Source organism: Malaclemys terrapin, chromosome 3, assembly GCF_027887155.1.
Source record: "Malaclemys terrapin pileata isolate rMalTer1 chromosome 3, rMalTer1.hap1, whole genome shotgun sequence".
Taxonomy (NCBI): Eukaryota; Metazoa; Chordata; order Testudines; family Emydidae; genus Malaclemys; species Malaclemys terrapin.
Genome location: NC_071507.1, coordinates 3,564,652 through 3,669,343, shown reverse-complemented (window position 1 = coordinate 3,669,343; position 104,692 = coordinate 3,564,652). Strand labels below are relative to the sequence as shown.

Sequence of the window (104,692 nt, the reverse complement as noted above, 5' to 3'; positions counted from 1 at the left end):
ACCCCCCCACCCCCCACATACACACACATTTCAGTTGAAAAGCAGCTGGCAATCATAGACGATTAGGGTGGGAAGAGACCTCAGGAGGTCATCTAGTCCAATCCCCTGCTCAAAGCAGGACCAATCCCCAACTAAATCATCCCAGCCAGGGCTGGTCGATTGGGGGGCAGGCAGGGCACAGAGGGGAGCCAGCCCCGGGGCCCTGGGGGATTGGGGACAGGCAGGGTACAGAGGGGAGCTGGCCCCAGGGCCCTGGGAGATTGGGGACAGGCGGGGCCGACTGCACGGGCCCCCACCCCAAGCACGGGTTTGACTGGAATTCGAGCCAGCCGCATGGGAGGCCGAACTAGTGGCTGACCAAGAAATTGGCTAATACTGTGTCAATGCCCTGGAAGGTGCCGGAAACGCCCTTTAGAGACGTGTCCCGGCTGCTTGCCTCCCAGCTGGTGTCATGCTGCGTGGTGGTGGGCTGGGGGGGGGTACAAGCTGCACGGGGCGGGGCGCTGAGCGTGGTCCCTGGGTTGCCGGGGGGGTTGCGTTGCCAGGACACACCGCACGTTGGGTCTCCAGCCACTCACCAAGCTTCCGATGGGCAGTGGTGGCTGGTGCGACTTTCCCCATGCCTGGGATGGCATGTGGGGGGGGAGGGCTGGGACAGAAAGGGAGCACAGGGCCCCACCTGGTGAGACGAGGGCCATGCGGTGAGTGCAGGGGTGGGTTCGGGCCAGAAGTATCGTGGAAGAGAGGTGGGGAATGAGCAGGGAAAATGGCACCTGAGCGGGGCAGCAAGGCCACTGGCCGGATACTTCCACCCTCGCCTTTCCCCACATCAGCCAAACTAAACCCTCCCCGGCCGTGTCCCCGCCCTCAGCCCGCCTGGCACAAGGGGCAGAGGGCAGCCGCCACGCATGCGAGGCTTGACGGGGTAGAGCCGTGCCAGCGAGACAGGCCTGGGAGAGCCGAGCCCCCGCAGAACAGGGAATGCATGCAAGCCCCTGGCAGTGGGGAACACACAGGCAGGCTGGGTGCAGGAGCCCTCAGTGACGCAGAGGTGTCCAGCCCTCCATCTGCAGGAGGCCTGGGGTCTCTCCCCCATTCAGAGCTAATGGGGCTGTTGGGTTTGGGGATGAGCCTGCGCTGCACGGTGGCTAATCGTTCCCAAAGCCAACACAGCTTCTGTTTCCTAGTGGAGGTCCAGCACCCCCATCCCTGGGAAGGGGAGCAGCCCAGGTGAGTGACTCCCACTCGCCCAGGGGTGCAGGGCCAGGCTCCCTGGAGAGAACGGCCCCATGTGCCTGCAGTGTGAGCTCTATGCCAGCACCAGGCTGGAGGCCCCCAGTCCCTCTCCCAACGTGGCTACACCGCCGCCTAGCTTTTCCAGGGGGCCCAGCCTGCTCCCCATCAGACTGCGTGGCCGGGCCTTCCCTCTCAACCCATCCCAGGGCCCTTTAGAACGAATGTTTTTGGGTGTTTGCCAAGAAACCAAGTAAGCCGGAGGCTCTGCAGAAAACCCTCCTCCACCCCCTACCTTTGGTATCACTCTTAACGTTGTCTGCGGTGTCGACGTAGCTGTGGTGGGCCCAGGATCTTAGCGCGAAAGGTGTGGGCCTGGCCATTGTCAGAATCACGCAGGCACGTGCATTGCTGGGATACAAGGCTGTATCCACACTAGCCTTGTTCCCAGGCAGCCACCTGGCTCAGGTACGCGCCAGCAGCCACATCGCCCCAGCTGGAGCAGCAAGAGCCGTCCGGCTCTGGGAGTACACTTCCGGCAGGGAGCACTGGCCCTCCCTCCAGGGTCTCTGCACAATCCACGCTCCCTAGCTCTGCCCCTCCGCAGCGGGATGCCCGGGCCCCCTGGCGGCCCAGCCAAGCCCGCATTAGCAAAGCTGCCCAATGCGGGAGTGTGAAGGGGCAGCAGGATCGCACACACTCTACCTGGAGCTCAGACAGAAACACCGCCCGAGACAGGATAGTCGGAGCCAGTGGTCACAGCTCAATGCTTGAGATGCACACGGAGGGAGGGGAGAATGAGGCTGCAGGGCTCCAGGGTCCCCCTGGGGTCTCTGTTCCCAGAATGACCATGAATGCAGAGCAGAGGGTGGGCCCACCACCCCCTAGCACTGCCAGCTCTAACCAGCACAGGCCCCTGTCCCTACGGGGAAGAGGTGGCCCCAAATCAGTGGCCCAGGGAGACAGAGGAGGGCAGCGGGATCGCTGGAGCACAAGCCAGAGGGACAGGAACATCTAGAGCAGGGGTTGGCACCTTTCAGAAGTGGTGTGCCGAGTCTTCATTTATTCACTCTGATTTAAGGTTTCGCGTGCCAGTCATACATTTTAATGTTTTTAGAAGGTCTCTTTCTATAACTCTATAATATAGAACTAAACTATTGTTGTATGTAAAGTAAATAAGGTTTTTAAAATGTTTAAGAAACTTCATTTAAAATTAAATTAAAATGCAGAAGCCCCAGACCGGTGGCCAAGACCCGGGCAGTGTGAGTGCCACTGAAAATCAGCTCGCATGCCGCCTTTGGTTGCTTACCCCTGATCTAGAGTGAGCGGGTGCATGACATAGGCCAAGGGGCAGATTCCTGCTGAGAAGTCGTTTCTTTCCCACACGAGCCAGGGGCGGGGTGGGGATTCTTTGCCGTAGCCTGACAAGTTCCCAGCTACTGTCCGACTGGACAGAGGCCAGCTCGGCCTATGGCTCAGAGCCCGCAGCATGGTCCAGGGCCTGGAGACGGGTTTTCTCCTCATTCCACCACTAACCCCCTGGAGGACCGTGGCCAAGCCACTGCCTCTCCGTAAAACGAAGCACCTTCGTGGAGCAACAGGGCCACGCCCGGTTGCTCTGATGGACGGGCTGGGCTCTTCTGGGGGGACCCCCCCAGCCCCACAGGAGGACACGGAGGCCGGTGCTAGAAGAAAAGCCGTTTATTTCATAAACGGAAGTTGTATCTGTAGGGTTTTTCTTTTCCAGAAAGATAAAGCATAATCTGTGAACAATGACAGCTTCTGCACATATATATATATATATATTTATACTATCTATACAGCCTTCCCGCACGACCCCCCTTCACACCAGAGAAGGCCACAGCTCCAATGGTAAATGAGCAAAAATGCAGTTACAGACAACGCGCCCCTCCAGGCCCAAAACACACACAGCGGGGCCGGGCCGGGGTGGCCGCGCCCAACCCCCAGGCAGCTCCGGGGGGCACTTTGGCTCCAGTTTGGACACTCAGTTTGAGAACCATCCCCATCTCCCCCTGCTGCCGTGTGCACTGCCCTGCCGGGCCTGCCCCCATTCTGGAAGATGCAGTGCAGCGGATGGGAGCGGCCCCGCACTGTGAAATTCTCACTCACCGAGCGTGACCGGCGAGTTCACCCAGGGCCAGAGGCAGCACGTTACTTCCAGAGGCACTGCTGGCACCAGGAGTCCGCGTGTGGGATCCGCCCCCGGGCTGGGAGATGCTATTTCCTGGCGTGCCGGGCTGAGACGGCAGGAGCCAGGCAGGTGGGAACGCTATTACTGGGGAAGGGATGGGGCACTGCACACAGCACATCCCTTCACACCCCCAACTGGGCCTGTCCACCCTCCCCAGGGGCCAGGCCTTCAAGGAAACAGCTGCCCCCATTGCAGGCTGCCAGCTGCTGCTCTGCTGAGATCCACTGGGGCCAGCCGTATGCTGGAGGGTACGTGCTGGAAAAGGAGCAGAGGTAACAGGTAGTCCCCTCTTGCCAGGGCTGGTAAGGGCATTGGGACCTGGGTCCAGGGACAGTGGCCAAGCAAGTTCAACAGAGTCACGGAGCAACCAGCCCTAAAAGGAAACTTCCCTTTATTGGAAACTAGCGAACAGCCCCTGCTGGTGTTTGGGGGCCCCCGAGCATGGCTGGGGCAGAGCAGGGAGTGGTGGTGTGTGCAGAGCTGGCTGGCAGAGGAGAGGTAGCGTCACGTTAGGCTCTAAGATGGGCCCCCGTGCTGCTGATCCCCCTCTAGTCATAAGCTTCATCCTCGTCGTCAAAGAAGAAGGAATCACGCTCTAGATTCTCCGATTCATCGTCATAGGAAAAGTTGTCATCATCAAGGTCTTCATCATCATACTCCTCCTGCCACTCCGGGACGTACTCCTCATCTTCCTCCTCCTCCTCCTCTTTGGCCCCCTCGTCTGTGTCAGGGGAGTCGGACGCCCCATCGAACTTCAGCCTGCGCAGAAGCAATGAAGAGAGTGGGCGCACGCCAAGCGTTTCCTGCCCGAGCCAAGCCTCAGGCAGGCGGGCAGGTCCGGGATGCAGACCTGAGCTCAGAGACGGGCCTGGCGTCCTTCCCCTCCACCCACACTCATGGGCCATCGGGGCATTGTCTGGCTCCCCAGCCTGAGAAGCGCTACAGTCAGAGGCTGCAGTGTCCCCTAGGAGTCGGGTGATCGGGGCCCTCTGCATTGGGACAGCCTGTCTCCTGCCAGGTCTGATGGAGCCACCAATCACAAAGTCTGACACACCGGCTCTGCCAATGACTAGAGCCCAGGCCTCTGGAAAGAATTCAAAACCCCGCCCCCAGAAAGCGGGGAGATCCACTCTGGTTGCCTTTCCCTTAGCCCACGGATCCACCAGCGTGGCTCCCTAGGCCCACAGCAATGAGCAGACTGGAGCAGACCTGGCTGCCAGTTTCTGGGCTCTGACATCAGGGCCGGCAGTAGGCAGGGGTGAAAACTGGCCCCCTGCCTCTGGTGATCTCCTGATCCCTACTAGCTAGAGACTCTCCAGCCCTGAGCAGGAGGTTTCCCATCCCCTCCATCAGCTACGATCGCTCTCCTCTTGTTAGCCACAGAAAGTGGCCATTCCCCTGCTACGTTTCTGGCCTCAGCCAGCCGACGGCAGTAAGTCTGCAGTGCGATCACCGCTGACAGAGGCTTTCCTTTCACCCGCTGTGAAGGATTTGAATTTCCCTTGCTCTCCCGCTAGGAGACAGGGAGAACCGAAGCGCCTCATCTGCTTTCCCTGCCCCAGTCTTCACGTCACAGACTTTTACCATCTCCCCTTCGGTCTCATCTCTAAAGTAAACAGTCCCGATCTTTTCGGTCTGTCTTCACAGGAGAGCTTTGCAGGCCCCTGGCCGTCCGCGTCGCCCTTCTCTGCCCCCATCTAGCTCGGCACTATCCTGGGTGAGATGGGGTGACCAGCACTGCGCGCAGTCTCCAGGGGAGGCCACCCCAGGGATTTCTCTAGTGGCATTGCCATCTATTGTTATTCGCCTTCCCATTCTTTAGGGGTTGCTTTGCTCACAGCTGCACACTGGCTGCCTGGTCCCTCTCCCACGGCGACAGTGGACACCCAGGAAGGTGTGGGAGCCCTGAGCTGGTGTCACAAACACTTCGGCATCCAGTCGGAAACGGCGGCATCCTGCTCCTCCCCTCCCTCCCCGCCCCAGTGTCCCCCGAGAAGGAAACTCACTCTTTGTAAGGTGGGGCGGCATTAGGCACATTTGACAACTTCATCTCCCTCTGGTCGGAGCCTGGCCGGGCCTGGAAGCCGACGCGGAAATCCTACCAGGATGGAACAGTCAGAACAAGAGACTTCACCCCCTGCACGCCCCCATTCATACTCCAGGGCACAGCTTAGGGGACAAAGCCTGCCCTTCCCTCCCACCCCACCCGCCGCATCCCCCCGCTGAAATGGCGAGGCTCCTGCAGCTGGTACCTGAGTGGAGTGCTGCAGGATGGCGAGGAGCCGCTCCTGGATCCTGCGCACCAGCTCCAGGCCAGTGTTAAAATGCTCAGCTTTGAACAGCCGAATGGAGGAGGCCAGGTCTTGACACTGCAGCAGAGTCTCCTCTGGAACACAAGAGAGGCAGCGTTACACAGCATCCCTGCTCAGGGACCTGGCACCAGAAGCGAGAGCGGATGCCCCAAGTGAACGCCGCCCCCCCCCCCCCCACCCCACACACACACACGCCGTCATAGCACACTCGCTAGGTGGCCTGCTGGCAGCCGCCTTCCTTCTGGCAGGGCTGGGGCGGAGGGAGTGATGGAGACTCCCTCTTGCTCGCCAGCAGCCAGATCAGATTCCCAAGTTCCAAGGCCAGAAGGAACCACTGTGATGGAGTCTGACCTCCTGTATAGCACAGGGCACAGAACTTCACTGCACGAACTCCTGTTTGAGATAGAGCAGATCCCTTAGAAACCCAGCCAACCACGGGTTAAAGGTGAACACTGATGGAGACTCCAGGACAACCCTCGGTAAATTGTCCCAGTGGTTAAAAATCTGTATCTGATTCCTTTGGACTGGATCCAGGCGGATAAGCTAAGCAGAACCAGGCCAGAGCAGCTCTTGGATGGGACACCTCCAACCCAATACCAGGACAGAGCTAAGGAGTCAGTGAGCACGCCTCCCTCACTGCGCAGCCGCTCGTCCGCCCCCAGGCCGCAGCACCATCCCCTCACCCAGAAGGATCTGCAGAGCATTGGTGTGTAGCTCCAGGTTCTCCGTCTGTTGCTCCATGACATCCATCTTCTCGGTGTCCTGGTTGTAGTAGCTGTAGACAGCGGAGTAAGCCAGCACCTGGAACAGCACAGAGCCGGCTGTCAGCGCCAGCACGGACGGAACAGCCAGGGGCTTTAAGCTGGAAGTTCATTTCTGACTTCACCTGGCACTAATGGGAGCACCCTGACCCTATCAACCGCTGCAGCACGCTGGGTGGGCTTTGGCGGTCCCCGCTCTGACCCGGGGGTAGCCATCCAAGGGCAAAGTGTGGGCAGCACGTGAACTGGCACCACAGAGTGAACAAACAGCGGTCAGGGATGGCACAAACGACGCCGAGCAAGGCACGTGTACAGGCTTGCAGAGAAGCCCAAACTAGACATGAGCACGGTCATGAGATTCATGGACACGCCGAGTTAAATCAAGGCAGGAACTAGCCAAGGTGAGAGTGTAAGAAAACAGCCTAGCAGCAGACAGGCGAGGGCAAGGGGGCTCATAAGGTTACACAGCATCTCAGCACAAACACGTTCCCACAGGCATTCCCCATCGCAAACGCCTCTTGACGGTTCCACAGACGTCCCCAGGAGAACCCCATCAGTGGTCCTCCTTAAGCCCCGAGGCCAGGAGAGCTACACGTGTGACATGCAGAAGTTGGTTTCTATGGTGGCTGCACACGCTACAGCGATGTCAGAGGGACGGGAACTGGGAATAAAACAGACTGATAGAAGGGCTTGAACGGCACCTGAAGCCTCAGACCCACTGGTAGCCAAGCCAGATGGAGAGCAACGGCAGCATGAGCCCTCGTATTCACACACAGCTCACATCATCCAAAGCCAGTTCCCTAGCGGCGGCCATGCTCTCCTCTCTGACAGGAGGTGGCTGCAGGAGCCATCGAGACAGCAAGCTGCAGAGCCTGAAAGCTCTGGACCTATCTAGCTAAGAAGAGCAGGAGCTCTGTAGAGCTCCTCCACCCACAGAGGATGCTGGATCAAAGCCCTGGCTCTTCCAGGGCGTTTATGGTTTACTAGGAGTGATGGAAAGTGTCCATGTCAGGCAGCCAGGTTTCCAATCCCCTCTCTCCAGCATTACACTGCCCTTTATGACTTTTAGTTTTGAAAGTTCTGGGCATTTCCTAGGCCCAGGGAGCACTGCCCAGATGCTGACTCTGTTCAGCCAGTCTCAGGGGTACATTCCTTTCCCCGTGGTTCACCGACCAATTAAATGACTATCAAAGGAGGCTGCTGTTCAACCACTGGCCAGGAGACGGGGCCAGAAGGAACCACCCTTGGATTGTTATGCATAGATAACAAATGACAGCGTGAAGCAGGGTTCATTATACTCAAGGGTGCTGTTAAGGTCCTGAGAGAAGAACTGAAGACAGGCACAGTAGCAGGGAGAGGAAGAACAGGGCCATTAATGGCAGATACAGTCAGCTGTCATTTACACATGACAGACAAAACAAAACAAGTTTGGACAATGTGATGCTACCCAAGGGCTCAGGTGCCAAGCAAAACCCCCGGGTAAACGGCCTTCGCTATCAGGAAAGCACGAACACAGACACGTTAGCCAGCTTAGACCTGCGGGAAATAGCTAACGCAGCTAACCAACCATTGAAATATTTCTGAAAAACCATGCAGAACGTGCGTGGCGTCAGGCGAGTGCAGAAAACAAAGGAGGTACCGACTTTCAGAGCAGGATCGGAAGTAAACAGAAGAGCTGCCACAGGGCCCGTTACCTTTCCTGAGAGCTCAGAGCGGAGATGCACAAAGGTGTTCTTTACTTCCGGGGGAATGCTGCGCTACTGTGCGTGTGCATAATTAATAAGCCCTGCATATTTTAAAATTTTTGCACAGAAAAAAGCATCTGCCAAAATGTTGCCGCAGTACTGCCTTTTGCCCACCAGAGGGTGCTGTGGCAATTGAACAAAGCAGCAGCTCCCCGCCAGCAAGGGAAGAGAAAGAGCCCGCCTTCTTCGCAGTGGGCCAGGTTAGGAGACGGGCCATGGGGAGACAATGTGGGGTATTGGGGGGGGGGGGGGGGTCAGACAGGGGCTCATAAGGGCTAGTGGGGGAGGACAGACTGGGGCAGGGACTGAATGGGAGTGGAGGTGCAGGGCCACATGGTGATGGGGGAGGGGTGCAGAGCTACATAGGGATGGGGGTGGCTGGGTGGGGGCACAGACACATGGGGACAGGGTGCAGAGCTACATAGAGCCAGGGGTGGCTGGGTGGGAGCACAGAGACACATGGGGAGTGGGATGGTGGCACAGAGACACACGGGGACGGGGGAGGGGGTGCATGGCCACATGAGGAGGGGGGAGTGGGTGTCTGAGTGGGGGTGGAGGGAGACATGGGGGTGCAGGAACACATGGGGACAGGAACAGATGTGCCTGACTGAACAGGAAAGGCTAGGGTTCAGCCAGGGTCTGCGTGGGGGAAGCTCCCGAACAATTCCTCCTCGCCCTCCAAAAAAACTTGTTCCATACTTTTCCCACCCATACCCAACAACCCTCCAAGTTCATACCCAGGGAAGTTCCATCATTTGTGAAATTTCAATGTGGATAGGGCAAAGCCCTGGTGAAGCCATTAGGTACACCCCTGCACTGACACTGGGCATGGACGAGGTAATTTAATAGGATTTTCCCCTCTCCAGTGTCTATGGCAGGTCAGCCTGGTCTAGCAGTTAAGACACCGACCAGGACTCGGGAGACCTGAGTTCTAGTCCCAGCCCTGCTGCATGACCCTGGACCAATGACTCCCCTTTCTGTGCCTCCACTCCCCCTCCAAGCCTGTGTCCATCTTAGCTATTTGGCCTGCAAGCTCTTTGGGGCATGGACCCTCTCTTAGTGCCCGCTTGTACAGTGCCCAGCACCACGGGCTCCCTGAGCACTGCTGCGATACCTCAAAATAAAGTCGATCAGTCTCCTGCTCATCACGCATTTACCTTCCGGGCCTGTTCCAGGACTTTGCAGGCATCCACAACAAAGGTCAAGGTTCGAATCTGCGGCACCTCGCTGATGGCAGAAACTCGGTTTCTTAGGTTCATAGCGAATTCCTACAACCACCAAGAGCAAAGTCATCTCCCAGCTTCACCCTCCACCGGCTTCCAGATCACTCCCCCAGCCAGAAGGGATCAGTCGCCCCTCCTCCCCACCTCTTCTTTACGAAGGACTGAGCTCCCGGGTTCAGGGAGGTTTCTGCCTCGTCCCTCTTACGATCACACCGCCAGCCCAGCTATTCTGTTCGGTGAGCTGGGCTGAGTGATGCAGAGTCTGCTCAATGCAAAGAGCTTGTGACCGATTGTGCCTTGCTGAGACCGAGGTGCCTCCAGCGACACCACCCGTCTCCATCTCGCCTACCACGATGGAATCTGCACCTAGAATTGCTGGGGAATGCCTGGCTGACCACCTGTGAAAACTGATCCCACCCCTCATAGCTGGTGAAGTCTAACGAAGAGCTAATGCCCCATGAGCTTACACAGTGCTCCGTGGCAGGCAGCTACCAGGCCAATCCTGTCCTTTTTCTTGGCAAGGTCTTCGAGGAGCAGTGGCAGCAAAGTTTCAGCAGCTTCTGTCCCCTACCAGTGGCCTCCACAGAAGTCTATAAGTCCGTACTGGACCTGACTTGTTCTCTGCCACCCCATCAGCCTCATCCCCACGTTCCCAATCAGAGTCGGCAGAGAGGAACATACTGCGAGAGAATTTTAATCACATGCCACGGGGGAGGGGGACACGCTCCCAGTCCTCAACTCCAGCCACACTGGATTCTGAATCACCTGCCGTGGGCACCTGGGGTTAGGAGGCAGGGCCTGTGCCCGGAGTGTGGGAGGAGGAGCCCTTACCCTCGCTTGATGATGGAAAGTGCACCTCTCATTGTAGTCCTGGAAACGCTTCTCCTGCCGAGCTGCTTTGCTCACCTGCAGGGAAAGGCAGCAGTTACCCGGAGTGGCAGATCTCTCCATGGGGGGTCAACACAAGAGGGCCACAACATGCATGGCCCACAACCACCAAATGCCACAGGCTTAGCACGAGAGGAGATCCCGAGAGTCCCGAAGTCTGTCCTCACCCCAAGGAGTATTCAAACCGCTTGCACGCAGCAAACACTCACCATGGCAGAACAATTGTAATAATCCTTGTGCGTTGGCTTCCAGGGCTTGAGACAACGCCAGCAAAATCCATGGTTGCATTTGGCACAGGTCATACTGCACAGGAAGAAGAGAGAAGGGGAGCTGGAGTTGGCCTGATGCAAGGTGCAGTAGCAAACAGTCCCAATCCCTGCAGACACCCGCCCGGTCCCTGGGCATTGGAATGTGGCTGCAGTGCTGGCGTATGGGGGCGGCTGAGTCTCACGTGTTCAGCTCTGCACGCTTCCCTCACACACAAACCACTATTTTTATTCTATCACAGTTGCTCAGAGGACCCAGGGTGCTGTAGAAAAAGAGAGACAGACCCTGTCCCAAAGAGTTTACAGTTTAGACTGAAGCGAAAGAGTGTAACGAATAAGTACGAGCAGTGGAGGGGAAGGAGGACAAGGAATTGGAAGATTTCTTAATGATAATCTCCTTTCTGCTACCAGTGTCTCTCACAACTCCACGACACTTCAGCTGCTCCTCTCTGCACTGTTGTTCACAGAGGCTGTCCAAAGTTGCAGCATCACAAGCACTGGCCACCCCCCTGCTCTTGCTTGCTGCCAGATGAGTCATTCCAAAGCTGTACAGAACTTGTAGAAAGAGATCTACAACTTCCATGGGAGCCCAGCAGCTCTAGAGAACCGGCATACGGCCCGCATCGTAACAATCCAGCACAAAGAAAATACCAGACCCTTTGGCATAACGTCCTGCAGGGTGGGTAGAACTGTGAGAGATGCTGCCAGCAGAAAGGATGTTATCTGTTAAAAAAAAATAATAATAATCTTCCATTCTGCAGCCCAGCGTCTCCCACAATTCTGAGACGTCAGGGAAGTGGCAAGCAGTAAACGGAGGTTGGGAGGGGAAGGTAAGAAATCCAGCAATGAGACAGAAGAGGGGAAAAAAACGGGGACAACCCTTTTTTGTAAGAATTGCTCAAAGGTCAACATCATTTTTGGGCCACCGCCTGCAGCTCCTGCCTGCCGAAGGAAGCCTCTGCTGAGGACAGAAAGTCCACCTTCTTGTGACTGATGAAGGTGCTGGCTGGCAATCAGGTGGCTGCTCTGCAGATGTTCAATGTGGAATATCTCGTTCGTTCCATCCACGAGGCAGCTAGAGCTCTCATGGAATGCACGGACACCCTCCAGAGCCGGGTTTCTGATGCCTTGTAGGCCTCAACGATACAGAGCCGAAGCCACCTAGCCATGGACGACTTGGAAACTTGACATTTAGGCTGGAAGGACACAAACAGGGCACCTGACCTCGTGGATTCTATGCGCTTGATGTAGATTTCCACCACTTTCCTGAGCTCTGGGATGTGCCATTCCTTTACCAGATCTTGCAGCTTCAGACAGAACGAAGGATGGACGGCTTCTTGGGAACGCCGTAAGGGAGAATTTACTTCATGAAGAAAGGACTCTAGTTCTCAGCACCACCGTTTCCTGCACAGACAATAACGCCAGCTCTGATACCCATCTAGCAGATGTGATAGCGACAAGAAAACAGATTTTTATGGACACTGAAGTCAGGGGCTTGAAGGGATGATCTGTTCGAGCCTTCAAAACCTGCGACAGATCCCATTTTGGGAAGACTGGCCTGACCGCTCTGAGGAACCTGGAGGTCTGGGGGTTCTCTGCCAAGGATCCCGCAGACCCCATAAAAAAAGATGCTCCTGAAAGCAGAAACTTGGTGAGCTGTGGTGCTGGATTGAAGGCCCTTGTCTAGGCCTTCCTGGAGAATGTCCAAAATGGCTGAAATCTCCCGTTTCTTGGGGTCCACCCCATGCTCTTGGCACCAGCCACTGAACCTGGACCAGATGGAGGAGTATGAGGCTCTCTTGGGTGCTAGCAGAATCTGGATGACTCTGGCAGATTGATGGAGCATTGTTAAGGCTTTCTTTTCAATAACCGAGATGTCAGCTGAACCCAGGCTGAAGCCAGAGGAAGGAATGGGCCTTGGGAGACAATATCTGAATGTGGAGGCAACAGCTTTGCCCACTTAGTCATAGTGGGACTAGGAGTTGATGAGGGTTGTTCTGGGTATTGTTCGGAGTCCAGACCTTTCAGCTCCCTGTTGGTACAATAAGGCTGAAGCCCCAGAGACTCTCTCACGGCGCTCCAGAAGCAAACGCTCGGCATATGCCAGGGAGTGCACTTCCCTCAGACAGACCAGGCTCCCGACACATGAATCAGGCTTCAAGGGCTGGACAAGTAGCATGTCCTCTGAACCCCTCATGGGGCTCAGTTCCGGCCCTCAGTGTGGAACCACGGCAAAGCCACTAAAAGCTACCCTCAGGTCAGGGGACTGGCAGGTTTATTTATCCGGGACGGGTTTTCTGCGCTCTCTGCAGTGGCTGCGAAGGAACCGAGGCAGCTGAGGGCTGCATGCCAAGTAGTGTTGGGTGTTGAACGTTCAATGCCACTAAAGAGTGTGCAGCCCAATGGACACTGTAGACTCAAGGGACCAGGGCACCATTCCTGAAAGTGGGAACACACAGCCTCTCAAAGAATAGCTTTGCCCCCTGACCTGTGGGGGAGCTAGAGCATGACTTCTAGAAGACACCCAATCTTGATGGCACGATGCCCAGTGATGGAGAATCCAGCCCTTAGTCCCAAGGGTTAACTACCCGCAAAAAAGAATGCTTTATCTCCCATTTGAATGTTTTGCTTTGAGCTTCAACGTCCAGCCACCGGATCTTGTGCTGCCTTCTGCTGAATTCAAGAGCCCTCTAGCATCAGAAATCACCTCTGCAGGCAGGTACGTAGTCTCTCTCTCTCGTCCACTAAACCCCGACACACAGACTAAGCTGCTTTCGTCTCTCACTGGGAGACGAGTTTTCCAGGCCTCCAATAGCTCTGGCATCTCTTCGGTCAACCTCCTTTTAAAGTGTGGACACCAGAAATGAACAGACAGCTTCCAGGAATGGTCTCAGAAGCACCCTAGTCACATGTGATGCCACCTCCCTACTCCTCCTCCGTGTTCCCATTTATACACGCAAGGACCCACAGACTTTTTGCCACAACATCACGCTAGGGGCAGGTGTACGGTTCATCTTCTCCATGACCCTCAAGTCCTTCCCAGACTTGCTGCTTTCCAGAAGACAGTCCCCCAGTGCTATATGGGGATCTACATTCTTTGTTCCTAGACGTAGGGCCCTGAATTAAGCAGTTGGGGGTCTATTATGGACTTCTTGACAATCAATCCTGAAACCCAGAGTTTTCCTTATTTGTCCCTACAGCAAAAACACCAAAACTACCTCAAAGAGGCTAGAGAGGGAGGGTGAGTCAGAATTAAGAAACTCATAAAAACATACCCACGCCACACACTAGTTCTATTGCTGTGCTAACAGTTTACACTGAAGCTAGCTCCTAATTAAGGCGCAAACATAAGAAGTGTCCAACGAGTAGGAAGTTGAGAAACCAGAGGAAGTTTCAACTTGCTGGTCTGGTGTGGGAAGGAACCAAGGGAGGCAGGAACATAGCTTACCATGGAGCGCGCCACAGCTCCAGGCAAAGGCCACATGGCCCCAAAGGTCAGAGGGCTCCATGCTTTGGGCAGCGCACAGAGCAGGGATCTGCACTGATAGTACTGGAAGGAGAACACCTGTCGCCCCTGTGCCTAGCAGCGCTGACAATGTCCGTGCTCTGCGGGTCGGTTTCTCATTTGGAGCAGAAATCGGTGAGGTGAAGTCGGACGTTTTCTTCGTGTAATTTGTGATGAACACAGAGCTTTGGACAGGGTGGTAAAAAATGGCATGAGCAACTCTATCCTGCAGAACCTCAAAGCACTGCCCTATCCACAGAGGCAGCTCTCTGGGGCCTGGGTCGCTCACGAGTCTCACTGCTTCTCTGTCTCCTCGTCCTCCCTCAGCACTCTGCTTTGCAAACCCCTCTCCCAAGGCCGCTCGCTCAAGATTGCATGGCCGGGACAGGTGATCCTCAGCACTTCAGCTGTCAGACAGGGCGCTTAACCCCTCAACATCCTTCACGGGTGCCATTACTGCATGGCACCTTGCGCTCTTCCCACGGGAAGTTTCATCCTCTCTGCTCAGACATCAATGACCCCTATTGTATCAGCCACTTGCACCTAGTGCCAGAACACTGCTCTCCTGATCGTTCAGGACAAGCAAGCACAGAATGTGGGTGATCTGGCGCAAGTCACCCGAACAGAACAGTGGCAGAGCTGAGCATCTCCTGTGCTCCAGCATGCAGACCAAGCCATGTCCCAGTTGTAGTGGTGAGGTGGGCAACTGTCCACTGAAAACCAGACCAAGCCCCACCCACTTATATCACGTACAGCACTGTAGAGCCATCGGGGGATTTCATTCTGGCCATCGAGGACCTGGGATCAGCAAAGGGCTCTGCAGATCCCATGAACCAGAGCAGCTCAGCAGTCCAATGGGGTAACAGGACAACAGCACAGACGCTCATCTCCTTGAAGCCAAGCCAGGACCAGCAAAAACAGAAACTCAAGAAATTCATGGAGGATAGGTCCATCAATGGCGATCAGCCAGGATGGGCAGGGATGGTGTCCCTAGCTGCTGTTTGCTGGAAGCTGGGAATGGGCGACAGGGGACTGATTGCTTGAGGATTCCCTGGTCTGTTCATCCCCTCTGGGGCACCTGGCATGGGTCACTGTCAGTAGACAGGATACTGGGCTAAATGGGCCTTTGGTCTGACCCAGTCTGGCCACTCTTATGTTCTGAAGTGCCCCAGAAACCTGCCTGGATCCCTCCCATCTCCTCCTGGCCCAGCCCCCAAATGAGGAAAGATACTCACTGTAGACAGCCCTCGTTTTTCTCTATCTGAGCCTGGCAGCTGGGGCAGCGCTTAGAGATGAGTTTGGCCAGGTGTTTGCTCTGGGCTTCCACCGTCATCCCTTCATAGTACCCACCGTCATCCATCCACTGGGACATGTGGCTGCAGCTGGCCGGGTAATGAGCCTGCAAGGGACAGAGCATAAGTCACGGGGGAGCAGGAAGGCAGTAGCGAGCCGGCATGACGACAGGCCCGCGGCCGAGCAAACCTCAGCCGTACCTCTGGGAAATTGCAGTTGAAGCAGGATATCCAGCAGCACTTGGAGCAGGCCTCTCCGGAGCCGAGTCCCTCCTTACAAAGGACCTGATCACAGCCCTGGGGGTTGGTGCACCAGGTCAGGTTGGAGCAGCACTCCACGTAGCCTCGCAGGAGAGCTTTCTCGTACTGCAGAGAGAGAAACGAGGGCAGAGGTGCATGAGGAGGAAAATGATCATGTGGCTAAGGCACCAGACTGGGACTCACGAGCTGTGGGTTCAATTCCCACCCTGCCACCAACTCACTGCATGACCACGGGCACATCACTTCCCTCCTCTGTGGCTCAGCCCCCAGCCATAAAATAGGGACAATGATGCTTCCTTTCTCCCACCCTGCATCTGTCGTGTTGGTTTAGATTGTCGTAAGCTCGCCGGGACATCCCTGCCTCGCACTAGGCCCAGCACAAAGGGCCCCGATTTTGGCTGACACTACCGTCCTACAAATAGAAACCAACACGCTCCCTGGCAAAGGCCCTAGGACTGCTGTCGGGACAGCCATGGAGCACACGGCAGTTCTGCTCTCAATCTGCCTCGCTGGATAGGTTTCTCTGGAGTAAGGGCCATGCAGAATACTCACCAGGGTGCGGACTAGGTTCACAAGGGTGGGAAACGATATAGCCCCGAGGGATCTTGCAACATGCATACACTTACTGCAGATACAGGAGGAGGATTAAGCAGCTGTAGAGACACTGCCTGAGAGGAAAGGGCACCGAGGCCGACTGGAGGATGGAGCGTAACAAAGGCTTTGGTGTAATTCAACAGGGAGGTCAAACCAGCAGAAGATCCCCAAAGAGCTGGCTGGCTCAGGGGAAAGGGCCATGGGTTTCCCCTCTAGGGCAGCCCTGCACAGAAGGAACAGGCTATGGCCATCGGTTAGTGCCCTATGCGACACGTCACCAAAACCATCGCCCAGCTGATGCAGCCTGGCCATCTGAGCAGAGGAGCCGGGGTTGAATGAGCCACTCTCACGGCTAGGAAGAGGCACACTGGTGAAGAGCAGAGTGTGCGGAAAATCTGCCATGTCACCGGCCACGCTGGACAGCTTCCGAGACCAGAAGACTTGATTCCCTAGAGCTTTCAAGCCAGCACCAAACACGCCGGAGTTTGTAACGATGCCATCCTGGAGAGAAGCCCTCTGTCTTGAGAACAGGGATGGTCCTGTCAAATTCTCTCAGGGAAAGAAAAAACGGCATTGGCTGAGGGGCTTAGTGAGCTTCTGGCTTTGCCCAGGAGGCAGAACACGATCCAGCACCGAGAGGACAGTTCCAGGGATGCAGAGAGAACCCAACCCAAAGCACCAAGAAACAGGACAGATGAAAGAAACATTCAGCAGCAGCCACTCTGTACCCATCAGTGCCATAGGCTACGGACGGGACAGACCCATCTGACTGGGGTGGTTGGCTCAGTGCCCAGGCAGAGGGAGGCAGACAGGAATCTGGATACAAAGGCAGAAAAGCAAGTGGCACTTATTGCTGGATACTGTTCTACTTCTGCAAACAAGGAGAGACCCCCCCTTGTGCGTCAGGGCTGAATGGCTTCTGTTTGACACGCCTAGAGCGAACCAAGTTCCTGCAGGAATGTTATTTCCCTTACAGGAACAGTGGCTCTTTCAGATGAACCGAGTACTTCGGCCAGCAGTGTTCGCTGGGGCCATGCCTGCACCCAAGGACCTCACCTCCCTCCACCCCAGGGCATAAAGAGGTAAGCTGGCCTTTGGTTCCTTCACCAATACAGAATCCTACAGGGTGCAACTCAGTTCAGGAAAGCATTTATTTCCTGCTTTAGACAGTCTCTTGAAAGAGCACTGGCAGAAAAAGGTGGGGACTCTGGTGGTACTGGTTGAATGTCCAGGGATCTAGAGGCCCTTGGAACAGATCGGCACCAAGCAAAGGGGAGTCAGGCATCTCTGTTGCCACAAGGCCTCATGAAAATCTAAACTCCTGCAATACCCAAGTGCTTGGTACCAAGACAGCAGTCTGGGCAGATGTTACTGTGGGACAGGGAGCGGACAGTGTCATAAACTTTCTGAGCTCCAAGGAGCGTCTGCTAGATGACAGTCTGGTCTACGATGGTACCGACGGCTTGGCTGATTCTACCGGTACCAACATAAGAGTAGTCTTCTCCTTGTCACCTCAAACCCCGATGACCCAGATGATTTCCCAGAGCTGGGACCCTTCCATTCTTTGGGTTTAATGGTGCTCACAGTACCTGAGAAAACTGCAGCCTCGTGGGTGCAGAGTCGGGAACCAGTAGGTGCTGAAGCAGTTGTCTTGATTTGTGATCAGGGTTTCTTTGAGATGGGTTCCCTAGTAGGGAATCTAAGTTCTGTTTCCTAGTGTCTTTTTGAGAGGATTCTTGAGTTCCTCTTAGAAGCTCTAGAGGAGCGCTGTGCTGATATGGTTGACTTGCTCAGAGACTGCGCACGGGTCAGAAGCCATTCGCAGGTGCAATTTAATCTCCTGGTTCTTTCTGTCTCTCAATTTTACAACCAGGCAAAAATTAAATGGGGGGGGGGGCGTGGGACTCCCCGCGGCAACAGACACACCAGGAGTGCCCGCCGCTCGGCGGGAGAGCATTCTGGCATGAAAGGCAATGTTTAAAACCCGGAGAGCTGGGCATACCTCCCAGCACTCTAAAGTTCCCCTCAGGGAAAAAACTGAAAGGACAACGGGCTTTACAACAAATCTTGTGGTTTGTGTAATGATTTAACTACTGAAGCTAACTAAGCAAAGTATCAGAGGGGGAGCCGTGTTAGTCTGAATCTGTAAGAAGCAACAGAGGGTCCTGTGGCACCTTTAAGACTAACAGAAGTATTGGAGCATAAGCTTTCCTGGGTAAATGCCCACTTCATCAGACGCTGGCACAGAGGATACTTGCGTCTGACGAAGTGGGCATTTACCCATGAAAGCTTATGCTCCAATACTTCTGTTAGTCTTAAAGATGCCACAGGACCCTCTGTTGCTTTTAACTAAGCAAAGTAAAACTAGGAGAAAAACAAAACAAAACAAAAAAGGACAGTTGAGCTCAGCTCAGCCGGGTCACTGCTGAGGCTCAGTCTCGGCCCGAGAAGGAACTGAGGGCGGTTCGCCCGTGGAGCTCTATGTGGCCATGGTGCAGAGCACGAGGCAGAGTAGAGGACATGGGCAGACCCAACAGGCACAGCTACCTAACGTGGGGATCTCCAATCTAAGGCGCACAGGACGCGCGCACACCTGAAGTGGCGCACCCCTTGGGACACTACGCAAGAAGAAGGTATAGCTGCTTGTGGTGCCCAAGGACGTCAGCTGAGGAGTCTTGGACCAAGGTGAAACGTCTCGTGAATGTGTAGCTGGAACTCCATGTAGCTCACCTGCAAACAGCAAGGGGCACCTCTTGAGGTGACGCTGCTGAGGCTGTTTGCGACCGTGCAGAGGGAGCCCTTACTCCCAGCTGTGCCAGCTGATAACAGGATACAGCCGGAGATCCACTTCGATATTCTCAGAGGACACAGCTCGTACTCATTCTGCTACGGCAGCAGGAAGTCTAGGTGGCTTTCTGTTCCAGTCTGTTCTCGGAAGGTACAATGCCAGGGCTCATCTCACGTCAACCAAAGTCTCCTTTTTTTGCTAGATGCATGCGGCTTTGGGAAAGACACAGGTAAGTGAACTGACAGGTTTATATGAAATCCTGAAACTACCTTAGGAATGAATTTTGGTGTAGTTGTAGCGAGATTTTGTCCTTACAGACTACTGTGTAAGGTGGGTGTGATGCTCTGTACCTCGGGGAAACACCCAGCACCCCCATGTTCATCCTTATAATACGATTGTGTGGCATCCAATGCAAAGTTTGTCATGTCAGGTGTCTTCGGAAGGCTCAGGATGCACTGAGCATTGTTATATGTAATGTTATAGGTTGTAATTTCATGTATATAGTTATGAGGCTGAAAATGTTTTCCTCATGGCTTAGAACAAGCCCAGGCAAAAACGCTCCAGGAACAGAGGCCCAGGCAAAACTCTCCAAGAGCAAAGAGGTAGTTCACACCTCATCAAGGCAGGTATGGGACAAACCCAGCCCAGCCTCACAGGAACAAAGAACGCTGGCCTAGGCAGCAACAAAGGATCTGTTGGACTCTCTAGTGAGTCACCCCCCTTCCTTTGGTCAGTTTGGGACTGCGGTGAGGTAATGCTCACCTGACCCGGAAGGGTGGGGGGCAAAGCCAAGAGGGCAGAAAGGACATGATAAAAGGGAGAGCCGTTTGCCATGCTCTCTCTCTTCCACCTACATCTACAGACACCACACCAAGCGACTGAAGTGCTGATCAAAGGAGAGAGCCTGGCTGAAGGGCAACCAGCCAGCCTGTGGTGAGAAGCATCTAAGTTTGTAAGGATACTGAAAGTGTTAAGATCAGCTTAGAATGCGTTTTGCTTTTATTTCATTTGACCAAATCTGACTTCTTGTGCTTTGACTTATCACTTAAAATCTATATTTTGTAGTTAATAAATTTGTTTGTCTAGTCTACCTGAAGCAGTGGATTTGGTCTGAAGCATGTCAGAGACTCCCCTTGGGATAACAAGCTTGGTACATATCAATTTCTTTGTTAAACTGATGAACTCATATAAGCTTGCAGCAGCCAGTGGGTATAACTGGACACTGCAAGATGGAGGTTCCTAGGGTTGTGTCTGGGACTGGACGTATTGGCTAGTGTCATTCGGTTGCACAATCCAAGCAGTGGCTGTCCAAAAGTGCTCACTCACATAACTGGGAGCAGCTCACATGTCAGAGGTTGTGCATGAACAGCCCAGGAGTGGGGGTTCTCACAGCAGAGCAGGGTGAGGCTGGCTCCCAGAGTCGAGGACTGGAGTGACCTAGCAGCTCACTGGTCCAGATAACGCCAGGAGAACGTCACAGTGGGTTCTGATGGCAGGAATGGAACTCCTCTGCATACGTTCTACCGCTCTATCCACCAATTTAGAGACGGAAGCACTCGTGCGGTATGCAAACCCACATGCCCAGGGAATGTCGGTTTGGGGGATATACTGAATGAAACCAGGTTTGCAGACATCTCAAGTAAAGCATGGCATGTACGTGCATGAGGCCATGTGTCCCAAGAGCTGCAGACTCTCACACACTGTTGTTTGCAGAGTGGACGTGAGACTCTCAGCTGTAGAGACTATATCCTGGAACCTGTCCATTGGAAGGTAAGCCATGGCAGACGTGTTGTCAAGGCCCACCCCATGAAATGTATTCTCTGTCAAGACTGTAAAATTGATTTTTCTATGTCCAGTTTTGGACCTAGACCAGAGAACAGACAGCTGATAACAAGAAGGCTGTTATGGATACGTGACCTCGATCTTCTGGAACTAGCCAATCATCCAGGTAAGGAAATATCTGAATTCCAAGATGGCACGGATGGGCCACAACCACCTTCGTGCGCTTTGTGAATCCCCATGCAGCTGAGGCTAGACCAAGGGCAGGACCATATACTGGCAGTGCATACTGTGTACTATGAATTGAGAAAAAGCTTCCTGTGGTCCGGCTGTATTGCCACGTGGAAGTTGGTATGCTGCCCTCAACCTGCCGCATGCCTCTCTCCAGGCAAGGGATAACAGAAGCAAGGGTGGTCATCCTGAACTTCATTTTCTTGACAAATCCGTTGAACACTCAGAAATCCAGAATGGGTCAAAGACCCGCCTCTCTTTCTGGGAATCCAGAAGCAGCAGGAATAGAAACCTCTCCTTCCGTGCAATTAAGGAACTTCCTCTTGCTCCCAATCATAACAAGGACAGTACTCACACTCCCGGAGAGAAAGTCAGCACGGAGAGAAACATCTGGACACCAGTCGAGCCACCAACAGCAGCTGCCTGGATGTCAAAGGAAATCCGAGCAAGAAATGCCTCCCAAAGGGCTAGGTGAGCAGATCCCAAGTCTCCCCCAGCTAAGACTCAAAGAGCCATACCTTAGACACCCCTCTCTGCTCCTGGCCCAGCGACCCTTGCCTCCAGGATCTCTCCGCCAGGAACTCCCACAGAAATAGTGCAGAAACTAAAATAGCTCTCTGCAAATCTAGCCATGCCATACTTCCTTGGACAACAGGGACGCAGGCAGGCGTTTGATAATTCTGTAGATGGGGAGGAGGGGAAGGGGTCCCCACCAGGCCACCAGTCATTTCTGGAAGAGGAAGGAAAGCCCAGTTCTGAAAAGATGTTCATGTTGAGACAAGCCTTCCATTGGGAGCCTGACCCTGACTCCTCCCTCTTTGCCAATCAGAAGCCAACCCACCTTGGTTTCGCCTGCTGAGGGCTTTGTCCAAGGGTGGAATGGAGGAAACTGGGCAGAGGGGGTGTCTGAGAATTGGGGGCTCATGTTCGTAACATAGGGACACTCTAGCCACGTACTGTTTGGATTGATGTGCCCTGCGGGAGAGGAGCGGTTTTCATTTCTGCACAGGGAGTGCCATTGTTCTCTCACGGTTGGTTTCTGGTTTGGGTTGGAAAGGGATTAGATGCACAGAGTGACAGGAACGGAGGCAGGGGGGCGCAAAGGGAGGAGGGCACAGAGGGCAGCGCGAAGAGCGTGAGGGAGGGCAAGGGAGTGAACAGCCAGTCGGCACAGGGGAGGATTCATTCATTCAAAGGCAACAGGTTTCTCCTGGGTAGCTCTCGGCCCCACCATTCTCCAAGACAGGGAGGGGGGAAAGGCGGTGGCCTAGAAACAAAGCGCGTTCCCTGACACACCTGCTCAGGGCGGACTAGACATGGCCCCATGCCCAGTGGTGACCTCACCCACCTTGGCAATGACCTCCGGGGAGGAGATGATGGAGCGGATGAAGTCCGTGGTGGGCTGCGCAGGGCAGTCAGGGATGGGACAGGTGCAGTTCTGAACCAGGTTCTGCTCGATGCAAGTCGTCAGATATTTATTCCAGCAGAACTGGGGAGGGGGAACAAGATCAGATCTAGAGAGTACATCTCGTGCCCACCCCAGGGCACAGACCCGCCTGGTGAGCCCCCTCCCTTCGTCAGGGGCCGGCTCCCAGCTTGACAAACTCAGGAATTTGCCTTGCAGGCGGAGTGGCACCAGAATCATCCCAGTTTTCAGGTGTGGCAACGAGCCCAGGAACACAAGGAAGCCAGGGAAAAAGGAGCGACTGTGTGCCCCTGGGACCCTCCCCTGACAGCTGCGTCCTTCCTCCTGGGAGCAGGGCCCTTCCCTCTGTCATAGACGCTGCCAGCCCCCAGGCCCCTCACCTTGCAGCAGTAGTGCATGCAGCAGAGGGTGGGAGGGCTGTCGTCCGTGCACAGCTGGCTCACACACACCGGACAGTGGGTGATGGGACTCGGGGGTGGCTGGGGGTTCTGCACTTGCAGCCCTGAGGAAATCAGCAGCAGCTCGGGGTCCTCGGTGTAGCGCTCGATCAGCAGGTCCACGTTCCACTTGCAGTGAATGAGCAGATGCTGGGCTCTATCAGCTGAGACACTCAGGGTGTCCAGGACCTGCTTCACCGTCTGGTTCATGAGCACCTGCACCTCCTCCTGACTCATGGTGCGCCCCATAGGCAGCAGCAGGGTCTCCATCAGGACCGCCTCTGGACCGACTCCATGGGCATCCAGCCTGGCAGAGAGCAAACGCCCGTCACCCGTCTGGAGAGCTCCCGGTGACGCCCCCCTCCAGCCCCGCCTGAGACGCTCCCCTACCTGAACGGGGAGAACTTGCTGCCCTTGTCCTGCCCCCTCAGGCACTCTGTGCTACGGAAAATGACCTGGGCCTGGCCCCGGTGAGGTGTCGTGGGCTCCGTGGAGACGTACTCCAGCAGCTGGGGGTTGTCCTCCTGGCGCCGCACGTAGCCCTGGCTCAGCAGGTGCAGGGTGCAGGACAGCACGTCCGTGCTGCTGCAGCAGAAGCTGAGGAACTTCAGGGCAGGGCCAGACTCCCATTTCTGACAGGCGTCGATCACCTGGGGGGAGAGGGCGGTTACTCTGACTGCCGGGGCGCGGAGCCGCGCGGCCGCTCGCCTGCCAGGCCCCCGTACCTTGAACACCAGGTTATCGATGTGCAGCTCCTTCTCCCCTTTCAGGATCTGGATGATGAGGCAGCAGATGATGTTCCTCTTCCTCTCCAGGGTGCTTCCCTCGTCATCCTCCACGTTCAGGTACGTCTGCTTGGGGAGCAGCCACAGGCGCTGGCCGGCCGCCCGCGCCAGGGCCGCCTCGTTCAGACGCAGGACGCCTGGGACCGACACAGCCGCGCTCAGCCGTGCCCGGGGAACGGTTCCTCCAGCACCCCCGGCCCCAGCCCTCCATGGGCCCTCCCTCCCTGTACCACCCCCAGGCCCCGCTTGGGGACCAGCCCCAGCCCTCCATGGGCCCTCCCCCCACATATCCCAGCCCCTCCATGCCCCCCCCCCACATATCCCACCGCCCAGCCCTGCTTGGGGACCAGCCCCAGCCCTCCATGGGCCCTCCCCACACATATCCCAGCCCCTCCATGTACCCCCCCCACACACACACACACATCCCACCACCCAGCCCCGCTTGGGGACCAGCCCCAGCCCTCCATGGGCCCTCCCTCCCCTGTACTACCCCCTGGCCCCGCTTGGGGACCAGCCCCAGCCCTCCATGAGCCCTCCCCACATATCCCACCGCCCAGCCCTGCTTGGGGACCAGCCCCAGCCCCTCCATGTGCCCCCTGTGACGGAGCAGGGAGCAGGGCAGATTTGACCTGGGAATGTTGCAGGGGGATTGCAGTGAGGAGGGGGGACTTCCCTTGAAGGAAGCTACCTGAGCTGTAACCTGAGCCAGGAACGGGGGTGGGGAGAATTAACACCTTCTGGCCGGGAGACTGAACAAAGGAGAGGAGCAGCGGGAGGAGTTGGGAGTTTAGTTTCGTTTTGGGCTGGGTGGTGCAACGCAGGGAACCCCCAAGCTGGGGTCTAAGCTCCCTGAACCTCCCAGAGGGACCTAATTGAGGGGGTCTGGTCGTACCTACACGCTCTGCTTGAGACTGTGTTCCTGTCCTTAAATAAACCTTCTGCTTTACTGGCTGGTTGAGAGTCGCAGTGAATCTCGGGAAGAGGGGTGCAGGGCCCTGACTCCCCCACACTCCGCAACACCCCCCCCACATATCCCACCGCCCAGCCCTCCATGGGCCCTCCCCACACATATCCCACCGCCCAGCCCTGCTTGGGGACCAGCCCCAGCCCCTCCACGCGCCCTCCCTCCCCACATATCCCACCACCCAGCCCCGCTTGGGGACCAGCCCCTCCACACCCACCAGCCCAGTTCTCCCTCCCTCCCCCCCCGGCCCTGCTTGGAGACTGGCCCCTCCAGACGCAAACCCCCTTCCAGCTCACAGACATGCCCCATGCTCCCTGGCACCTGCTCTGGGTCCAGCCCAGCCCGGCCAACCCTCCACACCCCCACCAGGCCCAGCGCAGGGGCTCCAGGGCTCCATCCCCAGCTGTGGTCCCCCTGTTCAGGGACCACCCAGGGACAGGGCTCAACCCCCCCTGCCCGGTCCCCCGATACGCACCCCCCTGAGGCAGGCTCTGGGTCAGGATTCCGGCCTCTCCTGTCAGAGGTTTCAGTGCGTGGCTCAGCAGGACAGGAGACAGCCCCGTGGCCTGGGCCAGGGTCTCCACAGCAACTTCCTGCGGCGCAAAGGAGACAGGAAGTGAATACGCAGGGGCAGGGCCATGGCGGTGGGGCGATAGCTCTGGGGGCCAGGACAGGCCAACCAGGCCAGGTGTCTTGGGGCCACGGCCCAGGGGCTGGGGCAATGGGGTGAGGTCTCTGGGGGCCGTGACATGGGGGCGAGGTCGCTGGGGGCTGTGGGGGAGGGGCCAGAGAGGGGGGGCTGAGGGGCAAAGGGGAGAGAGAATAACACAGATTCCTCTGGCACAAGCCACCTGGGGGAAACAGCGGCTGCTTGGCCACAGGGGGACAGGGACCAGGGCTGTGGAGATGAGAGTCCAAGGGCTCAGGAGGTGGGTGGGTGGGGGGGGAACACGAGGGAAGGGGGGGGGTGTCTGCCCAGGAGGGAGGACAGACCGTCTCTGCCCCATACGGATAAGCTGGGGGGAAGGCGCTCTCTGTGCTGCAAGGACAGGAGCAGTTGGTGCCCCATTTGCACCAGCTGTGGGATCCCACCCCCCAGGGGAGCGGGGGTCCCACCTGGGCGCTGTTGAAGCCCAGCAGGATGTACATCTGCAGGGTGGAGACGTGCAGGGTGGTGCTGCCCGCGAACCGGAGCTCCGCGTGGCCCAGCCACGTCCACTGCAAGCGCCGCGGCTTTGTGTGCTCCAGGCCAAACCGGCTCTGACCTGCAAGAGACGCGGCCAGTCCCAGCAGAGCCACCAGAGCGCCAGGCCCACGGGGTCCCCGAGCCAGCCGGGGCTGCCCCCCACCCCCAGGCGGGGCTGGAGCTCACCCCACTGCTCAACCTAGCCCCCGTTCCGAACCCTCCCCCTGGTGCCCCCTCTCCAGTCACACGTCCCCCCACCCCCCGGTGCTCCTTCCCCTGTCACACCCCCTCCGGTCCCCCCTCCCCTGTCACACGCCGCTCCCCGCCACCACCATGGGGCACAGTGTCCACCCCCCCAGCCCCTGCCCGGCCCAGTCACCCCCCCAGAGCCCAGACTCACTGTTGGTGTAGAAGTCAGCGAACCGTGCCAAGTAGCCCCCGAGGGGCCGCGGGAAACACCTGCTGGGATCCTCCAGGTAGCAGAGCGGGGAGATGGTCCAGCAGCGCGGGGACAGGGCCAGCACCTTCACCTCCGGCTCCTCCTCCGGCTCGGCCGGCTCCTCCTCCATCGCCTGGGGACGGGCGCAGGGGTGCCTGGGGTCAGGCTCCCGCCAGGGGCTCGTCTGCGGCACCTCCTGGGAAGGGAGGGGGCACGGCCCAGACCCCGCCCCCCAGGGGAAGGGAGGGGGCACCGCACAGACCCCGCCCTCCTCCCCAGCCCCCCATGTGCCAGGGGAAGGGAGGGGGCACCGCCCAGACCCCGGCCCCCGGGGGAAGGGAGGGAGCACTGCACAGACCCCGCCCTCCTCCCCAGCCCTCCATGTGCCCCCCCATGTGCCCGGGGGAAGGGAGGGGGCACCGCACATTCCCCGCCCCCCGGGGAAGGGAGGGGGCACGGCTCAGACCCAGACCCCGCCCCCCAGGGAAGGGACGGGCACCGCCCAGACCCCGCCCAGACCCCACCCCCCGGGGGAAGGGAGGGGCACGGCCCAGACCCCGCCCCCGGGTTCTCACCGCGTCCTCCTGGCCCGCGTCCAGCTCCAGCAGGTGCTTGTCGAGCTGCTGCAGCTGGAAGAGGTGGAATTGCTGTTGCAGCTCCTCCGACTCGCTCAGGCTCTTCAGCATCTGCTGGGGGAAGCGATTGGGGAAGCAGAGCCCGATCTGCTCCACGACGGCCCGTTCCAGCCACACGTTCCCCTGGGCCAGGAGCCGGTCGCCCAGGTAATACCTGCAACGGCAGCCGGCCTCAGGGCGGGGCCAGAGCCCCGCCTCCCCCCCTGGAGCCACCCCCAATTCCCGGCCCCTGGGCCCCTCCCTGCCTTCGCTATGCCCTGGAGCAGGGCGTCCCGGCCGGCCGGCAGCTGGTGCTCGCTGTGGGGCCCGGGGCCGGACCTGACCCAGCCTGTGGGCCCCGTAGTGCCCTGCTGCCCCCCTGCAAGCCACGGCTGGGGACGCCGGCTCTGGGCTGGTGGCCGGGGTCCGGCTGGACTTTGGGGAGCCCACGGCCCGAGCCGACCCAGAGCCCCCATGACAAGCCAGGCACCAGCACCCGCTGACGTGCCAGGCGGGGGCACAGCTCCCCACGCCCCCGGCCGGGGCCCCTCACCGGTAGAAGTGCTCGAAGGTGTTGGCGAGCTCCAGGCCGGAGAGGAAGAGGATGGGCTCCAGGCTCCGCTGCAGCCGGTGCAGCGACTCCACGTTGCCTGCGTCCGTCTGGCTCTCCTGGATCCGCTGGTCCACGTAGCGAGCGAACTGCTCGCTCACCTGCGGGGCAGAGCGCCAGCTGCCAGGGCCTGCTCGGGGCGGCTCCCCACGGCAGCTCAGGGCACACCCACATGATGGGGGGGTTCGGGGGGAGGGAACAGTCCTGCAGAGGGGGAGGGGCCACTCCCTAGGAGCTGGGGTCATTCCCAGGGGTCACCCCACCTATGGAGACAGGGAGGGGGAATGGGGGAGGGGCTCCGGGGGAGGCGGGGCCGTGGGAGCTGCGTGTCTGGGCGGTGAGCAAGGGGGCGCGAGGGGCCCGCTCCCTCTCAGGGCCCAGGGCTGTTGGAGCAGGAGCAGCGGGGGTTAACTGGCAGAGACCCCCACGCACCTGGGACCCCTCAGACCCCGGACGGCAGCCAGGGGCGTGGCTGGGCAGAGCCGATGCCGGGGGACTCAGCCCCACTGGGGCACAGGCAGCCTCTAGCCCCACGGGCTGGCACCGGCCGACCAGCCTGGAAGCGCTGCTGGGCCCCGGGCTCCCCCCCCCCCCCCACTCACGTGCATGGCCGTCAGGAAGGAGAGCTGCAGCAGGCCCCCAGAGAAGCCCTGCCGCAGGGCCAGCGCGAAGGCCGTCTGCTGCCCGAACAGCTCCTCCATGGCGCTGCGCAGGCCCAGGTAGAGACGGCAGTACCGCTCCACGAAGTCCGGCCCCTGCCACCACGACTCCAGGAACCGCTTCACCTGGGCAGGGGCAGGTGGCACACGGTTACAGGCAGGCGGGGAGAGCCCCGGGGGGAGGGGGAGGTACAGGCTGGGTGCGGGGGGTACAGGCCCGGACGGACGCGGGGAGGGGACAGGCCGGGACAGGTGTCTGTGGGGGGCAGGATGGATGGAGGAGCGGGGGAGAACGGGACATGACAGGCAGGGGGAGGGCCCTGGGGGGATGGGCTGGCCAGCCCCAGGGGGTACAGGGTGGGCCGGGCGTGGGGGTGGCCCCCAAGGTGGGGAGGGTCTCAGGGGGCCAGGACGGGCCAGGCGTGGGTAGGTCTCTCCATATCTAGTGTCCCATGGGCCTGGGGCAGGAGCTGCAGAGACAGAGGTGGATGGGGCCTGCTACCCCCATGCAGGGTGGGGAGGGGGTGGGCAGCAGATACACACACAGATCAATAGCCCCCCCCACACACACACCTGCTGCTGCACCACGCCCCTCCCCCGTCGCCCCCCCCACCCCCCCCGCACACACCTGCTGCTGCACCACACCCCTCCCCCATCACCCCACCCCCCCGCACACACCTGCTGTTGCACCATGCCCCTCCCCCATCCCCCCCCCCCCCCCCCGCACACACCTGCTGCTGCACCACGCCCCTCCAGCACTGTGTAATCCCCGTCATGCTGCTGGGCTTCTTCCCCGACACCTTGGTGGCCCCAGAGCTGGTCTCCTTGTTCTTCCCGTTCTTCCCATCTGCCAAGGGGGGGCCAGTGTGAGAGCAGCGCCCGGGGGGCGGGGGGGGGCAGCGCCAGCACTACCCCCTCCCTGACCCCAAAGCCGCCTGTGGGGCGAGGGCTGGGCCCAACCCTCCCAGCCTCCCCCGGGGCGGCCCAGTTCAGCCCCACACAGTCACTGAATGGGGTGGGGGGTGCAGGGGCAAGCCTGGCGCTCGGGGCGGGTGGGAGCCAGCCAGCCCCAGGCACCCCGGGGCAGCGGAGTAGCCACGCCCGGCTGGGATCCTGCCCCCTACAAAAGGGCTGGCCTTTGCAGAGGGGCGTCTGGCACCTGCCGGCTCTGCCTATGGGCACCAGACCCACGGATCTGAGTGCTGCGCTAGGCCCCCACGTCTCTGTCTCCTACACCCCGGCCCCAGGGCCTTGAGGAGCAGCCCAGCTCGGCGCCAGTGCCCGGCTCTGGCAGGACGTGCGAAAGGCAGCCCGGAGAGTCCTTACCCGTAGGGACCCCTCTCCCCACTCAGCCCCGGGCAGCACGCCAGGGCCTCCTCCCCCAGCCCCATCCCGGGACCCGCCCCACTCCCTGCCTGGCCCCAAAGCCCCACAGGGGAGGGGCCCTTACTGGCTTTGACCGGGGCTCTCAGCTCCTCGGGCTCCGGGCTGCCGGGGTCCACGTGCACCAGCAGGTGGCTCAGGCGCCGCACGCGGGAGTTGAAGATGGTGGCGCGGCTCTTGGCGCGTCGGGCCGTCTCCAGGTTCTCCAGGTACTCACTCAGGAGCCAGGCCAGGGGGCTGACGCCGCTGGGATCTGCAAGGCCAGAGGGGGAGGCTGAGCCAGGCGGGCCGGGCAGGCTGGGGGCAGCGGGGAGCCGGGCAGGGGGAACCGATACCTGGGCAGGTGATGCTCTGCACCAAGGGATTGATTAGGGCCTCCCAGCAGGTCCTGCCCAGAGCCTGGGCCGCCTCGTCATCGGGAAGGAAGCGATCGGCAAACACCTGCTCGTGCCGCAGGGCACAGTTCAGCCTGCAACAACAGAGACACCCGCACCAATCACTCGTGGGGCACTGGGGCCTTGCCAGCGCTGGGGGGCAGCTCCTGGGTACAGACACACACAGGGCAGGGCACTGCCGGGGGCTCTGTCAACGCTGGGGGGACACCCCGGGTACAGTCACACACAGGGCAGGGCACTGCCAGGGGCTCTGTCAGCGCTGGGGGACCCACCCCGGATACAGCCACACACAGGGCAGGGCACTGCCAGGGGCTCTGTCAGCGCTGGGGGCCCCCCCCCCGGGTACAGCCACACACAGGGCAGGGCACTGCCAGGGGCTCTGGGCAGCGCTGGGGGGGGGACCCCGGGTACAGCCACACACAGGGCAGGGCACACTCTGTCAGCGCTGGGGGACCCCGGGTACAGCCACACACAGGGCAGGGCACTGCCGGGGGCTCTGTCAGCGCTGGGGGGACCCCGGGTACAGCCACACACAGGGCAGGGCACTGCCGGGGGCTCTGTCAGCGCTGGGGGGACCCCGGGTACAGCCACACACAGGGCAGGGCACTCCCGGGGGCTCTGGGCAGCGCTGGGGGGACCCCGGGTACAGACACACACACAGGGCAGGGCACTGCCGGGGGCTCTGTCAGCGCTGGGGGGACCCCGGGTACAGCCACACACAGGGCAGGGCACTGCCGGGGGCTCTGTCAGCGCTGGGGGGACCCCGGGTACAGACACACACACAGGGCAGGGCACTGCCGGGGGCTCTGTCAGCGCTGGGGGGACACCCCGGGTACAGACACACACACAGGGCAGGGCACTGCCGGGGGCTCTGTCAGCGCTGGGGGGACCCCGGGTACAGGCCTCACCTGTTGAAGAGCTGCAGCAGCTGCATGCGCTCGTCCGCGATCTCCTGGCACCACGTGTGCGCCTGGGTGGTGTAGAACAGGTATGTGCGCCGGCACAGCTGCTCCTTGAAGATCGGCCAGAAGGTGGGCTTGGGCCCCAGGATCTCGATGCCACGCACACGCGTGTCAATGCCACCCTGCACAGGGCACAAACCTCCCCAGTTAGACACAGGCCCACCAGGCTGAGCGACTCCCCACAGGGCGCCCCTGGCCAGGACTCTCGCTGCCCGTGGAGGCCCTGCGGGGGGCGAGGGAGGCCAGGGACCGGCTCGGCCGCACACAGGGAAGGGGGTGTGACGTTGCACTCCATATGTTTTATGGAAACGTGCTTGTGAGTGTGACTATGATGTAACTGGAATATGCTGTATGCAAAAGGTCTCTTGTAAGGTATCATAACAAAGGTTATAACCTACTGAATATGTTCCTCCTACTTCTATGCATGTATCATTCTTGTATCTGAAGCTAGAAATATGAAGTGTAACTCTGAGGGCCTGTTGTAATTATGCAAAGTGTGGGCCATTAATGGTGGCTTAGAATCGTGATGGCTCCCAGTGACTGGGACAATTGGTTGTAAATGGTTTATTTACCTGTGTAGGTGTGGGCCAGCCCGGGAAGAATGGAGACTAGATCTTACAGCAACAATGACCATGTCACATGATACTGGAATCCATCTTAGATCTGGTACTTTTCCATTTAGAAGGAGGAGTGGGGACCCAGAGAGACAAAGGATTCCCACCTTGTGCCAAAGCTATAAAAGGGGGTGGAGCAGGACAAAGCGGGCTGCCAGTCATGAGAAATCCCCTGCTTACCACCTGAGATGTCTGCTGGAACGAACAAGGACTGAACCAGGGGAAAGGATCGGACCCAGACTGGGAAGGAGTCTAGTCTGTGAAAGAAGCTTATTGGAACATCTCTGAGGGTGAGATATAACCTGTAATCAGTGTCTTAATGTATTTAGACTTGCGTGTTTTTGCTTGGTGACTTACTTTGTTCTGTCTCTTATTACTTGAAACTACTTAAATCCTACTTTTTATACTTAATACAATCACTTTTGTTTATTAATGAACCCAGAGAAAGTGATTAATACCTGGGGGAGCAAACAGCTGTGCATCTCTCTCTATCAGTGTTATAGAGGGTGGACAATTTATGAATTTACCCTGTATAAGCTTTATACAGAGTAAAACGGATTTATTTGGGGTTTGGATCCCATTGGGAGCTGAGTGTCTGGGTGCTGGAGATAGGAAACCTGCTGAGCTGTTTTCAGTTAAGTCTGCAGCTTTGGGGATGTGGATCAGACCCTGGGTCTGTGTTGCAGCAGGCTGGCATGTCTGGCTCAACAAGGCAGGGTTCTGGAGTCCCAAGCTGGCAGGGAAAACAGGCTCAGAGGCAAATTCGGCGCATCAGGGGACAGTCCCAAGGGGGTCCCTGTGACCGAACCCGTCGGGGGGCCGCCAGCACACCCACCTGCTGGCAGCGCTTGATCTTGATCTGGATGATGGGCCAGAAGCGGGTCAGGTTCTCCAGAAGGATCACTCTGCTGGCCGAGGGCATGACATTCACCTGGGGGGGGCAAGAGAGACGCAAGCCATCAGGACACAGAGATGACGAGGCCGCAAGAGATTTTGCCCCGCAGGAGGGTTGTCCAGGCCCAGCCCCCAGAGCTACGTGAAGTGAAGCCGTGGGGTTAGCGGCGTGCAGGAACACGGGCCCCAAAGGGACGGGGCAAGGAGACGACCAGCAGCTGGGACGGGACTAGCCAGCAAAGCCTCTGCCGCTCCGTCAGGCAGCCCCAGGGCCCCTCCCAGCCACATCTGGGGAGATCACAGAAACCACGGCTCTGCTGGAGCAGTCAGACGCGCCAGACCTCTCCACCGCTCCCTGCTGCCCCCTCCCAGCAGGGCCAATGGAAGACCAGCCCCTGGGAGCTCCACCGCGCTCAGGAGCTGCCGTCAACCCACTAGGAGAGGCCGCAGAGACCAGAACCGATGGGGACGGAGAGGTGCCGCCAGGCACGGGAACTGGTCGACAGCCATAGACCAGTGGCCCGTCCGAGTGAGACGCAGATCTCCCATCATACCCCTGGGGCTCTCAGCCCGAGTGGTGCTACTAACCCAGCGTCACACCCCACTCCCAGTGCCCGGGGGCTGTAACTGACCCTGCTCCATTTGCACGCAGCCAGCCGAGCAGGTTCCCAGCACCGCCAACCCCAGCGCCCAGATCAGGCCCATCCACTGGGTTTGGAGCTGGGGGGGTCCCAATTTCCAGCTTTTCTCTGCAGCGGGGGGGGCTAGAGCCTCACTCGGGAAGTGACAGGTGGGATTCTCATGGAATCACCTGCCCCCAGAAGCTGCGGCTTTAAGGAGCAGCCCGGCCGTGCCGAGATCTGGTGCCAGCGCCGTCACTAAGCACAGACCCAGCGCCCTGCACACCCGGCCGGCCACCAGCACGGATGTACATGCTGCTCCCAGTAGGAACGCGCAGGCCTGCCTGTCTGCCCCGCCCACCCCCATGTCCCTCCCCAATGACCTCCTGGGACTCAGCGCTGCATCGGGGGCTGGAAGGCGGCTCCTCTCGGTCCCTCCTCTGCTCTATGGCCACTGTGCAGCGGAGACTAGCACAATCCAAGCTAGGCACACGGCCCGGCCCAGACAGCGCCTCTGGGTTCTGGCTAGAGGTTTCCCAGGGCAGCTCACTCGGGCGTGGGCCAGGTGGGTAACAGGTCTGGGGAAGCAGAGGGCGGGAGGGTGGCAGGGTCTAGCAGCAGAAAGGGCAGCAGCTAGGACAAGGCAGACTGTGCCAGGCCTGCACGGGGTGGACGAGAAGCAGGACAGGAGGGGAAGCCGGGACTTAGCCACTGGGGTATCTTGCACCACCCCCTGGAGCAGCTGGTCCTGGCCAGCGTTGGAGATGGACCCTGAGCTTGGGGCCCTGCCCTGCTCCTGCCCGCCTAGGAGAGCCCTGGTGATGTGCCCGCCAGGACAGGGCCTACAGGCCTGGGGCTGGCGACTCCCTGCACCTCAGGTGCTGCCTGCCCCAATTCCAAGACAGTCGTGGCCCCGCCGGCCTGGGCCGGGCTGCCCCAGCTCCACACTGACCAGAAGAGGTGGGCACTGGCAGGTGCGAAGCTCTCAGCCTGCGCCCGCCCTGCTAGGGAGCCCCCAAGCCACAGGACCCCCTCTCCTGTCCAGGGCGGCCTGGGCCACACTCACCGTATTGAGCTCAGTGCTGATGCTGGCCGGGTTCTCTCCTCCCATGACCACGATCCGGGCTGGCATGTAGCTGGAATCCTCGCTGGCCACCAGCAGGCTCATCTGTCTGCAGCCGGGGAGAGTCACAGCGTTGGCACCAGCCCATTTCTGGGCTGTGCTCCAGGCCGGAGCCTACGGTGCCCGTCCCGAGGGGTACGTCCGCCAGCGGGCTCAGAGCCTCGCATGGCCGCCAGTCCTAACGGGAGCCCCTGACCCCAGCTCCTGGGGGGCTGCACCTGGCGCTGCATTGCTCTGGGCCAACAGTGCCAACAGCCATCCCAGCAGGGCGTATGGCGCCCGTGGACACAGACGAGGGCCCTGCATGGCTGGGTACTGGAAAGAGAACCCACCCCAGCCAGGAACCAGCATGTGCAGCCCCCCTGTGCCACCTCGGGCTCCCTGCCATCCCTCGCCACATTGTTACCTGGGCCCAAACCCCCCACCCCCATCCCCGGGACACCCTGGGCAGCCAGCCACCCCCTGCCCACCTGATCCCACCCCCATCCCTGGGACACCCTGGGCAGCCAGCCACCCCCTGCCCACCTGATCCCACCCCCATCCCCGGGACACCCTGGGCAGCCAGCCACCCCCTGCCCACCTGATCCCACCCCCATCCCCGGGACACCCTGGGCAGCCAGGCATCCCTGCCCACCTGATCCCACCCCCATCCCCGGGACACCCTGGGCAACAGCCACCCCCCTGCCCACCTGATCCCACCCCCATCCCCGGGACACCCTGGGCAGCCAGGCATCCCTGCCCACCTGATCCCACCCCCATCCCCGGGACACCCTGGGCAACAGCCACCCCCCTGCCCACCTGATCCCACCCGCATCCCCAGGAACACCCCTGTGCCACCACGGGCACCCTGCCACCCCTTGCCCAATGCTTACCCCACCCCAAAGCCCCCCCACTCCCACCTGATCCCTCACACAGCCCCGGGACATGCTCTTTGCCGCCCGGCACACACAGCCATACCCCCCCGGGGCCAGTACCCACAGCCCCCGCCCCACCTGACCACCACGCCGCGGTGCATGTAGATGTTGATGTAGTGCGAGCCGGTGCTGCCGTTGGACTCCCAGTAGGTCTTGGGGTTCCTGTCCGTCAGCTTGTTGGCTCGGTGGGAGTTCGAGGAAACCTCCAGCTTCTCCCAGCACTTGTCCTCCTTCACTTCCACGCTGGAGCCTGCAGGGAGAGGGGACAGCGCTGAAGGGAGCTGGGCGGGGGCACAGCTGGGGCAGGGGGGCCCCGGGCGACACCCCCAGCACTGACCCTGGCAGAGGTTGCGCAGGAAGACGTCGAAGAAGGGGATGTTGATGGGCTGGTGACTCCGTCTATGCTCCTCAATCTGACCCAGCACCATCTGGAAGAGAAGAGGGCGCAAACCATCAATGGGGGGGGCCTGGCAGCCCCCTCCCCCACTGCCCGATCGCTGGACCCTGGGCAGCAAACAGCCCCCGAGGAACGCAGCCCCACAGGTGGGGAGGGGGGAACTGAGTGAACTGGGTCCAGAGAGAGCCTCTGCCCCATGGCCACTCCCCCCACTTCACACACCACCATCCCCTCCCTGCCCACACCCTTCCAGAGACTACCAACCCCTCTCCCCACCTGCAGACCACTCCCTGGTCACCCCTTCCAGAGACCACCAACCTCTGTGACACCCTGTACCCCATGTTCACCACTTGTATATGGTTATATTTTGTACAAAGTACGCCTTGTGAAGTATCATTTGAAAAGTCATAAACTGCTGAATATCATTGTCCTGTTAAGATGTGTTTAACAACACTGTGTGTAAAGCTAGGAGATTTTACTGCATGATTGTTACTGAAATAAGGTGCCGTTTTGGGTAACGCCCACAAACTAATTGTTCAGAGACAAAGACGCCCTAGCACGCCAGCAAAGTACCAAAGAGCCGTTAAGTACTAAATCAGACATTCACCAGCTGGGGGTGAGGGGAAGGAAACAAGGAAGTTACAATTCATCAGGGAGGGCAGTTTGGAGCTCAGGTACGCAACAGCACTGCCCAACCCCATGACCCAGCACGGATTTTTCCAGCACAAAGGGCAGGAGTATAAGAAAGGGGGAAATGTCCCGTGCCCCCCTCTCCTCTGTCCATCTCTCTGCTCATGACAACGACGACGCACAAGGAGCTGAACAAAGGGGGGAGTGGTCCCAGGCTGGGAAAAGACACAGCCTGTGAAATGTGTTGCAGTTGCTGGGGAGAAAAACTCCTCCTTTTGCTTTTAAACCTACTAGTCCTGGTAAAGTTTAGGAATTCGCTTGTGTGTTTCTCCTTTTATTCCTTTTGTGACCAGCCTTCCCACCTGTGTCACTTAAAATCCACCCTTCTCTGGTTAATACACTTGTCTCATGGCTCTATCTAAACCCGTGTGTTGACTGGCGTGTTTGGGAAACCTCTGCTTGAGACACCAAAGGCTGGCACATGATCTCCAGAGCTGGAATGACGAGTGAGGAGCTTACGTTGCCCAGGAGGGTTCGGCGCAGTGCAAGAGGCAAGGCTGGGGCGGGGGCTCTGCGGGTGTCGCCCTGTATGTAATTCATGGACGGCTGGGCACAGCAGCACGTACTCAGCTGGGAGCGACTGCGCGCTGGGGGCTGGGAGTGAGCAGAGCCTGCACCGGTGGCTGTTCCCAGCAAAGCAGTGTAAAAGGCGTCCTAGGCGGGAGAGCTAAGGGGACCCAACAGTCCAGGCTGCACCATGGGGAAAGTCATGCCCTCCCTCACGCCAGGCCACCCCCTGCAGAGACCACCAGCCCCTCCCCACAAACAAACAACCTGCCCTCCTCCCTCCCCCCCCACCCTTCAGAGACAGCCTGGTGCCCCCGGCTGCTCTCGACCCGGATCAGCGCCCCGGCAGGCAGAGGTTCCACCCACCCATCGAGCAGGCCGCCCCAGGCGGGGGGAGGGGGGGGTGTCTCCCTCATGGCAGAGCCCGCTCACCTGGGTGGGGTCAGGACGCACACCCCACACCAAGCACGTGCCCCGGCTCACCTGGATGCAGCCGGCCAGGATGCTGGTGGTCAGCTTCTGATAGAGGCTGGCGTATTTCTCACAGTCGGTCACCAGGTCCCGCAGCTCCGACCCCAGCAGCAGGTTGGAGTTGTGCTTGTCCAGGGCTTTGGACAGGGCCTCCTTGGTGCCCAGGCGGCACATCACCACGGCGCAGTCCTTGTTGGTGGTGGCCAGGCGGTGGAGGAAGCGAACGAACTCCTGCACCACCTGCAGAGGGAGCAGCGCGGCCTGGGGGTTGGGGCACCGGCCTGGGAGCCAGGAGACCTGCTTCTAGTCCCACCTCTGCCAGGGGGCTGGGGCGAGTCCCTGCTCTCCCTAGGGCAGTCGCCCTCCGCCCGTCTGGTCTATGGGGAGCACAGCTCCCAGGGGCAGGGTGGCTCCCAGCTCCTGTGGGGCCCGTGCTGGAGTCTGACAGAACAGAGACAGGCCCCAGCCTGGCCTGGGGGGCGCTGAGTAAAGGGGTGATGCCGGGCGCCACAGGCCCAGCTTCCCCGGGATAGGCCTGGCGCAGATCAGGGCTGTTACGAGCCAAGGCACCGGGCAGAGACTTCGCCAGCAATTCCTGCTGCGAGCCCGTAACTGGGGCGGAGCGAGGAGTCCCTCCCTACCCCCACGTCCTGCTCCCGGACTCTCCCCTTGCCCCCCGACAGGGCCCCCCCAACCCCCTCACCTCCCGCTCGGTGCTGGGGGCGCTCATGGAGGACAGACAGGGCTCGATGCTCTCGTGCCAGGGCAGCGCCTCCTCCTGGTAACTGTCCAGGAGCTTGTTCAAAATCCTGCACAAGAGACGGGGAAAGGTGGGGCCTGAGGGGAGAGGCCAGCGGCTGCCAGTGCCCCGATCCCCCCGTGTGCCCGGCCCTCTGGCTGCACGGGCCACTCTCACCCCATGCCTGCCCCCGCCCCTCATGACCCTCACCCCATCCCTCCCCACTGCCTCGGGAAACCCCAACTGACCACACACACACCCGCCTCGGGACAGCCCCAACCCCCACCCCACCCTCTCACCTCGGGAAACCCCAACTGATCACACACACACCCGCCTCGGAACAGCCCCAACCAACCCTGACCCCCCAATACACCCCCCCCCGGACAGCCCCAACCAACCCCGACCCCCCAAAACAGCCACCCCCAGCCCCAGGAGAGCCCCAACCAGACAGGCCCCACTGGCTCCCATTCCAACCTGGGACATCCCAGCCACACTCTGGCAGCACAACCCACGGATCCCTGGCCAAGGTCCGCGTCACCCGAGGCTCCCTGACCCCCTCCTCCCCCACCAGTGTCACCTGAGGATCCCCAGTTCCCCCTTTTCCCCACAGTGTCACCCCAAGATCCCCGGCCGCCCCCCACCCCGAGTGTCACTGAGGACCTGGCCGCCGCCCCACCCCCCCCCAGTGTCCCCGAGGACCCGGCCGCCCCCCACCCCGAGTGTCCCCGAGGACCCGGCCACGCCCCGCACTCACCGGAGGGTCCCCAGCTGCACGGCCTTCTCGGCCCCCAGCTGCTCCAGACTGCGCAGCAGAAGCAGGAAGTGCTGGGGGTCCCGCAGGGCCTCGGCCCCCTCGCTCTCGGGGCCGGCCTCGTCGCAGACACAGCGCTCCAGGGCCAGCACCAGCTCCTTGGAGAGGCTGCCCTCCTGCAGGCGGCCCAGCAGCGTCTGCACGTCCACGTCCTTCAGCTCCAGGGCTGAGCCCGCCTCTGCCACAGGGAGAGAGCCGTGGGGCCGGGGCAGGGGCAGGGGCAGGGCACTGCATGCTGCCGGCTGCACGCTCACAGGCAGTGTGGGGCTGGGGGCACCAGGTGCCCTGAACCCCCGTCCTCAGGCTCTCAGATGGGGCTGTGGCTGGGGGGCAGGGGGCTCCGCACCTGCCGTTCCCAGGCTCTCAGACACGGGCTGTGGAGGGGAAGGGGTTGGGGGCTCCGTGCCTGCCGTTCCCAGGGTCTCAGACACGGGCTGTGGAGGGGAAGGGGTTGGGGGCTCCATGCCTGCCGTTCCCAGGCTCATAGGCGGGGCTGGGCAGGGGCGGGTGGGGGGTATGGGGCTCCATACCTGCCGTTCCCAGGCTCTCAGACAGGGGCTGCGTGTGTGTGTTGGGGGGGTTTGCGGAGCAACGCTGCATAGGAGCCGTCCTCAGGCTCGTAGGTTGGGGGGTCGGGGGGCAGGGGCTGTGGCGGTGGTTGTGGGGCATGGGGCTCTGTACCTGCTGTCCCCACATCCTCAGACAGAGGCTGTCGCGGGGGTGGGGTGGGGGGGCTCTGTACCTGCCGTGTCCAGGTTCGTGGGGAGCTGGTGCTCCGCCAGCCGGCTGAGCGCGATCTGGGCCAGCGTCTCGGTGGCATGGCTGGGGGCGGTGGGGTCCTGGCCCCCCTGGCAGCAGCTCTGCAGGGCCGAGTGGATGTCACAGCTCACCAGCTGCTCGGCCAGGCCCCGGTGGCTGTCGATCAGCAGGCCGGCCACCAGCAGGCCGTTCTGCACGGCCGACGAGGCCCTGCGGGACAGAGCGCCAGGGTGAGTGCCCGTGGGCACCAGCCGCTGCTCCTCCTCAGTGGGTCTGTGGGGCAACGGCACCCACTGCCAACAAGGTCCCCCACAGCCAGACACCCCCCCCGAGCCTCCAGGGAACTGTCCCCCAACACTGCCCCCACGGAAATGACCCCACTCAGCCCCCATACCCAGCAGTGCCCTGCATGGTGCGGATGGCGGCAGGCAGGGCACAGAGCAGGCTGTCCGAGTCCTTGCTGGAGGCGGAGCCGATGCTGGCGAAGATCTCCCACATCATCGGGGCATCGGCGTGGTTCAGGGGATAGGGCTTCTCGCTGGCACCCAGCAGCTCGCAGGTCCCGGCACCCACGAGCACCTTCAGAGCCTGGGAGGCCAAGGGAGCCAGTCAGGGAGGAGAGCCAGCGGCACCAGCCCCAGGCCGAGAACACAAGGCTGCCCAACGCATCCTGGCATCCCCCTGGGATCCCCGCACTGGCCACCCCACCCCACCCTCTCCCACGCAGGATCCCGGCATGTCCCCACCACCTCCCCGTGAGCCGCACTTCTCCCCCAGACAGATGTCCGGCCCCGCGGCTGCCGGCGCGCACTCACCGCCAGACCGGCCTGCTGGACCAGCGCCGAGGGGGCGTACTCCTGCATGCAGGCCAGCACGGCACGCACCCCGCCCTCCGTGGCGAAGAGCACGCGCCAGTCGTACTTGGCCATCAGCACGCAGAGCAGGCGCAGCGCCAGTACCACCAGCAGCTTCTCCTTCACCTGGTTGGTCAGCAGCTCCACCAGCATCTTCACCAGCTTCTCCCTGCGGGGAGCAACGGCGGGCGGGTGAGGAGCCGGGCTTCAGCAACCCGGGACTGACCTGCTGCGTGGCTCCAGGTCAGCTCTGGCCCAGAAACCAGATCCCCGGGCCCACTACGGGCCTCCCACTCCTCCTGGCCCCACCGCGTCCCCCACTCCCCAAACCCTCACAGGAGTCCCAGCAGGGCAGCCAGGTTTGATTTCCAGCTATCCAGAGGTGCAGAATCCACCCCTGCCCTGGGAGTTTCTTCCAGCTCATCACCCTCCTTGGTAAACATCTGGGCCTTACAGCTCACAGGCATGTGTCTGGCTTCAGCTCCAGCCACCGGTTCTGGTTCTGCCCATCTCTGCTAGACTAATGGGCCCGTTAGCACTAGTGTTTTCTCCCCAGAAAGGTCCTTGCGCATCATGATCTAGTCACCCCTTGGTCGGCCGGTGTCCGCACTTGGTACAGGGAAACCGGACAGGGGTCAGAAATGAGCCACAAGCACCCAGGGCTGGAAAACCTGCCTCACAACAATCGACTAAAGAAGCTGGATCCAGGCCGCTCCTCGGACGAAGGGCGAGGAGACCTGCTCGCAGTCTTTAGGCACCTGCCTGGGGAGAACACTGCTGACACGGGGGCTCTTTGATCCAGCAGACAGAGGTGGAAGGAGAACCACGGCAAAGTTCAAATCAGAGACCTGTTTACCAGGGAGGGTGACCGGCCACGGGAACAGCTTCCCAGAGATGGGGCAAGTCTTCCACGGCTTGCGGTTGCTACGCGGGGGGGGGCCATCTGCCCAAAGCCCACCACTTACTGGGCTCCATGGTGCCACTAACCCAGGAGACTTCAGTCCCATGCAGGAGTGACGGGGTGACGCTCTCTGGCCTGTGCGATGAACAGGATCAGACCAGCCAATCACAACGGTCCCTGCCGGCCGTACAATCGGTGACGTATCCGTTACCCCCACACACCCCCAAATCCTTTCTACGTTGCTGTAGCTAGACCGTAAGGTTCTGGAGCCAGGACCGTGAGCACAGTCCAGGTGCCCAGCCCTGACTGGCATCCCCTGGCACTGCTCTAATAGAAACATCACCCACAGGCAATGCCCGCACCAGAGACAGACACCGGCCACCGGCCGGCCCCTGCAGACAGGAGCAGCTGGTTTTCCTGCCCCTTCTCTCCAGGGAGGCACTGGCCTGCCACCTCCAGGTCTGGGCCCGCCAAAGAACTGACCTGATGGTGAGCCCGCCCTCGGGTTTGATGACCTGCCGCTCTCGCCCGGCCTCCTCCTCCAGGGTCTTGATAATGAACCTGAGCCCGGCTAGCTGCAGCCCCACCTCGGAGCTGGACCTCTGGATCAGTTCCACCACCTCTGCAATCCTCTCCAACGAGCTCTTCTTCCCCGACCCCTTCACGCTGCACAACACTGGCCAGGACCAAAACACCCGTCAACCCCAGGCTGCTCCACGAGCCCTCTGGCCAGCCCCTCCCCACGGCGCTTCCCCTCCCCGAGCCAATCGCTGGGTCTCCCCTGCCCAGACCCCCCTTGGCCAGCAGGGACCCTCTTTAGCTAGAGCCCAGCACCCAGCCATGGCGACATGCAGCTCCCTCCCCGGCCGGCACGTACCCTTGGCTTTCTCCTCCGCCATCTCCGGGCAGGGCAGCCCCTCCGCTCGCAGCAGCTCGCTGAACAGCTGGCAGTCGGATTTCTCCGGGGGGGCCGGGGTGGGGGCAGGCACTCTGGCGGTGGGAGGGTCTTTCTTTGGTTTCTTGGACACCAGGGATTCGGCGGACTCCGAGGGGGCCGCGTCCAGCCCCAGGCCGCCCGGCTGCGCCCCCCCTGGGTGGAGGAAGTACTTGCTGTAGACATGGGAGCTGTGCAGGTCACTCAGGGTGCAGCCCTCGCACTGCTTGCTCAGCTCCCGCAGCACTTTCTGGGCCAGCTCCACCGGTACCGACAGCTGGATCAGGGCTTCTTCATCCAGCTCCGACAGCTGGAAATGCAGGGCCTGGGTTAATCCTCAGCGGCCCGACGCCCCCGGGCCGGCCAGAACCGACCCCTCGCCGGGACGCCCCCGGGCCGGCCAGAACCGACCCCTCGCCGGGACGCCCCCGGGCCGGCCAGAACCGACCCCTCGCCGGGACGCCCCCGGGCCGGCCAGAACCGACCCCTCGCCGGGCAAGTCCATTTGGGATATCCTCAGGCCAGCCAGAACTGACACCAGGTTAGTCCAACGGCGATATCCCTAGGCCAGCCCGAACCAAACCAATCCTGGGCTAGTCCAACCAGGATATCCCCAGGCCAGCCAGAACTGACCCCACACCAGGATGTCCCAAGGCCAGCCAGAACCAAACAAGCCCAATTCTCTTGTCCTACATCGATGTCCGAGTGCCTGCTGACAGCATGTCCCCATGCCTGTGACCTGCTCATCCAGAGACTGTTGGATACAGTTTCTCTACCTGGGCCTGGGCAGAGCTGGTCTCCTCTTTCGTTCCCTCCCTCTGTTCCATCTGCACTCCTTGGTCCCCCCCTCACCTGCCCCCGCGCCATCCCCACTTAATCCCCTGGTTCAATCTCCCCTCCCAGTCTGCTCCGCTCTTCCCAAGGCCCCCCAGTTCCCTGTTCCACTCTATCCCTGCTGCCCCCATCCACTTCCATCTCCCCTCTCACCTGTTCTCCCACTTCGCTCCATGGTATCTCTCACCTCCCCGTTCCCTATTCCCCCCAGGTCCTTCTCCCTCCCCTGCACCACCCCGTCCCACACCTGCTCCTCCTGGTGCTGCCGGATGAGCTGGGCGATCTCCTGCTGCTCGTGCAGGTCTAGCTTCTTCACGAAGAAGAGCAGCTCCCACCACTCGGCCCGGCTCAGGGCCTCCGAGTCCTCGCTCGGCCGCTCCGTCAGGTAGGGCAGGGAGTACAGCCCCCCAAGGGGCTTGCAGTAAAACGTCTGGGTCACTGCATGGGGGCACAGCAAGGCAGAGACTAACCCTGAGCGCCTCGGCAGGACAGTTACCCTGCTGCAGGGCCATCGGAGCCAGGAGGGGACGGCCAACCTGGGCCAGTCAGGCAGCCAAGGGCCAGCATTCAAAGGGAGTTTAGTCTCTTAACAGGCTGGCCGGATTCCCAGTCTGCCATCTGCCGGCAACCAGAGCGAGCGCATGAAGCAAGAGCAGAGAACACTGGGTGGCTGTCAGGACCCGCTCAGAGCCGGGGGAGATCCAGCAGGCATTTTAAAGAAAAGGATTGCCATTGAAACGGATTGAAATCTGAGCTCACTCGTCACAGACAGCTGCTCAGTTCAATCCACACGCGCCAGGCGGCCGGTGTGGTGTAGCAAGAGGAGAAATTATTACAGTCCCACTCGTCATTTTGGGGACACGACACCATCACAGAGACTGACCACTGGCTACAGGACTGTCAACAAAGGAAAGGGGGCAGGAAAGGGGGGACGTCTAGGGGGTACTGTGGAGATCAGGGGTTAGTCTTACTTAACAGCCTCCCTAGCATCTGGAAGAAGGGAGTAAGCAGCATCTTAACCGGCAGACTCTGCTCCGCTTGGGGGAGCGGAGAACGCCTGTGAGGACTGAAAAATAAAGAAGGACCTGAAGAGAACAAACATTTGCTCAGTAGAAGCACCTGCTTTTGGTGCTCAGAAACAACGGTCCCATGGCTGTACAAGTACCTAGGCAGAGAGATTTCCCGCACACCAAAACTGCAAGCATAAAAGGGCCCCATTTGTTCACTGCTGTATTAACTGGCGTGAGGGTCCTGGGCTCCGTCACAGTAGTGAACAGATGTGGCTTGGGGGTGGAGTACTCAGAGATCTTAGTTTCATGTAGGCCCAGATTTGATACTGGTGGCGAGAAGGGGCGTGATTTCTACCAATATAGTTAGACCATTACACTGGTATAAGTGTGCCTTACGCTGGTCTAGCTCGGTCCTCTTCCCAGGCAGGAATAAGCGATATCGGTATAAACACGTTTATCCTGGTATAACTGCATCCACACCAGGGACCGTAGCAATGTAACTCTGTCAGTATAGTTAAAGCTGTACGATTTGTGTGTCTAGACAAGGCCTTGGTCCCTGTGGCAACCATCATGACAAAACTGGTCCCCCCGCTGGGCTCCTAGGCACTGGATACTATGAATAATTAATAACAATGTCAATCGTTCATTAAGCACCTAACAATCAAACCAATTCCCTTTCAAAGGTGTGAACCCTATAGGAGGCTGACTAGCATTCGCAGCTTGCCTTTCAGTCTAGGTTTAAAAACCCAGCGATTTACACACAACAAACCTGAACATCTCGGAAAGCCAAGCACTCAGAAGTTAGGAAACGCGGGAATTAAGGTTCCCTGTACAACCTTAACTCGGCCCCCTTGTGTGTTCACATTAAGATACAGTCTTGAATTACGTGACCACATGCTGTTTTTTCCACAGTGCCCCTTTAAAAAGGATTTAGGGGTCACGGTGGACCAGCAACTCGATGTGAGCTCCCAGTGCAACGCTGGGCCAAAAAGGGCTAATGCGACCCCAGCAGGTGTAAACCGGGGAGGAGGGAACAGGAGCGGGGATGTGATTTGACTCCATATACAGCCCTAGCGAGACTGAGGCTGGAATACAGCATCCGGTTCTGGTGTCCACGTTTTAAGAAGGTTGAAAAATTGGAGAGGGGGCAGAGAAGAGCTACAAAAACAACAAGAGGCTTGGAGAAAATGCCTCACAGTGAGAGACTTAAAGCGCTCAGTCTGTTTAGCTGGTCAAAGAAGAGACTGCCGGGTGACTCAATTGTGGTGTCTACGTACCTCCATGGGGACAGAAGGGCTCTTTAACTCCCCAGAGAAGGGCAGAACAAGAGCCAGTGTCTGGAAGCTGAAGCCAGACAAATTCAGATTAGAAATAAGGCCCGGATTCTGAACAGTGAGGATGATCAACCCATGGAACATACTACCAAGGGAAGTGGTGGATTCTCCATCTCTTCAAAGCAAGACGGAATCACTTTCTAGAAGTTGCTTTAGCTAAACCCAATCTATTAAACTCAATATTGGGGTCAACTTGGTGAAATCCTCTGGCCTGTGTTACACAGGAGGTCAGACTAGAGCAGTGGTTCTCGGCCGGGGGTACGCAGGGGTCACATCTACTCATCTAGATATTTGCCTAGTTTTACAACAGGCTACAGAAAAAGCACCAGCGAAGTCAGTACAAACTAAAATTTCATACAATGACTTGTTTATACGGCTCTATATACTATACACTGAAACGTAAGTACAATATTTATATTCCAGTTGATTTATTTTAATAATTCTATGGTAAAAATGAGAGTCAGCAATTTTTCAGTAAGTGTGTGGCTGTGACACTTTTGTATTTCTATGTCTGATTTTGTAAGCAAGTCATTTTTAAGTGAGGTGAAATTGGGGGTGCACAAGACAAATCGGACTCCTGTAAGGGGTCCAGTAGTCTGGAAAGGTTGAGAGCCACTGGACTAGATGATCTTGTGGTTCCCGTTTGGCCTTAAATGCTATGAATCGTTACTAGAATACCACGTCCAGTTCCAGCCTCCACACGTGAAGAAGGATGTTGCAAAAATAAAGAGGTCAGAGAAGAGCCATAAGGATGATCAACAGTCTGGAAAACATGCAAGACTCTTCAAGAGCTTAGGCTCTGTCTACACTTGCAGAGTTTTGCGCTGTCAGTTTCACCGGTGATGGGGAACTGGGGAAAGAAAAGCGCTGGTTTGTGTCCTCACTCACTGCCACAGGCGTCAGAGTGTGTTCACATCTGCAGCACTTCCGTGGCTGATGAGAGCAGCTATCCCACAGTGCAGCTCTCTCCAGGGTCCCTGCCCAGCCTCCTGTCCCCAAACACCGATCAGCTCCGGTAACTCAGCACTGATCCAAGCAGGGGATCGTTTGCTCCCTGGAGCAGCCATTGTCACCTGGCCAGATAAGTGAGCACTTGCCAAGAAAACAGGAAGGGGAGTTTCAAAGCTCCAGGGGGTTTATAGTGGAGGGGTGGACGTCTGTTTAGCAGCAGAGCTGCTGGCCAGAGTGGTCACCTAGGCACTGTGGGAGATCCTCTGGAGGCTAAAAGCTCTGTAAACAGGAAGAACGTCTCTTCACTTGCACATCACTGCAAATGCATCACTGGTAAGAGCTGTATATGCCTCTCGGGGTTTTCTGTTTGCGGTGAAACTTCTGAGTTTCACCGCAAAAAGACATTAGCACGTGTAGACGCTCCCACGGTTTTTGCGCAAAAAATGGACTTTTTCCACTTTAAATGGCAAGTGTAGGCATGCCCAGCCTCTATTTACCTTATTGAAAGGAAGGGTAAAAGGAGCCCTGATCATGGTCCGTAAGTTCTTACGCAGGGAGAAGGTATCATCCATCACTAGAGAGCTCGGTAATAGAAGGGCTTGTCTACATGCAGACTGCACAGGGTGAAGGTGTGATTTTAAACAAATATATTTAAAACATTGCCAAAACTGTGGGGCCACACTTATTCCAGTTTAAATCAGATTTATTTCAGGTAAACTAGCTTGAGTAGGAATAGATATAAGCTAAACTGAATTAAACCATGTGTAAACTGAAATAAGAGCATCCCCACAGGGGTTTGCAGCCGTTTAACTAAACCAGTTTTGAATTAAGCCAAAGCAAGCTGGTGTTCAGGCAAAGTTTAACTGACGGACATCACACGGGCCAGTGGCTGGCGGTCAGTGATGGAGAAAGCCAAACTGGAAATAGAAGCGCGCTTTTCTGAGAGGGTAACTGAAGACTGAAACAGCTTACTCTCTGCCACTTGGAGTCCTTACATCAAGACTGCATGTCTGTCTAAAAGATGCATCCTACTTCAACAACAAATCGTTGGGTTCAATGCAGGAATTACCGGGGCAATTCTCTACCATGTGTTACGCGGGAGGTCAGACTAGATGAACTATGAAAAAGATTTTCAAAAGCAACTAAATTTTGGGTGCCTCGATTTTGGGGTGTTCAACTTAAGACACCTTAAAGGGATGTGATTTTCAGAAATTGTTGAGTACCCTGCCTAGAAAAGCCAGACCTTTTAAGGTGCTTCAAGATGAATCACCAGAAATGCAGACACCCAAAATTACTAAACAACTTTTAAAACCTTAGCCTATCGAACTCCAAAAAAAAGCACACCGGTGCTTTTAAAACTTATGAACCTACGTTGTTTTATTCATTCCTCTTGATTTTATATGCACCAAATTGCAGGTGGTTTCATTTGCAGCAAGTGCCAAAATATCAAAACATGCTGGTTCTAGCAGTTAGTTCAGTTTAATTCTAACTAAAGTTTATGTGCACGTTCTAGAGTATTAAAGGACATTTTACACCTATTGTTATCTAAACACGTGTCCCATGCAGCTCTAAGTCATAACATTGACTGACAAGCTGTCATCACTCCTACAGAACACGCAGAATTACTTTTCTCTTTAGGAAAACCCCTAGAAGAAATGTAAGTCACTCCATATTGGAAAGGAAATGTGAGCAGTCCCGAAGTGCACCCCAAAGCATGCGGGAGCAGTAGGTAGAGCATGCACATGTACACCCAGTGCACATAACCTCACCTGTGGTTAACGTCAAGTTCTCGGTCAGACTGGATACCTTTTCCTGGGCAGCAGTTTCTTCAGGCTGCTCTCCGGCACCAATAATCTCCACCATGTGCCAGTGCACCCAGTAAGTCCGGCCTGTAGATTGCCACAAAACCTGTGGGTGAAACAGACGTGTGATCACTTCCCCGATGCCCACATTCTATAAATAGAGAAGGGCATACGCCCACCACCATCTCACCCAGTAAGCTGTCTAAACGTGGGCACACTCTGTGGTATCCACGACACACACTGTGGCTTAGTCAATATTGAGATTGGAACCTTTGCCTTTCCTGATTTTAAACAGGCAAACTGAATACTGCATTCACAAGTTCTTTTGGGTTTGTTTCCTAGGTTCTTTTTTAAAAACCGCATCAGGAACTACTTATGTAAGTTCTACCAGCTTTGCTTGCGCTGCTTGGAAACTTCTTGCTCGTGATGTATTCGGGGTACGTCTACACTGCAACTGAGAACGAGCTTCCCAGCGCAGGTCAACAGACGCACGCCAGCTCTGCTCAAGCCAGGACACCACAAACAGCAGCACAGCCAGGGATAGCAGGGCAGCCACTCAGTGCAAAGCCACCCAGCCTCCTAGGCACATTCACGGACAGCTAGCCTGAGCCACTGCCCATGCAACCTTGCTAGTTGTGTGCTAGCTACAGCAGGGGCCGTGCATGTGTCTACCAGTGCGACGAAGCCTGCTCTCAGCTGCAGCGTAGACACACCTCCGCTTATAGAATTTAAAAGCTGCTCTCCTACTAGATATGAGAGAGAGAGCGCGAGCGAGCACACACACCTAATTCTAAGTGCACAGCTAGGGCCATTGTCTGCTGTACATGCTCTGCAGACAGTCTCCAGCTTGTCCCATTGTAGCAGGCTCAAAAACGACTTCTTTCAAGCCAAGCGAAGTCCTTAGCTCTCAACAGAGACCGGTACCCGGCCAAGTTTTCAAGCACAGGACAGTGCTTTGACAAAGCTGGCATCATGTCTACAAGTCTGAACACGGTTCTGAAAGGACAGTGCCTTCTGCACACTTACAATTTCAGCCCTCCTAGGCCGCAGACTTTTAAAAACCCTTATGAAGAAAGATAACAAAAGGAGGATGAGTCAGAGTCTAGGAACTTCTTAAAGACCGAGGGTGGGGGGGGAACCTTCACAAATAACATCTGACAAAGCACAGGCCTGGGCCCACAAGTAAAGATTTTCACGATCAGCTGAAAGCAGAGGGAGAACTCCTAGATCACTAGAGCTGCCTTACCTCTCAGAGTTGGTAAGACAACTCCCACCTGTTCATGCTCTCTGTATGTGTGCATATATATCTCCTCAATATATGTTCCACTCTATGCATCTGAAGAAGTGGGCGGTAGCCCACGAAAGCTTATGCTCTAATAAATTTGTTAGTCTCTCAGGTGCCACAAGTACTCCTGTTCTTAGAGCTGCCCTGTCCTCCAGGCTGGAGGTCAGTGAGAGGATTGGTGTGCCAGCAATCCTCCAGTTTTAACTTAAGGACTGAGAGTGTGTTATACTAGTGTGGACAGGAGAAGTGGGCAGGCGCAATGGGATGATAGATTTTTATGCAGAGTAAAGGGCCTGGAAGAAAAAGGGGACCTCCGGGGACAGAATTTTGTTGTGGAGGATGGAAACTGAACGGCTGGTGGATAAAGACGGGCGCCGAGCAGGGAGGAGCAAGTCCATATGGTGAAAGTGCCAAGCCTGGCAAATGAGGGCTCTGCTGTAGACAGTATACAGTGACTGATCAAGTGAGGCCAGGCCACGGAACAGAGAAGTGAGGGTGTCAAGAAGGGAGGAGAAACGGCAAGGGAGGGACTGTTTGTTTGTTAAAGCGGCCGTTACGGCTGGCAGGGCCTTCTCCGAGGGCTCAGACTCTGGAATTTGCTTCCCGCCTTGATCCAAAATAGCTCAGATTTGGTGACTTCCTGGTCACGTTACTAAGACCCCTGTTTGACACGGCTTCTGGAGAGGACAGAGGACATGCGTCCCACAGCAATTAGGGGATGGAAGTAAGTTTCTGAAGGCACTGGCTGGCTGAGCTCCTGGGGGAATGCTGCTGGATTTCACTCTATTGTATAACTAATGAGGTAGGGTGCCTAGAGCCTTGCAGAGACATCTTTTTTTTACAGTTTCAACTCTAAATAAATCAGGATGCACAGCAGACATCTTATCTGGACACTGCGGCACACTCTCCAACCAGCTGGTCTCACCAGTGACAGGAAGAACGGGACAGAGCCACTGCCATTACCAGGAACTTTTATACCGTCGCCAGGCCAGATGAGCGGCTCCCCGGCTCTGGGCTCCCAAAGCCAGCTTCTCAGGCTCAAGTGTGGCACGGCTCGGTGCACCAAGACTGATCATGCCTGGGGCAGCCAGGACAGCTCACAGCACATCTGTGGAGGATGCTGCACACACGCCGGATAGTTGCTCTTTTCATGGGGGGGGGGGGCGGGTCTGGAGGACTGGACGCTGCTGATTCAGAGGCCGCTGACTGGGTCAGGATGGTTTTTAAATCTAGCCTTCCTTGTCTTGGCCACACGCAATGGCCCGCTCTCTATCTCAAGGAAGGAGATGGTTTCAGTGAAGCTGACCGGGAGGGTTGTGAGGCCGGCGGAGGCAGCCAAGGAAGATAGCGTAATGGGCTAGGCAAAGCAGAGTGCTGGTCTGGGGAAGGCCAAAGCTCTGGAGGAAGTTGGGCACTGACGGAGGAGGGAAGAGAACGTCCATGGTGGCCCCATGTTTTAAGCACGGGAAAAGAAAGCAGAGAGGATGGAGTAGGGTCAAGTGGGTCACAGCACAGGGTCACAGAGAGGAGCTGTGGCCACATCTGGGCAGGATTCTAAAGCCCCTTCTGTGACGCTGGCAGACCAGGTGCCAGCTCGCACCAAGGCCTCACTGAACACTGACAAATGCAGAGCTGGAAACCGGTCTGGCTCACCTGCGGGTTGGTATAGTTACAATAGATATCAGAGTTATAGGAATGTGATTAGACTTTATGGAATGCTTGTAGGATGAATTTTACTATCTGTCTCTCATGCTATAAGGCAATACATCAGTGTTTGCTCTGTAACTGTAAAATGTTTGCTCTGAAACGCCGTAACGCACTAAACAAGAAAAAACATCGCCTAGTGCAAAACGCTGGATTCCTACAGCAGGTGGTACCTTCTGCCCAGCAGAAAGGACTACCGAATCCAACTGGGCCATTGTGGAACAAAGACTTTGCCGATTGCTCCCCACACACACCCATGAAGAGGTTACGTTCAGAAGCACTCATCCCATCAGCTTGGACTCTAAGGACGTGGCGATAAAAACCCCTGACCAGGAGGAATTGGGGTCCTTTTGTGCTGCCTGGACTCTAAGGGGCAAAGATTTCTAAGCATAAACAAGAGATCCCCAGGCTGCTTGGCCTGGGTCAGCCCTAAAGGACACACACAGCTGCTTATCATAGAAGCCGAAAGTACCTATTTAAATCTAAGACTGCAACTCATTGCTGCGCATGTTTCCTGTTTTAACCTTGTAAATAACCCTAATTTCTCTTCTTACTTACTACATCTTTAGACCAGGTCTATACTACAGACCTGTACCAGTCTAATTACATCACTCAGGGGTGTGAAAACTCCACCCCTTGAGCGACTTAGTAACACCAGCTTAACCCCCCCTCCCCCCCCCCGTGAAGACAGCGTGATGTCGATAGGAGGGTTTCTCCCGTTGACACAGCTACCGCCTGTGTCAGAGGTGGATTAACGACACCGACGGGAGACGCTCTCCCATTGGTGTAGAAGCGTCTTCACTTAAGCACTACTGTGGCACAGCTGTGCCAGTGCAGCGTTTTAAGTGTAGACCTGCCCTAAGTTAGTTTATTGGCTACAGGCCCGGTCTTTGGTTTGAAATCTGAGTACAACTGACCTGGGGTAAGTGACTGGTCCTTGGGGACTGGGAGTGACCTGAATATTGTTGTGATTTTTGGTGTAAAGTGACTATCACAGAGGCAAGCTTGCCTGGGTGGCGAGATAGATCAGAATGCCCCAGGGGACTGTCTGTAACTCCATGGTACAGCTGTTCGAGGACCTGCGAGGTTTACACTTGTTACTTGGTTGGTGAAATCTAATTACACAACTCACAACCGGTTTGGAGTTTGTGCCCTGAGGTTGCGATTCTCACTCGTGAGCCACTCCAGACAGCATGACACCATCGACCATGGCTTTTGGTTCCTAAACACAGTGGAAAGCACGTTTAAGCACTTCTTGCTAACTCTGTTTGGCTGCAGACACAACATGCTTTGCAACACATTCTAGTCTACACTGGGACCTAAGCCAGAACACCCACCGGAACACGGCTGGGCAAATCAAGTGAACTCTTGCTAACTGGAATCACATCCAAACACCGTTCCTAAGTATGATCCCAGGCCAAGTGAGGACGTGGCCTCAGAGAGGGAAACCACTGCGGAATGGAATGGGGAAAGGGAGCGTGAGGAGTGGTCACAGAATACTGATTACAAGTGCAGTCTGGGACAGGGAGGGCTAGACTGTAAACGCAATACTGAGTGTGAGGTAATATGGTCTGCCCAGCTGACAGGTGGGCATACAATGCTACAGCACAAGACGGACACATGAAATGTTCAAACAAATCCCAGAAGGCAAGCAGAGCAATGAACGTCATGAATAAGCACATAACCCATGGGGCAGGCGTCGCACAGGGCGAGAGAGCTGAACCATCTATGGTGGGGAAAAGGGAGAGTCTGGTAGGGAGCGTGGCCAGGAGATCCACGGAGAAGCATGGAACGGAAGTGGGTGTGGTCAGGGCTCAAAGTTCCCCAACACCCACTGGCCCAGGTGAAAACCTTCTGCACCCCCAGCCCTGCAGTCTGAAGGAAGAAGCGTTAGGTGCTGGCTAATCTGTACGCTATTTAACAGGGTACAGTCTGGTCAATCTCCTGACAGATCACAGCCATTCAGGACCCTGTCTCCTTGCAAATCCCAGCTCTCCCTGAAACCTGCACTTCTCCCAACACTGCAGTCACGCCTTCCGTCCCTACTAAGGAGCAGAGCGAGGGCGCCAGCCTTCCTCTCCCAACACCCCCTACCCCGCTTCAAACAACAGAGAATGAGCGAGACCAACACTGCATCTGACTTTGTTCTCCTCTCCCTCCATGGTGCCGTCATCTACTGCCCACGGGAACGTTTCAGCCACCTTTCTTTCTGGCCTGGACTCCTAGCGCCTCCTCTTCTGCGTGCCACAATCCCACCCGCCTGACCTCTAGCCACCCACCTCCCTGACCACAGCCTAGGAGCAGCTCTCCCACCCACCAAAACGGGCACCAGCCTGATCTGCTCCCCTCGGGTCCTTCCCTCACTGAGGCCCTGTGCCTGGCCAGTGTCTCAGCTCCAACACAGCCTGCTGCACCCTCTACTTGCCTCGCTACCCAGCGGCCTCTGACTTCCCCCAGCACTGCCAGGACTTCTCTGCTCTCCGCCCTCTCCTCTTCTCTCCAGTGAGGGTCACTGACTCTCCACACTCATCCAGCTCAAAGATCCCCAGCCCTGCCCCAGCCCCACCATCCACTTCCTCAACTCCTGCTGTTGCACAGTGGAGGGCCTCTAGCACATGTCCCAGCCCAAGGAGGACTTGCTCCGCTGCAAATCCCCTCTCCTTCTATGGCTCTGCCCCTAGCGTGCACCATGCTCACCACCCAGCCTCCTTCAGCTCCCTCCTTAATCCCTCCCTCACATACCCCTCCTCCCGGGATCCTCCTAACTTCTGCAGGAAGAAAACTTGCAAGATCCAAGTGGAACTCCATCCCTCTGCCGCCCAGTCCCCACTTCCTTTCCCCCTCTGCCTCTCACGGCCCCAATCACTGAACCTGAGAGCTCATCTTCTCTCTTCCTGCAGCCCCTCTACCCCGCCCCTGTGACCCTATCCCACCCTGATCCCCCTTACCTCCGGCTCATTCCCCTTCCAGGACAAGCATGCTTTAGTCTCTCCCACCTTAAAAAACACCCTTGACCTCCTTTACCTCAACCACTATCTCCCTCAGGGCATCAGCACATAAACTGAATTTACTAACAAATTAAGTGATCCCTCAATTCGAGGATGATCTCTACCATGGAATTATATGAGAGTCCTGAGATGACTCGAGAGTCTGATCCTGGACCCGCAAATCCACCCGCAGTAGGTACAGACATTTTGTGGCAGGCCAGTTGCCTACTGGGAGAAAGTTCTTTCTTTTTTTACCCCTTCCTTCTCTCTCTTTTCAGCTTCGAGGGCAAGGCGCTTCTCCTCGAAGCGGGCCACTGCCTGATGGAGGAAATGGCACCATTGGGATCAGTTAGTGGCTTGCTCCTCCCAGCTTGTGATGTCCACATCAGTTTTCTTAAGATCTGCTTTCAGCACGTCTTTGTAGCGTTTCCTCTGACCACCGCGGGATCTCTGGCCATGGGTGAGCTGAGAGTAGAGGGCTTGTTTTGGGAGGCGAGAGTCTGGCATCTTGCACACAATGTCCGGCCCAGCGAAATCTGTGCATGAGGATCACTGCTTCCATGCTGGTGACATTGGCTTCAGCGAGGATGCTGGTGTTAGTGCGGCGATCTTCCCACTTGATACGAAGGATCTTCCAGAGGCATCATTGGTGGTACTCCTCCAAGCTCTTGAGGTGCTGTTGACAGGTCACCCAGGTTTTGCATCCATAGCGGAGTGTAGGAACAACAATTGTCTTCTAGACCTGGATCTTGGTGTCCTGCTGTAGGTCACGGTCCATGAAAACACGTTGGAGAAATTTCCCAAAGGAAGCACTTGCGCGCTGGATCTCACTGTCGATTTTTGAGTTTTGAGAAAGTTGGCTACTGAGGTAGCCAAAGTCTGACCCTCAATGGTGATTTGTGGTGGTCATGTGCAAGGCCTAAGGCAAGCTGATGGAGCACTTTAGTCTTCCCAATAGTGAGTGCGAGTCCTAGGCTTTGGTAAGCTTGTGCAAGAAAATCCAGTATGGACTGAAGGTCATGCTCAGTGTGCGTGAGGATGACAGAGTCATCAGCATACTGAAGATCAGTAATGGACGCCCTGAAGACTTTAGACTGAGTGGAGACATCGAAGATTAAAGACCCTCCGATCCATTCTATATTGAATGTCAGCTCCATTGGGGAGGTGGTCTTTAACGAGGACCAACATGATTGTTAAATAGATGGAGAACAGGTTGGGACAATAACGCAACCTTGCTTAACCCCAGTTTTGATGACAAAAGGTGCCATCTCAAGGCCATCTCAGAGAACCGTGGCAGTCATTTGATCATGGAGAAGCCTTACAACCTTAATAAATTTTGGAGGGCAGCTAAATCTGGCCAGTACCTTTCACAGGGCTTCACAATTGACAGAGTCAAAGGCCTTTGTCAAATGGATGAAAGCCACGTACAGGTTCTGACTTTGCTCTCGAGACTTTTCCTGGATTTGGCGGGCAACACAGATCATGTCGGTTGTCCCACAGGATGGTCTAAAACCACACTGAGATTCCGGCAATATTTCCTCAGCAAGGAGAAGTAATGATTTAAGAGGATATAGGCAAGAATATTCCCTGCTGTAGATAGCAAGGCAATGCCTCGATAGTTTCCACACTCCGTCTTATCTCCTTTTTTAAAGATTGTAACAATCTTAGCGCTTCTCAAGTCTTCTGGAATCTTCTCATTATACCAGATATGAAGAAAAAAGTTTGTGGAGTTTCCCTACCAATTCTTCACCTCCAAACTTGTAGACTTCAGGCCCTGCTGCCTTGTTGTTCTTAGTTTGCATAATGGCTCGTGTTACTTCTTCTGGGGGGTGGGGGGATGGATCAGCAAGAGATTCTCTTTCATGTCGTTGAGGTCTAGATTCAATAGTGGCATCAGAGACAGTTGACTCATAGTTCAGGACCAACTCAAAATGCTCCTTCCATCTGGCTTTGATGGCTTCGCTCGCCTTAAAATACGTTGACCCGTCTTGGCCTCGGAGTGGTGTGGGTGGAGCATGGACCATAAATGGCCCTTATTGCCTGAAAAAAAACTCCTCATGTCATGTTTATCAGTGTAAAGCTCAACCTCCTTGGCCTTTTCTTGCCACCACTTATTTTTGATGACACAGATTTTCCTTAGGGCTTCAGCCTTGAGTTGCTTGAATGACTCTTTCTTCTGCTGGCGTGATATGTCGTTTTGTCACATGCGATGAGCTTTTCTCTTCTCGTCAAGCAGGCCCTGAATCTCAGCATCGTTCTCATCAAACCAATCTTGGTGATGGCAGGTGACATAGCCAATGGACTCAGCACATGCTGAGAGAATGGCAGCCTTGAATCTCAGAAATTGTCATCATCATCATCTGCTGTAGGCATAGCGGCAAACTTCTCTTGGAGACACTGCTTAAGTTTCTCCCGAGTCAGGTGGGCTCTGTCTGCAGGTCTGACCTTGCACCAAGCACATGCCGCTCTGCACACGCAGAGTGCGAAGGGAGCCCCCCAGACCAGACTCTCACTTGCAGCTGGCTCTCCTAAACGGGAAGCGCGTGGATGAAAAACCTGTTCACCCTCGGCCAGGGGAGCACAGCCTGTTTGTGGATCAAAGGAAGCCAGCTACAGAGAGTCCAAGCCAAACACCTGGGACCAGAGCTCTCAGGGGCAGGGACGTTTTACCAGGAAGGATGGGAAGCAATGCCACTTGCAGTGTTTCACCCTCCTCCCTTATTCTCTGCCAGTCCCATGCTCCTCCATTCCTCGGGCACTCACCTGCACGGGGGGCATCCCGTTATTGCTCTGCCGGAACTCGCCCTCGTCCCCAGCGCTGATCTCCTCGTAGTCCTCCATCATGCGCACCATCATCCCCGGCTTGAGGCTCTCCTGCACGTACTCCACGTAGCTGCTGCGCCTGGCGAAGTCGGACAAAGTCAAGAACCCGGGGCCCTGCTTTTTGCGCGGGGAGGGCTTTGGTGTGACCAGAGGCACCTGGACGGCGGCGCAGGCGGGAGCCTTGGGCTGGAAGATGGAGCGGACGACCCGCGGCTGCCCCTCCTGCAGGGACAGCAGCTCCATCCTCTGGCTGCGGTCCCAGCCCATCACCCGCACCAGCTCAGAGATGAGATTGGCCATGGCCATGCTGAACTCGAACTCCCGCTGCATGCGGCTCCTCTCCCCGACGTGAGCGTAGGGCACGGCGCAGTCCTGCCGCTCCCCGCCCAGCTCCGTGCTGCTGTTGAGCTTGTCCACGAGAGAGGTGACGCACAGATAGCGCTTCACCAGCGAGAACAGCAGCTTTCCGGGGATCTGCAACAGACACGGCGTCAGAGCCACGGTACGAGAGCTCCCCTCCCACCTCCCTGCCTTGTTCACCTGTCCTCATCGCTACCCACCCCCAACAGGCCCCCACCAGCCTGCCCACCCTGTGCCATCCCTGCCCTCCCCTCCCCCATTCCTAACAGGCCTCTGAGCCAACCCTCCCCCGAACCTCCCCCTGTCCTGCCCACCCTGAGCCAACCCTCCCCCATCCTCGCCACCCTGAGCCAACCCTCCCCACAACTTCCCCCCCATCCTCCCCTCCCTGAGCCAACCCTCCCCTCCCCCATTCCTAACAGGCCTCTTAGCCAATCCTCCCCACAACCTCCCCCCATCCTGCCCACCCTGAGCCAACCTTCCCCTCCCCAATAGGTCTCTGAGCTCTCTCCCGTCACCACACCGTCCATCTCCATACCAGACAGGCTCCAAGCCCCCCGCCCAGTGAAGCCCCCTGCTCCTGTGCCCCTCCCCCCGAGCTAGCCAGCCCTGCGGGTACCTGGGGCAGGTGGATCCCCTCGAAGGACATGCAGTGCTCTTCGGAGGACGTGGTCTCCGCAAACAGCTCCAGGAGGGTGTAGCGACTGTCGAAGTCCATGTGCTGCTCAATGCCGTCCTGCTGGCTCAGGGACAGGAGAACGTAGGCCCGACTCCCTGCAGCAGCGACACACACCAGCTGAGTGCTTTCCCTCCCACCTGCCCCTCAGGAGCGTCTCAATCTTCCCAGCACCCGCACCCTGGCCTCTCTCCATTTCTCCCAGCGTCCCTCAGGAGCGTCTCAATCTTCCCAGCACCCGCACCCTGGCCTCTCTCCATTTCTCCCAGCGCCCCTCAGGAACGTCTCAATCTTCCCAGCACTCGCGCCCTGGCCTCTCTCCATTTCTCCCAGCACCCGCGCCCTGGCCTCTCTCCATTTCTCCCAGCGCCCCTCAGGAGTGTCTCTGCCCCAGAAAGGGGAATCAGCCACACAAAGCCAAACAACACCCCCATGACCACCTATCCCCCTTGGACAACTCAAACCTGACACCTTCCAACCATCACCCGGCCACTAAACAACCAACCAAAATGTGGGGCTATCACTGCACGGGAGAGTTCCCAAGGCCTGCAGTACCCCAGGCTTTTCCCACAGCAAGAGGCCAAGTCCCCGTCTAGGGAGAAGAGTCAATGAGAGCCATGGAGTTTTTTGCCCCCCCCAAGTGAAACAACAAACGAAACAAAAAGCAATCAGCAAAAGCTAGATTGCAGCCATGAACTGGGAGCACCCGCCCACGCTGCCGGTGACCCTGCAAAGTAAAATAAAAAGCTTGTGCTTTTGTTTTGCTGATTTCTGACGGCAAAAGAAGCCTGACCCTTCCGTTCCTCTCTCCCAAAACAGCCTGTCCCCCTCGGGTTTTGCATTAGGGAGCTGGGCCCTGTCAGTTGCGGGACTGACTGGAGAATGAGTGAAATGGGGACTCTCACCAGTCGAGAGAGGAAAACAGCATCACTATTAAAACTCCCGGAAAACATCTCACTTGAATGACGAGGAGCATTGCGAAGACCCCCTCCTGCTAAAGATTCAACGCCCATGCCTCTGAGTTGAGAGAACTCACCCTACACAAGCTCTCAGACACCCAGCAGGTCCTCCGGAAAACTACAAAATGTACACACCTCGTATCGTAAGGAGAAAATAAAACAAGCCACAGAAAACCCCTGGTTTTGGAAAAAGCCCTTTCAGGCCCCGTTTGTCATCAGACACAACCCAAAAGGCACAAGCGCGTTTTTTTAAAACCCTCTGCAGGTGGCCTTGCAGGTGTTGTTGGGATTTTATCACCCTGTATTGATGGGCCCGTAACTTTCTGACCAGTGTCCTTTGGGGCTGCCACGTGCCACGCTTGGCACTTCCTGAGGGTGTGTGTGAAGTCTGAGCACAGCCCCTGCAACTGGCGAAGAAGGGCTCAGAACATGAAGAATGTCTTTGCTCACTAATAACCCAAGACAGCAAAGGCAGTTTACAGATGTGCCCCCTCTTTGTGGGGTCGCCCCTTTGGCGTGGCAGAAAAGTCAGGCTGTTTTAAGCTATCCAGATATCATCTTGGCAGATGTAAGGATTTGAGACGGTCTGATGCAGCACCAGCATTGCTCCCTGCCTGCCCCAAGCGGGGTCTCCACTGCCCCTGGATAGAGCAGGACGGAGGGGGGAATCTCAATTCAAGCACACTGCAAAATCCCCCCCAAGTGGCTAATTAAAGACCCACGCTTGTTTCCACTGATATCAATGGGAGCAGGATTAGATCTGAGGGGTCCGGCGACATCTTACACTGACGGAGCTTGTTACTGAATAAACTCTCACTGAACTGAGCTGAAGGACACCCGTGTGCTTTTCCCCGACTCCATCACTCACTACCCTGGGCCTCTCTGTACCAGGCCCATTCCCTGTCATGCAGTTGCAAGCCCCGGAACAACCTCCTCAAGGCTGTGTCCACTCAGTTCTGTCCCAGCTAGGAGCACAACCACTCCCTGCTGCTAACCGGGCAGCTGCCAGATGGCCTCCCAGACACAGCAGGGAGACACGTACCTGTATATCAAGAGGGCAAGGTTTAGTGGGAGTGGTGGTGTACACAAGCACAACCTGGACAGCTGCTCTACAGAATTTGCATAGCTCTGCACCAATATTTTTTAGCCACAGCCAAGCAGCTCTCATCCCACCACACACGGCCCTGCGCAGTGCCACATCTTCTTATACCCAGTCAGCACGTCAGACTGGAAACTCATTGGGCAGGGAACTCTTCCTGTTTCATTGTCTTTAGAGCATCGGGCACAGCTCTGATGGCGTTTCACAGATCTACTGACCGGCACCGATACGGAGTAGATGGAAGATTGCTCCCCACTATGTTCATTTGCCTTCAGGGACCCCTGGAAGGTGGGGACTGGGATGAAGCAAAAGTGGGAAACCTTGGCTAGTTCTGAAGCATCCCCTTGAAACAGTACCGTCAATACCCGCTAGCATAGTGTCCCTTTGCCAGGCAGGAAGGCAGCAAGAAAATCTGAGCCTGGTCCCCAGGCCTGAATTGCTTTTTGCAAGAGCTAGAACTTGGCATTATGCACAGGATCAGTGGGTGCTGGAGGAAGCATTAGGCACAAAGTGCCAATGGCGTCCTCCTCTGCCACATGACCGTGCCAGGCACCTACCTCTTGTCTGTGCCTATACATTGGTGTCCAGATACCACATCAATGGTGCCTGCCCGCCCTGTGCCTACACCACCTACTACTAGTTCTAGGGCAGGAGAAATGACTCCATCTGGGAAAGGAGCCCTCTCTCTTTTGGGGGGGCTTGGGTGCTAGCAGCAGGCGTTTCTCCTGGACGTACTGCAGCTTGTCTCTGGTAACCCATCAGAGCATGTCTATTTAAACTCCTGCCCTGCGTGTGGAATTTCCATTCAACCGGCTCTGCCCGAGCGTCTCTGGGGAAACACTTGTCTTGTGGCCTAGGAGGTTCCCCTGATCAGTGTAATTCCAGAGCGCTCGGCTCAAAGCCCTCACGTGGCAATAGCCTCTCCTGGGTCTCCTGCTCAGAACCAGACCCCCCGGGAGGATCACCCAGAACCAGGCTGCCCCCCCAGGGAGGATCACCCAGAACCAGACCACCGTGCCCCTCCCCGCCCCCCCCAGGAGGATCACTCAGAACCAGGCTGCCCACCCCCGGGGAGGATCACTCAGAACTAGGAGAAGGGGCTTGTTTTGCTGCTGTGCAGCTTCTTAGGCTCTTATCGCCCCCGAGCCCTGCGTGAGAGGGGCAGTGTCTCTCCACCTGCCTGTTCGGTACTATTACTGTACCCTGGCCAGATCAAACTGCACAGGACCAGACGCTGTCCTCCCACCGGAGCTAGCTGTCTCCTCCTCTTGGCTGGGGGGGTGACAGAGGAACGGGAGAGAGAGAAAGACAGCGACAGGCTGGCTGTGGCGACAAGAACGGGTCCACTTGCCAGGGCTGAGTTCTCGAGGGGCTGCAGCTGGAGATGGGTGAGATAGTATCTCTGAATGGACCAGCTTATTAGCTGTTCTCACGCCCAGAGACAGACCAAATGTGCCACAAAAACTCAAGTCTAAGGAAAGAAGGGGAAGGAAGCCGGGCAAGAGAGGTGAGGAACTCTGTGGGGTGGGAACTCCCCCGTTGCTTGATGCTTTGTTAGGGACACCGGAGCTCTGCGGACCTAGCTGGGGCTGGGTGTGAAGAAAGCTCTGCTGCTTGGTAACGGAGGGCAGGTCTGCACCACTGGAGTGTTTAAGTGAAGACTCTCCTACGCTCCCATCAGTGCAATCCACCTCCCCGAGAGGCGGTAGCTGCCCCACTGACATAGCGCTGTCTACACGGGGGTTAGGGCGGTATAAAGTCGCTCGGGGGGTGGACATAGGTCTGTAGTGTAGACCTGGCCTTAGTCACTGCCAGCAAGAACTGTCCTTGGGGAAATGGAGGCAGGATGAGCCAAAAAATCCTTCCAAGGCAGAGGGGCAGACAGGAAACCACCAGGGCTCTTCCAAGGAGTACACAGAAAATCCATGTCCCTGAGCCACTCGCTAACAAGAGGCTCGGAAATGTTTTTAGCATCATGTTTTAGCTTATCAAATAGGATACAACGGCAAGCGGGAAATGAAGGTTCTGTGCAAGCTCCCAAACTCCACTGGGATTCTCCAAGGAGCACCAGGTAACACAGCGACATGGGCTTCAGAGTCCAGAATGCTGCTGTAGGCTGCCCAGGGCAGCACCGTAGATGGGCATGGGGCCTGGCTGTCCAGTACCCCCAGCAGACGAAAGACGACTGGAACTAAACCCAGGTCTCCCACAGCAGTGCAGTCCCAATGCCTTGTCCTCAGCATCTCACTCTGCTCACTGCTTTGCCTCATTCCTCCCAAGAAATTCTGATGAGTTTGCTGGCCTTGGAAGCATTTGGAGATCAATTACGGGACTTCTCCCTCCCTAGGAGGCACCTTGAAACACATTCAGGCCTCTGAGTTCTACATTCTGCTGGGCAACCTCGAGGTGAGCAAGTCAGGCCCTCAGCAGCCAGTCAGATTCTCAGAGTACTGAGCCCACATACTAGAAACAGTACCCAGCCCCAACTCCTCCCCAGCCACCCAGAAGAGAACAGGGTCCCCGAGAAGATCCTGCTGCCTGGGGGAACCCAGCTCCAATCTTTTCCCCTTCCCAGAGAGCTCCAGGATCCCCCCAGTACAGCTGGGCTTGGCCCAGCCCTTCTCTGGGGCTCCTGCCCAGGAGATCTCACCTGCGTCGTGTGAAGCCAGGGCCCTCAGCATCTTGCCGGCGCTGCGACGGATTTGCTTCTCCTCATTACACAGCATCTTCATCAGCAGGTCCAGGGCCCCGGTCTCCTTGAAGACGCCCGTCAGCGAGCCAATGCTGGCGTAGGCGCTCAGCACGTGGATGGTGTTGAGGATGGAGGACTCCGGGCCCGTGGGCCCGGCCATCTGCCGGCTAGCCCGCTGCACCAGGTTCCTGACGTCAGCCTTCATCTCCAGCAGCGAGGCCTCGTCCAGCGTGACGTCCGGAGGGAACGTGCTGGGCGCCTTCTCCTCCTTCACCCGCTGCCCCTCGGGCTTCCTCTTGCCCAGCAGCGTCGGGCAGTTGGCATACACCTCCTCTGCCGACATCCACATCAGGATGTTCTCCGCTTTGCTCTCCGCCGAAGAGGCATTGGTGCTGCTCCCTGGGCCCTCCTCCAAGCTGAGGATGCTCCAGCGAATCAGGTACTCGGTGTGGCCATCGTGGCCCCGGCGCTGCCGGATCAGCTCCTCGGGGTGGGCCTGCAGCGTGGGCCCCAGGTGCACGAGCAGGTTTCCATTCCTCCTCTCGCCCACCATGACGGGGAATGTCTGTGCAGAGAGAGAGAGGCAGGAGCAGGTTATGATCCACCTAGGAACCCCGGTCGAGAGCTCGGGGAGAGAGCTCTCCAGGGAAGAACCTCTGGGACCCAGCTGGTAGGAGAGGGGACTAGAGATGGAGAGTTCTGCCTGTTCTCCCCCCAGCCCTGCCACCGACCTGCTATGTCACCTTAAGCAAGTCACCATCTCTGTTTTCCCTCCCACACTTGATCTGTCTTGTGTGTTTGGACTGTAAGTTCTTCAGGGCAGAGACAGCCACTCCCTGTGTTTGTACAGCAAATAGCTCAACATTCGCCATCATTCCCCAAGGGGAAAAGTCATTAACAGAATTTCCTAGGTTCAATACACATACAGTAAATGAATCTCACTGAATAAATCAATTCCCACTGACCCAGTCATTCCCTAAACTGCATGCAAACTGTCTGAGTTTTCCTGGTACTGAACAGGAAGGTTCACCAGAGCCAGACCTCACATCGAGGCAAGTACCATGGACATGATACCTTGGCACATGTGGACCAAGAAACTCAATTTGCTTTTCTATTGCCATTTCTGCATTTCAAGCGCCTCTCTGGCTTGCAGCCTTATTTATGGCTGGGGGCCAGCGGCCAGCCTGTGAGAGGAAACTTCCTATCAGTATGAACAGATAGGACATGCGCTGTGCGTAGCACTGTTCTCAAAGATCCTGGGGACCAGACTGCATGTAAAGCACCAATCTCTGTACTATTCATGATGCTGGGTTACATTCATTAAAACGGAGAGAGTGACTAATGGAGTCCATGTGGCAGACAGTGGGGAGGAATGAATAGATGCTGCCTGAATCATTTACCCACATGGCCAAGGGAGCTGGTAATAAGGAGAAACATTGTGCACCTTAGCTGGATCTGGATCAGTTCTCTGAGTCATTGTCTACAAGCAAACATCACACAAGGAAACGATCATCCTTCCTACAACTCGAGGGAGGCCTCTGCATGCAAAGGAGGGCTATACTGAGATGCAGAGGGAGGGCACATCCAGACCTAAATCCTGTAGCATGGTCCCTGGATTCCACAGCACCCTGGTACAACAGAGCTGGGATTCTGTGGGTGCTTCCTCTGAATTAAACAGTGGATGCCATTATGTAGTCTATACATATATTGTTGTAGCCAGGGCCAGGATCTCCTTGTGCCACATACTGTATAAATACAGAACAAAAAGAAGGTGCTAGCCCCAAACAGCTTACATAGACTAGAAACCGAATGAAACAGGGAAAGAAATAGCACACAACAGCTCCCGCGTCATTTACTCTGATCTTCCATTGCACTCCCTTCACTGGCCTCATATTTTCACCGTTCATAATGTGCCACCGAGTTTTGTGATCACAAAAGCTGTCAGGTGAAGCGGGAGGTTTTGGCAACTGGGTAGGAAACAGCTGGGGCTTTAGGCACCTCGACAGGCATTTTAGGATTGTGTGGTGAGTTCAATAGCTGAGTGGTTTTACTCAAGTTCTCAGCAGCGAAATAGTCAATACACCTCTACCCCGATATAACGCTGTCCTCGGGAGCCCAAAAATCTTACCGCGTTATATTGAACTTGCTTTGATCCGCCGGAGTGTGCAGCACCGCCCCCCCCTCCCCCGGCGGAGCGCTGCTTTACCGCGTTATAGCCGAATTCGCGTTATATCGGGGTAGAGGTGTACCATGAGGTTTCAGAGTAATGTCACAGTGAGATGAATGGGGCAACTCCTCAGGCGGTCTATGGACTCAAACCACTGCACTGGTTACACGCAGTTCACATTTGCAAGGAAGTCTTCACAAACACACGGCGACTCTTATTTTAATGAACGCTTAGGTGCGGACTCTGCAGCTGGGAATAGCACAACTCCACGCTGCTGCAGCATTCAGCAAGCACGCCGGCCTCACCCCTCTTCCAAGCGCCCCCAGCTCGCTGGACTCTCCAACCAATTTGATACCTTCCCCTCCAAGCCCACTACCAATTCGCTCCCACCCCCTGCTTTAGCCACCTGTCCCTATTACCAGGCACCTCCCCGCTCCTGAAATACCCTTAGTTCACTGATCAGCGACAGGCCCTCCAGCGTGCTCCAGACACGGCCCTAGGGAGCCCACCGAACCCCCTGATGGGCACCAGAGAGAGGTTCAAAGACCCAGCCGGCCCCCTGCCCCCGAGCTGGGCATCTGGGCAGGGAGCTGCAGCCTGTAAGGGTGTCTCTGCGTGTGGACACGGGCTAGAATGGGTGTTGCACAATGATCCTGCCACGGCTCTTGCCGTCACCCCCGGCAGTGCCAGCCCCAGCCCAGCCCCTCGGGCTCGGCCCCCTCGCCCGCCCCTCCGGCCAGGAGAGTTCCCTTCCCGCGGGGCGGTCACAGACACCCCTCGGGCCAGCTCCAGCCCTGTGCCCCCGGCCCGGCCCGGCCGCCCCAGCTCTGCCCTCCCGCCCGGGGCGGCCCCGTCACAGACACCCCTCGGGCCAGCCCCTCCCGGCCCGGCCACTCGCCGCCCCCCTGCCGCCGCTGCAGCGCCCCGGCTCCCCCGCCCCGCCCCGCCCCGCCTCCTGCTGGGCCCTGCGGGGGCTCCGTGCGCCCGGCGAGACCCCGCCCCCGGGCCGCAGCCCAGACCCCTCCCGGCCCGGACACTCCGGAGCGCGCGGCCCCGCCCCCAGCACCCCGCCGCCGTCCCGAGCCCGGCACCTGGCCAGTCAGCGCCGCGCTCCCGTCCTCGCCTCGGCCGCGCTCCGCTTCCGGGTACGGCGGCGCATGCGCGGCGCGAGCCTCGCTTACGGGTCGGAGCTGGGGGACGGCCGAACGACGGCGCGCATGCGCCGCAGAACTGAGGCGTTTGGGTAGCCGGGGCAGCTGCTGGGGGGGGGGCGATGGGCTGGTCCCCCCCCTGCCTGCAGGGCGCGGCGCGTGCCAGCCCCGCCCGGGACTGTGAGCTGCGCGTGTGCCTGCAGCTGCAGAGAAACCTCCGCCCCAGCCCGCCCCACACAGCCCCCCAGCATTTCCCGTGCAGCCCCCCAGCATTTCCCACACAGCCCCCCCAGCATTTCCCGTGCAGCCCCCAATCCTGCCCACAGCCCCCAGCCTGCCCCACACAGCCCCCCAACATTTCCCGTGCAGCCCCCAGTCTTCCCCACACGGCCCCCCAGCATTTCCCACGCAGCCCCCTAGCCTTCCTCACCCAGCCCCCCAACATTTCCCGTGCAGCCCCAATCCTCCCTACAGCCCACAGCCTTCCTCATACAGCCCCCCAGCATTTCCCGCGCAGCCCCCAATCCTTCCCACAGCACCCCACCATTTCCCGTGGAGCCCCCAATCCTCCACACAGCCCCCAGTCTTCCTCACACAGCCCCCCAGCATTTCCCACGCAGCTCCCACCCTTTCCCATGCAGCCCCCAATCCTCCCCACAGCCCCCAGTCTTCCTCACACAGCCCCCACCATTTCCCGTGCAGCCCCCAATCCTCCCCATGCAGCCCCCCACCATTTCCCACGCTGCCCCCAATCCTCCCCACGCAGCCTCCCGGCATTTCCCGCGCCGCCCCCAATCCTCCCCACGCAGCCCTCCGGCATTTCCCGTGCAGCCCCCAGTCTTCCCCAGACACTCTTCCCCCCCCTCCCCCCCAATTACCATAGTCATTCATTTTTGTAGCAGGGGACCTGGAACAATTTGTACAGTGCGGGTGCTGAGAGCCATTGAACCAAACTGTAAACCCTGTCTATGATGGAAACCACTTCAAGCCAGGGGGTGCAGCAGCCACCCCCCAACACCCTTTGTTCCAGCACCTATGCTTTGTAGTGTTTCAGAGAATCTGTGTCAGCTGGAAAGCTTGTCTCTCTCCCCAGCAGAAGTTGGTCCAATAAAATATATTCCCTCCCCACCACCTTTCTAATATCGTGGGACCGACCCGTCTACAACAGCACTGCATGCAAAGAATCCCTTATCAGTGTTCTGCACAGGGCTAGGAGTGCAGAAAGCCTCATAGCAAATCCCAGAGACACAGCTGCGATTCTGACTGCCTGAATTGGCCTGTCTTTTTTTGGTATGCCCCTGTAACTGCATTTCCCGCCTTTACATTGTTTACTTTTCAACTGTTTTTATTACTTTTAGCACTTCGTCATTGACCTGTGTTAACATGGTGCAGCTAGGTGGCATTGTGCTGTTTCATGTATAGTTTAATAGTCTGTAATCATTGAAATATTAATAGTTGCTGGGAACTTCAAGAGCCACGTTGAGACCTGGAACCCCCACGCACCTACACCGCATACAAGCCTTCCGCGGTCACCCCTACTGTAACATTCCTGTATTGCAATATCACCACCTCGTTTGTAATTGTCAATGGCTGCTCCTTGTTATGAACAAAAGAAAAAACGTTTATTCTGTGGGCTCACAGGAGTTAAAGATTGACTGTAACTAGGTGTTTTGAAATCCCACTGGATGCCTAAATACATACCTTTCAAAAACACCTGGCCTTAAGGGCACAAAGTTGTACTGTAAATTTTACTAAATACAGATACTCAACCCCAAGATAGACTGACAAGGTCAAGCATTCAAAAATCATTAGTTATTCACCCCAAAGTCATTACATGACAAACATTGGGTTTTTTTAATTTGCTCTGTTAGTTTCTGAGCCTTTAGGGTATACTAGCTTCAGCCCTCCCAAAGAATCCTATACCTAAAATGCTTGTACATTCCTGTAACATTCAATTTGACCTTTCAGTATCATGTGATTTTCCCCCTCTCCTACCCCCTTTTGTAATTGAAAATGTATTCAAAATCCTTATTTCTGTAAGTCATCCCCCATCCTGCAAACACTGAAGAATACAGTTCACACTCCAACAGGCCTGGATGGGGGCTGAGCTGAGCTCCCTGGGGTCCCTGATTCAGGGGAGTGTAACACAACCGTAAATAGGGAACGGGTGGAAAGTTGTTGAACAACAGCTTCTGAAAGTGTCATGCTGTTCCAGGGGCACTTGGGAGACCTTGCTCTTCAGAGAGGCTATTGACGAGATCTGACACAGGTTAATGGCCTATTCTCCACTTCCAATCCTCTACCTGGGCCCTGGCCTGTCCAGCTCTGTCCCCTCCGTTTCCCCATCCTGAAAAAACTACCCTTAACCTTCCTTGTCTCTCCACCTACCCCACTGTCTCCCTCCACTCTCTGGCCTCACAGAGGACTGGCCATTCCCTTCCTCCTCTCTATTTACACTTGGACCTAGCCAATGCGGTCTCCACCGGAACTGCTCTCCCTGAAATCTCCAGAGACGTGTCCAAATCTCAGAGCCTGCAATTTGTCCTCATCCTCCTTGACTTCTCCACTACCCTTGATTGCTCTCTATGATTCTATCTACCCCTTGATTTTCACACCCTCTTTCCTGGTTTTCATCTTACCTCTGTGACCAGTCCTTGTGTCTCTTTTGTCCACTCCTCTTCTAGGGGTTCCTCAGGGCTCTAAATAGAATCCATCCCATCTAGCTACCCAGTGAGATGTCTTGCATTCCTCACTGTAGCGTGCAAGCCCATCCAAACAGCAATCTTTTCCTAATGAACAAAATAATTCTACACACCCAGTTAGAAACAGACCTAAAAATCTAGCGCACATACATAATATAACCTTAACTTTCACAGACGAGCTCTGAGCCACAGTCTTTACATGAAAGTAGCCATTGTTAGCATTGTGACTCTAGTTGTATCTGTTAGCATGCTGAGAAAGTGTGTGTGTAATCACCGTGCCCCAAGCCCTGCTCAGGAATTCGTTTTAGTTCTCCACCCAGAGAACAGCAGGGTGCCGTGGTAGTGATTGCTATATTAGTTACCTTATGCTTTTCCGTTACAATTCTACAGACTGTTTTTTGAGACCTCTAGTTCCTCCATGATATGCAGCAGGACTCCATAGTTCAGCAAGAGGGATGTACTGGGGTCAGGGAAATGCCTTTTGCTGGCCCCATGTCAATCTGTTCAGATCTGGCAATTAGGAGCAGTTGGAAATTGTCATTTCCCATCTGCAATTTGCTGACTGCAGCCTGCTGTCAATAACCCTGAACATTCAATGAGTACTGCACAAGCACCACCCCACCTGTCTCTCTTCCAGCCAGGACACGGACAAAATGGCTCCTCAGCCACTTAGCTAGCCGTGGGGGTCAGGGAAGATGCACCAGATGGGGGACTACAATTTCACAGCTGTCTTCTGACCGCATTGATAATTATTTATTCAGGAACTTTCCTACTGAGTGGTCTTGGCCTAGCGTAAACCTGAGGTCACATCCGTGGCTCGTATCCCTCACACCTGGCCACGCTGGGAACAGAACCCAGGTGTTTAATATGGGAGACTCAACCACTTAGCTGTGGCAGCTTCTTTCTGAAAGGCAGTGTGGCTACAGATTCAGCTATGCTGTCTTTACTCCCGTTTCAGTGTGCTACACACTCCCATGGCTGGGCCACAGAGCACAAGAGCCTACACCCACCAGCAGCTACAACGGTGGGAGAGATAGCTCAGTGGTTTGAGTATTAGCCTGCTAAACCCAGGGTTGTGAGTTCAGTCCTTGAGGGGGCCTCTTAGGGATCTGGGGCAAAATCAGTACTTGGTCCTGCTAGTGAAGGCAGGGGGCTGGACTTGGTGACCTTTCAAGGTCCCTTCCAGTTCTAGGAGATGGGATATCTCCATTAATTAGAAAAAATAAAACTAATCTTTCAACTCACGTGGGCAGGGTCTGTGCTGCCATACTGAAGGGGTTGGGTTTAATCAGGACCATGGTGGAGTGAGGGCATTAGAGTTTCTTTTAAAAGACCCTTGGAAATTATATACAAAAGACTCCTCTGTTCAGAATGTAGAGCAAAACCCAGCACTCAAAAGTCAGGAAATGCCAAATTTACAACTCTGCCCTATAGTGACTTCATGGCAGGAAAAAACCTAGTGTCTCTCTAAAAATCAGTTTAGTCTAAGACAGTGGTTCTCAAACTGGGGGTCAGGACCCCTCAGGGGGCTGCGAGATTACATGGGGAGGGTTGCGAGCTGTCACCCTCCACCTCAAACCCCTCTTTGCCTCCAGCATTTATAATGATGTTAAATATATAAAAAGTGTTTTTAATTTATAAGGGGGGGGGTCACACTAAGAGGCTTGCTGTGTGAAAGGGGGAACGAGTACAAAAGTTTGAGAACCACTGGTCTAAGCCGTCACCTCCGTCACTAAAAAGCTTAGTCACAATGAGAGTTATGGAAGGGCCTGACTTGGGGGCAGAGTCAAGGTTGTTTGGGTGCCTCCATGGTGCTTTCCCAGAGCATTACAAGTTTGGATTTCTTTCAACTGCAGCCTCATGTCTGAATTTCCTGGGTGCGTGGCACTTGGGTTAGCAAGAATTACAGCCTCCTGGTAAGGTTTTTTTTTTTTTTTTTAAACTCTCAAGTTACTAATACTCCCAGCCTTCACTCCATTTCAAGGAGGCTGTGGGTCTTGGAACTTCCTTGCTTTGTTAATTATTAAAAATTCCCCACAAGCCCTTCCCAAGACGCCCCAATGCATGCTCCCAAGGACATTGCCAAGGATTTGAAGATCTGCTCTATCAACACTAAACCTTTCTCCCAAATGTTCACTTGTCAGGTCAGGTGCAGCGGAGCCGGTGGGAGAGGCTGGTATTGAATCTGCAGTTGTCTGATTGGCTTTCAGAAGACTGCGTTAGCAAGTCAGCCTTTGCCATCTGGCCTGGGCACCCAGTTTGTTTCTTTAACTTATAATCAAGCCATTTCGGCTCGTGTGAAATCACTTACAACTAGGAGTGACATACACCAGGCATGTCTCAGCCCCTCCGGCCCTCCCGAGTTGGTCTCCTTAAGCACCCGGTGCCTAGAAGCAGACTCACGACCACCCAATCTGTGCACAAATGATACATTTATTGAAAGAGTATTTTTTAATACAAAAGAAAGCTCTGTACATAGTACTGTGATTACGTCCACATCCTTCCAGAAAGCCCTGGAAACGTTTTAAAAAAACAAAACAAAAAACCACAACCACCACACACACGGACGCACGCACGCACACACACAACCAAGCACACGCTCGCACACACACACAAACCCAAAACAATCAATAAAAGGAACTAAAAAGGTCACCACACAATAAATGCCATTTCATCCCTGATACACAAGTGTTCTGACAAGTCCGCACTTTAAATAAAATGCAGCATTAGCGTTTAACCTGCATTTCCTTTGGAGGGGAGGGGGAGAACTTCCTGACGCTGCACGGGGGCTTTAATCAACTCATTCCAGCTCTGGCCAGGGGGTCAGTTTCACAGCGTCAGCCTGAGAAAAGCAGGGGGGAAAGGCCAGACAACAGCTCCAGACCCCTCCCTGCCCTGAGCTGACTCCTGGTTAGCAACACGAGGGGGAAAGTGCTGCCCGGAAAAGTGGCTCTGTTGCACAGGGAGACCTGGGCATATCGTCCTGAGCCATGGCTGGGCTCTAACCCTCACCCCGCCTTACGCGGCCCCACAACGGGTCAGCTGCTGCTTGGAGCCGGGAGCTGCGCAGACAGAGGAGCAGAGAGCCTGGCTCGGAGGAGACTCCGGGGAGCTCCCCAGGGCTGAGGAACGACGTCCACGCTCCCAAGGGGACCCGCCCAGCTCCCCAGGGAACAGCACAAGGAGAGGGCTGGCGAGAGGCCGAACCCTCTCCTCAAAGCAGCAGAGGTGGGGAAAGCCATGTCTGTGTGCGTTACCGAGAGGGGTGTGAAGGGCAGAGAACGGCCCCGGGGGGACAGGAGAGCCAGCAGCCTGAAACGCCGGCATCTCGCCTGCCCACGGCCGGGCGCTGGCCTCTTGCCCAGCTCAGGAAGAATTAAGGCTTCGCAGGGACATTGGAAACTTCTCCCAACGTGGTCTCAAAACACACTGCTGGAGGCACTTGTTTCCCAGACTGACAGCCGCTTTAGGGAGTGGGGTGCCAGGGGCAGAGGCCCCATTAGGCCCTGTCCCCTTCTCGGCTCTGAGGGCGCCCTTCCAATTCCAGCCGACACCAGACAGGGCCCTGGAGCCTCGCGCCAGCCTCTCCCCCTTCCCACCACACAGCAGGAGGGAGCAGAGGCCGGACTCCCTGCCTCCATCCCAGCAGGAGCCAGCCCCTCCCTGCTCTCCGGGGGCCGGGTTGCCCGCCACGCAGGCCAACCCAGACTGGCCCAAGGGACGCAGACACGCTCCGAACCGGCAGGAACGGCTGAGCTGCCCCAGTTCAATTCCTAGCACCTGTGGGCACGTCGGGGCGGGCAGCTTAAACGCTAATGCTGGAGGAACCATGTCCAAGGTTACAATACAAATTAAAAAGCAAGGCCCCTTCCTGTCCCTACCCCCCCGCCCCCCACCGTGGTACAAACCCCATGAAAACTGTACAGGAGCCAGACTTTAATTCCTTTGAGAATTACATAAATACTGAGTTTAACACTTAGAAAAATAAAGTCTTTTTTTTTTTTCAAGGCTTCTCGTCTTTAATTTAAAAAAGTTACAGTAGCTGCTTCGTTCCCTAAGGAGTCAGCAGCCTCCTCTCTCCCCCAAGAGCCGCTCACTGCACCCTACGTTCTCCTCTCCCCAGCAGGACAGGACGCTCCTTCTGAGCGGAGCCGTCCACACGACCAAAGCGCCTCCCGAGGTCAGCACTGTCCCTCGGGGGTGCCCCACCGCCCCTCCCAGGTGCCTGAAGGAATCCGCGCCGCCCCCCTTTCGCCTCCTGGGCCAGGCTGTGCGGCAGCTCCGGGGCCCTGTCGTTTTTCCCTTGAACGTTTCAGTTGGTTCCTCCACCTCATGTTGAAATGGTGCTTTGGAAAGCACTAACCATGGCAGGAACTGTGCCCAGATGCAGACAGCGCCCCCGGCAGGAGCCAGGCAGCACTGCGATGCACAGAGAGCAACCCTGCCGCCACATACCTGCGTCTTCCCAGCCCCGGCACCTGAACGAGAGCACAGGGTGGCCCCTGGAGCGTCCCATGGAGATGATTTATGTCCATGGGCTGCAGGCTCTCTGAGAAGCGCAGGGACCCACGCCCAGGTTACCTTGCTCCCAGGCAGCTCGCTAGTGTCCGGGGGGCACAAAAGCAACTGCTTTGGCCAGGCGGAATAAGAGACATTTATCATGGGAAATGCAAACCACCATTTACTTCCAGCTCGGCTCCTCTCAGCATCAACCCCACGCAGCGCCCCCTGGCCCCGCTCCTCATGGACGGTGCTGGGACAGCGTCACAGCTCCCCAGGGACACCCGTCAGCCCAAGGAGGCATTGCACGGGGCCGGTGGGGCTGTAGGGACTGCGCCAGGAGCTCGCTTTGCTGTGTCCCAGCAGTGCCAGGGCTACAGGCGAGGGCAGCATCTCGCCCACGGTGCTGCACTATCGCTGCTGGGGGGCTGCTTTCTGCCACAGGGCCTGGCACCTGTGCTGCCACCTGGGCAGGAGCAGGTCCTGTCCAGCCCACCCTGCCAGCAGGAGAGCAGCTGGGGAGGAGCTGATGCCCTGGCAGGGGAGCAGACTCAGCCTGGGATGCCCCCCGGAGCAGCTTGCCGGCTGCAGGAGGGAGCCATGCTGAAGGCACGCTGCCTGGACCCGCTCTACCCCTCCCTGGCACATGGGCAGAGGGGTGAGAACTGGACCTGGGAAGAGAGCTCCTTCGGTGGGGGCTGTTCCTGTCGCTTTACTGGGCCTGTGCCCTGCTCGGGGCGAATACTCCTGGCAAACAGCAGCTGGAGCCGCCGGGCTGTTTACGGACCTGGCGGGGGAGCCCTGCCCTCGAGGGCTGAGTTTCTTTGGCTGCCATGAGAAAAACCCAGGAAACGCAGCGTCCCAACGCAGCCCGGCCCTGGCTCAGCTCCACCCCGCGCCCCGTGTGTGCGTGCGTGTGTGTGAAGGAAACGTGAAAAGGCAACAATAAATAAGTGATGCAGTCCGTACGAGAGGGAATCGCTGCCGATCCCGGCGCCGGCGAGACGCTCCGCAGCCCACGGGCCAGGGACGGCACCCGGCTGGCAGCAGCTGCCGCAGTTCCCGGGCCGGGGCACCACAGGGCCTCTCAGTCACTCTTAGCGCCGTGGGACGTGTCCAAGTTCACCACCTGCAGCTCTGTCAAGTTGCTGCTGCTGCCGGACTGCTGGCCAATGACAGCCATCTGGAGAAAGAAGGGAGAAGAGAGCACCGGGGAGCATCATGCGGCCACCCCAGGGTGCAGCCAGGGACCTGGGGTACGGGCCCACCCAGAGAGCCACCCATTGCACGGGGGGCCAATGCCAGGCCTCCCCATCCACAGAGCAATGCTTCGGGGCTCGGAGGGTGCGCTGTTAACAGCAGGGAGAAGGAGCAGCTCACCCACCCGTGCTGCCAACAAGCGGCCCAGGCTCTGGTCCTGTCCCATCTGTGGCCTAGCACCTAGACTACTGCCGTCTCCCCTACAGGCTGGGGGCGCCACAGACCAGAGGCTGACTGTGTTCAGAGCACCTCCCTTCCCAGGGTCAGAGCTCACTGGGCACAGTGCCTGGGACAACCCCCGTTACCAGTGACCCCTGGGGATCTCTGCGGCCAGGGGGAGGGGCAGCGGCCTGCACACATCCGCAGGGCTGGTGTGGGGGAGAGGCCGGATGGGTGGCGTGGGCGAGATACCCACCAAACTGCTCTGTGCCTACCTGGTGAAGCTGGACGGCTGAGACCGGAATCTGAACAGTGCCCGATGGGGCTGTCAGGAACACCTGGGGGACCGCACCTGCCACACAGAGTCAGCGCTTAGATCCTCCGCCCCGGGACGCCGCCACGGCAGGCCGGGCCCCAGGGAACGCGCCCCGGGGAACACCGCGGCGGAGCAGGCCGGGCCCCAGGGAACGCCGCGGCGGAGCGGGCCGTGTTAAACACCTGCCATAGAGCCTTTGAGAGGTGGTTCGGCCATGCGCACTGGCTGCGTCACCCCGATCCGCACCAGACCAAGTGGCCACAATGCGCAGCGCCGGCTCACCAGGGCTTACTGCTGCTCTCCATCGCCAAGGCAGCACAAAGGAGCCAGTGTCCATCCCAAGTCACCTGTGCTCCCCGAAACTGTCTTCCCCTCCTGTTTCTCACCTCCCCCCACGTACACCCCCAAATCCCCCATCCTGTTCCCCATGTCAACTGTGCACCCTCCCTAAATCCCCTTCCTACCCCCAAATGCACTCCCCAATCCCCCTTCCTTCTGCCCCAACCCACACCCCCAAAATGCCCCTCCTGTCCCATTGCGCGCATCCCCCAAGTCTCCCTGCCCCCCCCATGTACTCCCCAAATCCCGCTCCCCCATGTTCCCACTCACACCTCCCGTCCCTGGCGAGCAGGTCTGGGGCAATGGGTCGGTTTTGACGTCATCTCTTAGGGCCGAGGGTCAGTTTTTGCTGGTGCTCCGCTTGCCTGAATGCTTCACCCAGCCCCACTCAACAGCTGCCCTCTTTCAAAATGGCTGCTCTCCCCCACCCTTCTCAATGGCCCTGGGGTGACAGATGGCTCTAGGCACATCCAGCCCCCACTGCTGGGGAAGAGGGTGACCCCCCTGCTGCCAGCAGGCAGAGAGGATCATCCGGAGATGGTTGGGGGTGGGGGCCGGACATGGGGGCGGGGGCCGGATGCACTGGGGGGGGGGGGGGGGAAAACCATGCACAAGGGAAGTCTGGCGCACCATGGGGAGCAGCCCTCTTACCCTGATCCTGGACCTGTCCGTGGGAGACCTGCATTGCCGAGGATGCCTGGGAGAAGGCATTGAGGACGGTCAGCCCCCCGTCTGTCAGGCCTGAGGTGGGCGCATACATCACGGCGTGAGGGCTGGGGTACATCATGTGGCCTCCCACTGTGGTTGGCACAGATGAAGTCATGATCGTCGCTGGCAGTGTCACTGGCAGGAAAACAGAGCAAGTGCTAGTCAGAGGAGCGGGAGGGGCTTCCCCAGGAAGAGCACGACCTGCAGCCCCCCTGCACTGCCCCTCCACAGCACTCCTTAGGCAGGACAAGCACTGCACCCCCAGAGCCTCCGCTGGCCCCACGTCCCCTGCCCTGCATCCCTGGAGTAGCCGGCCCATGAGGATTCATGCCCAGCTGGGATTTGCCTGCATTAGATTTTGGGGATTTCTAAGAGACTTCACAAGCTGCTCCTGCTGTCGCCCCCAAGCAGAGGGCAGGTTGGCTGGGTGCATCAGCCAGGCGTTCCCAGGCTGGGATTTCTTCTATGTGGGACCTTAGCTCGGCGTTTGCGGGTTTGGGGATCCTGGATTCCAGGGCCAGGAGGGCCCATTGGGGTCACCTTGTCTGACCCCCTGGAGAGCACAGGCCAGACACCGGCCCCCAATCATTCCCGGAGCAGAGCTCTTAGAAAAACAGCCAAACTTGATTGAGGAATTGCCCGCGATGGGGAATCCAGCACGACCCTGGGTGAGTCGTTCGCCTCATTTCCAGTGTGAATGTGTCTGGCTTCAACTTCCAGCCACTGGATCACGTTAGACCTTTGTCTGCTAGACTGAAGAGCCCATTATTAAATGTTTGTTCCCGGTGAAGACTCTTGTAGATTGTCCTCAAATCACCCCTTAACCTTCTCTTTAAGCTAAACAGATCGAGCTCCTTGAGTCTATCACTCTAGGGCAGGTTTTCTAACCCTTTCATCGTCCTCGTGGCTCTTCTCTGAGCCCTCTCCAATTGATCAACATCCTTCTTGATCTGTGGGCACCAGAACCGGACACAGGATCCCAGCAGTGGTCACACCAGTGCCAGACAGAGATAAAACAACCCCTCTGCTCCTACGCAGGATCCCCGTTGATGTATCCCAGGCTCCCGTTGGCGATTTTGGCCAGACCGTCACACAGGGAACTCATGTTCAGTTGATTACCCACCACAACCCCCGCATCTTTTTCAAGAGTCGCAGCTTCCCAGGATAGAGGCCCCTATCCTGTAAGCATGGCTACATTCTTTGTTCCCAGAGAGATGCATTTACAATTAGCCATATTAAAACATATAGTTTGCTTGCGCCCAGCTTACCAAACTATCCAGATCACTCTGAGTCAGAGACCTCTCTCCATTATTTACCCATCCCCCAAGTTGTGTGTTATCTGCAGACTATCGGGGATGATTTTATGTTTTCTTCCAGGTCATGGATAAAAATGTTAAATAGCCTAGGGCCAAGAACCAATCCCTGTGGGGCCCATTGGAAACACACCCGCTCGATGAGTCCCTGTTTACAGGTATTTCTGTGACCTATCAGTTGGCCAGTTTTTAAATCCATATCATGTAGGCCATGTTAATTTTATATCATTCTAGTTTTGTAAGCAAAATGCCATTTGATACCAGGTCAAGCCCCTGACAGAAGTCAATGTATATTATGACAACATGACTACATTTATCAAACTTGAAAGCTCATTTAAAAAAAAAAAAAAAAAAAAAAAAAAGGTATCAAGTTAGTTTGACAGGATCCACCTTCCATAACCCACGCTGATTTGCATTAAATTACACTACCCTCCTTTAGTTCTTTATTAATCAAGTCCCGTATCAGAGGCTCCATTATAGGGTGACCAGACAGCAAATGTGAAAAATCTGGATGGGGGGTGGGGGTGGTAAATAGGAGCCTATATAAGAAAAAGACCCAAAAATCGGGACTGTCCCTATAAAAATCGGCACATCTGGTCAGCCTACTTCATTATCTTGCTTGGGATCGATGGGAGGCTGGCAGGCCTATAATTATCTGGGTCATCCCATTCACCTATTTAAAACTGGCACAATGTTAGCTTTCTTCCAGTCTTCTGGAAATTTCCCAGGGCTCCAAGACTTATTGGAAATCAACATTAATGGTCCAGCAAGCTTCTCTGCCAGCTCTTTTAAAACTCTTGAATGCAAGTTATCTGGACCCGGTGATTTCAAAATGTTTTGACTTTAGTAGTTTCTATTTAATACCTCCAGAGATTCTAGTGAAATGGAAAGTATGTTATCCCTATATGATGAGACTAGATCATCTGTTTATTCCCCAAATACTGAACAGCAATATTTATTGAGAACTTCTGGCTTTTCTGTGTTATTTTTTGATAATTGTACCATTTCCATTGTCAGGATTCTTTTTGTTCCTAATATATTTTAAAAACTCCATATTGTCCTTATATCTGCTACAGATTTCTCCGTGTCCCTTTGCTTCCCTTACCCATTTTCTACAATTCCTAATTTCTGATTTATAGAAATTTCTATCAACTTCCCCTTTCTTCCATTTCTTTTTCATATGAATAAAATTTAGTGATGTTGCACTCCATTTGTTTTATGGAAATATGCTTATGACTGTAAATATGATACAACTGGAATATGATTTATGCAAAAGGTCTCTTTGTAAGTTATCATTACAAAGGCTATAACCTACTGAATATATTCATCCTATTTGTATGCATGTATCATTCTTGTATCTAAAGCTAGAAAGATGAAGTACAACTCTGAGGTCCTATTGTAATTATGCAAAATGTGGACCATTAATGGGGGTTTAGAATCTTGATGGCTCCCAGTGACTAGGACAATTGGTGGTAAATGGTTTATTTACCTGCAAGCCTTCATATGTGTGGGTCAACCAGGAAGCATGGAGACTAGGGGTCTTACAGTGACATGTGACCATGTCACAGGATACTAGAATCCATCTTAATCCTTGTACTTTTCCACTGATGAGGCGGGGGTGGGGACAAACAGTCAAAAGATCCCCACCTTGGGCCAAAACCATTAAAGGGAGTGGAGCAGGACAAAAGGGGCTGCCAATCATGAGAAAGCCCCTGCTTACCACCTGAGATGTCTGCTGGAACGAACAAGGACTGTACCAGGGAAAGGATTGGGCACAGACTAGGAAGGTGTCTAGTCTGTGAAAGAAGTTTGTTGGAACATCTCTGAGGGTGTGATCAGTTTCTTAATGCATTAGGCTTAGACTTGCATGTTTTTACTTTAGTTTGCTTGGTGATTTACTTTGTTCCGTCTGTTACTACTTAAAACCACTTAAATTCTACTTTTTATACTTAATAAAATCACTTTTGTTTATTAATAAACCCAGAGTAAGTGATTACTACATGGGGGAGCAAACAGCTGTGCATCTCTATCAGTGTTATAGACGGCGAACAATTTACCCTGTATAAGCTTTATACAGAGTAAAGCGGATTTATTTGGGGTTTGGATCCCATTGGAAACTGGATGTCTGGGTGCTGGAGAGGTAACCTGCGGAGCTGTTTTTAAAGTCTGCAGCTTTGGGGGTGTGGCCCAAACCCTGGGTCCGTGTTGCAGCAGGCTGGCGTGTCTGGCTCAACAAGACAGGATTCTGGAGTCCCACACTGGCAGGGAAAACTGGCTCAGAGGTATTTTCAGCACATCAGGTGACTGTCCCAAGGGGATCTCTCTGACCGAACCTGTCACAATATACTTTTTAACAGCTGCCTTCATTTCCATCCAAGTCATATCAGTTTTTCAACCAGTCCGGCCCTCTTCTCCGATTGGGGGAAAAATGGTTAATCGCCGTCTTGTAACTGTTGTTCTTCGAGATGTGTTGTTCATGTCCAGTCCAATCAGATGTGTGCGTGCCGCGTGCACAACAGCCGGAAGATTTTTCCCCTAGCAGCATCCGTCGGGTGGGTCTGGGCACCCCCGTTGTCGTGCCTTCATGGCCCTGCCGACCTGCCACCCCTTCAGTTCCTTCTTGCTGGCTACGCCAACAGAGGAGTAGAAGGGTGGGTATTGGAATGGGCATGAACACCACAGCTCGAAGAACAGTTACGAGAAGATGAGTAACCGCTTTTTCTTCAAGTCCTTGTTCATGTCAATTCCAACCAGGTGACTCCCGAGCCTAAATTCAGGAGGTGGGTCGGAGTCATCCACTGACTGGACCACTGACTGGACCACTGCTTGTCCGAAGGCCGTATTGTCTCTGGCCTGCTGGGTAATCGCGTAGCGTGTGGTGAAAGTGTGTAAGGAGGACCACATCGCTGCTCTGCAGCTTTCCTGGGTGGGAACCTGCACCAGGAATGTTGCTGAGTAGATCCGAGCTCTGGTGGAGTGCGCAGTGATCGGAGGAGCGGGCCCCCCTGCCAGGCTGTAGCACTCCCAAATGCAGGATATGATCCACGACGAGATATGTTGCGATGACACAGGCAGGCAGACCTTTCATTCTGTCCACCACCTCCACGAATAACTGGACGGACTTTCGGAATGATTTCGTTCTGTCGCTGTAGAAGGCTAGTGCCCTCGGGACATCCAGCGAGTGAAGCCTCTGCTCCCTGCCACTCGAGTGCGGCTTAGGGTAGAATACAGGCAGGAAGACGTCCTGATTGATGTGAAACTGGGAGACAACCTTTGGGAGAAAAGCCGGGGGAGGCCTGAGCTGGACTTTGTCCTTATGGAACATAGCGTAGGGGGACTCATGTTAGGGCCCTGAGCTCAAACGCCTCCTGGCTGAGGTTATCGCTACCAGAAACGCCACCTTGTATGAGAGAGAGAGAGAGAGAGAGCGCGCGAGCACGTTGCCAAGGGCTCAAATGGCGACCCCATAAATCTGGATAGGACCAGATTGAGGTCTCAAGCCGGGACAGGCTGTCAGACCTGCGGGTATAATCTGTCGAGCCCTTTAAGGAAAGGGCTGACCAACGGGTTGGCAAAGATCGAGCAGCCCTCTGCGCCTGGATGGAAGGCGGAGATGGCAGCCAAGTGAACCCCTATTGATGACATGGACAGCCCCTGCTGCTTGAGGTAGAGACGATAGTCCAGGATAAGTGGCACCAAGGCAAGCGTTGGGGACAGAAGGCGCTGCGCCAGACTGAAAATCTCTTCCACTTGGCAAGGTAGGCAGTTTTTGTGGAGGGTTTCCTGCTGCCAAGGAGAACTTGGCTGATTTGATCAGAGCAGGACAGCTCTACTAGGTTCAGCTAGGGAACTTCCACACGGTGAGGTGGAGCGACTAGAGGTTTGGATGTTGGAGGCGGCCGCAATCTTGCGTTATTAGGTCCAGGAAGGGTGGCAGGACATTTCCAGGAGTGATGTGTACCAGTGCCGGCGGGGCCAGGCTGGAGCTATCAAGATCACCAAAGCTTGGTCCCTGCGAATCTTGAGGAGCACCTTGTGAACGAGAGGGACGGGCAGGAACGCGTATAGGAGACCGTTCCTCCACCCAGGGGAAAGCCAAACTTGTCCGTGATGGAGCCTGGGCTGTGACTCAGGAAGGAGCAGAACTGTTGCATCGTGTGGTAAACAAGTCTATCTGGGGAAAGCCCCACTGATGGAAGATTGAGTTCTCTGTGTCCGGGCGAAGGGACCACTCGTGGCCGTGGAACGACCTGCTGAGATGGTCCGCCAGCTCGTTCTGTACTCCAGGGAGGGACGATGCTTGCAGCTGTGTAGAACATTCGATGCACGAGTCTCATAGCATGAGGGCTTCTGGCACAGGGGAGGGGAGTGTGCACCCCCCCCCGCCCGTTGTTAATATAAAACATTGCCGTGGTGTTGTCTGTCAGGACTGATACACAGCCCCCTGCTAGGTGGGCTCAGAAGATCTGGCATGCTAGGTGCGCCGCTCTCAGCTCTCGGACATTGATGTGTAGAGCGAGATCCGCCTGAGACCAGAGGCCTTGTGTACTGAGGTCTCCCAAATGTGCCCCCCAGCCCAAGTCTGACACGTCCATCACTAGAGAGAGGGATGGCTGAAGATTGGTATAGGGGACCCTGCACCTGCGGGTCGAGCCACCACAGCAGGGAGTCGAGTACTGGGCGAGGCAGGGTTACGATCCCGTCTAAACTGTCCCAGACTGGCCGATACACGGACGCTAGCCATGACTGAAGAGGTCGAAGTCTGAGTCTGGCCTGCTGTACTACGTAGGTACATGCAGCCACGTGTCCTAGAAGTTTCAGGCAGTTCCATGCTGTGGTGGTGGGGAATTGTCTGAGACCTCGAATAATGTAACCCAGGGCTAGAAATCTCACTTTGGGAAGGACTGCCCTGGCGTGTGTCGAATCCAGTACCTCCCCTACGCATCCTATCCTCTGAACTGGGGACAGCTTTGATTTCCCCTCGTTCAGTAGCGGTCCCAGTTCATCGAAAGACGCTCTTATGAAGGCAACTTGCCTCTCTACCTGAGCCCTGGATCAGCCAGCCTACGGTTACTGCTAGGGGGAAAAAAAATCTTCCATGGGTCGTGCACGCAGCGCACACACACCTGGTTGGAATGGACACGAACAAGCACTTGAAGAAGAACGGAGACTTTTGGGGCATCTAGTAATGTGTTCTTAAATGATTCCCAACGATCATTCACATTGATCCAATAAAATTCTTCCCACCAGCTGACGTGGATCGTAAACTGCTTTGTGAAATTGGCTCTTTTGAAGCCAATAATATACATTACTGGTCTGTATTTTACTCTGCTTGCACATTATAAATATGATTGACGATCACTTGGACTTAAGAGACCCTTCATGTTTAGTTCTGTGATCAGTACCTCTTTTTGTGTTAGGACAAAGAACAACAAAGAACTCCCTCATGTTGGCTACAACACTTCTTGTGATGTACTTCCTGACACCCTGAGCAGGGCGCAGACCAGCCCTGCACGGCCAGGGAAGCGCACCCAGGCCTAGCGGCCGGGGACAGCGAGCCAGCCGCCGCGGAGCAGGTTACCTGTTCCACTGGAAGAGGTCTGGGCGAGGTCGGTGCTGCTGTCGCTGGATGGAGACGTTTGCTGTGGGGCCTGATGCACTTGGATGGTCTGCACTGGAACCTGCTGCGTCACGGTGCCGCCTGGGAGGAGAGAGGAGAGCCCTTCACTGCATGCTCCCCTGGCCGCTGCCCCCCAAAGGCAATGCAGGGACCTGCCGGCCCCGCGTCACACACCCGCCCCCTGCGCCTGCAGGCAGGATGAAAGGGGAGCAGAGCACTTAGGCCCCACTCCGTGGGCTGGGGCACATTCACACGGTGAGGGGAGGAGACCCGGCCCCTGCCCCCCGCATGCACCTGATGGCGCCCACCCGCCTGCCAGGGGAAAGGCCGACCTCCCGACCGGATTTCCACCCACTCCCCGGCTGGGCTCGGCAGCCCTGGAAACCGACGGCAGCAACCCCCGCAAGGCGTTACTGCCCGGAGCCAGCCAAGCAGAGGGGGCGCATGGGGGGCCCTGGTTCACTGCCCTCCACACTTGGCATACAGCCCTCGCCTACCCCAGACAACAGAGAGGGGCTGAGGGGGGAGCCCAGCCAGCAGCAATTTGCTCTGCCCCCTGCTACGCCCCACCCCGGCTGGATTTGGAAGCCCCCCTCACAACTGGGACTCTACCCACTAGGCTACCTCAAAGGCTCCTGGTCCAGGCCCCCACGGCAGCAACCCCCACCTCAATCAGGAAAGGAGCGGGGCTGGGGCTGGGAACCACCTGCCACGGGCTACAGCCCAGGGCGTGCTGAGCTAGAACCGAACGACGTGCCGATGCCACAGCTGACCTACTCCAGGTGACGGCCACAGGCCAGCCCCACGCAGCTAGCCCCCTCCGGGCTCTCTGTGCTCCAATGGGGGAAGCTCGCTGCGGCCCTGGCCCTGAGGGGGACACAGCTACGAAGCTGGCTCCGGATGCTAGAAGCCCGATCTTCCTGGGAGCAGCTGTGTGACACAGCACAAGGCCGCCGGTCGAACCTGCTGGGCCCCGAAGGAGCCGTGTGCGGTTTTTGCACAATACACGGACAGCACAGCAGTCACCAGGCTGGCTCGGAGCAGCCCAGGGTCCCGTCTCCGACACGACCCAGGACCAGCTAGTCCAGAGAGAGGGCAGGACACCAAAACCGGGCAGCTACAGCTGTTCTGAACCCTGCCAGTCAGCGACTGGCTTCTACCTGGAACCGCAAGGAGAGACATCCCCCCTGGCAGAACTGTCAGCTTGCCCAGTCAAGACGCTGGGAAATGCCAGCTCTCCAGCTGCCTATGCAACCTCCGCTCGGCCCCTGTGCGTGCGCAATGGGTGGACCGGGTGCGTCGATTCACGATTTCCTTGTGTCCTCCTCATTCAACGCGTGGCCCCACACAGCACGTGCCCACGTAACGAAGGCTTTGCTGCAATGCAGAGTGTGCGACTTTGCTTCGCTCCCATTCGTTCCATGGCGGGTTTTATGTAACTTCCAGTGTTTTTAAAAAGCAGAGATAACAGGAACCACGCAGAGCCCCGCCTGGGTCATCTACAGGGGTAGAGCCTTTCGCTCCACAGTACAGACCTCCATCACTGGAGCTCGCTGAGTAACTGAAGCAGTAGTAACAAGTTTCAGAGTAACAGCCGTGTTAGTCTGTATCCGCAAAAAGAAGAACAGGAGTACTTGTGGCACCTTAGAGACTAACAAATTTATTAGAGCATAAGCTTTCGTGGACTACAGCCCACTTATGCATCCGAAGAAGTGGGCTGTAGTCCACGAAAGCTTATGCTCTAATAAATTTGTTAGTCTCTAAGGTGCCACAAGTACTCCTGTTCTTCTTGAAGCAGTAGTAGGCTGCGATCTTCTCCGCCAGGGAGAGTCACACTTTGCCAGTGAGGCTGACAGCAGAGGAGTGCTGGCGCTCAGGGACCCTGGGCTCTGGAGGGATGTGTGCTCTCTGGGCACAGACCCTTCCTGCCCCTGCCCCCCCGTCCCTCCCCCAGCCTGACCACTTCTGTAGTATGTCCCCTCCTTCTCCCAGCCTGCTCTTTTCCTGTCCTCCCCGAATTGCATTTGGGTCAATGCAATGCAATTGCTTCCTCTTTCCTCGCCAGACTGCCTGGGGGGCACTGAGAGATCAGCTCTGCTCAGTCTGGTCCCAAGCAATTCCAGGGGAAGCCCCGCTCAGCCCAGGGCTGGAGCATGTTCAGGGCAGACGGAACGTTTGGAGATGGTTGTTGTTGAGCCTCTAACAAACCTGTCCAGAGCATGTGCAAAGGGAATTTTCAGAGAACAACTCCACTAAATCTGAGTCAACGGTCACAAGGGCAGCAAAAGGCACCTCTCCAGCCCCAGGGCTACTCCCATGTCCCTGTTTCAAAGCACAGGGTGCTAGAACAGCTCAAAGGACAACTGTAAACACAGTCCAGGCCGGACGACATCACCCGGGCATGGAACACATGGGGGCACTGGAGCATGGCTTTTAGCTGGACGTCCCACCTCGACTCCTAACGACGAATCCCCCTGGTTGGTGACAAGAACATCCTATCGCCAGTTTGAACTCATCAACTCCAGCGCCCAGCCGGGGATCTCCTTCTGACCCTGCCTGGAAGGTTCCAGAGCCTTCTGCTCTCGGCAGCTGATTTGAACGGAGACCGACCTTGTCAACGTGTCCAGTGTGCTCTGGGGACTCGCTGCTCTGTAACCCCTCCGTATAGTCCTGCTCCACTTCGGACCCTGCCTCGTCTCTATTACCGGCAGAGGGGAGTTCAGGGACCCCCCGACGCCCCATTAGCGGATCACCGCCTGTAACGCCCCTTTGGTGGAACAGCTGTTACTGTCCTGCTTCTTTTTACAAGGGGTCAGTCACCCCAGGGAGCCAAGCAGCGTCCCCCCTCCACAGCTCCCGGCTCCCCAAAACCAACACAGCGCCACCACCAGGGCTGGAGAGAGGCATCGGGTGGCCAGGACCTCCTCCCGCACCGACTTCCACAGCTGCCGGGGCCCCCTGTGCATAGTCGAACTCAGCCTGCGCCGTCCGTCGGGCTGATGGGCACAAGGCCGTGCCCAGCCCCCTGCCTGGGGAGGCCTTGCGGTGCGGCGTGAGCCCAGCTGGATGGATCGATTCAGCACTGACCGCAGCACGCGCCGCGCCAGTCTAGGATACCGCCCCCTGCCAGCCAGCAGGCAAGCACTGCCCTGGCCTCAGCCTCCTCTGCCCTCCAGGCTGGCAGGGGCCGTGCTCCCCTCTGCCCCAGCCCCCCCCGCTCCCACGAGGAGAAGCGAGCGCTGACCTGTCAGAGACACAATCTGCCCTCCGGCTGTGGCGGGGAAGCGGAAGACTGTCTGCTGTGCTTGCTGCAGCTGTCCAGCTGGGCCCGCGACCGCCTGGCCCTGCTGGCTGGAGAGGGCCAGCGAGTGCGGCTGTAACTGAGCGAGAGGAATGGTAGGGGTCCCAGGAGGGAGCGGAGCACCTGCCGAAAGGAGGGGGAAAGAAAGGCTTCATCACAACCAGCTCTTTTGACCTACTCTGGCCCCGGAGCTTGTGCTGCGCTTGCTCCTAGGGGCGGCCCTGGACACAGCCGCACGGCCCAGCTTGGATCCCTGCAATCCCCACCACAGGCAGGGAGGCAGCATGCGCCCATCCCTGCTTGCCTCCGGGGCAAGGGCCTGGCCCCAGGGACTGCGCCCAGAGAGCAGGCCGAGCCAGCACCGCTAGGGGCAAGGCAGCCCTGTTTGCTTCCCTCACAACCGATCGGCCTGGGGCCAGTCCCCGAGAGCCCCCCGCCCCTGGCGTGCACTGACCTGGCATGAGAGTGAAGCCGCTGGGGAGCTGCATGAGCCCGCCGGAGGCCACGGCGCTGGTGCCCGTGGTTTTGAGCACTGTCCCGTTGGCGCTGGTGACGGTGTTGGGGCTGACGCTGGCCGAGACTGGCGCTAGGTAGTTGGTGATCGGGTAGGAGGGGCCGCTGCTGACCTGCATGGACGTGGAGGTGGTGGGCACGGTCTGGATGGTCGACGTCGTCCCCGGCAAGTTGGTAACTGTGAATGCAGGCTTCAGCGAGTCCTACGAGAGACGGGCAGGTGAGGGAGAGCCAAACCGGGTCCTGAGCCCTGTCCGCGCCCCACCCCCAACCAGACCTCAGGGCTCTGACAAACCCCCAAACCGGGTTCTGAGCCCTGTCTGCACCCCCCCAGACCTCTGCCAACCCCCCAAACCAAACCGGGTCCTGACCCCCGTCCGTGCCCCACCCCCACCAGACCTCAGGGCTCTGCCAACCCCCTGGGTGAGAGGCTACACAGGCTAGCAGGCAAGAGAAGCTGCTGGGAGCCAGGGCCAGGCCCATGTGAGAACCAAACTCCTTGAAACACGTGGAGCAAAAATCCACACTATGCTGGCACACCCCGGGGCTCCGGACACACCTCGCTGCGGCACACCCCCAGGCACACCCCGGGGCTCCGGACACACCTCACTGCGGCACACCCCCAGGCACACCCCGGGGCTCCGGACACACCTCGCTGCAGCACCCCCAGGGCTCCGGACACACTTCGCTGCGGCACACCCCACTGCAGCATGCACAGGGTTCTCCCCTCCCCACACCCAGCTTTGTTCTATGGTGGAGTAATTAGCAGCCGGCCCGCAAAGAGGGAATCAATCACCAGCCAAACTACACTCAAAGGAAACACCAACTGTCCTGCTCTCGTTCCAGGGACACGTGACCACTCAGTGCAAGGGACCGACAGGGAACCAGCCCCGAGCAGGAGGCAAAGGAGCCTGGAGATCAGCTGCACCAAAGATGGGGACAGAAGTTAGCCAGATCTGACAGGAGCCCATGCTGGGCAGAAAGAGATCCTGTGTCTGCCATGGCCCCCAGGCAGCTCCAGTGTGGGTCACAGGTTGCTCCGGGTCAGGAGGAGCAAGGAGCCCCATGCCAGCCTCCCTGGGGATCACAGCCCCCCCCCCAGCTGCCAAGGAGCTTGTGTTCAGAGCACCGCACAGCCAGTGCAGACTGGCAGGCCCAGAGCGCCCACGTGCTGTGGCCGGCCTGTCGCGCTGCCAAGAGCAGGAATTCACAGCCTGCCGAACAGCTAAAAAAGGGAAGGCAGCCCATTTTGGACAGGCCCAGCCAATCCAGAGCGCCCTGCCCGTCTCCCCCAGGGGAGGGGAGGGTTGGGTGGCAGATCCCCGCTAGCCGGGGCACTGAGATTCCCTGCCGTCGGAATTAGAACGAGCATGTGATAACAGAGCAGAGCCAGGCAAATCCACTTTCCATTATCTCAGCGGCAGTCTCCTGTCCCCCCCCCCCCACCCCGCGCAGGGGCTGGGAGCGGGGGCGAGTCACCGGCCCCAGCCCCTCACTGGGAGGACAAGAGCGGGTGACCCCAGCCACCCAGCCAACGATGCTCCCAGGAGGATCAGCTAGTGATTCAATAGCAGCCGGCCGGGCCGGCCCCACTGCCTGATATGGGTACCGACAGCAGTGCACCCTGGGCACCGTACCCATGGGCGTGCACTGTCAGCACTGCCCACAACTCACGCCACCTGGGGGGCTTCCCCTCTGCCCCCTCCCACAGTGCCCCCACCCCTCCAGAGTCCCCAACCCCCCTGCAGGGCAGCTGCTTGGTCCCCACTCTGCTCTCTGCCAGGGCAGCCCCCAAACTCCCCCACCACCTTCCGGTGATCTCCCCCTACCCCTGTGTGTCTGCAGCAGCCAAGCTGGGGGGGGGGGGCGGGAGGAGGGGGGGGGCGTTTTCTCTCTGAAACTAAACTTCAAAACAAACGGCCAAAGAGAAAAAAAAAAAACCCACCAGCCCACCAACCTCCCTTCCTCCCTCCATTTCAAAACACTCAGAATTGCCAAGTTTCATTTGAATAGTTGGACAGCCCTGGAGACTCATGTCCTAGTTATCCTCTACACGGGCCCCCAGGCACGGTCCCGCCAGCGTGCCCGGCCCAGCGCTCCTCAGAGCGCAGTCCTGCTGCTGTGACAGCCCCCAGAGCAGCTCGGCACCGGAGTGCCACCAACAGCGCCCACGGGCAGAGAGCAGGGTGGGCAGCCAAGCTGCCCCGCAGTCCTCGGGCAGCGTCTAAGCTCAAACACAGGCCAGAAAATCCTAAACCTGGGTTCAAATGCAGGGCAGACGCCCTAGCCCAGGACTCCCCGACGTGGGTCAGCTGACTTGCGCCCTATTAACCGAGAGCTGCAGTACACCCGGAGCCGCCAGCGCCCCACCCCTCTGCGAGCGAGCGCATACACACAGCACTCAACCTTTAGGATCCTAAGTCTCATGGTGTTGGAGGGGGGAGGGGCTGGCCTCCATTGCTGCCCCACCTAGCCTGCCAGCTCCCTGGGGCAGGGCTGTGGCTGCTGGCCTGGGCAGCCTCATTCCCCTGACAATTCCCTGCTGCCCACTCCAGGGGGTTCAAGGGGGATCCAGGCCTGCAGGGACCCCAGCTGGGCTCAGGTCAATGGTTTCCAGCCCTCGTGGGCGGGGGGATCCGGGGGTCAAGCACATTTATTTCCAAAGAGCGGTTGCGGCCACGCGGGGCCCTTCGGGGCCGGTTCCCTGCTTTGCGGAGAGAAGGCTGCGGCTAGCATTCCAGCCCCGTGCATGCAGCTCGACTTCCGGCCACCTCCAAACCCTTCCCTTCACAGCCCATGCTCCTCCAGCCACCTTCACAGGGAGAGGCCCCTGCTGCAGGCCCCGGGGCTGGCATGTGCTGACTCCAGCGACCCTCTCGGGGCCCAGAGCAGATCAACTCAAGTTCAAGTAGCCCCCGTGCCCTACACTTGCTGCTCCGCCCTGGCGGGGTGCCTTAGCCCACTGGCCACATGCTGCACGTCACCATCCCGCGTGGCCAGCTGGAGCAACCGGGGATGGATAAGCAACGGGCCGAGGCTCATGTCACTCTGAGGGGGGTGGTGCTCCCGTGCAATCACTCCAAGGCCTCCGCCGCACTGGACAATCAGGGAGTCCAAGGCCAGAAGGAAGCAGCAGCTCCTCGTGCCAGCCTGGCCTGCCCGGAACAGACCCCAGGAGCCTAGAGCAGCACATGCTCCAGGCAGAGAACGGGGGGGACCCAGGTGCGCCAGGGCCCCTGCATGGCAGGGAAACGTTTACGTGAGCTCGACCCAGGTCATCCTGGCAAGCGAGCAGCCCCCCGCCCTGCAGAGGAAGGGGCGGGCTTGTCCTTGCATCTCCAGGAAGGCTCACACAGCTGTGGGCTGGGCACGGCCCGCCTGCCCCCTGCTAGCAGGGTGCTCTGGAAGTGTCCCGGAGGTGGTCTGATGTGCCACATCTCACCCTCCCGGGCAGTGGGGCCCTGCTCGAAGCTGCCAGGGCTCCGGGTGCAGCGCTCACTGCATCGTGCCTAGGCCGTACTGCCAACTGCATCCTCGTGCGTGCACCCCCCGCACTTGCAGGTGAGAGACGTGAGCCCCAGGACAGGTGCAAGGCTGGAGAGGGGCCAGCCCCAAACCAACTCCACTTCCGGGACGTCCGGCCTCTCCCCCACACCTGCTGCCCAGCCACATTCCAGCCCCTCGGCCGCTGCAGCTGTTCCCTTTGTCAGCACACAAGTGGCGCCTGGCCTGCCCGAGCAGGGGGAAGGGGGGCAGGCCAGGCCCGACTCACCACCATAGGGAGCCGACGTCCCCCCAGAGCAGCAGAGAACCTGGAAACCATCAGCTCCCAGGCCCTGCTCCCTCCCCTGGGGCTCAGCAAACAGCCTCATCTCTGCCCTGTCCCCTCGCTCTCCACAACCCCGCTTACAGCTCTCCCAAGCCAGGCCAGGCCCTTGGGGGAGCCCTGCCAGCTGCTGGCCCAGAGCCTGGAGCAATGGCTAGGGAGCCTCCCAGGCAGCCCCCAAACGGGGACCAGCGGGGGGAGCTGCCGGCTCTGCGGCAGGATCCCTGGGGGGCAATATGCACCTGGGTCAGTGGAGCAGTGGGGCTAGGAGGGTCACATCCCACACCTCTCGGCAGCAAGCCCAGCACCCCCCAGTGCCCTCCACTCGCCAGGGCAGGGCGCAGGAGAGCCCCAGCTAGCAGGAATTATCAGGCCTCACTGCTGTTACCCTATTTCCCCTTCAAACGCTGTGGGGCAGGGGAGGGCTGTCATGCCCACTGAGCAGGTGGGGCCGGAGGCCCAGAGACACTATGGGGTACCGGCTCCCTGGCCTAGCCAGACACGAGACGGCTGGCTCGCCCCTGCGCGACCCAAGAGCAGGCCAGCGGCCGAGCGCTCAGCCCCCACCCGCTCGCAGGGACCCCGCAGGCTGACCCAGCCCCCAGCACTCACAGGAGGCTGGCTGGTACTGGGGGGGCTGCCTCCCTGCCCCTGGCTGCAGCCACCCGCTCTGTCGGGGCGCGTGCGAGAGAGAGAGCTGCTCCCAGCTGCCTACCCTCCCTGGTGGTGCAGCTGGACTGTCCCCTAGGCCAGTGTCCTTCCCTTGGGCTGGCAGTGACCAGGGGCCTTCTTCCCACCCCCACCCCCCCCTGCACCCAACACAGGCCTCGCTGGCAGACAGCAGTCTGCAGGAGAGGAACAGGGGCAGGGGGCCTGAGCCGAGGCCAGAGGGAGCTCAGTGCCCCGGCCTGGTCCCGGTGCACACGCCGTGCGGTGTGCAGGCATCAGGCACAGCTGGATGGAGCCAGATCTCGTGCCACTGAGCTGCACCAGGACCTGCGTCCATGGGCAGCCCTCTGCCGGGGGAGGAGGCCGCTGCGGGGGCCTGTGCACCTCAAGGCACCGAGCTGGGCCCCGGCCATGTCAGCGAGGAGCAGGCATCGCATTGCGAACCTCCACAGCTTCACGGCGCAGGCCCCGCCGAGCCCCAGCTCCGGCCCCAGCTGCAAGGATCTCATGCACTTCCGGGGCACCACGCTGGACAGCCCCTGGGCTCCCCCCGCCATGCGGGCCGACTCCAGAAGCTACACTTGTGAAAGGAGAGATGCCGAGAGAAGCAGCACTCCCCGGGGGGGCTGGGAGCCACCCTGGCCCGCCCGAGGCCTGGCCTGCCCCTCTGTTTGCTGGGGCATCAAGTCCGACCCTGCAGCGCACGGAGGGCTGCAGCAGAACTGCTCACTGCGCCGCGGGGATCGTCGCTCCGGTACTGGTGTGCCAGGAACACAGGAGAGAGCGGCTCGGGAACGGTGGCCAGGAGCCGAAAACGGCCTGGTGCCTAGCACGGCCCCTCCCACAGCCAGGACCTCGTTTCCAGCGCCCCGGCCAAAGCGCAGGCGCGCTCAGCTCATCCCCAGGCAGCGGTGGCTGGTTGCGGGACACAAGGAACAGGACTTCACACGCTGCTGGAGCTCCTTGACCTCATGGTGCTGCCTAAGGCTGAGCGTCGCTGGTGGAGAAGGGGCTGTCCATGCCAGACCTCCCCTCTGCTGCAGGCGCTGGCAGCCCCACACACCCAGGGCTCAGCAGTAGCCTGGCGACCCCACTCTGGGAGCTGCTCTCAGCCAGCTCCCGTGCAGCAGAGACCTCAGCAAACAGCTGGCAGCCCGGACAACGGCCAGGGGCACACAAGGCTGCAGCGCGTGGTCAGTGCCTGGCTCCAGGCCTCTCAGACGGGCCAGCCCAGGGATCAGCCAGGTAGAGAAGATGCACAAGCAGGACTCTCCCCTCCTCCCCGCTCCCCAGCCAAGTGCTGGCCAGGCCCCATCAGACTTAATTTAGGAGATCTAAGGAGAACATAACCCACAGCACTGGCTGGGACGTGCTGTATGCACAGCGGCGCTGGGAGAGGGGCGAGGGACGCAGACAGGGATTAAACCCAGACGCCCTCCACTGCCCCAAACAGAAATGTGGTCCTAGCCAGCACACAGGGCTTGGAGACATGCACGGGCACACGCCCCTGCTGGCCAGACGCTCCCCATGGTGGGGGAGAGGCCTGGGAGACTACGCTGAGGCAGCGCCAAGTAACCCCAGACCATGCCTGCTGGGGTTTGCCCACCTTAGAGACCCCCGGTGACGGGCATTGCATTGCCTGCCTGGGCCAGAGCTTAACCACCCTGACAAGAAGTTTTCCTCCCATCTCGCCTAAATCTCCCTGCGGCACAGGATGCCCGTCACAGCTTGTCCCTTCAGCGGGCAGGGAGAACAACTGATCACCCTCCTCGCGGTAGAAGCCCTTGGCATCTTCCAAGAGTTATCAGGTTCCCCCCCAGCCTCTTCTCAAGGCTCGGTACAGGCCCAGTTTGGAAACCTTCCCTCCTTGCTCAGGGTTTCTAACCCTCAGATCAGTGGGATTGTTCCCAGTGGACTCTCCCGGGACTGCCCACTGCCAGAGGCAAAGGCAGGTGAAGGGGGAAAGTAGCAGGGACCCACCACCCCTCAGTGCAGCCGGGCACCTGGGGGAGGGAGCTGGTCAGTCAGCTGATAGCCAGAGACTCCTGGAGCTGCCTAAGGACTCCCAGCATCCTCCCCACAGCCCGAGCACCGCAGGGCACAGCCCCTGCCCACCTCGCCGATCTCTGCCGCACTACCCGAGCCCCCTCCCTGCTTCGCTTCGGTATGAATACGCCAGCCCAGTGCTTCCGAGGGCTCGGCCACTGCTCCGCTACCCTCCCTGGGCCGTACCGCAGCGTCCGTCCCCATCACCCCTCCCAGGGGACTGCCCCACCAGCACCGGCACAGCAAAGTGCCGAGAAGGAGCCAAGCCCCCTGGAGGACCTGTGACGGCAGAGAGCCCCAGGCCGCACTCCAGGCTGGGGCTTTTCGTCACTCTCCGGGGTCTGCGTCGCCACAAGCACGGAGCTGGCTGCCGCAGAGCATCCGTCTCCTGGGAGCATCTCAGCCTCCACTGTGCCCTGCGCTCAGCGAGGGGGCTGGAGCCTAAACAAACGCAGCCTTGAACGCAGGTGTTCATGCATCTCCCACACCCTTGCCGCGGGAGGCCGGCCTGAGCTGCACCCAGGAATGCTGATTGGTCAGGAACTCTCGGAAGTGCCCGAGAATCACCCCCCCAAAAAAACCTTAATGTTGTGCCAACGTACCAGGGCAAACTGGGTGACCCAGGTAACTATCAAGCTGGTTAGCCTGGCATCAATCCAGGGCAAACTCCTGGCAAAGCTGGTACGGGGAGCAATCAGCAGAGAATTAAAGGGTGGTGGCATAATTAATGCCAGTCAATAGGATCACGGGGGAATAGGTCTTTGGGAAACAAGCCAGCTGTCGTTTCCGATGAGCTCACAGGACCGGATGATAAGGTAACAGTGAGACATCCCGTCCTCAGACTCAGCGCCACGCGACAGAGCAGCAAATGCTACTCTCCACACAGCCCCTAGACCCAGCTTCCCGACAGAGCTCACGAAAGACCTAGCTGGGGATGTTCCGAGTGGGGGCCCACGGGGCCTGTACCTGGTTTAGCGCTATTCAACATCTTATCGATGAGCCAGAAAAAAGTCCGACACCCTTGTCGGTAAAACGTGCAGACGACAGGACACTCAGCGATTGGGATCGCTTGGTAACGCGGGCTCCTTTGACATGGATTGGAATACAGCCCAACCCCAGGTCAGACATGTGAGGAGCAAAGCCCCAGGATGGAGGCTTTTATTCCGGAACGCAGGGACTCTGAACAGGACTTGGGGGTGGGTCACGGCCGATAATCAGCTGAACACCAGCTCCCAGTGCCAGAATGCTGTAGGAAAGAGGGGACAGATCCTTGGCTGTAAAGCAGGGGAATATCAAGCAGAAACAGGAAGCATGGGGGTCATCACCGTATACAGCACAGGGGAGACTGTTACAGGATGCTGGGTCCACGCTTCAAACGAAAAGAAAGATGTGGACAAATTGGAGAGGGCTCTGCAGCAAGGCACCTGGAGGAGAGGGGTCTGGAAAACACCTCCCACAGCCAGAGACTGAAGGAGGCCCAGCAAGGTAGTTAATCCGAGAGATGACTTGATCGCCATCTACGAGTGCGTAGACTGCAAAGAGATTTCGGCTAGCAGGGTGCTCCAACCCTGCAAACACACACAAGAGCCCACGGCTGGAAGTGAACACTAGACGCATTCAGATCGGAAAAAAGATCATTAACCCTGGGCAGGTGGAGTCTCCGACACTTGGAGACTTTACATCACGACTGGATCTCTGCGGCAGAGACCGGCTCGAGCGCGGACTGACTGTCTGGGCCACACGCCAGAGTCACCGGGGTAGGCTGTCTGGCCTGCGCTTTACAGGTGTCAGGAGGGATGAGCACAATGGGCCCTTCTGGCCTTGGGTCCTCTGAACGGAGAGAGCTCTGCAGTGCGAGCGCTCGCGACAGACACGCGTCTGCGTTTCCAGGGCTGGGCGGCTGCGGCTTGTATGGCCATGGAGACTCAGCCCGGAGGTGGTGGTGCAGGGTGACAGGACTCCGGTCCCAGCTCAGCTTCCTGGGGAGTCGTGCTGGGCACCCTGCCGGGGGGGGGGGTGTGAGCCGAAGCCAGCAGAGGGGGGTGCAAGGCTGGGCATGCCACAGACGGTTGGTCGGCACGTCGACAGGCAACGTACACCCAACCCTGCCTGCTGCCATGGGCTCCAGCACAGGGCTGGGGTGCTGTGGCAGCCCCCCTTACTGCCAGTGCTAGCAGATCCCCGATTTCCTTCCCCGCTCAGCAAGCCAGCCCAGCAAGGGCCACACCAGGGGCTCAGCTGCAGGGCACAAGGGTGGAAGGTTTTAATAGGGTCCCCCCTCAGCTGCCCCATTCCTCTGCCTTTCCAGGCCGTAGTGTGTGTCCAGAGAGCCCTGGAACCCCCCCGGGGGGCTGTTATAGCCGGGAAGCCACTGACATCAGGGGAGCAGACGGGACAGCAGGAAACGGGACGGCGGCTGCTCAGGACAGTGCCAATATCGCCCCCCCCTGTGGAGGATGCCCAGGGCTCCGGGGCCAGCAAGCCCTGCGTGCTGCCTCCAACCCCCAGTGCCATGGGGGGGGGGGGGGGGCAGGAGTCTCCCAATGCCCCAATCCGGTTGTGCCGCGCAGAGCAGAGCAGGGAAGTCATCCTAGCGGGGCAGCTTTCACACCGAACCCACCGCCCCCTGGGGCTCAGCCACTCACCCCCCAGCAGGGGGTAGCTACGCCCCCATCCCCCAGGTCCTTTCAGCATAAGGGCCTGTCCACCTGCAGCATCCCACCGGGCCCTCAGCCTGCCTGCTCCTTCCCACCACGGAGCCCGGAGAAGCCACTTGGGGTCTGATCCGCTGGCAGAGACACCGCACAGCGAGCACAGACCCGAGACCCCCACCAGGGCCGGGGGAGCGGGGACACTGGTGCCAAAGAGAGGATGGCAATCTCCCTGCAAGAGGCTCTGGCAGCTACCCTGGGGAAGCAAGGCCGTGGCCTGCCCAGCCTCCTCCCCCCCGGCACCACGTGATCCCTCGCTCGGGGCCTATGTCCCCAGACAGCTCAGCTCCCCCTGCCCCCACGATGGAGCCTTTCCCAGCAGGGGGACGGGGACGGCGCAGGGGGCTCATGAAGCCAGGAGAGTCCCAGCCAGCAAACAAGCCCCTCGGAGCCCCCGGGGCAGAGCAACGGCCCGTGTTCTCGGCTAGCGAGTGCCCGAGCCAGCAGACGAGGAACAGCCCGGCCAGCCAAATGATTCCATTCCCCATGTCCTCCCTGCCCCCTTCCAAACCGGCCCCAAAGCAAGAGACAGCTGCAGCTTATAAGGAATGTGAGGGGCCCTGCCAGGGACTCTGGCGAGGGAAACCAGGCCTTATATGGCCATGGAGGCAGAATCAAATTTTTATCAATGAGAGCGAGAGCATGGAGACGCCGAAGGAGAGATAACAGGGCGAGGGGCTGCGGGGGGGAGGGGGGGGGGAGCCTGCAGGGGCAGTGACACCTGTCACCCCCCCACACACACACACACACACCGAGGGGAGAGCCGCTCTGCAGCTCCTAGCCAGTGAGCCCCAGGTGGGCAGGGGACTGCAGCCCTGACCTTATCACAGCCCAGGCCGGGAAACGATCCACCCAATCATCACCCCAGGGAAACTGAGGCACGGCCTCACCACAGGGAGGGGGGCCCAGCTCACAGGGGCAGGGCCAGGGAGTGAAGGAGGGGGTCCAGCCCCCAGGCCAGCAGACTAGGCCCTAGGATACTATGCCAGGAAACCGCAGGGGTGAGTCCCCCCAAGACCTAGCAGGCAGCCCCAGGTTGGCCCTGCAAGCTCCCCAGTCTGGGTGGCAGGGGAGGAGCCTTCGAGCCAATCCTGCTGCAGGGTGGTCCCCACGCTGGGCAGAGACCAGGCAGGCTGCCAGGGCCCAAGCCAGCCCTGCCCACGGGCACAGAGGAGAGGGGGTTACCTTCGTCTCGCCGCTGCTGTCGGACTCGGACACCTGGTAGGTGAGGTCAGTCTCCTCGAAGCCCGTGGCACTCATGCGCTGGTCAGTGGTGGGGTCGGACCGCGGGGGTGAGTCCGGGGAGTTCAGGCACGTCTGGATCAGCGCCTTCCCCGTCTCGCTAGTGATCATGGGCTGCAGCTTCCGCGTGGCAAACGTATACACGTGGCCCGTCTCGCTGGCAACCAGCAGCAGCACCTGAGTACCCGTCAGGGTGGAGAGCTCATAGGCCTGCAAGACAGCAGAGAGCACGCCGGTCAGTCACGGACACCCGACGTGGGGCACGGCCACAAGCCGGGGCTAGCGCTCCCCCCACTGGAGACGCCAGCATTACCCGCCTCTGCCTTCCCCCTGCACAAAGGGGTCCCCCAGCAGGGTCCAGGTCTGTAAGTGCCACTGGAACCTCCAAAGTCCCCCCTTCGCCATGTCCCCTTCGCCCTCACCGCCATCAGGCCTCAGCCATGTCTGGCGTGCCCCATTGCTTCCTCCCACGCCTGCAAGCCATACACCCTGAACTCAGCCGGGCAGCCCCCCAAGGCCAGTCACGTGGACGTCAGTGCTGTCCCCCAAATCATCTCCTAGACCGGCTGTTCTGCCCGAAGCACCCCCCAGCATCCTCTGCATCAGGGCCCTTCCCGGCACCGCCCCACCCCACTTCTCTCGTCACAGCATTGCCAGCCAGCCTCGATTGCCTGCCTGCTCCTGCCAACGCCTTCGCAGTGTCCTGAACGCTCCCCCTTACCCCCGCAGCCTGAGGCCTGGCCCCCGGAAAATCCCAGGCAGCTTCTCCCAGGGCACAGCTGCCATGGGCAGAGCTCGTCCAAACCTCACTTTCACAACCAGATTGCTACCAGGCTCTTGGGCAGTGCCCGTCTCCCCCCGGGTTTGCACAGCACCAGTCCCACGAGGCCTCTGGGCTGCCCTGGGCTCCCCAACCCAGCAACAAGCCAGCGCCCCCAGCCCATGGCTGCGCACAGCCCCAGCAGCGGAGAGCTACGTTCCACCAGGGCTGCCTGGCTTCAAACCCTCCACCCACACCACAAGTGCCCCCGGCCAATCCTCCTGCTGCAGCCGGCGACAGGCGGGGGATCCGCCCTGCCCAGCAAAGCCAGAGCTCCGGCAGCCTCAGAGAGGGAGCAGGGCAGGCAGCCCTGACCCAGGCAGGAAGGGGGCCGCCCCGCTGTGAGGGAGATGGTCCCCTGTCCCCAGGGCAGGACCTGCACCCAGTGCGGGTCCTGTCTGTCAGCACAGCAGGGCACAGGGTCCCTGCAGTTCCCCAGGAAACCCCCAAAGCCCAAGCGCACGGGGCCCAGGATGTCTGCTATACATCCAGGAGAGCAGGGTTCTGGCCTGCATCTCTCCCGGACGAGGCTGGGATGGTTCCTGGTAGCAAGAGGCCCCGGAGTGAGCACGTATGCAGTCCTGCACCTCAAACCCCACTGCCATGGAAGTCAGCCAGCAGGGCGAGGGCAGGGCAACGGGCCAGTGGGCCACAGCAGCACTCGGCTACAGCGTCCCACGAGCAAGTGAGCCCCCGACACTCATCCTGGGCCGCAAGTGCTTATAGGCAGAGACTGTCACACCAAACCCAGCACAACCCAGACACGGCTGCTGGGGCCCATCCCTCCTCCAGGTCGGCAGTTTGGAGCCAAAACAGGACAGCGCCCCATATCGTTTGCTGACCACCGCCCCCTGGCGTGTCCGGCTGCTCCGGGTACGGCACTCGTCTCCCTGCCACCGAGGATCCGGGGACGGCAGGTCCCCACTCCCAGCCACACTGCCAGGCGCCTGTTACTCCCCTGGTCCAGCTGGTGTTTGCAGCTCCCCCAGTCAGCTCATCGGCGCCAGGCACCAGCACCCTGCCAGGGCACAGAGACGTCAAGCCAGGCCCAGCACTGACCCCTGCTCCCCCAGGCTGCCCACCCATGTGGCCCTCCGAAGTGGGCGAGACAGACAAGGGACAGCTCAACTCACCACCTCAGCATGCGGAGGAAGGACCAGGCAGGCACCCCCCGGGGCTAGTGGGCACACCCACCCCCCAGGTGAGACTGGCAAATTGCTGCTCCGGGGCTCTGCAACACTCGGGGCAGGCAGAGCTCCCCCAGAGGGACCGCAGGGGCTGGCGCTACGCTCTGCCTTTGCAAAGGTTAGCCTGGACCCAGCCAACGGGAGCACAGGCTGGCCACTGGCCTTCCCCACCACGCACTGAGCAGCTCACATGGCCAGCCTGCCCTGGGCAAGAGGGGGAAAGGGGACAGTCCCGGCCAGAGGAACAATGCCTTCCCAAGCCCCAGCCCCCACAGGGAAGCTGCCCGCCCCACCCAGAGCCCCCTGGGGGAGCAGCAGCGCTGTCTCAGGCCGGTCAGTTACACCTGCGCGACTGCCACACCAGGCTAGCGGGGAAGAAACCCCGTACTGCAGGAGGTAGCGCACCCCCCCCGCCCCGGGACGCTGCCGCGCAACATACAGCACAGCCCCTGCCGTGCAGAGCAATCACGGCCGGAGGAGACCATGCCGGGGTCCCGGCAAAGCACCGTTTAGCAGCACTTCAAGGAGGGCCTGTTAGCAGCTGGCTCTGCTTCTACTGACCCTGCCAACTCCGCCTTCCCCACCCCTCCGATGGCATCACCTGCCCCCAGGTGCCCTGCGTGCCACCAGCCAAGGAAGGACAAGGGGGTGCTGTCAGAGGGTAGCCAGCGGTCAGGTGCACCACCTCAGACCATCCCCAGCAACGTTACCGCATGCATCAGTGGTACAGAATCAAAGCAGCTGGCTTCCGAAGGGACAGCCCCCAGCCACCCTCCTCACCCAGCAAGGTACAGGCCTGTTCAAGGGCAACCTGCCACGGCTCCAGATGCTTCCCAGCTTGTTACAGGCCCAGCAGAGATTCCCGGAGAGGCCTCGTGAGCCCCAACACCCACGGCACAGCATGGCACAGGCAGCTCTCTGCCCCCATCCGCTGCCCGGACCCTCTCCCGGCAGCTTCCCCTTCTACCCAGGAGGGATCACATTGTACTGGCCCAGAGGGCCCTGCACACACAGCGTTTCTCAGGACACATGGGCACAGCCAGAGACTGGCGTAAGCCCTGAGGCAGAGGGTTTACAATTCTGGAAGGGATCTATCGTGAGGTAGTCATGGAGATGCCCAAGCCCTTTTCGAACCTGGGTAAGCCAAGGGTCTCCCTTCTCTGCCCCACTCCTTTATCGACTTTTATCACGTCCTCTCCAATTCGGCTCCTCCCTAGGGTAACAAACCGCTCTCCCGAGAGGAGCCCTCCTGGGCCTTGACGATTCTCTAGACTGCTCTAGTTCTGTAACCTCCCGGGAGAGATGTGGTGGCAGAACTACACACGGTGCCCACACGGGGCTGCATCATCTTCCAGCCCATTCCTCAGTTATCTGAATATCGGGTCTGATTGTTTGATGGTTTGGAGAGCCCCCTACAACGATGCCCAGGTCCCGTTCCTCACTTGATAGTAGAGCCCAGTAACCTGTACTAACAAGTCAAGTTTCTCCCTCTAACGTCCAGTCCTTCGCATTTCCCGACACCGGAGTTGGTTTCCCATCGTGCTGCCTGTTCTCCCAGCCTGCCTCAGGCTCTCTGAAGCTCCTCTGGTCCCAACTCGCCTAAATAACAGCATCTCTTCTGCAAACCTGCTACATCCCTGCTCACCCCCATTTCCCGGCTCAAATCAGTCATCGTTCAACCCCCAACTGGCTCAGCTCAGCCCTTGAGACGGAGGAGACGATGCCGAAGAGCCCGGGTCCCACGCTGATGTTTCCCAGTATCCTCTGTAAATTGGGATTCACACTGGAGTCCTGAGGAGCACAGCCCCTCGGCACACTGTTCACCTGGCTGGCTGAGATGGCTGCACTCAGGTGATATCTTACACCCGGTCACCTTCCCTGGAGTTGCTAGCCAACCAGGTGTAACGCTCCGAATGCTTCTCTAACTCCTGGCTGGCCACATCTCCATGTGCACAAGTGGAGATGCTAGACAGCTGATGGAGGGGGACCCACTCAGCGTTTCACTCCTCAGTTTGGATGGGCAGAGCATTCGGTCACACCATTATGTTCAGAGCAACAACCCATCTTCCCTTACCTTTTTGGGAGAGGCTGGGCCACCACCTTACTACCAGTACTGCATTTTTGGGTTGTTCTCGCCCCTCTTGCTACAGTCAAGATCTCTTGATGCTAGGAAGCAAGTCCGCCAAGTAAGACAGATCACATGTAAAAGCATCAAGTGAAGGCTGGACGATAACAGACCTGCTCTGGTAGAAACGCATCTGGAACAACGTGTTCTGTTCTGGACTTCAGAACCAGAAATATGTCAAGAGTTTGGAAACTGGCAAGCAGGGGGAAGGATAGCTCAGTGGTTTGAGCATTGGCCTGCTAAACCCAGGGTTGTGAGTTCAATCCTTGAGGGAGCCACTTGGGGATCTGGGGCAAAATCAGTACTTGGCCCTGCTAGTGAAGGCAGGGGGCTGGACTCAATAACCTTTCAAGGTCCCTTCCAGTTCTAGGAGATGAGATATCTCCATTATTTAATTATATTTATGGGCAAGAGGGCCTGACTTCCAAGGAAGGAAGCTAGAGCTGCGTCCAGCATGGCTTGGTGAACACTTTTGGGGGGTAGGGGGGCAGCAAAGCTTAACTCACTGTGTTGGGGTGGTGCGAACTCCGAGGGAGGGGATCTATTAGGGCTGTACAAACCTCCATCTGGTCACGCCTAGGGACAAGCTAAGAGACCAGCTAGGCCAAATCACAAGATGAGCTCCCCAACAGTCAGGACTCAAGACTCTAGAATGCTCTCCCCAGCTGGGTCAGTCGGCGTCTAGATTGGGTAGGGCACTAGCGTGCGTATGGCAAGAATAGCCCCGCTCACGGGGTACGGCCCATTCCTTTCTCAAAGGGTTTCCGCTAGTGCGGAACGCAGTGCGCACAGCAGGTCTAGAACAGGAGAAGAGGTGACGATTTACAGAGCGTTCACGAGTATTTTTTAGACGGTGTTGTGAATACTACTTAGCTCTGTGGGTGTAAACAGGATTTAGACCCCTTGAAAAACAGCTTCCCTCCTCCCGATCTAGGGGGAGCCCTGAAACATCACCAACACTTAACATGTATTTCCCTAGGCGCTGCATGTTGGCAGTTTAGTACCTGGCCAATAGTAGCCCAGCTGCGATATGACTGGTCTCCTTGAGCCAAGAGACCATCATCATCATCAGTCATGTTGATTACAATAGGGTCTAAGGGCCACCCAAAAGTTGGCTCATGAGTGTATCTGGTCACCCAAGTCTCTCTCTAAGTATTTTCAGCGTGCCTGTCTCTGCACACTCAAGCCACCCCCTCCTATTGACCCTACACTGGGCTTAGCCTCCATCCCACGGGGGTGCACTCCGCACCCCAACAACCAGCCAGTCAGCCTCGCTCTCGCTACCACGCAGGTTTAAAGCCAGGCCAGGCCCTTATCTGGCCCAGGAGACCACCTTGGAGGGGAAGCGCTCCTGGTTTTCTGGTCCCTGCTTCAGAAGGGGGAGCGGTGACAAGCCCCAGCTGTCACCGAAGGAAGCCACCCCGAGTCCCTTTCCCACTCCTGCCTGGGCGCTCCCGAGCCCGGACCCGATCTGACCCTGGGCTGGCTCCTTGGAGTGTGGGGATCCTCCCAGGGAAGCACCCAGCACCTTGCCCAGTCGCGGGTCCAGGCTGCTCCACGCCTGGGGGCTGGCAGCGGGGTTACTCTGGGCCCCCCATAGCCAGACACTCCCTCGCACGCCAGGTAGGGGGGTCTCCCGGCCCCCCAGTGTCCCGAGCCGCCCCCACCCCCTCTTTGTGACCCCACAAGGGGACCTCCCCTCCCCTCCCCCCAAGGCGGCTGTGGGGGCCCCTCTTCCGCAAAGGCCCGGGCCTCCTAGCCCAGCCCCACCTTCCGCACGGGAGTGGAGTGTGCGCTCGCCCCGGATGCCCCCCGGATCCCGGCCCGGTACCTTCTTCATGATGCCGGTCTTCCGCTTGCTGAACGTGGTGTAGCGCCGCAGCTTGTTATCGATAAATTCCATCTTGATCTTGACGCGGCCCCGGGTCTTCTTGCCGGGTTTGGCCCCGCTCACGGCCCCGCTCACCCCGCCGTAGCCCCCGGCCGCCGCCGCCACCGCCGCCTCGGGCCCCACCCCCCCCAGCTCCACGTCCGCCAGGCTCCGCTTCAGGCCGCGGCGCTCGGCGCTGCCCAGCTCGTCCTCCTCCGCCGAGTCCGAGTCGCCCTCGCTGCCGCTGTAGAGCGGCCCGGCCCCCGCCGCCGCCGCGTCCCGGTCCCGCTCGAAGCGGCCCCCCGCCAGCCCCGCGCCGTTGCCAGGGCCGCGGCCCCCCGCTCCGCCGCCGTTCGCGCCGCGCGGCGCCCCGGCCCCCGGCCGGCCCGAGGCGGCCCGGGCCATGCCCATGCCGGAGCCGCGGGCCAGGGCGGCAGCGCCGTTCCCGGCCCCGGCCTGGCTGGGTAACATGGTGCCGCGGAGGGAGAGCGAGGGCGGGTCAGGCCGGCGCTGCCATGGGCCCCGCGCCGGCTGCTCCGGCCCGGCCCCCGCCTCCGCCTCCCGGCCTGGCCCCGCTCGCTCGCTCCCGCTACAGACGGATCCGCTCCGGCTCCGGCCCGCCGCCCGCGCGCCACTTTCCCCCCATATAAAGCGATACAATGTTGCCTTTTATGGCGAAGCCGCTCCTTATATGGTGCGAGCCGGCGCCTCCCGCCCATTGGCCGCCCTCTGGCGGGCCTCGCTCGGCATTGGGCGAGGGGCGCCCGAGCGGCGCTTCCCATTGGCCCGGGGGGCGGGGCTTGATTTGCATACATTCCTGGGGAGCTGTGCTCACGCTCGACGTCAGCCGGAGGGGCCGAGGACAGAGGGAGGCTCTTAAAGGGACAGAGCCCCATGAATGCGTGCGGGGCGGTAGCGCGGGCCTGGCCCGGGACAGAGCAGGGACAAGCTGGAACTAGAACGAGCAGAGGCTGGGGTCGAGCTCAGGGACTGTGCAGGCCAGGCCAGGCCAGGCAGAGTGGGCTGGAGAGGTGTAGGCCAGGCCTCTGCCCTAGGTTATTCCTATTCCCTGTGCCGGGATCGGGCCAGAAGGGGACTGGCCCAGGTCCTCACCAGAGGTTGGTGAAGGCTTCTGGCCTTGGGAGCCACCCAGCTCACACCTCCACCTCAGCAGCTGCCTAGGGGGCTAGGCCAGCACTTTCCTGTGTTAAAGACCTGCTGCGAGCCCCCAGCCGAGCTGAAAGCAGCCACTGCCCTCCTCTTCCTACTGTCCAGCAACCTCTCACAACCCTGTTTCAGCAAGTCATGCCAAGGTTTAACATCTGATTAGCCTGTGGAACTCAGTACCACAAGAGATCATTGAGGCCAGCAGCATAGCCCGGTTCAGCAAACAACTGGACATTAATATGCACAGGAACAGCCTCGCTCACCCTAGACAACATGAAAATAAGGG

The 104,692-nt window shown here is 58.1% G+C and overlaps 2 protein-coding genes across 2 annotated transcripts; both read right to left on the bottom strand.

Annotated features, from left to right (window-relative positions):
* Positions 1-2,918: 2,918 nt before the first annotated feature.
* LOC128834044 (cullin-9-like) lies at positions 2,919-66,023 on the bottom strand. The gene is made up of 41 exons (XM_054022474.1): positions 65,953-66,023; positions 62,653-63,259; positions 57,888-58,042; positions 56,849-57,382; positions 48,077-48,215; positions 43,260-43,450; positions 42,122-42,488; positions 41,728-41,920; positions 40,305-40,512; positions 39,884-40,077; positions 39,473-39,699; positions 38,674-38,908; positions 37,884-37,989; positions 37,193-37,420; positions 35,453-35,543; positions 35,194-35,365; positions 34,145-34,250; positions 32,400-32,495; positions 30,897-31,072; positions 29,929-30,062; positions 29,661-29,846; positions 28,942-29,057; positions 28,154-28,336; positions 27,495-27,652; positions 26,903-27,116; positions 26,289-26,460; positions 25,819-25,967; positions 25,178-25,295; positions 23,679-23,875; positions 23,344-23,603; positions 22,897-23,260; positions 22,439-22,579; positions 15,639-15,803; positions 15,381-15,544; positions 10,584-10,677; positions 10,318-10,392; positions 9,421-9,531; positions 6,441-6,558; positions 5,698-5,831; positions 5,452-5,543; positions 2,919-4,204 (listed from the first exon to the last, which is right to left on the bottom strand). The coding sequence occupies exons 2-41, from the start codon at positions 63,245-63,247 to the stop codon at positions 3,994-3,996; spliced, it is 7,569 nt and encodes a 2,522-aa protein (XP_053878449.1). The 5' UTR covers positions 63,248-63,259; positions 65,953-66,023; the 3' UTR covers positions 2,919-3,993.
* A 5,104-nt stretch (positions 66,024-71,127) lies between these two features.
* Positions 71,128-103,855, bottom strand: SRF (serum response factor). The gene is made up of 8 exons (XM_054022334.1): positions 103,201-103,855; positions 97,181-97,447; positions 86,685-86,946; positions 86,174-86,353; positions 82,891-83,010; positions 75,940-76,131; positions 74,909-74,985; positions 71,128-74,397 (listed from the first exon to the last, which is right to left on the bottom strand). The coding sequence occupies exons 1-8, from the start codon at positions 103,708-103,710 to the stop codon at positions 74,302-74,304; spliced, it is 1,704 nt and encodes a 567-aa protein (XP_053878309.1). The 5' UTR covers positions 103,711-103,855; the 3' UTR covers positions 71,128-74,301.
* Between the last annotated feature and the right edge of the window lie 837 nt (positions 103,856-104,692).

Bases quoted from the DNA above. Each gene is read 5' to 3' on its own strand.
- SRF (XM_054022334.1), bottom strand. From the start codon at position 103,710: ATGTTACCCAGCCAGGCCGGGGCCGGGAACGGCGCTGCCGCCCTGGCC. The intron at 83,011-86,173 runs GTCAGCGCTCGC...CTCTCCTCCCAG, and splicing joins GCAGATTGTGTCTCTGACAG to GCGGCACCGTGACGCAGCAG. The intron at 76,132-82,890 runs GTAACCTGCTCC...TTTTCCTGCCAG, and splicing joins GACCTCTTCCAGTGGAACAG to TGACACTGCCAGCGACGATC.
- LOC128834044 (XM_054022474.1), bottom strand. From the start codon at position 63,247: ATGGTGGGCGAGAGGAGGAATGGAAACCTGCTCGTGCACCTGGGGCCC. The intron at 40,513-41,727 runs GTCAGTTCTTTG...TGCTCCCCGCAG, and splicing joins GAGGGCGGGCTCACCATCAG to GGAGAAGCTGGTGAAGATGC. The intron at 15,545-15,638 runs GTACGGCTGAGG...TGTCCCTTGCAG, and splicing joins TCAACTGCAATTTCCCAGAG to GCTCATTACCCGGCCAGCTG.